General features: G+C 52.5%; 3 protein-coding genes and 4 long non-coding RNA genes across 13 annotated transcripts; 4 read left to right on the top strand and 3 right to left on the bottom strand.

Annotated features, from left to right (window-relative positions):
- The first annotated feature begins 349 nt into the window (after window positions 1-349).
- On the top strand, window positions 350-11599 carry KLF11 (KLF transcription factor 11). The gene is made up of 4 exons (XM_023619547.2): window positions 350-562; window positions 2502-2771; window positions 4140-5103; window positions 8924-11599. The coding sequence occupies exons 1-4, from the start codon at window positions 521-523 to the stop codon at window positions 9202-9204; spliced, it is 1557 nt and encodes a 518-aa protein (XP_023475315.1). The 5' UTR covers window positions 350-520; the 3' UTR covers window positions 9205-11599.
- A 3295-nt stretch (window positions 11600-14894) lies between these two features.
- Window positions 14895-42886, bottom strand: CYS1 (cystin 1). The gene is made up of 3 exons (XM_023619549.2): window positions 42488-42886; window positions 26429-26481; window positions 14895-20617 (listed from the first exon to the last, which is right to left on the bottom strand). The coding sequence occupies exons 1-3, from the start codon at window positions 42830-42832 to the stop codon at window positions 20512-20514; spliced, it is 504 nt and encodes a 167-aa protein (XP_023475317.1). The 5' UTR covers window positions 42833-42886; the 3' UTR covers window positions 14895-20511.
- A 462-nt stretch (window positions 42887-43348) lies between these two features.
- On the top strand, window positions 43349-48357 carry LOC102149855 (uncharacterized). Its single transcript, XR_011426611.1, has 4 exons — window positions 43349-43461; window positions 44247-44530; window positions 47865-47966; window positions 48070-48357. It is a non-coding gene; the product is annotated as an uncharacterized lncRNA (long non-coding RNA).
- A 206-nt stretch (window positions 48358-48563) lies between these two features.
- LOC138917929 (uncharacterized) lies at window positions 48564-50454 on the top strand. Its single transcript, XR_011426612.1, has 3 exons — window positions 48564-48696; window positions 49061-49152; window positions 50087-50454. It is a non-coding gene; the product is annotated as an uncharacterized lncRNA (long non-coding RNA).
- Window positions 50455-74802: 24348 nt separating this feature from the next.
- On the bottom strand, window positions 74803-76179 carry LOC111768159 (uncharacterized). Its single transcript, XR_002800325.2, has 2 exons — window positions 75856-76179; window positions 74803-75257 (listed from the first exon to the last, which is right to left on the bottom strand). It is a non-coding gene; the product is annotated as an uncharacterized lncRNA (long non-coding RNA).
- Window positions 76019-116024, top strand: RRM2 (ribonucleotide reductase regulatory subunit M2). Of its 7 annotated transcripts, XR_011426608.1 has the most exons (14): window positions 76313-76504; window positions 76583-76657; window positions 77038-77181; window positions 77376-77492; window positions 77949-78082; window positions 79893-79987; window positions 80094-80227; window positions 81086-81190; window positions 81274-81387; window positions 92205-92298; window positions 92711-92771; window positions 98332-98430; window positions 98848-99095; window positions 111450-112430. XR_011426608.1 is itself a non-coding variant. In XM_014731312.3 (10 exons), the coding sequence occupies exons 1-10, from the start codon at window positions 76400-76402 to the stop codon at window positions 81616-81618; spliced, it is 1176 nt and encodes a 391-aa protein (XP_014586798.2). In that variant the 5' UTR covers window positions 76019-76399; the 3' UTR covers window positions 81619-83247. The 7 variants fall into 7 exon arrangements, 1 of the variants encoding a protein (XP_014586798.2); XR_011426606.1 differs by lacking the exon at window positions 111450-112430 and having other exon boundaries at window positions 76132-76504; window positions 98848-100749; XR_011426607.1 differs by lacking the exon at window positions 98332-98430 and having other exon boundaries at window positions 76309-76504; window positions 111450-116024.
- A 1959-nt stretch (window positions 116025-117983) lies between these two features.
- Window positions 117984-124560, bottom strand: LOC111768234 (uncharacterized). The gene is made up of 4 exons (XR_002800414.2): window positions 124398-124560; window positions 123426-123605; window positions 122161-122495; window positions 117984-118296 (listed from the first exon to the last, which is right to left on the bottom strand). It is a non-coding gene; the product is annotated as an uncharacterized lncRNA (long non-coding RNA).
- Between the last annotated feature and the right edge of the window lie 6952 nt (window positions 124561-131512).

Genomic DNA, 131512 nt, shown 5'->3' with positions numbered 1-131512 from the left:
TCCCTCGCCACCGCGGGACTTCCCTGGATGCAGCTGCGCCGCCGCCGCCGCCGCCGCCGCCGCCCCCGCGCCACCACCCCCGCCACCTCGCCGCCGGACCTTTCCCCTACTTTCCAGGCCTCAGGCCCCGCCCCTTCTTCCCGACCAAAACACGTGCCGCGTCCCGCCCTGCCCGATCACGCCGCGGCCAGGCTCCGATCACGCGGCTCCCCGCGGCGCCCATTGGCCGGCAGCGCACGGGCCACCCGCGGATTGGCTAGCGGGCGCCCGGCCCCGCCCCGGCGGGGCGCGGTGTATTTTGGTTTGCCGCCGCGCCCCGCCCCCGCGGCCGCACCCTCCGAGGCCGCCCCGCCCCTCCCGCGCCGCGAGGGCCGCGCCGGGGCAGAGCCGCGCGGGCGGGCGGAGGCGCGCGGCGGCCGTAGGAGCTCGGGTCGCCGCCGCTCGCCGCGCACGTGTGGCCGCTGCCGTGCGCCGAGCTCACGCCCTGCGGCTGCTTTGTTGCCTCCGGGCCGCCAGCACCATGCACACGCCGGGCTCCGCGGGCCCGGGCGACGCCCGCGCGGTGAGTGGTCGTCCATCTTAGCGTGGACGAAGCGGGGACGCGCCGCCTGTGCGGGGCTGGGGCGCGGAGGAAGGCGGGGGCGTGCGGCTCCTGGCTGCGGCCGCACCGTTAGGGGCCCTGGCGGGCTTCGGAGCAGGGAGGGGCGGCGGCCGCGCGGGGCCGCGCCGGGCGGGGCGGGAAGGGGGCGTGTGCCCCGCGCCGCCCTACGCGCAGCTTTGTCTCGTGCTCCCGCAGCGGCCCCGCCCCGCCGGTCCAATGCGCGGGGCTATTTCCAGCCATGACGTCACCAGGCTGTGAGGAGGCGGCCGTTGGGCGGGGCGCGGCTGGCGGGAACGCGGCACGCGGGCGGCCGGGACGGGAGAGGGCTGTGGAAAGGGGGAGAGGGCTGTGGAAAGGGGGAGCGGGGCCGGCAAAAACTGGCGGGAAGGCAGCAAGCTGGCGGCGGGGGCGGGGCCAGGGCTGCGAGAATGCACCACTCAGGCTGTGGAAAGGGGGAAGGGGCGGGGCAAAAACTGGCGGGAAGGCAGCACGTGGGCGGCTGGGGCGGGGCCAGGGCTGTGAGAATGCGCCACTCGGACTGTGGAAAGGCGTGGGGGCGGGGCAAAAACTGGCTGTAAGTCGGCACGCAGGCGGCGGGGGTGGGGCCAGGGCTGTGAGAATGCACCAATCCGGCTGTGGAAAGGCTGGGGGGGCGGGGCAAAAACTGGCCGGAGGGTGGCACGCAGCGCTCGGGCTTGGAAGGGGGCGGGGCAAGAGCTGGCGGGAAGGTGGCACGTGGGGGCTGGGGCACGCAGCATTCTGGCTTGGAAGGAGGTCGGGCGCGAGCTGGCGGGAAGGCGGCACGCGGGGCCGGGGCTGGGCACCCTTGGCCTCAGCCCGGGTGGACTGCAGTCGGGGCTTGACTGCGGGCATTTCGCCAGACTTGAGACCTAGCTGTCGTCGAGAGACAGGTTTGTGGGCCCTGCGCTGCTCTGGTCTCTCCCCACCAGGCAGGCGGCAGCCCCCACTTGTGTGACTTAGCCGTTCATCCCGAGGACAGGCTGCGCACAGAAGCAGGGCCTGAGTGGCGTTGGTAAAGGCAGCCTGGTCACCCGTGTGCAGGAACCTGGGCAGGACAGGAGGGTTTGATGCCCAGGTTAAACTGAGTGGAAATGTGTATCTTTATAGATTTGAAGTTTCTCTGGGAAGAGATCAGTTCATTCCAGTCGCTTCTTCCCCTCCTATAAAGAGAAAGTGTGGTGCTCTGGAAGGGCATCCCTCTCCTGGGTTGTGGTAGATCTTAAAAATCCTTCTGCTCACCCCTGGCCTGATCTGTGGCATTGAGGAGTGACTTAACCGTCCTGAGTGAGAGGAACTGGGCTAACCCAGCATGGGCTGTACCCTCAGGGAGCCGAGGAGTTCAGCCACTGAAAGTTGTGCCTGTGTCGTGCCCTGACTTGAGAGGGCTTTGGTGAACCTCCAGAGAGGTGCCGGAAGTGCCTCTGTATTGGCAGTCTTCCAGTGGCCTAGCCGACTCGGAAGAGCCATGCTGTCATCCCCACCACCTGGGAGACTAGGCAGAGTGAGCGTCCGTTCCTCCTCCCTGTGCCGCATTTCACACTAGCCCACTTGGCTTACGCCTCTGGAATTCAAGTCTTAATAATCATTTATCGAAGAAAAACGTTAACTTAATAACCTTTTTTAAGAATCAGAATTTTCTGTGAAAACTGCTTGCCAGCCAAGTCTGTTTCTTCCTGCTTCAGAATGTTGCCTTAAAAGCAAAGCTGTCCTGCATGTCGTGTTGACATCTTTTCCTAGACAGCGGAGCTCATTGTGCGTGGAGTATCGTGTGTGTGTTACATGCATCAGGGAAGCTCTTGGGGTGCGTATCCACGTGCCCACCGGGCTGCCCTCTGTGTTGTCCCTGGACTGAGAGGCCGTTGTGTTGTCTCGCCTTTAGGTTGACATCGTGGACATATGCGAGTCAATCCTGGAAAGGAAGCGGCATGACAGCGAACGGTCTACATGCAGCATCTTGGAGCAGAACGACATTGAAGCTGTCGAGGCTCTTGTTTGCATGAGCTCCTGGGGTCAAAGATCCCAGAAAGGTGACCTATTAAAGATAAGGCCTCTCACACCTGTCTCCGACTCTGGGGATGTCACCACCACTGTGCATGTGGGCGCAGCTGCCCCTGAGCTACCAAAGGACTTCGATTCTTTATCGACTCTGGTAAGAGGTGGGGGAGAGTGGTGCTTCTGTGCAGCGACTAGCGTGCCTTAGGTAACTGTGCTCCAGAGCTCGTGGGTAGATTCACTGGGATGCCAGCAAGCACGTTCGTACCCTCCCCTTGTGTGGGTCCTAAGGGTGGAAACTTGTTTTATCCCTTGAAAATATGTTCTTTCCTTTGATACATCATTGTTTGCAGCCACAGGGTTAAAATCTCCGTAGGATGAAACCTACAGATTGATGTGAGAAAGTACAATGTACTCATTTCCCTGGGGAGTTGCCAAGTAGGGGCTTAGGTTCCCTGGGATGACCCAGTCCGGGATCAGGATACGTGGCTGGCAGCTAGAGAAGGCCCGTGCTTTGGCCCCGGACAGCCTCAGTTGGCTGGATGGAAGTACTGCCCCCTGCCTCCATGTGGCAGCCGGCTGCTTCTCTGAGTTGGGTGCAGTCCAGCACTGTTTCTGTTTTTGTTTTTGTTTTCTTAACTTGCTACAGCTATGAAATTTCTGGGAGAAATTGAGAGTTGTTGGTTGCCGGAAGGAAGTGAAAATTATAATCTAATTGTCCTGGGCTGGAAGCTTCTGCTGGGAGGAGAGTGTGGAAAAGCCGCCTTGGAGAGGGACTAGGGGGACTTGGGGCAGTGGAGAGGATGGTACAGGTGGTGGTCCTGGCTGCCAGGAGCGCCTCTCAGCTTTACTTGGCATCAGGCTCTTCCACGGGGAGCTGAAAAAAAGTGGGAATCATTAGGGAGCCGTACAAAGAGAGGCTGGTTTAGGTAGCACCACCTGTCAGAGCCTGGCCTTTTGGAGATCGCTCTGATAGGTTTCACCTTGCATCCAGTAGGCATTGAATGTGTGTTAAATGATTACCACTGGGATTTAAAAAAAATTTTTGAGAATCTAAAATTATTGTGGAAAATTCTCATTTTAAATATAAATTTGTTTTCTTGTTTATAGTCCTAATGCTTAAATTGCTCATTTCAGTAGCTGTGCGAACCCAGGAGCGGCACTGGCATTCTTAGAACCAAGCAAATGGATGGGTTTGGGAGAGGTCAGGAAAGGGGGAAAAGACTAGAAAGTAAAGTACGTGGTGCAGGCTTGAAAACTACTGGATGCTGTTGCGAGCAGGCTTAGATGGGTCTTTTCTGAGTACTTCTTCGTAAAGGCATTGGGGACAACATGATCGAAGTAAGTTCCTTTTAAAATTAAAACAAAGGACCCACAACTAAAATGTACAACTATGTACTGGGGGGATTCAGGGAGAAAAAAGATTGGCAACAGTTGTTAGCTCAGGTGCCAGTCTTTAAAAAAGAAATTTAAAAAAATAAATTAAAACAAGCTTTTCACACGGTACTTGTTTTTTTCCCTCAAGTGCATGACTCCTCCTCAGAGCCCTGACCTCGTGGAGCCATCGACGGGGATCCTTGTTCCTTCCCAAGTAATTGATCCCAAAGCAGGCATGGTCATCGCCATTCCCCCAGCCTCTGCTGGGGCAGCCAAGGTGCTGAGGGGGAAGGCAGAGAGGGGCCTGCCTGGGGTGAAGCCACAGCTGCTGGAGCCAGCCCCCAGGCCCCCGTGCAGGGCCATGGTGATGAGTGTCATCCGCCACACTGGGCAGAGTGTTGCTCCTGCGCACATTCCTGCCACGCAGACTCAAGAATGCCGACTTTCAGACGGCAGGCAAGGAGAAGCACAATTTCTGGGACGTATTGAAGCTTTGCAGGACACACACCTCACAGACAGTTTACTCAGCATTAACTCGGAGTCTTGTCAGCCTTGCTCGCACAAGTCTGGTGGCCTGATCCCCACTGACAAAGGCCAGCAGGCAGGGTGGCCCATTGCAGTTCAAACTTGCTCACCAAAGAATTATGAAAATGACTTGCCAAGGAAAGCCACCCCTCTGATTTCTGTCCCTATCCCCAGTGCCCCTCTCCTTTGCCAAATGGTCCCTGTGACTGGACAAAGTGGCATGTTACCAGCTTTTTTGAAGCCACCTTCCCAACCATCTGCGGTGACTGTCAAACCCATCCTACCCTACGCTGCTCCAGTGCCCCAGCCTGTGTTCGTGGGACCGTCTGTGCCTCAGGGAACTGTGATGCTGGTTCTGCCCCAGGGCGCTCTCCCTCAACCTGCCACCTGTTCATCGAGTGTAATGGCTGTTGGGAATACCAAGTTATTGCCCCTTGCCCCTGCTCCAGTGTTCATTGCCTCCAGTCAAAACTGTGCCCCTCAGGTAGACTTTTCCCGAAGGAGGAACTATGTTTGCAACTTCACAGGCTGCCGGAAAACCTACTTCAAAAGTTCCCACCTCAAGGCTCATCTTCGGACTCACACAGGTGAGTACTGAGGCAGGTAGGGCATGGGAAACGGCCAGTCCTGTGTTAGAAACACACCTCGAGCCTTCACTGAGTGGGAGGGGAGCGTGAGAACCACTGGAGAGGGTGGAAATGTGGCTGTTTGTCTTTGATTCTGAAAAGCCCTCGTAGTCTAATGGGTAGGGATTAGGGTTAACATTAGTACAGCCACCAGCGGTTTTTCTAGAACATGCCATCTGCTCACCCCAGTACATAAAGTGTAGTATAGTTCTATTATTGTGCTCCTCTGATAGGCTTCTAGGAGGATGCTCATATTTCCCCTTTCTCTTCACAAGGCAGTAGACATTTTTGCATTTTAGAAGATGTGAGTTCACATTCAGTAAACATCAATGTGACTTACTTAGGTTTACTAGGGAGAAAGGTCTTGCAAAAGTATGGAAAAGTTTGAATTCTAGAATATTTGAACTTTAAAGGAGTATAGCTTTCTTACTTTCAAGAATATATAGTTTTTAATTCAGAAGAAGTCAAACAAGAAACTAACTATAATGACTTAGCTATATCTTTATTGTCTCATCAGATCTGTCCAATAGAATTTTCTGCAATGATGGAAATGTTCTCTGTCCTTTAGGTTGCCATTAGCCACATGCACTTGAAATGTGGACAGTGTGGCTGAGGAACTAAATTTTACGTTTTCGTTGAGTTTACATTTCCATAGCTGCATGAGGCTGGTGGCCACCGTATTGTATAACAGGGCTGAGGGTTGCTTGGGAGAGCTTCTGCTTTGTAGTTGATTATGGCAAACTACCTCGGGTTTTCTGTGGCACTCTTGTTCGTTGAGTTAGTGTTCTGTTTTATTTTGTTTTTAAGGGTCCTATAGTTAGAGTCTGCCTGTTAAACTCAGCTTTCAGAGGTTCACACGCGTACGTATATATAAGCACAGTAACAGCTCGCAGGTTCTGTGGGAAGGATGTATTTCAACTCTTCTGAAGATGGCACCCGTTCCACCAGAATGTGTGCTCATGGCCTGTGGGAGAGCAGTGAATCCTGGAACACGAAGTAGGAAAGGCTGAACTGGAGGGAGTGGCTATCAGACTCTGTTCCACAGTGCCTTTGAGGTAGAGCCGTTCCTGATTAGCACCTGGAAGCTCCTGCTTGCACAGTGATGCAGTCTGGCGTTCAGGCGCAAAGGCACTCTGCTGTCCTCCACACTTGGAGTAGGCTTTTTGCTGCGAGGATAAGGCCCAAGCGTGGCCCTTGAAGAACTGGCCTCTCTGCCTTTATCTTCTCTGTCCAGTGCACATTTCTCCCGTTCATCCTTTGTCCTCTGCCTATCTCTGCTTACTGGAAACCCTCTAAGGGGCTTCCCAAAGTCAGTTTTCAGAAGTGTTTCCTGATTTCTCCTCCCTTCTTTGACCCTAGTGGTTTATTGTGTTTCTCAGCACATTCTCTCTTTGATTTCTAGTTATTTATACACTTGTCTGATCTTACCGGATGTAAACTCTTGGTGTCTAACACAAAAGCCTGGCGCTAGTAAATGGTGGTCGGTTGGTGCTGCAGGGTGGCCGTCATGGCCATAGGAGAGCGAACAGGCACCTCTGAGGGCCCCACAGACTTGGTGAGCTGTACTTTTCACTGAGACTACTGAGGTGAGCTTCCGATCACACCCAAACACAGATTCCAGATTGGAGGGACAGTGGAAAAATGAAGTCTTACTGTTTGGTCGGGCAGCTTCCCTTGGTAGGAATACAGTCACTTGTCACTTAGCAATGGGGAAACGTTCTAGGAAATGCATCATTGGGTGATTTCGTCATTGTGCGAATGTCATAGAGTGTCCTTACACAAGCCTAGATGGTGTGGCCTACTACACACCTAGGCCATATGGTACTAATTTGATGGGGCTGCTGTCGCACTTGCGGTCTGTCATAGACCAAAATGTCATTTGTGCAGCATACAGCTGTACTGACAGGATGGCATAAAATAAAGTGATCAAGCTCTGTTCAGGTTTCCCAAAGTACTGCAATTTAAATAACCATAAAGGTTCTAAAGAATCAACTTCTTCTGCCATTTTGTAAATACTAAATGGGAGTTTTCATAAGAAATAGAAACTTTGGGTAAGTTTACCTTAGATAATAAGATAGTTTTTCATATATTTCTACCAACCTGAAATTTTTTGTGTGTGTGCACTGAGGAAGATTCACCCTGAGCTAACATCTGTTGCCAATTTTCCTCTTTTTGCTGAGGAAGATTCGCCCTGAACTAAGATTTGTTGCCAGTCTTCCTCTGTTTTGTATGTGAGCCGCTGCCACAGCATGGCCACTGACCAGTGGTGTGGGTCTGCGCCTGGGATCTGAAAACCTGGGCTGCTGAAGTAGAGCATGCCAAACCTGACCACTAGGCCACTGTGGCTGGGCCCTGGAAATTGTCTTAATTAGAATGAGGTAGAGTGAGCAAAGGCTACATTTTGGTATGTTGAAAACAAGTAGGACAGTTTATAAATTGCATGTCAAAGGATTGTTCATCTCCGTGAACACTTGGCCACCTTGGAGTGGTGCCAACAATGGCAGTGTTTTCCAGGGAGCGAGTAGGGCAACCTTATGCTTACAGTATGGGAACTTTGAAATCCATGAAGTTCAGGCCTTTCTTCTTAGAAGAGCTCATAAGAGACCATTGTGTTGCTCAATTTTCATGTTAATTCAACTTTGAAAAATATAAAATGTTTAATTGGTGCCTCTTCAGCCCTCATTCATTCAAAACCATTTATTTGCCACCTGCCGTATGAAGTGCTGTGCTGGGAGCTAAGCTGTACAGAGATGGCTGAGCTAGACAGGTCAGAAGCCCTTGGGAACATGGGTCACGTGACGGTGCCTAACGCTGTTTAACCAGTCACTTCACTAGGTCGCACACGCAGGGTCTGATTGTCACAGCCTGGGCAAGATAAGGGCTTCGGGATGCAGAAAAGGGAGCACTCTCGCTGGCTGAAAGGCCTAGGACGGCTCTGTGGAGAAGGGCCGCCCCGTTCCCTGGGGGAAAGGGCTCCCTGGCTCACCTCTGTAACAGGATGGGCAGAGGACAGGGCACCTGCCGAGTGCTCTGAAACTGAGTGAGTGACAAGGACACTTGAAGCTTGGAATAAGAAGGTAGCTGTTAGAATCCTAACCCATTTTGTAACTAACCTCTTTGTCAGTGTGATAACAAATATGAAGAGGGAATTAATGATCCTGAGAAGTCTTATAGGTCCGGGGAGGGATTTTTTAGATGCGCAGCTTCCTGAGAGGGAAGGAATTACTCCTTTCAAGATTCTTCTCCCTACCCCAAGCTAACAGTCAAAGATGATTATTATTTAAAAATATATTTTGAAAGTTTGGGGCTGGCCCCGTGGCTGAGTGGTTAAGTTCGCGCGCTCCGCTGCAGGCGGCCCAGTGTTTCGTTGGTTCGAATCCTGGGCGCGGACATGGCGCTGCTCGTCAGACCACGCTGAGGCGGCGTCCCACATGCCACAACTAGAAGGACCCACAACGAAGAATATACAACAATGCACTGGGGGGCTTTGGGGAGAAAAAGGAAAAAATAAAATCTTTAAAAAATATATATATATATATATATATTTTGAAAGTTTAGATTGGTTGACATCTTTGGGCCTTGACATACTGCATCTTAGGTATGGCAGGAAGAAATAAATCTTGGAGGATTTCTTGACTTCTGAAACTTGATTCCAAAATAGTAGGATATTACTTTCTTCTTAGCTTTTGATGAACAGAATTTAAAAACGACGTGACTTAACCTGTCCAGTAGGGTGCTGAGCATTTGCATTTTCTTTAGTCCGTGTTTTTTCACCTCTTAGGAGAGAAGCCTTTCAGCTGTAGCTGGGACGGCTGTGATAAGAAGTTTGCTCGTTCAGATGAACTCTCTCGCCACCGCAGAACGCACACCGGGGAGAAGAAGTTTGTGTGCCCTGTGTGTGATCGGCGTTTCATGCGCAGCGACCACCTGACGAAGCACGCCCGACGCCACATGACCACCAAGAAGGTCCCTGGCTGGCAGGCAGAGGTCGGCAAGCTGAACAGAATTGCCTGTGCGGAGAGGCCTGGGAGCCCACTGGTGAGCATGCCAGCCTCCGCCTGAAAGGTCGGCCAGGGAATTGCCCATAGGGACTTTAAAAAGCCTTTTGTCAGGAATGGAACTGATGGTTTCCCTCAAAACAAAACAAAACAAAACAAAACCATGTCTTGGGGGCTAGGGGAAAGTGGAGAACTGGTTCTGATGAAAGTATGTTAACTTTCTTTTTTGGTTGGGACCCTGTTCAATATCTTTTGTAGTTTCAGAAGTTTTTTTTAAGGAAATGGAAGAAAATTTCATGATCTAAATCACCAGCATTCAGACAAACATTTTGGCAATAAATTTTGCAAAATCTGGATTTTTACAACCTTTCTATTCATGTTTTGTAGAAATGAGACAGGGTACTAATTTTTATACTGTTTTTTATTAAAATGTTTATATTGTTGGTGCTCATGTCACCAATTTCTAGATAGATGATTTTACAATCTTCTTTTCAATGTTTAAAAACGTTTTTAAATAACCCTACTTTTAGTAAACTTGGCACATTATTCAGCCAAAAAGAAATCACAAGTTTGTAATCAGGCCTTTTAGATCTAAGAATTTTTTATAATCAGAACTGGTTGAATAGAGGCCTCTTAAAGAAATGGGGAAGAAAACTTTGCAGTCAGCTTCTTCATAACATTTTCAGGGGAATTTCCAGGCAACCATTCCTTTAAGGCTGTAACCCAAGGAATTAAAATTTTGGTAAAGCAGAACTAGTCACCTGTGTCCATGGTGTGACTTGTGAGGGATGTACCCCAGTGGATAACTTAAAATACGCGGTAGATACCTGGTGAGCAGGGAGCTGCTGTAGGATCTGAGTGTCTGTGCTCTGCCGAGAGCAAACCATTCAGTTTCCTGTTTGTACCTCAAACACCAAAAAAAGATAATGTAAGCACTCAAATCCAGCTGCTTTGTCAATTGTCAGTTGACTTCCTTTGCTGTGGCCTTATCCATAGTATTTTGTGGGTCGAGTAACTTCTTAGAGAAAAAGGAAATGCCCTTATTGGTTGGAGGAACTTTCTACCAAAGTGCAGCTTACCTGAGGTGAAGTGTACATGCACACAGTCCAGCTGCTGTGTTCTGATTCCTTATTTATTAAGTATTAAGAACCACAGGAAAAGCAGGTTGTGCTGAATGGCAGTGACGCTACCCGTCTGCCCTTTCTTTCATGTTGTTTGAAGGAAATTGTTTTGATCACACAGAAAATTACTTGGAATGGGGTGTTTTGCCATCTGCCTAGAAAATAGACCATGAGCACCCCTTTGAAGCTGTGTGAGCACAGGCCCTAGCTCTGCAGAGACTGCGCCCGTGGCGTCCAGGGTGCTGCTGAGATGGCTTTTGTTAGGCGGCATGTGGAATCCAGGCACCAGAACCCGTGTGAGGAACATACGGATGTTGTGCTGCTTTGTGAGCCTGGGATGGTTTTCATTGTGCCCTATGTCTTTAGGTTTTGTCCCTGCCTCTTAGTCATTGGCATTTACCTTTATTAAAATGATGGTAAGGTGAAATAGTGGATGAGTACAATTAGGTTTTGTGTTCAGGTCTTTTTGGTCCCCTAACCCTCACCTGCTCATTCACTGTATGTTACTTGATGCCCAGTGAGTTGCCCTTTAGCATCAACTGCTGATTGACACATTGACATCCAGGTGTGTAAGTGCGGCTGTATGTAGAGGCGGCACTCATGTTTTTGGACACTTCCATAGCTGAGTGTTCCTACTGGTCATGAGACGTAACGTGAGTTACAAGAAAACCGTAATTAAATGTATATAGCTCGTGTTTCCCCATCACCCAGTCCTTTGTTTATATCTTAGATCACCATAAACATTTCTGACTATGTGTATGCCATCAATGGCATTAAATTTGGATTTTTTTAATTATACAAAATAATGTTAGTCCTACTAATGTTCTGGTGCATAATACAAGGTCTTTGAATATTCAGTTGCTTGTCACATTGAACGTTATTTTCTGAGCGATGTTGTTTCTGAACAATAGACATGTTAAAAGTGGTTTGACTTACACTTCCATTTCCTCATTAGATTTGGAAATAACTTCTGTAAACAACTTGTTTTTGCCCTCTGTTTGTCGATTGAAAGATTATAAGTTGGGAAACAGTATCGTTTGAAAAATGCTATGCTGAGACCCAGAACCCTTGTGGTGGTTGTAGCGTGGAGCCCTCCGCTGGCAGCTCTGGGTGTAAGAGCAGAGCGTGTGCCGCAGGTCCCCCAGTGCACTTTATTGCCTGAGCAGTTTGCTTGATTTTTTTTTTTTGACTTTGAGCCTTTTAAGTAGTTTCAGTAATAAAGTTTAAAGTGTTTCAGAAATACATTTTATGTAACAGATTTTGATTTATTATTTAAATGAGTATGAGGGATGTAACTTTTTCCTTTGAATCATATAAAACTTTTTGATTTGCAAACTGGACCTGTGTCCTGTGTCATTTAACAGCACTATGATAAACCTAGTGACTTTTCAGAAAAGAATCCACAGAATTCATTGTGTATTTGCCCAGCCTAACCCTCTTCTTTGTTTTCTGGAGTTCTGTTCTGCTTTTAGGGCGCCCTTTAGATTCCTTGGAGGGTTCTTTCTGAAAGAGATGTGAAGGGGCTGCTTCTGTGCTGGCCACTCTGTTGCTGGGTGCTGGCAGAATAGGACCCTGGGTGCTGGGTAACCTCATGGTCCTCATCCTCGTGCTCCTCCTGTGCCAGGAGGCAGAATTGGGAGGAAGCCTCTTCTCTCCCTCCCTGCACTCGAGCCCAGGCTTCAGAAGCATGTCGTGGAGCCGCAGTCTTCACTCCTGCTCTTGGGGTGCATTCTCTTTTGAACCCATTCTGGCTGGGGCTCTGCATCCACATGCTACTAAAGGAACTGCTGTGGATATTGCCAGAAACTTTCGTGGGTTCAGTTCTCAGTCCTCATGGTGTTTGTCAGTCGGCAGCATTGTACAGAGTTGATCACTCCCCTGCAGCCCGCACTCTCCTGCTTTCCTCCTCCTATTCTGTCTGCTCCTTTGCTCGTCCCCCTCCTCTCCCTGACCCCTTTCCTACCCGCTTCATGACCTTGGTGATCTTTTCCAGCCTTGTGACTTAGATAAAATTAACATCTCTACCATAAAGACCCCCGAATGTATATCTCTCTTTTGCCCCTCTTCCCTGAGCTTCAGATTCCTGTATCCAACTGTCTGCTTGACATCTGTCCAGTCAGCACGTCAGACTTAAAATGACCAAGCTCCTCATCATCTCCCTCACACTTGCTTTTCTCACGGTTGACCCCATTGTCTACAAAAAGAATAGTGAGTCCATTCTTCTAGCTGTTCAGGTGCAAAACCTTGGAGTCAACCTGACTCCTTTCTCACTCCACATCCAATCTGTCACAGTCCTGTCACAATCCTGTTGACTCCCTGCCTTCCAAAGCCTCCCATCCTGGGAGGTGATGGTGGCAAAGATAGGTAGACATGATTCCGTAGGCCACACTGGTCCTGGTCACGCATGTGCATGTGCGTGCAGGCGTGTTGGGGGGAGGGGTGATAAATTATCATCATGGGCTTTGGATTTAGCAATCCACCCAGAACAGTCTCTCCAACTCCAAACCCCTTTGCTTCTGAGTGACAGCCAGAAAGCTGTTATCCTCAGCTTTGTGATTTTGTACCTGCTGTCCCCCTCTGTGGTCACCAAGGTTCTACTTCCTGGCTGTAACATCCACTGTTCCTTTGCTTTCAACCTGCTTCTTTGTTTAGGGACTTTAAAAATGGGGAACTTGAGACATTTTCCTAACAGCTGGGCCCCAACCTGGGAGGAAGCCCGGGCACCAAGGACTCTCTACCCGAAAGGGGTTAGATACACTCAGGCCTCTCACCACTTCCTAAGAAGCCTACTGGGTCCCAGGATGGCCCTGAGCTGGCACCGCCAACAAGCTTCCTTTCCCCAGCATGGTCTTGCTGAGCTCCGTGGACAAATTGGCCAACAAGCAAAGATGATAAAGAAGAATCAAGATGCCACAAACCAAGTGCTGGGGGAGGAGATGCACATGCGTAATGAGATGACAACACAAAGTAGTGGCAGCCAAGTGCTAAAGCTTCCTCCTCAGCTCTTGCTACCCGGTTCTGGGGCAGCCTTTGGGGAGCCTTCTCAGGGCCCCCTTCTCTGGACTCCTCAAGACTAGAGGCTCTGACCGCTAATAAGAACTTGACAGATTTTACTGAACAAATCTAATCTCCTTGCTAAAATGTAAGCTCCTCCATGACGGGTCATATCACATCCACCTATCCATCCATCCACTCACCCACCCACACATCTGTCCACCCACCCATCCACCCATCCATCTACCCATCCAACAGCATTTAATGAACTCCCGTTGTGTTGGGGCAGAAATCCAGAGATGAATCATCCTAGTTCCTGCCCCCAAAGAGCTTATAGTTTTGTAGGTAAGATGGATGTGAAAACACATAAGGAACATTCGCAGCAATAAGCAGAATAAAAGAAACAGGATGGAGGGCCAGGGAGCATCAAGCAGTGAGTGGCTGCTTGTGCTACTGGACGAGTCTCCTGGGGAACATCTGAACTGAAGGTCCGGTGAAGGGTTTTCCACGCCTGGGACCAGAACAGTACCACATACAGAACTAAGGTGTTGACTTTCGAACCAGGCTGTGGGGGGCGAGAGGGTGAAGTGTGAGGGCCCTGGTAGGAGTGGAGGAAGTGATGCCGGGGAGGCGGTCTTGAGTCCTCCCAAAGGGCCCGGTGAGCAGAGCTGAGACTGCCCCAGCAAAGGAGTGGGGAAGCAGCCCACACCCACTCTGGACTCACTGGATTCTGGTGGGAACTGCCCAGGCTTCTTTCACAGCACCTGTCACTGTGATCACACGTCCGTGTTTACCTGTCCATCTCCCTCTAGAGACTGAGTTCCCTGAAGACAGGAATGGCAGCCCTTCCTTGTGGCTTGTTAAGACCTAGCACCCAGTGAGGCTCAGGAGGTGACTCCCTCAGTATTTGCTAATGGGGGAAAATTCATGCTGTGGTCAGACTGCTCTGGCTGGAGGGGTGAGGCTGGGGCAGGAGGTCATTAGGAGACAATAGACCAGGAGAGAAAGAAGGAAGAATGGTGAGAAATGGATGGGTTTTGAGAGGCAAAGGCTGAGGTCTTGAGAGAAGTGAGAGAGGGAGAAGAGGGGCAGCCCTGTCTCTCTCGGCGTCCAGCCCAAGGGCATGCATGTTGAGGAAGGGATGGCCAAGCGCAGAGGCAGCATGAAAGGGAGCAGCCTTCTTTTCTACCAAGAGGTCTTCTGATACACCCCAACACAACAACAGGCTCCCCTGTTCTGCCCCAACACAACAGGAGTTCATTCCATTCCATTGGATGGATGGATGGTTGGGTGGGTGGATGTGATATCATCTCTGCCGTGGGGGAGCTTACATTTTAGCAGGTAGATCAGACTTGCAAGAAAGTTCAATAAAATATTCAAGTTAGTTCAACCTTCAATAAAAGTTCAAGTTCCTACTAGTGGGCTGCACCTCTAGTCTTGAAGGCATCCTGGGAAGTGGGGCCCTGGAAGGCCTACTGGACTCCTGGCAGGCCGCCTTGGTAGGTGGCGTTGATGTGGCCTGAGGCAGACCTGGATGCAGATGGGACTCATCTAGCCACGTGTCACTGAGAAAGCTACCCTGCCTTTCTAAGCTTTAGTTTCCATATTTGTAAAATGAGGACTATGAAGAGACAACAGGTAACATGCCTTCTCAGGGTCTGGCACTTTTATTTTGTATGTAGAAGAAAACCTTTGTTGTCCACCAAAAGGAGCCGGGGCTCCCTGAAGAGCAGCTGTGTTAGGGAACAGAAATATCAGATAGGGCTTAGAGTATAGTCATGCATCACTTAACAGCAGGGACACGTTCTGAGAACTGCATCTCGGGTGGTTTTGGCGTTGTGCGAACATCATAGAGCGTCCTTACACAAACCCAGATGGTATAGCCTACTGCATGCCTGGGCTGTATGGCACTAATACGCAGTCCGTTACTGACCGAAACGTCGTTACGTGGCGCGTGACTGTACTCTTCTGTGGCCAGCCGCCTTCAAGAGTGTGAGGGACTGCGCTAAACAGCAAAGACGCCATTCAAAGGGACACTGGCCAAGTTAAACTGAACGTTAAAACGATAGTGCTATGACTTCCACATCTGCGCAAGATGGAGTAACAGGAGCCAAAGACACCCTCGTACCTGTATTAAGGGGGAAGAACTCACCCAGACAAAATGTATGAAAGAGTTTTCAAGGAACTGGACTTAGCTCATGAAAGACAGTGCCCCTTGAGAGGCAAGAAGTAACTGGGGGTAAACCCTGCGATTGCCCCAATTTATTGCCTTGAGGAAGTTTCCGGGTTTTGGTGCAAGGAGGGGAACTCAGATGGGACCCAGAGGAGTCCCCAAGTTTAGGAGATGATGCTGAGGGTCCAGGGACACCAAGGTGGCAAGCGGCTGCAGGACAGAATGCTGGAGAGAAGCTTTTATCAGCTTCTCAAAGGGTGACCTCCATGGTTAAGTCCAGGCTCTTGAAGATGAGGCTTCTCGGAGAAAGCACAGAGGATGCACGCAGTGGGACAGGACACTGGCTGGGCCTAGGGCTCAGTGTGTGAGCCCGGGGGGGATGGCTCAGTGTGTGGGAACTAAAAGCCCAGGTGGTTTTGCTGAGGGACACTCCTACCAAAGTACCACAGAGTAAGGGTAGTATGCCCACACACACACCCCGGGACCCCAAAAGACCCGAGGATCTTGGCTTTGGCACCTGCAGGGGCCCTTGAAGCCACTGAGTTCACTCACAGGGGCTAGAGGCCTACTGTTGGCCTCAAGGAGGCACAGTTGAGCACTGGCTCCTCTGCAGGTGACACAGAATCCATAGAAACACCTCTGGGGGAAGCTCAGAAACATTTATGTAGGGGCTACAGAAGAACACAGAATTCTTGCTGGCAACTGGGGTGGGGCCGGAAGCCATGGGTCCTCATTTGTAATCTCAGGGGAGTCCCTGAGGAGAGTTGTGCCTCTTGGTAATCTAAACCCCAAACCCCACACCCAGCTGGCCTCGTGTGGAGCAGCCACAGGCACAGACCAGTGACCCCATCTACACCGAGGAGCCCAACAGGGTCCCCCTTCCACGTGACTGGGCCCCCACCTCTTACTCATATGGGCTTTGCAGTGACAGAGCACCCAGCCGGCCACTGTCATTCAGGCCTCAGAAATCGTGGGCAGTAGGAAGAACGGGCTATTTGCCCACTGCACAGATGAGGAAGCCAAGATCCAAGATCACGTGCTGGACAGCAGACCAGGACTGCGGTCTGGGCCTCCTCCCGCCCCCGGGGCTGTCCTGGCAGCTCACCTGCTCCCAGCTCTTGCCGCAGACAGAAGCTGAGCGGCCTCCTCAGGGAGCCTGGCTGCTTCCAACCCCGTTTCCAAGGATGGGTGAGCAGCGTGGCCGCAGGAATCCACACAACGCAGGCAGAATCATATGTGCCTCGTCTGAGCTTCCACCGCATTTTGCTCATTCCTATTGCGTCTTTATTTTATACCTCCAGGGCCCGCCTAGCTCAGCGCCTGGCGTGGGACAAGTCTTTTCAAGTAGTTGTATAAATCAAAAAAAAAAAGTTTCTTTCTGCAATCTGTGCTTCACTAACGTAAGGTGCTACTAAGGTCATATTATTATTTTTCACTCAATTCCTCTCCCGCCAGGTGAGTGGGAAAGTCAGCTCCACCCTCTGCAGTTTCTCCCCTTGCCTACAGATTGTCCTAAACCTCTCGGGGCTCAGTTAGCCCAAGGTGGGCTCTTTCCAACGGCCACTCCTCAGGGATGGAGCCGTGAAGTCCAAGCCGACACCACTGCTGTGATACTTGCTGCCACGTGGTGTCACTGTTGACAGCTGGCTGCAGGCCCCTGACCTGGGTGGAGGCCTGATCTTGCAAGGACAGCCCTGTGTCCTCAGCGCCACAGGAAACCACAATGTCTGTCAGGTGTCATCCACCTTTTGAGGACTTAAAATAAGTGTCACCTTTCCTTCCCAGGGTCCACACCCCACAGAAAAGGCAGCTGTGGAAACTAAAGGGTTTCATCACATCAGAAAAGAGGGCCTGTCCGCCTGTTAAGGTCTCATTTGCTCCAGGGGGTCCAGATGTCACCACACCAAAGCTCTGATTTTGTGTGGCGTCCTTCCTAGAGAAGGGCACTGAGCTTCAGAGCTCCAAATGTGACTTACCCTCTCAGTGGCAACCAGGAAGGCTTTTCTCCTGCCTGACTGTCACCAGAACAGAAAAGCCCCTCACCCCTTCCGTCCCCCCAGAGGTTAGCCCTTCAGTGGGGCCTTTGGCCACGCTTCTTTGACAGCCTTTACCTTCTCTGGAGTGAAGCGGTGTTTGCGGGTGTGCCTCTGCCACTAGAAGCGGCATGTCCTCACTGGTGGTGACCAGACCTTGCTCTGCACGAACCCCAGCACCCATCAGAGGCCAGGCTCACAGCGGCAGGGGCCCAGGAGGTGTGCGTGACGAGTGCGGCACCGACAGAAACTCTCCGGGGCATCCGCCGGGGCCAGCTCAGCTCAGCCCAGGGCAGGCAGCCCAGTGAGAAGTGGTCTAAGACTCTGGAACATCAAAGGGGAGTGTCTTAGAAAAGCTCATCTTACGGTGAGGAGCAGGGAGCCTGAACCAGGCGGGGACCCCTTGGGCAAGAGAGGAGAGGCTCGGGAGGGTATGTGACAGAGGGAGGGCAATGGTGTGGCTCAGCTCCTTCCCCAAGAGAAGGGACACGACGTTTCTCAGAGCGGGAATGGAGCATGTTCTAAATTCCTGGTGCTTCGTAGCATCTTAGAGAACTCGCACAGCACGGAATCCAGGAGACACGTTGGTGGTACCCAGACTTTACCAGACCTTAACATGTGTCATCATCCTTTTCGACTTTGAGGCGTTTTCCTTCCCGCCTCTGTTTCAGCCACATTCCTCTCTGTCCCTGAGCAGACAGAAGGCTCAGCTCAGAAGCAACACCCAGCCACCAAGAGGAGGCCTGAAGCCGTGCTGGGCACACAGTTGGCGCTCTGTACGTGCTTGGTGATGAAGCACTCGCCAGGCCCCTCCGGGAAGCAGACTGGCCTGCCCTCCACCTCCTGGGAACTACCGCGCTTCGGGCTGGGGCACTGTTTTATTCGCCTGCCGCTGTACGTGAGACACTTTTCCTGAATTCAGGGAGTAAAAAAAAGACCTGAGAACAACTGCCCTGGCTTCTGAGCCTTGACTGTGTGCATTCATCTGGACATCACCATAGAGTGTAACTACATGAGGAGTTTTTTCCTCAACACTTTTATCTCATTAAGCGTTTTATGAGGTTTCCACTGGAAAATGCAGAGGTATCATCTTTCTCTTAGAAACCGGCTATGTTCCATTTTAACAAAATAATGATGTAAAATTTTAAACATTTTACATCATTTAAATTCAAGGCCTGATCCCTCTGGTGGTGAGAAATAAAATTTTAACTTCTTTTAAAAGAAATGTTTGTATTATTAAAATAGTAATGGCTTTAGTCTTTATATTAAAAGTAATGGTTCAGGCTTGGATGAGAAATGGCTCCGGCTTGGGGGAGGTCCGAGCCAACCCTCCCGCGCCGTTTGTGGGAAGGCTCCATCACTCCATCTCTGATTTCGCAGCAGAATCTCCCAGCTATGGAACATCTGATCAAAGGCACTCTTGTCAAGTAATCAAAGTTCATGGACACACCCCTCTGCCCGTGACGGCAGCAGGCCTGTGGGTCTGGGGAAAGTGCCAACTGGCTGTTTGTCGGTTTCCAAGATGCTCTTGCTTCTTGCAGGCAACGCCAGGGAGGCCACTGTGTTGGTGGTAAATGCGAGACAAGCTGAGACCTATTCTGCCTTGGGCAAAAGCTGCCATCACCTCACGTGCCCCTTTGTACCCGCGCCCTTGCCAGCTGCTCTGAAGGGGCCTGCCTCCGGGCCTCCCCACCGCCCGCAACTCTGAGCTTTCAGAGCGCAGCCATGGGACCCAGCCAGGCCGCGGCTCTCTCCCGGCCCCGCCTCAATGCACAGGGCATCCTCGGCAGGTTGGCTTCCTTATTCGTCAGCTGGGAACGTGCTAGGGCTCTTCTGGCCTCACTGCTGAGTCTCTACCTTCCACCACGTGGGAAGAGAGTGGAGAGGTCCTATCAGGATTTGTCAGATGAGAGCAGGTGGCCCTAAAGACCCTTCCCAGGTGGGGCCGGGGTGCTCAACCTCAGCAGGGCAGGCATTTCTGTGCCCCTGGGGGGTGGGGAACCAGTGGAGAGCAGGGAAGGCTGGAATTGTGTAATCTCAGATTGTCAGAGCTGGTGGCGGTGGTGGGGGGCCCTCAAAGAGGCTCCAGGACTCACTTTCTAGAGAGGGAAACTGAGGCCCAGAGAGGGAAAGTGACTGCAAGTTAGTGTAAGAGCGAAGATCAGAACAGGGGTCCCTGGCTCCCAGCCCAGTGCTCTCCCATCCCCTCACACCCATACCCACTGCGGGGGAACAGGACTCCCTTTGGGGAAGCAGGCGGGCTGTGGCTCTGAGCAGCCTCCAGCACCGGGGAAGGAAGAGCCAGATACGGTCTAAAGCTTAGACTCAATCCTTGCTGCTCCAAGTGTGGTTGGGATCTAGGAGCTCGAGTCTTATCCGGAACCTGCTAGAAATGCAGACTCTCAGGCCCCGCTGGATCCACAAGACCAGAATCTGCATCCCCATATCTCCAGGGGATTCACTTGCAGAACTGAGGGTGGCTCCCTCCAGCTTGGTAGAGCACACCTCCTGGGTGCGCCCTCCATGATGGAACCTTCCTGAAGGCCGTGGGACATGTGTTAGAAGCCCCAAGGCATCTGATCCGAGCCACATTCAGCTAACGGGGCTTCCCCAGCCAGGTTGGGAGTGGGCCACCAGAAAGGGGAAGCATTTTGGGCTCCAGGCGACCCTTGTAGACAGGGCCTCCCCAGAGACTGAGAGGAGGGGCAGGTATCTGGGGAGCACCTGCCCACGCACCTGCAGGGCAGCACCTGCGCCCTCCTTCCAGCCTGGGCCTGAAAGCTGACCACCTCTTGCCAGCAAGCATGATGGCCAGCAGCCGGCCACGTTCAGGGCCGTCTGAATATGGATTTGAAAAGGCCGATTTTGAAAGATCTGGAAGTAACTGCATGTTGGAGGTGGCTCAGCCCCAGCCAGAGCCCTGGGCAGGCCAGAGGGATGAGCACCCCCAGCCCAGGTTCCTAAGAGGCCTGGTCAGGTCGGGTGGGTCTCGGAGGAGCGGCGTGCTGGCTGGCGGTGACTGCGGGGCTGCCCCATGCCGGCCGCAGCCCTCAGCGGCAGTACTCCTGCTCGATGCTCGCCATCAGCTCCTCTTCTGAGTAGTCATAGGAGATGGCTGACTGCCTCCCGGGCCTCTTGTGGCTGCTGCCTGGGGCTCTGCAGGCCAGAAACACAGACAGGGGAGTCAGGAGGCAAGACGTCACCTTCAAACTCGTCATCCCTACTGAACAATCACAACGGTCCCTTTATGGAATTCTGACCCATCCTAAAACCAAAACCGAAAACCTCTGCCCTGGGGACACCTCAATCTCTTACACGAGCAGCCTCTGCCTGTTTCTCTGGTTTCATCCCCCAGCATTATCTGCCAACACCTTACCCTGCGAGGAAGCCAGTACCTGCGGTGTTGAAGAGTGAGGGCCCACGGGGAGGAAAGACCCCGTTTGAATCCCAGCTCTGCCACTTACTAGCTCAGTGACAATTTTTTTTCTCTAAAATGGAGCTGTATTCGTAAGTTCATTCTGAGGCATAAATAAGATAATGCATGGACAGCATGTGACGTGGAATCTTGCATGGTGCACGGCCCTCAGCAAATGGGAGCTGTGTCCCATATCCATTTGCCGGACTTATTCCCTGCATCTGCTCCTTTGGGGGGTCTCACAGGAACTGCTGCCGTGGGCCAGGGTGGGGCACTGGGATCCCAGCCACTGCCCCACCCCACTGGGCAGCGTACTGAGAAGTGCCCAGAGCCGGGCTCCTGTTCCTGCTGCCTGGGCTCCAGAAAGTGGCTCCCACCAGCCTGGACCCGGCTGCCCACCCCCCCCCCCCACCGCGCCCGACTTTCTGCACTTTGCTGGGACTTTAGGGTGGTGCTCCCTGTGCCCCCGGGACTTCCCTGTCCCTTAGGCTGCCCCGTGGCAGTGTCGACCGGTGCCTGGCCTTGCCACCATCACAGCAGCTTTGAAGGGGGAGGGTGTGAAGCCTGGGCCCGGCCGGGGCTGTGAAGTCTGGGCCCGGCCGGGTGCTGCCGCTGGAGGGGGGCCTTTGAAGGGGACGTGAGGTTTGCAGCTCCCAAGAGGGTCGGAGAGCGAGGCCAGAGCTGCCCACTGCCGGGTGGGGGATGGTGACATGACACTCACCAGCCAGAGACTTGCTGCTGTGCCAGGAAAGGGGCCGGTGCTGCTGGGCCTGACAGCTGAGGTGACAGCACCCTTCCTGGCCTCTGTCTCCCCACATGCGAGCTCGGAGGATGCTGGGCTGGGTGACCTCTGAGGCCCTGATTACTGCCATCATGCTCCTGACTGACGTTCAGAAGGCAGCCTCCAGGACCCTGTCCGCTCTCCCAGAACGCAGGCCCGGGGGGTGTGCAACCTAAAGGCCCCCAGCACCCAACAGGAAAGATGAGAGTCTAAGAGCGGGACTCCACCGCCCCACGCCCGAGACGACAGGCACCTACTGCACAGCTGGCACCCACTGCACAGCTGGCTCCAGGCCTGGAGCAGACCCCGTGTTCAGTAAATAGCATTGCTGGGCTTGTTACTGGTTCCCGGCACACTGCCTGTCCTTGAAGGCGCTCAATGCCTGTTCCTTTTCGTCCTTGAGACACAGTGAAAAAGCAAAGCTTTGGGGGCAGTCAGGCCTGAGCTGTCTGGGGAGCGTGTGCCCAGGACGAGTCTTTACCTGCCTCACTCTGCCTGTCTGTAACAGGTGGAGCCTTCTCCACAAGCCGACCTGGGGGCTAGATGAGACTGAACGGCGTGTGTCTAGCACGGCGCTTGGCACCGGGAAGCACTGGACAGATGCAGCTCCTACGCAGGTAGCATCGTTCTAAGGTCCCAGCAAAGCCCCTGGTCCAGAGGGAGGGCTGGGCCAGTGCTACTTCCTGCGCTGCCCACAGCCTCCTGGGCACGCTGAAGGTCGCCTGGGAGAAGGGATGAGGACGAGACACCTCAAGTACCCTCAAGGGCAACAGGGTCTCTTGGCCAAGCCAGGGGACCGAGCAGGAAGCCAGCTCGATTCCTTTAGGAGTCCCAGGGTATCACTTCTTGGCCTGGGGACCTCCCAGCAGGAAAAAAGCCCCTCAGGGGTCACCCAGACCAGCCCTGTTTGTAGATGTCGGGGGAGAAATGACTTGCCCGTGGTCACACGGTGACCTGGCAGCAGATTCTCCTCCCCCTGTCCCATGGCTCTGCAAGGCCTTTCTCCCTAGGCACCCAACACTCCCTGTAGCTGGGACACCAGGCAGGAAGGGGTCAAGGAGTCAGGGCTGGCAGGGGAGGCTGACAGAAGCGGCTCCCTGGCTGGTGGTGCGGCCACAGCAGCCAGTGCCTGGGTCTGCGAGGGCCTGAGGCCCCGCTCTGCTTCACACCTACCTCTGCCTGTCTGACCACAACATTCCGCCAAGGCCATGGGGCCCCTGGCTGGGAGCCGGGAGGGCAGGCGGGGCATCCCCCTACTTGGGGAGGAGGGCACGCCATTAAAAGGGAGAGATGGCTCCTAAAGGGACTTCTGGGAAGTCAGCACACTCCTGAGGGGGTCGAGAAACAAATCTTTGTTTAAATTATAATTCACTAAGTCAGTTTTTCTTCAGCAGAGACTCCTAAAGTCAGACATTTAAAAAAAAAAAAGACCTTCCCAAGGAGAAAGAAAAGAAAACAATACTCTTCCCCGGAGAGAGCAAATCCATTATAATTGGGCTACAGAACCCACATGCTAAATGAGACTAGAGGCCTGAGGCATTTGTACTATTCTATTGGGTCTAGAATTTTCCAGAATTTACTAGCCTACTGACCATGGGCAAATCATGCCTTGTATCTCAGTTTACTCATTAGGAAAACAGGGGCCTGGCCTAGCGCCTGACCTACAGGAGGTACCCCACGAGCATCTGCAGAATAAATAATGAGTGAATTTCAGCAGCAGCTGCAGACAGGAGCTTCCAGAATCCCTCTTTCTCCTCCACCGGCCCAAGGCTTCTGTTAGCCAATCCTCGCAGACTTCAGGTCAGGCCAGCCCAGCCCTGTCCTCAAAGCCAGCCCGGCTGGCCCAGTGCTGCTGCTTCCATACCACCCCCACTGACGCCCTGGAGAAGGAGGTGGACGTCACCGAGGACGGTCAGGACTCGGGGTCGAGGCCCACATGCCCAGCTTCACATCAGATGTTCCCTTCAACAGCATCTGTGAAGCACCTACTACGAGCCTGGACCAGAGATGAGCCGGATACCTGTCCTGGCTTCACGAAGCTGAGAGTGAGGAGTAAGACAGGCTGTCCCGTGTGCCTGCTGCCTTCCAGGCCCCGTGTGGTGGGGGCCGAGCCGATGAAGGAGGGAGAGATGCCGCTGAGGGACGACGAGGAGGGAGGGAAGGTGGAGGGTCTTCAAGAAGGAGCTGTTGGAACTGGGCTTTGGAGGATTTTTCTCTTCACCATTTTATTATGAAGACTTTCAAGCACACACAAAAGTTGAATTGTAGATTCAACGATTAAGTCAATGTATACTTTTTGCGACATTTTGCTGTATTTACTTTCCCACCTATCTGTGAACTTCATCTGATTTCTGGGTGCATTTCAAAGCAACTGCAGACATGAGAACATTTCCCCCTGAAACATGCTTTGAGTGGTTCTGATGGCAGAGCTGGGGGTGGGGGAGCTTCGGGGGAAGGAAGGGCAGGGCGCCGCAGGAACCACACAGAAGAGCGCCAGGGCCTGAGATCCGCACCAGGAGGGACGCGGAGCCTGGCCACAGAGGTCCTGGCTGCGCAGAGTTGCCCACTGGCAGTGAGAAGCCACAGCGGACGTGGGGGCAGGAGACCCACTGCTCCCTCCCCAAAGGGGCTCTCCCAAAAGGCCCAGGAGCCCAAGTTTGGGCAATAGAGGCTACGGCTGCTGCCAGCCCTGACCCTGGGGAAGGCCGGGCCTCGGAGCTTGCTCCCAGTCTCCCAGTCGGGGGGCACAGTGCTGCTCTCGCCTCCCTGACTCTCCCCCTTCTACCGCTGTGCCTGGGCAGGCTGACACAGCCTGGGCGCCCACCCAGCCCTGAGCCCCTGTGCCTCTCACGGGACTCAGGATGCTCCCACTAAAGTGTATTGAGTGAGTGGTGAATGAATGAACGAATGGCGTGCTCCTGCTGAGGGTGGTGACAGAAGCTAAGGGACGTCCTGGAATGCGTATGTGAGGTGAAGGGACCTATTCATTTAAAAATGAGAAGAAATAGCTAATTTGTTCAAGTTAGAATTTAATTCTCCTAAATTCCTTTGGTTGACGAAAACCAGAGAAAGTCGCTGCTAATTATTTGTAGAATCAATAGGAACACTCAGCCAGGACTGAGCTGTGTTGGCACCACGCTGGGCCCACAGGCAGGACCAGGCCAGGACCTCAGCACAGAGCCATGTGCACAGCACCTGGGTCAGCTAAGCAGAGCTGGTCCTGGCCCCGGGGCTGGTCACTGCAGCTGGCACAGCACCCTGTCCCAGCACACGAGCACACGTGGGCACCGAGGAGGAGGGGGTGTGACCAGGACTCTCCACTGAGCAGAACGAGGCTCCCGGCCCTGGCTGCTGGGGCGAGGGGCAGAGCTTGTGTAAATGTTGTCACTGCTTCACCCTCAGCTCCATGGTGGTGACCCAAAGCCCAGAGCCCATCCCAGCACTCTCCTACTTGGCAGCAATGGCTAGCAGTTTCAGCTTGGCATTGAAGGCCCTCCTTACATTTCAAGACTTCCCTCTCCATTCCCTCCCACTGACCTGTGCTAAATGCCACCAGCTCGTGCACAGTGTCCTGAATGAATGATGTTGTTCAGACCTCTATGTCTTGCATATGCACGTCCTGCCACTTGAAATGCTCCTTCCTTCCTCTCTCCTCGGTGAACTCTGACATGTCCCTAAAACCTTTTCTTTTGCTGAGGAAGATTCTCCCTGCGCTAACATCTGTTGCCACTCTTCTTTTTTTGCTTGAGGAAGATTGTCCCTGAGCTAACATCTGTGCCAATCTTCCTCTATTCTTTATGTGGCTCGCTGCCACAGCATGGCTGACAAGTGGCATAGGTCTGTGCCTGGGATCCAAACCTGTGAACCCGGGCTGCCAAAGTGGAGCACATGAACTTAACCACTACGCACCACAGGCCAGCCTCCTGAAACCATTTTAAACACCACCTCCTCCATGAGCCCTTGGGCTGCTTCTGTCCCTGCTCTGACCTCCCTTGAGCCCACCGCCTGCACTTCCGAAGAGACCTCCACAAATGTTTGTTAAATAAGGGAAACCAGCAAGGTTCTGCCCAGAAACCATTCAGAATTGGTGATAAAAATAGCTGTTAAGCCAGAATTTTCACATCCATGGTCTTGAGCACCACAATCACCGGCATCCCAGAGATCACTGTCACTCCATTAGAGATGAGGAGCCACGGGGGGATGGGCCAGGGGTCCAAGGTCATCGCAGCTGAGCCTCCCGGTGCCCTGGAATGCTCACACAGCCCAGGGCCGTGCGGGATGGCCGGGAACAGACAGAGGAGGCCTGGCCTCTGGGCCTGGGGTTCTCAGGTGATACTTTCCAGGGATTTTAAATGTGTTTTCCTGATAACACTGTCAATGGATTACAGAAGGACCCATCTGTCACTCCTCTGGGCTGTAAACTCCTGAAGGCCAAGAACTGTGTCTCATTCACAGACGCGCCACTGCACAGTTTCCGAGTGAACAAGTGAGGGTGGGGGTGGGGGAAGGGGGGTGTCGGGAATGCCCTGTGTGATCTGGGTCTCTGTATGATCTGGCCTTTCAGGAGGGAGGTCAGAGCTGCTGTGAGACTGTAAGGCTCCTGCACCTTCCCATGGCTGGGACCGTCCCCGAGGATAGAGCTTTGCAGTGAAAGAGGGAGCCGCATCTGGCAGCAGGAGAAGGTGAGAGCCATGAGGGATTTGGGGGTAGCTGGGGCCCAGAAAAGAACCTGTGACTTCGGGCAGAGGAGGTGCGCCCGCCCCGTACTTACTCCGAGACACTGCTGCTCTCTGAGTGGTCCTCAGCACTCTGTTTTGGGGACACCTTAAGAAGGAAAAAAGGAAGAGGCATCAAAAAGTTGTCAAAGGTACAACCTGTCTAATGCTCTGGCTTTCTGCTGAGAGACAATGGCCACCATGGTCAACCCAGGACTGAATAAACCAGAGCTGGGAGGGCTCCCATGGGGTGTCTAGTTCCATCTGCGTATTTCACAGGGGGTAAGCTGAGCCTGGGAGAGGGGAGTGACTTTACAAAGTTCCTACAAACAGACTCCCTGCCTCCTGGACAGCTACCTGGCTGGTATCCTCCAAGAGCTGCAGTCCAACGTCCACCTAAGCTAAGCTCTGCCCACCCCCCACCTCACCGCAGCTCTGCAGGGCTGTGTGTCCTGAGTCAAGGAGCACAGATGGGGTGCGATGACATAACCAGAGAAAAATCCAACGCCCGACTCGGTGGTATGGCCTACAAGTGCTACAGGTCATCAGAAAACGTGACAAACATGGTAAACCAAAAACACTGGCCTGCTTCTCCCTTCCATCCCAAATCCTTAGAAATGCCAGAAAAGGTCATAAGCAAAAAAGAACACATCTCTAGCAGAACTGGAAGGCAAGTGTACCTCTGGTGAACCAGAACGTAGAAGAAATTGATGGGAGACAGACTGGGTTAGATCGATGGAGGAAACCACAGCCCACAACGCACACAGACAGGATGCTGGAAAAAGTGGGTGCAGCCTTGGAGGACTCCAAGTTCAGAGGTGACAGACACCAAGAGTGGGAGAGGGCCTTTGGGCAAGGGTGAGAGAGGAGAGGACTCTGACCCCCTACCACTGCTCATGCAAATGGCAGGGCACAGAGGCACATCCCCGCAGGAAGAGCAGGAAGGAGAGGGCAGCACAGGTGGCGGCTGACACCAGGAAGCACAGGAAACTCTGTTCTCAGATGCTAATGACTGCAGCACTCACCAGGAGCTCATCCTGACCCTCCTCTACAACAATGGAGGCGGGAACCAACTCATCGACTGAAGGAATTAAACCTGAGAAGAGTTATTAGAGCAGAGTGAAAGTGACTTTAAAAGGAGAATGATTCATAATTGCAACCAAACAAGAATAAACTCTTATGAAAAATAACCAGCTAGAGATTTTGGAAGTGAAACGATGGTAGAAAGTAAAATCTCAATGGATGGCCTGAATAGTAAACAGACACCGCTGAAGAGAAAATTAATTACCTAGAAGATCAAACTGAGGAATTCTCTCTTAAAGCAACACAAAAAGACAGAAATGGGAGAGAGACAGAGAGAGGGAGAATTAATCCTAAATAAACTATTGATCAGGTACTAGGGCCAACTGAAGACATCTGCAGACACACAAAGACTGCCCCCTACAGTCCTGTACTTCTGTCCTGGGATAACCACACAAGTCCAGCGGTGAGAAAGGGCCCACAGGCTGCAAGGGGGTGATGCTAACAGCTCCATTCACACCCACCTCTCCCACTCACCTTTCAAGTCTTGGTCTACACGCCAACTCCTAGGAACTTCCTGGTTTCCCTCGCTCCCCAAGCCCTGTCAGGGGCCCCTCTGCTGCCTTTCACGTTGCTCTAACTTCTATCATTGTGCTCATGTGCTGGAGGCAAGATGGATGCCCCCTTCATCCTTGTACCCCAGCACCCAGCGCAGACATCTAGTTGACTGCTACTGCCCTTCTGAGAGGGCGGCTGGACCCATGGTCGGGGGAGAGGAGGGGAAGTGAACGCCTGGCATAGGACCTTGCGTATTCTGCGACACTGGGGAGTTTTAAAGGTGTTGTCTTTTCCTTTCAGCAGGAGAGCAACATAAGCTCTCCCATTGTGCTCCTTCAGCACATAATCCTACACGCCAACAGACAGAACTGGGCTTTTGCCCCCACAGGAAGCTGTGTGCATTCTCTCCAAATTCTCTTCTAAACTCTCTTCCATCCTGGGATTCCGAGGCTTAATCACAGGATTAACCGTCCATCGGGAATTTACTCAGCTCCCCCCAGCGCCCAGTGCCACATCAGCTGCCGTGGAGACACACACTCTGTCCTCTGAGGAGCTGGCAATGTCACTCGAGAAATGAGTTCAAATGCATTAAATAACCAGCAAAATGTACAAGAATGCCGAGTGGGTCCGGCTATAGAATGTCTGTGCCATTGGACAGGGCGGGGCAGCATGGGAGTCAAGAGCATGAATTTTGAAAAAGAGACAGACCCAACTCTACCCTCCCAGCTGTGTGATTCTGGGCAGTTTTTCTTAACCTTTCTAAGCAGCGGTTTTCTCATCTGCAAAACAAATTTACTGTGAGACATTTTAAAGCGATTACCAAAGTGCTTGGCACTTAATAAGTCCTCGATAAATATGAGCTACTACCATCTCTATCATCATCAGACTGATACTCTGTGCTGTGCTGTTTTCTAAATGCTAACCTGTTAACATTAGTTAATCCTCCCCAGCAAGAGAACCACTTCTCCCGAGTTTACAGACCTCCAAACCGGGCACACTACCACCGCTAAACGTTTCCTGAATTAAGTTGGATGTCCAGTAGCTGGGTAGTTACAATCTGGGGTTTAAAATCCATATAGCAGTTGGCAAAGAGTGAAAACAGCATCATACAGAGAAGGGTTCAAATCCCAGCCTCACCATCTAATAATGATGTGCCCTCACAGTAACCGTGAGGCTCGAACCCTCAGTTTCTGCATCCGCTTCCCGGGAACTTAGCTCCCGGGCTGTGGTGAGATGAGAGACCGTCTACCTGTCTGCCGTCTCTCTCAGCCCCAGTATAATGCCTGTCACGTAGATGACCAGGTGACACCATTATGAACACCTGAACCGATGTGCGGTCTAGAGCAGCCTCTGACGCAGCCCTGCTGGAAGACCAGCTGAGTGCAGGATGAGGCTAGCACAGGGAGCGTCGGTCTTCAAGGCCAACATATTCTTCCTGAGAAATTAGTTCTGACTTGTTTCTTGGGAAATGTTAGTCAGTGATGGGAAACGGGAGCAAGCTGACACTGGTATGTCCTGCCCACGCGGAGACGGGCAGTGGAAGGCCAGCCATGGCTTTGGGCATTTCAACACACGGGCTGGAAAAGGTGTCCCTGCCTGCCTGGTACTATCTCCAAGCGGAGGCTGGCAGTGCAGCAAAGGTGCACAGCCCAGATCCAGGGGTTCCCTGGGAGCCGACAGTGGCGGCTGCACTCCAGGGGAGTCAATGTTCACTGCACATTTCTTTGAACACTCATTGCCCCTGTGGGGGAGTATAAAGATGAAGAGGAGATGACCCCCACATCAGCAAGGAATCCATAATGGAAAGAGGGACCGAGAGTGGGGATGAGGCATTGAAGGATAGAGAGAGGAGGGGAACACACACACACTCCTCCATTGCCTCTGGAAGCAGCCCATTCCATCTTGGGCAGCTCAGACTATCTGAAAGTTCTTTTAAATTTATTTAAAAAAATGTTTTGACTGTGGTAAAATACATATAATCCAAAATTTGCCATCTTAACCATTTTTAAGTGTACAGTTGAGTACTAAGTACATTCACATTGTTGTGCAACAAATCTCAAGAACTCTTCACATCTTGCAACACTGAAACTCTGTCCCCATTAGACAACAACTCTGCATCCCCGTGCCCTCCCCCAGCCCCTGGCAGCCACCCGGCCACCTTCCGCCTCCATGAATCTGACTGCTCTGGACACCTCATCTAAGTGGAATCACACAATATCTGTTCCTTTGCATCTGGCTTATTTCACTTAGCGTAATGTCCTCAAGGTTACCCACGGTGTCGCATGTGTCAGAATTTCCTTCCTCTTTAAGACTGAATAATATTCCATTGTGTGGACAGACCGCATTTTGTTGATCTATTCATCCACTGAGGGACAGGCTGTTTCCTCCTTGGCGATTGTGAACAGCACTCCTAAGAACATGGGTGTACAAATATCTCCGAGATCTGCTCTCCTGCTTTCACTTCTCCTGGGGACATACGGAAGTTCTCTCTCCACTTGACACCCGTCTGCCTCCCTACAGCTTTCACTCACTGGGTCTGGTTATATTCTCAGGGGCCACCGAGGAAAAAAGGAACGCTTTTACCAGACCACCCGTTAGCTGCTTTTATGAAGTCATCCTGGAGGGACCCTGTTCCCTCTGTCAGTTTCTGCTGGAACCAGCTTTTGCTGTCACTCCTGTGACTTTTCCTCTCCTCACCAGATTTTGTAAAGGTTGCCACAGATACAGTTTCTTCCACCAGGAGGGCAACTGAGTGACAGAGCGTGAGACATGGCGTGAACTGTACACCCTACAGCCGTGTGGAAAAGAAGGTCACGTTCTTTCTTTCGTAATTTCCCTGCCGGCTCAGGCTTGCTCTATCTGTTCAGTTTCCACGTGTTTCTCTCTGCACCTGCGGCTGGGACGTGTGGTCCTTTCTCTTGTCCCTTTGTGCAAGACTTTTAAGTGGACACCCTCCCAGAAACACAGCTTGCTCAAGCAGCAAGGGGAGCTTGGATGAAAAGCAAAGACACAGCAGCCCCTGGTGGCGGCTCCAGGCCTAGGGCAGACACAGGTTCCCGCCACCAGCCAGCTGGCGGCCTGCCCCCTCGCAGTCAGCCAATCTGCACCCTGGGGAGGCCCTGGCGCCTGGGCTGGGGCCGTGGGAACCGGGCTGAGCTCCGGAAGCCGGGAGCGCGTGGGCGGGGCGGGGCCGTGTCGTCCCTGGCGAGCCCAGGAGGCTTTGAAAAACCGCACCACAGCTGAGCGAGCAGCAAAGTCCGAGCAACCTAGTGTGAAGATCTCTTAACTTTTCTCTAACTCTTACAACTAGGGGCTTTTAAGAAAAGCGAATCAACAGTTAATTTTTAGAAAATCTACCACATATTTTATTTGACAAAATGTATTATATCCTGCTGCTTCTGTTTAAAGAGTTCGCCCCTTAACTCAATTTTTAAGAGCTTTATATGTGTATATATATGTACATATATCAATGATATGTATAACTGACACAGAACAAGTTGCAGATGTTTCAAGAACACAATTCGATAGGTTTGGACATATGTATACGCCTGGTAAGCCATCACCACAATCAAGATCCTAGACACGCACCTCGGCGCTCTGTGGTGCCTCCCTCCCGTCCTCCCCTCTCCTGGCTCCACGAGGTGCCTTCTGCCCCTGCAGACGCGTGTGCGCTCCAGGGAAATTAGACACACGGCATCCTAAGGCGCGCACTCTTTTCGGACCGGCTTCTCTAACCCAGCATCACGATTCTGAGATCCCTCCGCGTTATTGCGTGCAGCCACAGTTCCCTTCCCGTTATTGCTGAATGTTCCCCTGCGTGGATAGACTTCCCCCTTCCTCTTTATCTAAGGATTGTCCTCCTTTGAGCCCAGGTTTGTTTGGTTGGGTTTTTATGTCTCATTATGGAAATTTTAATAGTGGAGAGAGAAGAGTGTGATGGATCTCCTGCTACTTAACCTCCCAGCCTCCGCAATTTTCAGTTTTCCAGCAGGTTCAGTCCTCTGACCGCCAGGGAGCGCTGCCGTTCCCACACAGCCCCACTCACGCCTTCCGAGGCAGCGAAAGGGGCGGGCGCAGGTGGTCCCTAATGTGGGCGCTGTTGAGCGTTGCTAAAATGACACAGGAGGCTCTGGCTCTGAGACCGCCAGCTCCAGGGCCCCTACCTCCCTTCCCGAGGCTTTGTCTTCAGGAAAGTGTTTGCAAAGCCAGGAAGGAGGGCCATGATACCTGGGGAAGCTCAAGGGGTGGGATTGGAGGAAAGTAACAATAAATTATATTTATGTAGAGTTTTATCACCTCATAAAACACATCCACATACGCTTCCACGTAATTCTTCCAAACCTCCAGGCAATAAACATTTACCGAGGGCTTAACTAGACTCGTGGACAGGCTGCTGTCAGTTTATTTCCCACCTTGGGCCTCCTCACGGCCCCAGGTGAGTGTGTGTGAGGTGATGGACAGCCAGATCCTTGCACTCAGAGCCCGACGACCTGGGAACTGGGCAATCACCTTGCTGGGCCCCAAAGGCCTGGGATGTAAAATGAGAAGGTAGGCTGGGTGGTCTTCAGGTCCCTTCAGCTCTAGCAATCTATGCCTCTAAAACTGTAAAGACAGTAAAGGGGTCCTGGACATTGGCCATCGGGAGGCAGATGCAGTGGGAACCCGACTTGGTGGCCCTGGCTGGGGGCTGCTTCCTTGCTGGTGATGGGCTCCTGGCATTTAGCTGCATAAGAACCTGTGTTCTGCCCAAACCACTACTGACGGTCCTCACCAGAGTCCAGTTAGGACTTGTCCCAGCCCCTGCGGGAACTCAAAGGTCCTGTGCCAACCAAGTCCTCGTCAGCATCTCTCGAGGCAGGGCAGGCTGCAGCAACTACGCTGTCCCACACCCAGCACTCAGTAGCAACCACTGAGGCCCATCCTTCCGCCACCACTTATCTTTCTAAACACGGGCTGAGGAGGAGACACAGAAATTGATACAGTGAGTGTCTGGGGTGGGGGGCAGGGTGCAAGGGAAAGTTTCCCTTCAGTGTACCTTTAAAAGTTTTCTCCTGTGCTTGTATATGACCTATTCTGATTTAAAAATAAACATTTAAAATAACGAACACAGAAAACTTCCAGTAGCTCCCCGTTCAACCCCTCAGCCTAGAAGGTTGTGAAATCACGACCCAAACCCATCTCGCCGCCTTGTGCGCTCCACCCGTCATCACCTGGCTGTCCAGCCATACTGGACTGCATGCTGTTCTCCAGCACTTTCATCCCTCTGGGTTTTCTACATGCTGTTCCCTCTTTCTGGAATGATCCATCCTTTTTCAACTGCTGAAAACCTTTACTGATCCTTTAGAACCAACTCAGATGTCAGGTCCATGGGGAAGACTTCTGCCTCAGATGGGATGACTCCACTGCTCCTGTGTGTAACCATCCCGACATACCTCTGCCCCAGGGCTTCCAGGATGATGACAAATGCTCATTTACAGCCCCCGCCCCCAATATGGTCATGAGTTTTTTGGGGTCAGCACTATGTTTTACTCTTCTGTGTATCCTAAATTGATCAAATACCATTACTGCCACTTACATTTGTGTTCCTTGCCATAAATCTGAATGCAGACAGATGGTAACTGTCTTCCAAATAGTGGCTCTTTTGCCGTAAGTCCATTATATTACCCACCACTTTTAAACCCCTCTATGGATCTGCTTTCCGGCCACGTGATCATTTTGATTGCTCGTTTTCACCTTCACGTCCCTCAGCAGCTGTGAGCCAGAACTACAGTGAAGTCCTGGCTGATGGTGACAGACAAGAAAGAACCATCCTGGTCCTCCTGTGCTAGAGCAAAATGGACCCTTTGCAAAAATAGTGGGCGAGGATTGATTTGGCCTGAGCGGAAGGCATTATTGCCCTAGATCTTCTTGCAAAGAACGTGCTGTATTTGCAGCAACAGAGAAATTCCCAGAAAAAGAACGTCCCTAGATCTTGAGTGACCCAGATTTATTAGGCAGAGGGGGGAAAAAGTCTGAATTATCACTTGGTAGTAAAAGTACTGAATTTATGTTTATGGAATTGAATCAAAATTTCCTCTTTAACAGCGCCCTTGAATTTCACCAGCACATTTAATCTCAAAAACTTCTAGCCCATTCTGGGACTGAGATGGTAAGGTTAATGCAGCATCCTGACAGAGCCATGCTTATGGCTATCTGCTACCACTGTGCTGTAGAAAGAACCTTCCTGAAAGCGTTGACTACACTCCAGTTTCCTGCCTCCCCTTCTCCATGAGCCCCAGCCCATCAGGCACCCCCACCGCTCCACTGACACGGCTCACACCATGGGCACTAGCGACCCCCAAGGGGCTAAATTCAACAGTCAGTTCTCAGGCTTCATCTCACTCATCCCATCAAACAGCACTTACAAGAGCGGGTCACTTCTTCCTTCTCGGAACACTTTCCTCCCTTGGCTTCCAGACACTGCATCCTCTTGGTTTCACTGGTTGGTCCCTTTAGGATGTCCCCTCATCTTCTCAACCTCTGCAGTTGAGCAGCAGCGCTCGCTCCTGGGCCTCTTCTCAAACTAGTTCACACACACAAACACCCAGAACGGGGCCTGGCACATAGTCGGCGGCACAGTCAGGTGTTAGCTGCATTATGATTACGGGCGATCTGATCTAATTTCAACCATCCTGTGTTCTAATGCTCCCAAATGTATAACTCCAGACCCAACCTCTCCCCATAAGCCAAACTCTTACAAAGATCTCCTCACTTGACATGTGTATTTGGGTGTCTAATAGGCATCTTGAACTTAACATTCAAAACCAAATTCCTGACTAACACCAGCCACAACCTAGCCCTTCCACATCCCCCACGTCAGTTAGCGGCAACTACATCCTCCTCGCTGCTCCAGCCAACTTTGGGGTCATCTTTGACTCCTTTCTTTCTCACACCCCCCATAGCCAATCCATTAGTAAACTGGTTGTCTCGATCTTTAATCCATGCCCATAGGCCAGCCTTCTCCTCACCACCTCCCTCAGTGCTGCCCTGGTCCAACCACCCTCTCCTCTCGCTTGGATTACTGCAAAAGCTTCGCGACTCCTCCCCCAGCTCTGGCCCCGCCACCCCATCCCAGTCTGTCTTCAACATGGTGGCCAGGGTGAGCCTTAAAGCAAATCAGACAACATCATCCTCTGTTCGAAACCCTCCAGCGTTTTCCACCTCCTTCAAAGTTAAAGCCAAGGGCCTTGCAGTGGCCGTGAGGCCCACCACGCCCTGCCCAGACACCAGGCCACCACCCTGTCTCCCACTACGCTGGCCTTGCTCCCTCCACCCCACCACAATGCCCAATTCGCTGCTCCTTGAGCACACCCTCCAGGCTCCACCCCCGGGCCTGGGACCTGCCTGCTGACCCCTCACTCAGAACACTCGTTCCCACAGAGCACGGCTGGCCCTCGCCTTCCTCATGTCTGCCCAGATGCCACCTCCTCAGTTCCACCTTCCCTGCCCACCTATTTAAGATGACAATCCGGGCCCACTCCTGCCCTGCCCAGCCCGCTGCTTTCCTGTTCTTTGTCCTTTGTTTCGCTCACCACTGGACTCAGACGACCAGGACGTCAGAGGAGGTTCCAGACCTGTGGCTCACAGATGTATGATCAACACCTAGCACAGTACCTGCCACAGGGAGGTGCTCAAAAGATCTACGTTGAGCGGATGGGTCAATGTCAGATGGGACGTTTTCCTAATTGATAGACCACTGATTGGCAGAGATAGTGCTGCATTTAAAAAAAAAAATCACAATTTGATTAAGTAACTTAATAAAATATAAATCTAAATCTTTAGCTTTTCTTGCATAATTTTCCCACCCTAAATAGTTCTCAGTTTCAATATCCCACCAAAATCCTGTTGATTTTAAAGTTCCACTGACTTTGGGAAAGGAATTCTGCCGTGGGCATCTAGGACTGTACAGGCACAAAGTTGAAAATTAATCCGGAACAGTAGGAGATAGTTTAGGGAATTAAAAGAATGTGAAGTTGATGGAATATTTTGCATTCATTAAAATAATAATTAAGAATATCATGCAGCAACATGAAAAGCTGCTTCTTATGAGATAGTTTAAGTAGAAAGAAATTCAAAACAGAATGTTTTCCTTTAGAAAATTTCCTTTGCAGATAGTGCATTTTTTACAAGACCCACCACCAGCAAAACGCTTATGACTCTGAGCAGAAGGCTCAGATGACGGTTAGAATTTTTTAGCAATAAAATATTTTTAATTAAGGTATGTGTATTTTTTTTAGACATAATGCTATTGCACAATTTACAGACTACAGTATAGTGTAAACATAACTTTTACATGCACTAGGAAACCAAAAAGTTCATGTGACTCACTTTATTGCAACATTCACTTTATTGCAGTGGTCTGGAACCAAACGCACGCTATCTCCAAGGTATGCCTGTATGTGTATATATATATATATATTATATAATATAATATATATAATATACATAATCTTACAAGATATTATATATATAAGATATAGATATATAAGATTATATATATAAAACCTTAAAAAGAACAAAGTAAATGAAAACAGCTGACAGCTGACAAGTTAAAGAGTATATAGAGAAACAATTTAAATTGTTAATGATACAATATTGTCTTTGCCTTTACAATTTTCTTAAGATTCTCAGCATTGGCAAAAAATAAACAAACAAAAAACTGTCCTAGAAATAGTGTGAATATCACATAATAAGGGATTATGGGTGGGTGTATTATGAGGACATTATGATGGGAGAAATGCTTATATCATAATGTTAAATAAAAGGATGCTGTAAATTGTACATATACATTATATCTTAATGACATAATAGATATGTACAGAAAGAGAGAAACTGGAAAGGCAATACATTAAAATATTATCAGTAATATCTGTGGAGGGTCAACTACGAGCAGTATTTATTTCCTTTTTAATATATTTCTGTTTTCCAATTTTTCTACAATGAGCATTTATTCCTTTACAATTATATAGTAAAGCTAATATAGTGCTCCCCTTTTTATTTAAAACCTCTCGTTAGTAAGATCACTTTAATTTTTTTTTATTGGAGAGAACAACCAGAAACAAATTTTTTTTTGTGCATGTGTATCACCTCTTCAACTTTTAAAAGCAAACATTTAAAATTGAGCAGAGGGGCTGGCCCACTAGCGTAATGGTTAAGTTTGCGCACTCCTCTTCAGCAGCCTGGGGTTCGTGGGTTTGGATTCTGGGTGCGGACCTGCACACCACTCATCAAGCTATGCTGTGGCAATGTCCCATGCACAAAATAGAGGAAGATTGCCACAGATGTTAGCTCAGTGACAATCTTCCTCAAGCAAAAAGAGGAAGATTGGCAACAGATGTTAGGGCCAGTCTTCCTCACCAAAAAAATAAGAAATTTTTTAAAAAGTAAAAGTGAGCATAACCTTTGCTGGATTGGACACATCTTTAGCGACTTGGAACACGTCTTGCACGCAGTCAGGGGAGCTGCTGAAGGCTCCTAGACCAGGGGAACAGAGACCGATCTGGGAGAAAAACTGAGCACCGGAAGGAAATCAGGAAACAAGCTATAGTCCCTCCAGATGGCAAATTCGCTCCATTACAACTCCAGTATGGCACGCAGCACTGTGCAGGGAGGACAGGCAGAAAGACTGGGACTGGCGCTTTCAAACTGCATGGCCTTGGCCAAGTAACCTGCCTGGTCCCCTCCCCTGTGACGTGGAGATGGAGGAGGCGACACCTGTTCTCCAGGCACCTACCCTGGGAAGGATTCAGTGAAACAACGGATCTAAGGAGCTGGCTCTCAGGACAGCCTCAGTAAACAGTGGCTGCTCCTTGGTACGCCTTTGCACCGTCTGAAGAACTTCCGAGTGGTTATAAGTGAACTGCAGAGCCCTCTGTTTCATCAAAATCAAAACTGGTCCAGGACGGGGAACGGGCCTCTTTCTGAGCCTTTTGCTTCTGTCTTTGATCTTCTGCCTTTGCCTCCCCTGCAACTAGCAACACACTTACACGTAGATCTCATGAAAATGCTCGAGTCAAGGATGCTGTTTACAGATATAACATATCAAGTAAATAATCGCGAGTCTTGTACATTTTAGTAAAACTTGTATGACTCCTAAGCACATAAACATCTGAATGAGTAAGCAGGCTGCTGAAAATAACATCCAAGGAGTGTTACGAGGGCAAGAAGGATGGTACTTTCATTGGACAAAAGACAAGCTCTTGATAACTTGCTCAGGGTGAAGGCGGCAGAGGTAGGGAGCACTGGAATCACTGAATCTTTAAAAAATCATATGGTAAAGAAAAATGGGCAAGTCGTTAGTGCCCTTGTTGTGAATAGGTCATTGAAAGTGTTGGCTCTGCCTTGTGACTTGAACACCTGGAAAATGGAAAAGGCATGGAAGATTCTGGGCTCTCTAAGTAGGGGCTGGCGCCTGGCAGACCTGAGTACAAACTCTGCCTCCCCCAATTACTGGCTGTGTGACTTTGGGTCAGTTATCAATCTCTCGGGGCTGAAATGGCCTCATTTGTAAAACAGAGAAGGCGGTATTTACCTCCAAGGGCTGTTTGCAGAGGGAGATGTGGGACAATGACCATGAAGTGCCTAAATCAGTCCTGAACACAGACAGGTGCCCGGTAAATGCAGCCCTCCCTGCCCTTCCTTACTGGGCTTATCATCTGCAGCAAGGCCAAACTATTCCACAAGCTTCTCTCCGGGAGCATGGGCGAAAACGGACAAGTGCATGGTGGGAAAGACTTCTTTCCAGCTGATTTGCACTGATAACAAAAAGTGTGTGGAGCTGGATTAGAAAACACTCATGTCACTGATGTTCTCGTTACTCTGTGAACTGTCTCAAGAGTTTACATCAGTGAATGTAAATACACACGTGGACTGTCACAGGTTCACCAGTGGCCTTGGCCTCATTCATCCCATTTTTCCCATGAGATCCTGTTTCCTGGACGTGGAGGTTTGTAACACAGCCCCAAGGGGAGGGACTACTATGTCCCTGAGACTTGTATCTTACGTCAAATTTGCTCATCATGTTTCCTAACCTTACAATCCAGAGTGAAAATCCTCTGATCCACTGTTTCGTTACAAAGTATTGTGGTTCACATACAAAAAAGAGTTTAACTGACAGCTGCTTTTGCCAAAATGTAGGGGAAAAATTAATCTCAATTCAGAGCCTACACACAACGAAAGCCGAAATCTCCAAGGATAGAGAGGTTTTTAAATGGTTGATTTAAATACTTCTTAAAAATTAATTTTAAAAATTCCAGTTTTGGATGGAATATGGAAACACTTCATTCTTATCCAGCAACCCTACCTGTATCAGGAAAACAACCAAGAATTAAGAAATAAGACAAAAAACAACACTTGGTCAGTTAAAATAATTGCCACAAAGCCCACTCTCTGAAGAGAAGATTCTCCAGGCGGGAGGACCCTCTCCCACGCCTGATGCCAGCGGGTTCTGCTCTTCCCTTCAACACAGCGCTAGCAAGCGCGTTCCTGTGATTCCACCACCCAGGCGGCTCAGAGAGTGGTCTGTTCAGGTGGGGGACACAGAGAAGGCTGCTTGGTTGCGTATAGACTGACGGTGGCAAAAAGTGACAGTTCCAAGACTGACGTTGGACCAAGGACAGAAAGACAATAACAAGCAAGCATCACAGTTGTTGGGGCCATTTTGATAAAAAGCGTGCAGGAGCCTGACTGTCAAGGGTCTGATCTCTGCTCTGCCGTGACTGTGTGGCTTTAGTCAAGTTACTTAACCTCTCTGTGCCTGTTTCCTCTTTCCCATCTGTAAAAATGGACGATAAAAGTGTAAAGATTAAAAGAATTAACAGATTTTTGAAACCCAAATGCTCATTAAAATACCAGTTGCAATTATTCCTGAACACAGTCAAGTAATACACCATATTCAGAACGATGGTTCAGAGAGATATATAATCAATCGCTAAGAAATTCTAATAAACAGTGGTCAAAATTTTTAAATGTGGGTGCTTGAAGGGACAATTTCACTTGAGTTTCATATTCTCTTATGAAGAATACCTCTCGCCCCCCAAATGCTCCATAGTTATGTACCTAAAGAAGGTTTTCTTCCTTCCTTCCTAAAGAAATTTAAAATAGTGTTATTTACATGCTCAATCAAGCATTTTCTCTGTCCTTGGGAACGTCATTTCTAACATTTTGAAGAAGGGCCAATTTCGATGTAAGAGTTTCAACACTGATTCATCCAAATCCCAACTTTTTCCAACCAGTGGTGCTTGTTATCTCAGAGTCCTGTAAAATGTGCGGTTGCCGAGAGAGTCAATGACAGGACCTAATGTATAGACCAAAAAAGCACGAACTCCGCACTTGAGTGCCAGGCATTCACCTTTCACCTGCGACCTTTAGAGCCAGGGAATTAGGGGGCTTCAACCTTTTCACTTGGTCTCCCCAGACCTGAAAATAATGAATTGGACATGGGAGCTTCCTTACACAGCTCTGCTAACCTGTGATTCTAGGATTCCTTCGAAAACGTTTACGGCACAGAGGACACACACGATCCACATCCCAAAGAGCAGCTCGCTGACTGTACCTCGGAAATGTCTCCTCCCCCGTCTCTCCTTCAGCCCTCACTGCGCTGACTCCTTCAGGACCTGCTCGCCTGGAGCCCTGCAGGACCCCACTCAGCCACCTTGCCCTAGTCTAACCCTTCCCAGCTCATCCTCCCCACAGCTGCCGGTGTCATCTTCCTAAAACACAGACGGTCAGTCCTCCTAGCCCTTTGCAGGTACCCACGGCTTCTATGGTAAAGTCCAAACGTCTTAACATGGAACACTCCTAGCATGACGTGTCCACAGCACGGCATTCACCCTTCCCGCCCTTCCACCCATATACTCGCTGCCACCCGTGCCCGGGCACCCTGTGCCCTGGCCGCCATTGCCTCTGCACATGGGCTTTCTCTGCCCAAATGCTCTTCTCCTCTCGTTTGCCTACCTAATGCCCCAGACTCTTCCAGATGCAAGTCAACTGCTACCCTTCTGGAACGGCCCTCCAGTTCTCCAGGGGATCAGTGGCTACGCAGAGCTCTCCTCACATTGGATTCTACTTTTTGTCTGTGGATCTTCCCCCATTAGACAATGGACTTCTCTAGGGCAAGGACTGGGTGCCATCTCTGTCCTAGGGCCATCTCTCCAGCCCCTAGAGCGCTGCCCAGCCCATAGCAGCTGCTCCAACAATACATAAGTGACCCTAAGGGGCACTATGATCCTCAGCGAATGGGGGGGAGGGAGAACCCATTCTTTCTGTTTTCTTCTCATTTTCACTCCTGAAGTTTCCAGAGCACTTGAAAATTGACCACTAACAGATTGCTTCCACGCCATGTCAGAATTTTCCCTAAATTTCTCAACTGTTTATCCACTTTCTAGTGTTATATAACCGAAGGCTGATGTAGTGGTAAAGGAATCTCGTTATATAATTCAGTCCTACCCACTGCAGCTCACTTGGGAGGGCAGCAGAGGACGGTGGCGGGGACCGAGAAAGGCTCTCTGCACTGCTGGGTTGGGTGGGCCCTTCCCTGCCCCCTCCCAGTTCCCTGAAGCGTCTTCAGGATTCTACTGCTTGGTGGCTGCCCAGGTCCCCAGCAGATGTTAAGCAAAGCCTGAGGGACACCAGGGAACAGGGCGCTGTCTTTGGCATCCTCGTCAAGCCCACGAGCAGATATTACAGATCGTGTTCATTCAGCTCTGCTGGAGTGAAGACTGTTGCCAGACAGTTCATTTTTATTGTTTTTTCTAGAACAGCAGGGCTGTTATTACAAGTGTTCTTGAGAGAACGGTGAAGCCAAAAAGAGATTCCACAGCGTCTTAAAAATAGCCAGTAGTATGCGAACTGCTCGACTAGGGAGGCAAAGATCCTGATGTGTCTGACACACGGGGCATTTGTGAACCACTGTTTGGCTACCGGTCCCACCACTTCGCACCCTCCTCCAACACTGTCGCCAGGGCAGGGCCAAGGGGAGGTACTTGAGGGAAAAGCCGCACCCCTGGCCAGCTCCCACCTAGGCTGGAAGGAGCCGGGGTGCTGTACTTGGAGCGCGGACACACAGTTCCAAAAGGAAAGGGCGGGCCGGCTCTGGCCAGAGGAAAGTCCCAGAGATGCATTTGTGCCAAGGGATGTCTGTCACCCCGCCCTTTAAGGCTGCTCCCAGCACTGTCACCCCAAAACTGGAGGCAGTTAGACCAGCACCCGGAGGAGGCAGAGAGGAGGAAAATCAGAGGCGGTGTTAGTGAAAGAGAGGCCGCGTGATGGGGATTCGGAGACAGGGAGACGGTGGGTGACACCCGGGGCAGCGGGGGACAGGGAGTCCGGCAGGGACTGGAGGCAGGTGGGAGGAGGACACGCAGCTGGGGACCGGAGAAGAGGCGCCCCCACCCCCACCGAGAGCCTGCAGGGGCGCGGGGCGCGGGGCGCGGGGCGCGGGGCGCGGGGAGGGGGCGGGCAGCACCCAGCGCGGCGTGAGCGCGGGGCTCCACACTCACCGCGCTCCCGCCGCCCGCGGCGGGTCGGGGCCGCGCCGGGCTCCGCGGGGCCAGCTCCGCCGGGCCCCAGGCCGCCGACTCTGCCAGCAGCTGGTCCAGCAGGCGCAGGGTCTCGTCCCCGCCGTCGGGGGGCGCTGCGGAGCCGGGGCTGGGGCTGGGGTCGGGGTCGGGGTCGGGGTCGGGGCCGGCCGCCGCAGCCTCCCCAGCCTCCTCCCGGGCCACCGCAGCCGAGACCTGCGGCCCCGTCCCGCCCTCCGAGGCTGCCCCGCCAGGCCCCGCCGGCCGGCTGTCGGGGCTGCGCAGCCGCCTCAGGGCCCGTCCGCTCCGGCTGCTGCCGCTGCCCATGGCGCCCGGCCGCCCGCCCGCCCCGGAGCAGGCCCGCTGCGCCGCGGGAGCGCGGGAGGGGCGGGAGCGCGGGAGGGGCGGGGCCGGGGGCGCTCTGGGAGGGGCGCGACCGGGGGCGGGGCAGCAAGGCGAAGTCACTGGGGGAGGGGCGCTGCGGGGGTCGGGGACCAGAGCGAAGTCACTGGGGGAGGGGGCGCGACCGGGGGCGGGGCCAGGGGCGCGGTCCGGAGGGCCGAGGGCGCTCGGGCAGGAGCAGCGACCGGGGGCGGGGGACAGAGCGAAGTCACTTGGGGAGGGGGCCTGGCAGGGGCGCGGCGGAGGTCGAGGGGGCGAGGGCACTCGGGGAGGGGGCGCGGCCGGGGGCGGGGCCAGGGGCGGGGTCGGGGAGGGCAGAGGGCGCTCGGGGAGGGGGCGCGGCCGGGAGCTGGGGGCGGGGGACCGGCAGGACCTGCGGAGTGGGCGCGGCCGGAGGCCAGGGTCGGACCGGAGCTGCGGAGGGGGTGCGGCCGGGGGCGGGGGGCGGACTGGACCTGCGGAGGGGGTGCGACCGGGGCAGGGAGGCGAGGGCACTCGAGGAGGGGGCGCGGCTTGAGAGTGGAACCTGGGCCTGGCCGGTGGCGAGACCCGGGGTGAGAGCTGGGAGTAAGGGGCTGGCGGGGGTGGCCCAGGGCGGGGCCAGGGGGACCAAGGCACTGGGGGAGGGGGCGCAGGGGCAGGCACTGGGGAAGGGGGCGGGGCCGGGGATGGGGGTGTCGAACCCAGGCCTGGAGGAGGCGAGACCCGGGGCGAGAGCTGGGAGTGGGGGGCAGCCGGCGTCGGGGGCGACCCCGGACATGCGTGGGGTAAGGCACTGGTGGGGGCGCGGCCGGGGACGAGGGGTCGAACCCGGGTCTGGAGGGGCGCGAGACCCGGGGGCGAAAGCTGGGAGTGGGGGGCGGCCGGGCAGGGGGCGCGCAAACCCTGGGAGGTGGTGTGGGAGCGACAGCCGGGTGCCGGGTCCCTGGATGGGAGGGGGCGAGGGCCGTGGGGCCGGCGTGCTCTCCTCCCGCCTGCGGCCCGGCCCCCTCCACGCCCGCCGGCTCTCGCTCCCCGGCCCTCCGGTCCGCCGACTCCCGCCGCCCGGAAGAACTAACACCGGGGCTCCGACAGGCCTGGGGGGACCTCGGCGGGGCTTTCTGTTCGTTTCTGGAAAGCATTCCCGAGGCTGACGCTCACGGGCCTGCGTCCAAGACTTCGCGGCCTTGCCTCCCGGAGCTCACGGGGCGGTGGGCGACTTCACCTCTCCGAGCCTCCCCTTTCTCAGATGTCAGACTGGGGGAGGGACGGGGCGGTAAAAGTACTCCCCAGGATGGAATAGGTAACGAATGTGCCGCGCCTCAGAGGCCTCCTCATCCTGTTTCTGTCTCCCGCGCAGGTACAGAACCCAGACGGGACAGGAGGGCAGGGGCTGATCGTCCGAGAGCGGACAACCCTCCAGCCTTTCCGCGGAGGAGCGCAGTAGCGGGCAGCCGTGGGCCCTCGGGTTCTGCGGAGATGTGGCGCCTGAATGCTGAGCCTCGTCAAGAGCCCTCATCAAAAAAGTAATCGGTGGGCCGCTCCGGTGGCGCAGTGGTTAAGTTCCTAGGTTCTGCTTCTCAGCGGGTTCGTGGCCCCATCCCGGTGCGCACATGGCACTGCTTGGCATAAAGCCATGCTGTGGTAGGCATCCCACTATAAAGTAGAGGAAGATGGGTGTGGATGTTAGCTCAGGGCCAGTCTTCCTCAGCAAAAAGAGGAGGATTGGCAGTAGTTAGCTCAGGACTAATCTTCCTCAAAAAAAAAAAAGTAATTGGTTTGGGGAAAGAAGAATTTCAAGAAGAAGGAGACAGAGAAAGCATCCTTTCCCCACAAGGGAAAAAGCAAAGGAAATACCAATAGGTGCTGATCATGACTAATTGGAGGTTTTGGTCATTGGTTGGTAGAAAAGAAAGAAAACCTCATTAAGTTTAAGTTAACTAACCCCAAAGTAAGAGCAGGGAACACCCCAAAGCCGCCTACTGAGAGCCGGCCCTGTCGGGCATGCTTGCATTTTGCTTTGACTCAGTTTTCTCCTCTCCCTTCCCCACTTACTTAAAACCCACCCTTTCCAAAGCTGGACCACTCACGCGTCCTGGGTTTAGCTCACATGTCTTGATTTGACATTAACTTGAATCCAGACTGGATTGCAGAAAAACTGTTAAAATGAAATTTTGGCTAACCTTTCCCAACCATAGACTTGAAATTTTACTATTTTATCTCTTCAGGAGTAGGCATTAACAACTTTATGCCCAAGAAGATGGAATATACTTGGAATTCAAGTCCATATCCATTTGTTTTATTATCAAGAGACCAAGGAAGTATTTATAACTCCCCTTCCTTTTTTTTTTCTTTTTCTTTTTTTGATGTGCTGTCTTAAACATCCAGATGTAGGAGATGGGCCAAATACATTATTTGATGTCATTGGGGTGTTCTAAGTCCACAGATGTGTCTAGTTTGAAAGCTATTGATGTAAGTTTTCTCTTTAAGAAAACAAATTTCATCTTGAAACTCTTTAAGCCTGGGGAAAAAAAAAATCATTCAGAGGGAAAAGAAATTTTTCTTGAACTAATTTCAACTAAGTTTAATCATTTAAAGGAAAACATGTTTTACTTCTGCCTAAGTAGAGTCTAGTCATGTGACTCATAGGTTAAATATATCCACGGCTCCCTGTGTTCACCTCCCAGGGCAGCTGATTTTTCTGACTCCTCTTGGTTGCGATCCTGTTTCCTCAGACTCGTCTAGCTTACTCCGCTTCACTGACAGTAATGCCACAGGCTGTGTTCTTTCCACTGTGAGAGTGCGTTTAAAATCAGCTGCATTTGGAGACCTGGCTTCCATCAAATATGCTAAAAACCCAGGTTGATTTTATTAGACGCTTCCCATAATAAGCAAACACTCTAATCTTTCCCACATGGCCAAGGCCACTAAGAGCATCTGTAGACACAGACAAGAGTGTCTTTGTCCCAAAGGGCTGGCAAAGTGCCAGGAATATGGGGACGTTGAAAATGAGGCATCGTGGCAGCCACATCTCTCCAGCTAAAGGACTTCTTTATGCAGTGACTGCCATGGTAGCTGGTGAGGAGGGGTGGAAGATGAGGCCCGGCTGGGAGCTGTCTGCTTAACTCCTGGAAAATAAGCACTTCCTTGCAGTAAACGAATTAAACTTTGGGAGAGAGCTGCAGTTGTCGACGCTTTCAGCAGGAGATGTGTCCTGAGTGATGCTTTCCTTGGCAATAGGTCCAGCCTGGCAGCTGGACGTGACGCAGGTCCTCTCCTTACCATAGCCCAAGGACCACCCCCACTGTAGTGGGCTGCCAAACCCCACACCCCTTTCAAAGCCCAACTCAAGGGCCTTTCCTCAGGGACCCTCCAGATCTACCCTACCTGCTCAGAACCTCTGTCATTTTCCACCATTCCTGACACATCACTAGCTGTCAATAAGAGAGATATATTGTGTAGGAGCTGGTTATCACAAATATGCAGAAAGATAGTATTTATACTCAGATGAGAAATGAGACAGCATTTGAAACCTAGGCAGGCCATGCTTCTATTTTTAATGCTTAATCAGTAACTTGAGAGAGCCACAGGGCTATCAGTTGTTGCAGTATCTCATATAATCGTGTTGTCTTCTTGCAAAGTGTCCGAGCTTTTGCATTTGGTTTCATGGCTTCACCACTGAGAGGGGCGGGGAGAAATGTGTGGAAGAGTCAACACTATTCATTAAGGACAATTAATGAGCTACAGAACTCCTTTGCAATATTTACTCAGAAATAAGATATCTTAAGTCCTCAGAGTTGGCATGTCTACCTCAGGATTGATTTGACCCAGTCTATAAAATTATAAAAAAAATCTGATTATATGCAGTAAAACGTGTTTAAACAAAAGGTAGAAAGCGGGATTTATGCTACAGACTTTCCATGAGTTGACCAGTTCTCATTGCTTAACAAGACATCTACAGGCTTCTGGTTCAAAATGGCAGATCAGGCCTAGAGCTTGCTTCTCTTGTAACTTGAGACCCCACTGAAATTAAGATATTAAAGTTAAGGGGCCAGCCCCGTGGCCAAGCAGTTAAGTTCGCGCACTCTGCTTCAGGGGCCCAGGGTTTCACCTGTTCGGATCCTGGGCGTGGACCCAGCACCGCACATCAAGCCATGCTGAGGCGGTGTCCCATATAGCACAGCCAGAAGGATCTGCAACTAGAATGTACAACTGTGTGCTGGCGGGCTTTGGGGAGAAGAAGAAGAAGAAAAAACAAACACACAAAAAAATTGGCAACAGATGTTAGCTCAGGTGCCAATCTTAAAAAAAAAAAAGATATTGAAGTTAAAAAAAAAAAAGGAAGTTCGGAAAAGAAAAAGGGATGAGGAAGGAGTTCGAAAGGGGAAGGAAAGTCACACATGAGAGATTTCAACCCATTTCTGGAAGATGGAAAGCTGATAGTAGACAGCTGCCAGATGAAACAGGAAGAGAAACCACAGCCTCTAGTATGATGTGGGGGGCTGGAGAGGAGACGGGAGGTGGTCCTCCGAAAGGTGAGGCTCTGGGACTTGGTCAGCAGGTATGAAAGAAGGTGGGAGCGAGAAGCAGGGATACAAACCAGAGGACTGGTCGGAGGTCTTCATCTGGACAATGCGTCATCCCCCAGCCCACCCCGTCCATGTGTGAGGAAGAAGGAACGGGTTGCTGGTGGGCTGACTCTGCTGCTGTGTGAATAAGACTCTCCTTCGGCCGAGTTTCTACCTGGACTGGGGCGCTCCGGGTGGGGTGGGGTGCTTACTGGTGATCAGGAAGCTGGCCGCTCTAGAGTTGGGGTACTCTGTTTCAGGCGCCCATACCTGGCCCCCTGAGCTATGGGATGGCTCGTGTGGAAGGGCCATCCCTTCCCCAGGGGCTGTGGACAGGACAAGCCTCATGACTGTCCAGTACGGTATCCACACTGGCTGGCCTCAGTGAACCTGCTCCCTTCTCCTTGCAGATCCGCTCACAGACAGTCCTGGGCAGACTCACCATTCCACAAACATGCAGTTTTGGGTTGGGGATTTGAAGGCCATCAGAGCATACCCAGACTCCGGGCTACGTACGTTAGGGTTATTTGCCATCCTGAGGAAATTGTGCAGTGGTGGGGAGGGAGCAATGAGGCCAGTGCAAATGTGGCCATTAACACATCCTTTTTATCACAGATGTTAACATCTGCAACACCCCCGGCTAACAAGAGTGTGCAATGAACATGAAATGTCCAGCTTTAAGCTCAAACCCCCTCACCGTGAAGGGCAAGTCTGCAGTGTGGACACTGCCCTGTTCGTATGGTCACTGCTGCACAGAACCAGCCATGGTCCCAGAGAGCTGGGAAGATGCTCATGTTCCTGCTTCTCGCTGGAGACCTGAGGATTCGCCAGTGAATCAATCAGCTAAGGGAACAGAGGACTCCAGTGAAAACTCAGATTAAATATTAAGTCTCTTGGCTCGTTCACTCGTATATCTTTAACTTGTGGAGTGGAGTCGAGGTCCCCGCCTGCTCACAGGGGTTACCGATGAATGCCCACTCTGTTTGTACAAGTCCTTCAGCCAGGCAGCAGCATCTGTCCTCTGGAACATACCTGCCCTTCCCTGTGCAGTCAGCCACCACCCAGCGGGGGCTGCTGGCACTTCCTGAGAGGCTGCCGGGCTCTGCCCTGTTCCCTTTCCAGGCCTTCGCTCCAAAGGAGCCCCCTGACAGCCTTACAAGGCAGATATTACCTTCCTCCATTTTACAGATGGTAAAGCTGAGGCTCAGAAGAGCGGGGGACTTGCCCAAGGTCTCAAAGCTAGTAAGTAGCAGAGTTGGGACTCGAACCTGTCCGTCTAGTCTCCATGGTTTTTCATTATGTTAGCTATACCCAAATACCTGCGAAACCTAGCAGAATAGACAAGGCGAGCTCTGAGTATAAGGTACCCAGGACTACCATGTAGGGAGGGTGACCAGCCATTTCTGTTTCCCTGGGACTGAGGGTATACCCGGGTTGTGGGACTTTCTGCCAGATGAGTTGTTCGCCCTACATGTAGGGTTGTTCAGGGTGTTCACTGAACCAAAGTGGCCAATGACTTGTGAGCAAAAGTGAGTGTGTCGCTTCTGGACTAGAGCAATCAATTCTGCTGAAAGATCCCCTCACAGTCTCTTCCTCTCTGTCACAGTGACTGGTCATGGCAGCTCTACCAGCCAGGTTCCAGAGGGGGAGGTCCTGGAGCACATCCCCCGGCTCACTCGTGAAGGACATGTGGCCTAGGTGAGAACTAAATCTTTGCTGTCGTAGGCTAGTTCTGCTCGGAGCTGTTTCTTACTGTGGCATCATCTAGCCTGTCCTCAGTGACACTCCATGGTGTAGAAGTTTACGCTTGATTTGTGACCCACGTGGGGGCCTGGAGAGAAGCAGAGCAAGGTTTGCAGTTTTCAAAGACCACACTGGTCTATCTCACTGGGGGCTTTAAACATCAATCAGTTTAATGGTAGAATTAGCCTTAAATATATTCCTAGAAACTAAGGTTTTTTAAACTACGATTCTAATTTTTTTGGTAAAAGTTACTTTAACAGTAGTTGGATGGTTAATTTTATCTGTCAACTTGACTGAGCTTAGGGATGCCCAGCTCACTGGCAAATATCACGTCTGGGTGTGTCTCTGAGGGTGTTTCCCAAAGAGACTGGCATTTGACTTTCCTCAGTAGACTGAGGAAAGAAGGTGCCCTCGCCCAGGTGCTTGAGGGCCTGACCAGGACAGAAAGGCAGAGGAACGGGGGGTTCACTCTCTGCTGGGGCTAGGGCATCCATCTTCTCCTGCCCGTGAACCCCAGTGCCCCTCATTCTCAGGCCCTCGGACTCAGACTGACGGGCACTCCTGGCTCCCTGGGTCTGCAGCGCGCAGACGGCAGGCGGTGGGGCTTCTCAGCCTCTCCAACCGTGTGAGCCAGCTCCTACCATGAGCCTCACACAGCTCTCCATCTATCCTGCTGGTTCTGTTTCTCTGGAAAACCCCAACTAACACAGTAAGTCACATAAAACCTTGGAGTAATAAAAGAAGCAAATTTATTTTCCTTCCTGCATTTCTTAAAAAAGTTAACACTTGTACCTGGGGAAGCCTTGCGCTGTCTCAGCCACACTGCCAGCCCACGGTTCTGGGTAGTTTTGTGCTCTCCTAAGTCTGAAGTAAATCTACACACCAGCAGACCCCCTCTGGGCACCACGGTCCCAGAAGACGAGCGACCCAGTGAGGAAGGGAGCCGTGACAGCTGGAGGCGGGCTCTGCGAGGCAGGAGGCCACCGTCCTCCATCTGAAACTGCCGCCCAGACACACAAATCCGGCCTCCCAGCCCCAGAGGTTTGGTTTTTTCACTCATAATTTGGTCATCTGTGCTAAAATTGCAAATAATCACAATGGCATAATAACCTTACGACTTGGTGCGTGGTGTGTTTAAGAGAATGGATACTTGGACCTGAAAATGGAGTGTCTGGCTCAGGGGTCACCAACCTGCTGTAGCCAGCACCCAGATCCAGCTCCCACCTCCTTTTGTCAATAAAGCTTTATTGGAACACAGCCACGCGCCTGCTTGCTGCTGTCCCGGCTGACTCGACATCCCTCTGAAGAGTTGAGACGTTGCTTCAGAGACTCTTTGTCCTGCAAAGCCTGAAATATTGACCGTCTGGCCCTTTAGGGAAAGTGTGCCAATCACTGGTTTAGTTGAAAGCCCTCTGCGTTTCACCCATGAGTTCTGGGTGACGGCTTTATTCATGAAAGACAAGGAAGTTAATATTAACCACCTACGATTTTCAGTAACTCACTTCTGCCTTCCGACCTAACTCCACATTCTCTCCTGGGGCCTCGGGCAAGATCGTTGAGTTATGAAACCCAGTGTAAAAAAACTCTTGTAGGGGCCGGCCTGGTGGCGCAGCGGTTAAGTGCACATGTTCCGCTTTGGCGGCCCGGGGTTCGCCAGTCCGGATCCCGGGTGCGGACATGGCACCGCTTGGCACGCCATGCTGTGGTAGGCGTCCCACATATAAAGTAGAGGAAGATGGGCACGGATGTTAGCTTAGGGCCAGTCTTCCTCAGCAAAAAGAGGAGGATTGGCAGCAGTTAGCTCAGGGCTAAGCTTCCACAAAAAAAACAAAACAAAAATTCTCGTAGACAATCAGATTCCCAATTTTTAAATTCCTTCTTTTGTATCAACCAGAAATTAGTTCTGAAGGTCATTTTAGTTTTCTACTTCTTCTATGGTTTCTTTTTTCCTTACAGATAAAATGGCAGAAGCGTTCCCCTCCCCTTGTTCTTTCTCTTATTCAGACACAAATAAAATGGAAAAATCTTTTCCATTTCCAGTTTTGCAAGCATCATCATTAAGAATACATTGTTATTTTTAATCCACTTAAGAATCTTTATCCAAGTATGTTTTGATTACTTAAACTGAAAGCAAATTTACACCAAAAAGAAATCATCATAAAAGAAACTCAATCTGTTTGAACAAGTATACACCCCACATATACTCAGCTTCATTTAACTCTGCAAACAGGGGCCAGCCAGTGGCCCAGTGGTTAAGTGCACACGTTCCACTTCCCGGCAGCCCAGGGTTCGCGGGTTTGGATCTCGGTGCGGACATGGCACCGCTTGGCAAGTCATGCTGTGATAGGCGTCCCACATATAAAGTAGAGGAAGATGGGCACAGATGTTAGCTCAGGGCCAGTCTTCCTCAGCAAAAAGAGGAGGATTGGAAGCAGTTAGCTCAGGGCTAATCTTCCTCAAAAAAAAGAGAAAAAACCCTCTGCAAACACTTGTAAATATACAAATAAGTGATCCATAATCCGAGCCCTCGAGGAGCCTGGGGGCCAGTGGGAGAGACAGCTGTGTCAAATAAAATAGAGAAACATGAGATAACGTACAGAGAGGAAGGATTATTAACTCGGGTTAATAGCTCTGGGAGATATCAACAAAGCATCACGGAGAGAACCCCAGAGCTGGGTTTTCTAAGAGGAGGAGAGGCTGGAGCCGCAGTGTGGAAGGCCCGGCGTCCGTGCTCCATGCCCGGGGGTCGGGCGTAGAAATGAGAGCAGGGCCTCACCTCCCAGTGCCTCATGGCTACCTAGCTTACTGCTGTCAGGGGGAAACTGCACTGGGAATTTAAAAAAATCCTGCGTTTGGAATGAAACGAAATCCTAAAGTAAAGGAAGGCTTCTCCCGGCCCCAGCCCACTCCCGTTCCCAGAGCCAACGTCATTCTGTCACTTGCAGCAGGGCCTGTGCATGACAGCCACAGCGAGGATGAGCACACAGCAAAACACCCGGCCTGGAGCCGCTGCAAGGAGCCCTGGGTGGCGCATGCTCAGAACAGAGTCCTGAAGAAGGGAAATTGACTCGCTCACGATCCCGCCGCAAGGATTTGAGAGCTATCATTGACAGTTACGGTGTCCTGGGTGGTTCTGACCATTTAACCCTCAACAGTATTATGGGGTAGATTCTGTGGTCCTGCATTTGACAGGCAAGGCACTGAAACTCAGAAAGCCCAAGACCCTTGCCCACAGTCACACAGCTAATTGGTGCTGGAGCCGGGGTGGTCTTGCCGCAGAGTCCATGCTCCTCTAACACCCATCCTAATGCTGAAGCCAGGTATCCTGGTCCCTGGCCAATAACCTTCCATCATCAACAAGCAGCTTGCAGCCCCCCACCCCCACCCCCCACCCCCGCCGCCAACTAGTGGACCACTTGTACAAACGGCTTTGGTGGCACTTATAAAGAGTGTGCCCCTGTCCTCTGAGGAGCCTCTCTCCCAGATCAGGGCTGTGTCAGCATCTTCCACTCCCTAAGAAGACAGTGGTGCATCTTTCAGTTTGCGTAGCCTGGCGCCAGTGTGCTCACCTCCAGTGGCCAACTGGAGGAGAGATTTGTTTGAATATGCGTGTGGGGCCTTCAGCATCATGACGTCACGCATCTCTAAGTCTCTCTATTACGTCTCTAAGCCCAAATAAGATCTAAACATCCACGCCCTGAAAGCCAACTTTGGTTGCCATGGTAACTGGGCCATGGGGCCCTTCCTGACCTGAACCATCCCAGCAATACCAGCATGGTCTTAGCTCCAAACCACCCTGCGGCAGGTGGCTCAGGTGCCTCTGGCTGCAGCTGCGGGACTCTGGGGGGGGGGGGGGTGGGGCAGGGAGGGGCAGAGGGGGCTCCCCTTCCAGGCTGCAGCGTTCTTCAGCCCCAGGAGCAAATTGCCGTGTCAGGACTTTGATCCTGATGGAACTCAGGTGGGCCCCACCCTTTCCGCAGCCGTCTGTGTTTTGTGGGGGAAACAGGCATTGCCAGGGGGTTGTCTTCCTGCCCCCCACACCCAGCTCTGTAGATCCGAAGTGGCCGTGGTGACCAGGGACGGGCAGTCCCGGAGGCTGAGAGCTGCAGTGAGCTGGGGACAGGGTGGTGGCCCAGGCCGGGCTCCTCTCTTGGCGCTGGTTCCCTGGGCGGGTGGCCAGGACTCCCCCCTCCCCTAGACTCTTGCCCAGACCTGGGGCCCAAGGAAAAAGGAGAGAGCTGCCAGGCAGTTGCCAAGGAGACAAGAAACCGTCTCAGATTGGAGGAGACTAAGGAGACGTGACAACAAAACACAGGGAGGGATCCCGCATCACAGAAACGGCACGAGGGGGAAAACTCGGGAGTCTGAGCGAAGTCTGCAGGTTAGTTAATCGCAGCGCACCAGAGCGAGTGTCTCATTTGGTAATTGCACTGTGGTTATGGCTATGGCAACAGCAGGGGGCGCTGCGTGAGCTATGGAGACTCCATACCATCTTGGCAACTCTTCCACAAGTCTAAAAGGGTTTCAAAAATCGTGGGTTTTTCCTCATGAAAATAAAAGGAGGTATTGGCTCTCATATCTTGGTACATTGTAAAATAATTTTGTCATACTGCCTTCTTTCTTTGCCCTTCCCACTGTCCCACTCTGGCACAGGCATGTCACCCAGACCCCAGGCAAAGGTCCACAGAGCCCATGGAGAAAGAGAGAAAAGAGCAGCTGACCACTTCTTAGTACTACGGCATTGTTCTGAAGTCTTTATTATTCCAGTTACTCAGGCCACCAACCTTGGGGTCATCCTTGACTCCTCCTCTCTCGCCCACATCCCACCTTCACAACATCAGCAGCTCCCTTAGTTCTGCCTTTGGATTACATCTCTAGAATCTGGCCCCTTCTGACCACCTCCATCGGCCTCTCTCATTCCTCTCCAGCCTCCTTGGTCTCCTTGCCCATCTTCAACCATGCCGGACACATATGCACCTCAGGGCCTTTGCACTGACTGTGTCTGCGTCACTCTTCCAGAAAGCTGCATAGCTCACACGCGTCCACATCTCTCACCACCCTCCATCTCCACTCCCATTTCATCTTTGCAAGGAGGCCTATTGTGAATTAAATCCCCCTTCCCACATTTCAGATCCTCTTTATCTCGATCTATTTTTTTTTCCATAGCCCTTTCTCCTTCTCACATACCATTTAATATACTTATTATGTTTTTTGCTTGTTTCTGTTTGCCTCCTGCTAAAATATAAGCTCCCAGGGGCAGGGATTTTTTCTGTATTGCTCCCTGCTTCGACCCCAGCACCTACACAAGAACGTGGCTGTCGGTCAGTATCCGTTGAGTCAGTGGTTAGTGTGACAGAAGGTGTGTGAGAGCCGCTCGTTCTCTCCAGGGACGAGCATGGGCGAACCATCCACCGGGCTGAGCTGTGGTGGGTCTTGCTCTAGAGCACAGCTATGTCTGGCCACATGCACGCCGTCCTGCAGTGCCAACACAGAAACGGGGTCTCTTGTCAACGGCTAGCTGTATGGAGCGGTGGCACTTTGGAAATGAGGCACTCAGATTGAGTCCAGTCTCCACCACGTGTGTGGCTTCGGATAGATGACCCAGTCTCACTGTGCCTCAGTTTCCTCATCCATCAAATGGGGATTAATAATCCCTGCCGCGTTGGGTCGTTGTGAGAAGTGAATAAAACTGAATGTGGTGACGCACGTCAAGCCATCAGCAGGTAACCAGCACTCCGAGAAGGTGAGCTGAAAATGCTCCTGTAAAAGGCGACTGTTAAAAATTCAAAATGCATTTTTCCAGACAATTAATGGAAAAGACTAATTATTCCCTAGAGCTCATGAGAAAAGTTTGGCAGCTGAACTGAGAACGCATGAGCAGCTAAAGGCTGGTGTCGGTTCAGCAAACGTTTATCGAGAACCCACCGCAGGCCGGCCCTGTGCTGGTGACGGGTGGGACTGGCTTCGTGAGCGCTCACAGCTTCACGTCACCTTCTGGCTCTGAACTCTTCAACAGGATCGGAAACCAGAGTCGCACAGAGCTCAGACGACACTTGGAGACGACGCAGTCTGAACGCCATCCTCTCAGAGGAGCAAGCTGAGGCCTGGGGAGGCTCCAAATATTTGCCCAGGTCCCGCGGCTGGTGCGTGCCATCCGCCTCGTGCCCTCCTGGAAGCCCTGCCGTGGGGACTGACGAGGTACTGGGCGCAGCACCCTCGCCAGGCGGCTGTTAGATTGACTGCACGGCTTCCCAGGGTCACAGCAGCCAGTGGAGAAGAGAGGAATCCAACCCAGGTCCGCCTGCTTCCCAAATCCGTGCTCTTTCGATGCTCAGCTTGGCCGTATCAATAACCGACTGTTCTATGAAATAAAAATGCCTCCGTTGTAAGAAAAACGTGGCCTGGTGTCTTCTACACAAGGAGCAGCCGTGGCGCTGCCCTCGGCCTCCACGTGTGAGGCCTGAGCTCCCCTCTCCAGCGTCTCTTTCTTGCTGTCCCGTTTCATGTGACAGTTTCTCTCGGTTCCTGGAGAGCTGGTCCCGGGAGGTTTCCTTCAGCCGCGCTGCGGGCCTTGAGGAAAAGAACGTGTTAACGACGCAAAGGCCGAGGGCGCCCCCTGGTGGCCGTCAGTGGTACACATTTTCCAGGACCACGATCCCAGTTCACCTGCGCCGGCGCTCCCAGGACCTCTATATGGGGGCTGAGCGGCAGCCCTCCGCCCTTAAGTTGGCGACATGAGAGTGGTTATGGGATTTGACCGATGCTCTGTGGAAAGCGCACTATTTGATTAGAGTTTTATATTTATTTGAGGAGGACTTAGGGGACATGCCCCATCCCCCCACCCCGCAATACTCCACACCGTCACTGCCTCCTTCTTCATCGTCACTTAACTAAATCTAATATTTATCAGGTCCCACCATGTGCAAGGCACTGTGCTCAGGGCTGTAGGAAATGCAGGGAGGTTAATAAGATCTTTATGTCCACCCACAACGCTGAAAACGCATGTTGTTCCGCTCATGTCACGTGCCGAGTGTGTGCTGCTACTGTTTGAAGGCGACAACAGTTAGCGACCCCACCCAGGAGAGAGTGCAAACACTCCACAGGGTATGTGCTCCACAGACGTCAGCGACCGTCTTCGTCACCACTGGTCAAGGATAACTGGACTCTCTGAAGGTCCCAGAGCGGGAGATGGGGCTTCCAGTAGAAAAGGGTACATAAGTACATATATACATACATATATATTTGCTTTGGTTCAAATGCTTCTCTCTTAATGCATCTGCGGTGCCGGAAAAAAGAAGTTGAGCTTGAATGGTTCCTCCCTCTTCCCGGAAAGGCCAGCAGGAGTGGAGTGGGGTCTTCCTTCCCACACCTCCTCCGACAGCTGAGGAAGACCCAGAGGGTGAAGGCCAGGTGGTGCCCAGGAGTCCGGGCCACAGGCCACCTGCTCCAGCTCTAGTCTCCGTCAGCGAGGCTAACAGGGTTCTTTCCCGCAGGAGTCTCAGGCCTTCGATCTGCTAACGTGACCTCCAGGAGGGAAACAAGGGTTCCCAGAACCTTTGTTAAGGAGCATCTCTCAGGCACAAGTGTTCAGAGGGAAACAGAGTCCCCATGACCTTGCGGGGACCCTGTGCAGCCAACCAGGCTGGCAGTGGTCCTCGGTGCTTCTGAAAGCCACCCTGAAGAGCCATTCCCAGAGGCTCCGGAGCAGCGTCTCAGACAAAATCTATTCGGGGTCTTGGTCCTATGTTTGCAGAGCCAGAGGTGGCCAGGGGTCTTCCCACAAGCAGGACAGACTGTCCTGGTGCACTGTGAGTGGGCCTCCTCTTCCTTTGTCACGCAGCTCGGACAGTCAGCTGAACTCTCAGGGCCTTGGGGTCACTAAACGCAACAGTGATGTGACCACAGGCAGACGGGTCCACATGCTTCCTTCGATGAAAAGCTCCCAACAAGCTGCTGGAAATAGAAGCGTCAAAGCCACCAGCGCAGGGGGCCCAAGGACAAACAGCTACATCGGGTTTCTCAGCTGTTTTGCTTCCTGAGACCTGAGGAGTAGCCCGAGCACTGAAGCCAATGCTATTGCTCCTGCTCGTGGCCAGACGCGCATCTGGGGCATCCAAACAGTGACGCTGTGTCCGGAATTCCTAGAACCAGGGTCTGAAGGAAGAAAGGCAGCTGCTCTGATGGATGAAGGCGGTGGCGCTTGCCGAGCTCCCAGCACTAGTGAGACCCAGGCAGAGGAAGCTGGCTGCAGACCAGGCTCCTGCTCGCGATGCTTGTGGCCAGAGACGGCAAAGACTGCAGAGCGAATTACTTCAGGCTCCAAACACTGAGCATCGGGGCTAGGCTGAGGATGCAGAAGCCAGTAAGACCCAGGGCTCTCACGGACTAGAGGGGTGGCAGACCCATAAGCAGAGAATTGGAATGCCACCAAGGGGCTCTTGGCAGCCTCGTGGAAGAGGGGTGGGTTGCTCCAGGGGGTCGGTCAGGACTGAGTTGCCCCCAGCTATGGCTTACTTAAGCAGAAAATTAATTCATGGGAAGGAGACTGGAATTGGTAGGAAAATCGGAGAGCCTGGTTCCACAAACAAGCAGGAACTAAGGCAGGCTGGTCAAGAGTCCGCTGGAGGGTAAGGGGAGGACTAGAGCTGGTTCCCTAGAAACCTGCTGGAGCTGTGTGCTCAAGCACGGGAAGAGCGAGGAGGAAAGGAGAAGGCGTGAGCAAGAGCTTCCAGGCCAGAACTGCATGGCGAGCACAGGACAGGCAGGTTGCGATGTGGGAACAGAGGAGCTGTGGCCTCAGGGCAGGCTGGGCAGGCTGTGAGAGGCTCGGGGGCCCAGGGGAGGCTGTGTGGCGGGATTGGAAGCAGAGGGGAGGGGTTTCAACGAGATGGATCGCTCTGGTCCTGCGCAGTGGATGGAGTGGAGGAGGCCCGAGGGGACCCCAGGAAGCATTCCGGAAGCTCCTGCCACAGTCCCGGGCCTGACCAGGGCAGGGGGCCAGAGATGGAAAGACAGGAAGAGATTCAAATGTTGGAGAAGGGACATTAGCAAGACTTCCTGATGGATCCGAGGTTGACCAGATAACCCTTCAGACAAGTGATACAAAGCCCAGGGTATGTGGGGCCTGGCAAACGGAAGACAGGGCCGGCCTCAAGGCACTGCGATCCCAAAGAGAAAATGCTCTGTGCTCACCCCACAAAACAACCCTTGGGGCCCAGTAGGCTTTGTGGCAACTTTGAGTCAGGCCTCCCTGATCCCTGATTGTCCTTGTTGTCACTGTAGTAGACAGTCTTAGTTGTCTGTGAAATCTTCACACACACAGCAGGATGAAATCCTCAATATGCAAAATTGGAAAACACAGCGGGAACTCAGTACCTTAGGAAAAGCTCTCAGTGCCAGTTTGTGCCTCTGCTAAAAATGGCTCCCTAATAGCGGCACTGTTGCCCACCACTTCTCCCAGGAACACCAGTAACGCCCGGGTCATGCCCGTCAACACTGTTTCCCACCACGAGGAACTGAGTTTTGGGAGGGCGGGTGATTCCACATCTTGGGACAGGAAATAAGTCAGGATGAGCCTGGAACATCCTGTTGCCACCAGAAATCAAGAAGACCATCAAGGGGCTGGCCCTGTGGCATAGAGGTTAGGTTCAGCGTGCTCTGCTTCGGCGGCCCTGGTTTAAGGGTTTGGATCCTGGGCATGGACCCACACCACTCATCACCCATGCTGTGGTGGCATCCCACAAATAACGTGGAGGAAGATTGGCACAGATGTTAGCTCAGGGCTAATCTTCCTCAGCAGAAAAAACAACAACAAAAAAACCCATCAGGAGCTGGCCCGGTGGTGCAGCTGTTAAGTTCACACGTTCTGCTTCGGCAGCCTGGGATTCGCTGGTTCGGATCCTGGGTGCAGACATGGCACCGCTTGGCAAGCCATCCTGTGGCAGGCGTCCCACATAGAAAGTGGAGGAAGATGGGCACGAATGTTAGCTCAGGGCCAGTCTTCCTCAGCAAAAAGAGGAGGATTGGCGGCAGATGTTAGCTCAGGGCTAATCTTCCTCAAAAATAAATAAATAAAATAAAAATCTAGAAATTATAAAAAACAAAACAAAACAAACAAACAAACAAAACCATCAAACACATCTGGGGCAGTAAAGGAACCAAGGAATCAAAGACATCCCCACTGACCTAGCTGTGCATCAATACCAGTATTTATTACTTTCTTATTGACATATAATTACATATAATATTATATTAGTTTCAGGTGTACAACATAGTGATTCAACATATGTGTATATCGCAAAATGATCACCACAATAAATGTAGTTAACATCCATCACCTCACATAGTTACGATTTTTTTTCTTGTGATGAGAACTTTTAAGATCTGCTCTCTTAGCAACTTTCAGATATACGATGCAGTGTTATTTACTATAGTCACCGTGCTGCGCATTACATCCCCAGGACTTATGTATCTGGTAACGGGAAGTTTGCGCCTTTTGACCCCCTTTGCCCATTTCATTCCCCCACCCCCACCTCTGAGATCATATCCTATTTGTCTTTCTCTGTCTGACTTATTTCATTGAGGTTCATCCATGTTGTTGCAAATGGCAGGGTTTCCTTCTTTTTTATGGCTGAGTAGTATTTTTTTTTTTAAAGATTGGCACCTGAGCTAACAACTGTTGCCAATCTTTTTTTTTTTTCCTGCTTTATCTTCCCAAACCCCCCGTACATAGTTGTATATCGTAGTTGCAGGTCCCCCTAGTTGTGGGATGTGGGACGCCGCCTCAATGTGGCCTGACGAGTGGTGCCATGTCCCGGGATCTGAACCTTGGGCCGCCGCAGCGCAGCACGCGAACTTAACCACTCAGCCACGGAGCCGGCCCCCTGAGTAGTATTCATATATGTATATAATCACATTTTCTTTATCCTTTCATCCACCGATGGGCACTGAGGTTCTTTTCATGTCTTGGCTGTTGTAAATAATGCTGCAATGTCCGCGATGGTAGAGAGAGCTTTTCGATTTAGTATTTTCATTTCCTTCAGATAAATACCTAGAAGTGGAATTGCCGGAGCATGCGGCAGTTCTATTTTAACACCAATATTTATAACTTGCTAAAACAGGTCTGTGAGAGACCTTGAGTTCACTACAGTACTTAAAGGAGAAAGGATACAGAAAGTAGACAAAAAGACAGCAGTGTCACGGAAGATGGGATTATTTAACTTTACTGATTTTTAAAATATTAAGCTGGAGAGTGTAAAATGTGAGTAACTTGTTACTTCTTTTTTTTTTTGAGGAAGATTAGCCCTGAGCTAACACCTGTTGCCAATCATCCCCTTTTTGCTGAGGAAGACTGGCCCTGAGCTAACAACCGTGCCCATCTTCCTCTACTTTATACGTGGGATGCCTACCACAGCATGGCGTGACAAGCAGTGCTTTGTCTGCACCCGGGATCCAAACCGGTGAACCCCGGGCCACCGAAGCGGAACGTGTGAACTTAAGCGCTGCGCCACCAGGCCGGCCTGTTACTTCTATTAAGTATAGTTTTTAAAGCTCAGAAGTGCACTTGTTTCCATGCGTGGAAGTAGAGAGATGACCACAGGGAGCTGTGAACCAACCAAGCTGTCCCCAAAAGGCATAGGAGCTGAAGCCAGGGCAGGCAGGACTGAGCAGCACCCCTGAGCCCACAGAACAACCGAGGGGAGTGGAGGCCGCCGTCAGCACCGAGCAGGAAAAGGCCCCACGTTGGTTCATGGGGGTGGATCAGCCAAATGTCCTAAAGGAGAAGCCTTTAGTTGACCCTACAGTTTCAATAAGGTAAAGCCGTGGTCTGCCTCTGAGAGGACGATGTGGGTTAGTGGGCCCAGAGAAACCTGAAGAAGACAGCTCTCTGCAAAGAGTCTGCAGCCACATCTGGGCTGGACGTCCGCGGCCCAGCTCAGGTCTGCGCCGCTGTGAGAAGAAACTGCTCCCACGCCTGGGTTGTGGTTCAACCAGTGTTCATTCAGCATCTGTCCCTGGCCTCCTCTGAGGAAAGGCTTTTTCTAATTTTGGTTTTGTAAGATTATTTTATTTTATTATTCTTTTAAAGATTGGCACCTGAGCTAACAACTGTTGCCAATCTTCTTTTTTTTTTTTTTTCCTGCTTTATCTCCCCAAATCCCCCCTGGTACGTGATTGTAAATCTTAGTTGCAGGTCCTTCTAGTTGTGGGATGTGGGACACCACCTCAACGTGGCCTGAGGAGCAGTGCCATGTCCGCGCCCAGGATCCAAACCCTGGGCCACTGCAGCGGAGCGTGCAAACTTAACCACTCGGCCACGGAGCCGGCCCCCGGTTTTGTAAGATTATTGTAACCCTGGGAAGGTATCTAAATAGGTATAGAAGTTAGTGAAGAAATTAGTTACAACCCAGGGATCATCAGTCAGGGCCCTGGCAGAAGAGAACTGGCTCACTCAAGTGGGTTAATCTGAGAAGAGTTTAATGAAGGAACTCCTTCTGTGCAGGTGGAGCGAAACCATAAGGGTGGGGTGTAGCCCAGGACTGGAACAGTGGGGGGCCATTCCACCTGCAGCTGAAGAAGGAGAGAGCAGTTACCCCCAGACCCAGAGAGTCTGGGCCTCTGGAGGAGGCTGCCGGGCAGGAATTGGGACCGTGGTCAAGGGGTGCCGACAGCCTGTGGTGACCCTTCAGGAAGACAGCAAAGGAAGTAACTACCCCGCTCCCCCTCCGGTCTCCTCATGATGCTCCCATTGGCCAGACCGCAGAAGCCAGACAGGAGGAAGTTCTTTGATGCTGCCCACCAGGGCGTCCTCCTGGCCCAGGGCAGGGGCAGAAGGGTGGAGGGGAATCTGCAGGGCCAACAACACAGCGCCGACGTGAGTCAGTAGGACACATTCGCAAAGATGGTTTAAACTCCTTAGAGGAATTTAAATACATGTGCAATAAAAATGTCAACTCAAATGTTTAAGAGCATTGATTTTCAAGGTTTTGTTTTATGTATAATATGTATGTATGTATTTTACACATACGTATGTGTCTATATCTGTATATCTATATGTTCCTTTTTAAGGGAATGTTGTCTACATACCAGGGTGATGTCTTTTGTTGTCAGGCTCTAAATGAATCACCAGACTCTTTTTATGAGGAAGTAAGTAAAAATTTCAGACTGTAAAGAACTAAGTATCAGTTGGAACTGTTTTTCTATTCAAGCTAACGTTAAGTAATGTTTAGATCTTTCCTGCACTGTTTTTTTAGCTCTTCTTGAATTGTTTTCTACGTCAAAGCAGAACTGGAGGGTCTCGGCCACACACCTTCTCGTCTCAGGAGGGCAGGAAGGCGACAAAGGTGGGGCAGCCACATGGAAGAAGATGCTTAGGAGAGAAGCTGACGTGGGGACGTGGGATGAGTGTATGAGCGCAGCCCAGTGCGGCGCCAGAGGTGGGGGGTGGGGGAGGAGCCTGCAAACTGATGGCACTGCTGGGCACTGGGGCACGATGGTGGGAGACCTGCTCTGGGCTTTTTGGGCACCTAAACCAATGAACACCCTTTTCACTTAAGAGTCTGTCACTTGCAACCAAAAGAGCCCTAACAGCCTCTCTCCATCTTTCAGCTCTGCTTTCTCCTGCACTGCTCCCACTTTCCTCTCTGCTCCCAGGACCCTCAGGCTCAATTGTCCAAGCCCCAAATGCAGCAGAACGTCAGAGCCGCTCTCCGCATGGCCAGCAAACGGCCTGAAACTGGGCTTGAGTTGAGTGCCCTTTCCTAATGGGGCAAGGGACTAGAAATCGCTGGGTCATGTCCCTTCCCTGTACCTTCGGGGGCAAGGACAGGTGGGGAGTTGACCCACTTAAATCTCACGGGCCTTGTGGGCCTGCAAGGACTTGGACTTCTGCTCTGCGTGAGATGAGACTGGTGAAGTCAAAGTGAGTCAGGACCAGTGCCGGGTGTGGGACTCAGGCCTCCTGGCCCCCAGCCACACCCTCTCCACTCCACTATCCTGTCCCTCTACTTCCTGGAAAACTTTCTTGCCATTTTGGGTTATTTCGGCCCACCCTAAGTGTGATTCTGCAGGTTTTTGAAAATGTGCCTCTGCCAGGCCTGGGGTCTAACCTCTAACCTCCTGCACCGCCATGGGGCCGGGAGACATGAGCCTCCCTGGGCCTGCCCACCTCGCTGCAGAGAAGGGACACGACACCTCCCGCAGGGCTCAGCAGCAACAGGGTGGGGCTTTTGGATGGTGGGTACAGGGGGCCTTGGAAACCCCTGGAGCAGAGCTCACCGTCATCACAGCCACCGTTTATGGGGGATCACGATGTGCCAGGCACTATGCCAGATGCACCATCAATTCTCTCTAAGCCTCACAACATCCTACTGAAGCATTGTTACCCCATTTTACAGGTGAGGGAGGTAAAGCCCAATGAAGCAGTCGCTTGCCCAGTTACACAGCCATGATGTGCAGAGGGGATCAGCCCAGGTCTGTCTGACTCCAGAGGCCATCACTAAAGTCACAGCCCCTCCGTCTCCATGTCCCACCTCAAACGAACCTCTGCTTTCTTGTCAAATATTTTCAAACTTTTTCACCAAGCAGGGTTATGTGATATGCAGCAGATAATAGTATCAGTTTTGTTCTGAACTCCACGCTGTCAACCTATTAAAATACTCCTATAAAAACTAATACTAGGGGGCCAGCCCGGTGGCGTAGTGGTTAAGTTCGAGTGCTCTGCTTCAGTGGCCCGGGGTTCGCAAATTTGGATCCCGGTGCGGACATGGCACCGCTTGGCAAGCCAAGCTGTGGCGGTATCCCACATAAAGTAGAGGAAGATGGGCACAGATGTTAGCTCAGCGACAATCTTCCTCAAGCAAAAACAGGAAGATTGGCAACAGATGTTAGCTCACGGCCGGTCTTCCTCACATGAAAAAACCAAAATGAAAACAAAACTAATTCTGGAAATGTAAATCAAAACCACAATGGTTATTATTTTAAAAAAACATAAAGTAACAAGTGCTAGTGAACGTGTAGAGAAATTAGAAACCTTGTGCAGTCTTGGTGGGAATGTAAAATGGTGCAGCCACTATGGAAAACAATGTGGCAGTTCCTCAAAAAATTAAAAATTTTATTATTCTCCATTCGTTTTTAAAATTTTTTAAAAATGAGAAGGAAAAGAAAAAGTACATGCCACATTTTCTGATCATAATGCAGTAAAAACAGAGAGCGGAAATTAAAAGATATCCAAAAGTGAAGTCAAACCACATGGATAAGCTACACGTTTGACCTTCTAAGTAACTCAGATCAAGGTGGAAATCAAAACCAGGAATGACGCCGGCCCTGACATCAGTTCCCCTACAATGAAGCCAGCATATATGGGGTTAAAACCAAAGCACTTTGCCTGCTTCCTCCCTGGCTTCCTGGCACCAGAATCCATCATGGAGACAAACAAACAAGGACATCCCTTACCTGGTCAGCCAGCTCCCTGCAAAGAGCCTCACGAGGCCAAGTGCAGGCTGGCGGGAAAACAAGCAAGGCTACGTGACTCCCTCCCCTACCTAAATCCCCAAATAAAAACCCTTGATTGTAGCTTGTCGGGGAGTTTGGGATTACAGTGTTAGCTGCCCTTTATCCTTGCTCGGAGCTTTGCAATAAAATTCCTACTTTCTTCCACTACACCCAGTGTCAGAGATTGGCTTGCTGTGCAACGGGTGAGCGAAGCTACTTCAGGTTCCATATCAGAAATTCAGACTATTTAGAAAGAAATGCAAAAAATGAGATCACTTTCTATTAAAACCTGTGGGCAGCCAAGCCTGGTTGTGGAGGCGTTCGGCTTTTCTGCAGAAGCCCTCGTGTCCAGGTTACAGCTACGTGGGCGTCAAGAGGAAAGGCAGAGAGCATCCACTCGGTGGCGAGGATACCGGCTAGGCAGCGTGGACCTGAACCCAGCAATGTGCTACTGGCCTCCCGACACCAGTCTGCTAATCGTGGCACTGGAAGCAGCCCCCTTGGGGGCCAGCTCTGCAGTGCTCTGGGAATTGCTCCTGGAAGCTCAACCCCGAGCCCAGCCCTGTAGCCCATCCAATAATTTTATAAGCACTGATTCCCCCTAGTAAATCCTTCTCTGCTTAAATTGGCTACAGTGGTTTCTGTTATTCTCCAACGACCCCAAACTGATACGCAACACTGAATGCATTCACCCTACAGAAGGAAGTGAAAAAGTTGTGAGTTATTTACCTCCCTCTGCACAAAAAAGGGGCTCATCCTTGATAGTTTGTACAGGCAAATTCCACCAAACTTATTAGAGACGGATAATTTAAACTATATCAGAGCAAAGAAAAATATGTAAAAATTCTTAATTTTACTCAAATGAAACTACTTGGATTCCAGACTACGTGAGAATAGAGGACACAATAAAAGAGGAACAATTTTGCTTATGAATAACGCAAACTCTAAGTAATAAAAGACCGTGACAGACACAGACTAACTTTGGGGTTAAAAGCACAGATTCGGGAACAAGACTGGAGATTCAAACCCTGGTTTCACCTGTTGGATTTTGGGTAAGTTGCTCAGCCCCCATCTCACTTTCTTCCCATGTGAAATGTGGATGAGTATCTCCCTGCCCCATGGAGTTGTTACGAGTTATAATAAGTCAATAGAAAAAGTGCTTAGGACAGTCCTGGTACATAGTAAATGCTGTTTATGAGCTGATTATCATTAATATCATTCCAGGATGCAATGTAGCAAATTACATCAATAGATTTAAGCAGGAAAATTGTATAATTTTATTGGTAGATGCCAAAGGAGTATTTGATTAAATTCAACATTCATCATAAAAACTCTCTGTGATCTAGCAATATAATGAAATTTATTTAATATAATAAGGAATGTGTATCAAAATCAAGAGCTACTTCTAGGCAAAGAGGGTGAAGTGAAGCCCGACGATAGAATCTCTTTCCTGTCCTTCATTCGATGGATATTTACCAAGACCACACTCGGCTCCTGTGCTGAGAATGCAGCAGTGAACAGTCCACTGGGGCCTGGCTCTCCGGAGCTTACATTCTAAATAAGGAAAAAATTCAGAGACTGACAAGTGCTACGCCAAACTTTGAAACAGGATGGTGTGCTGGAGAGTGACCGAGCAGGTAACTGCTGAGATCCGAATGAGAAGAATGAGCCAGCCATGAAGCAGGCCAGGAGAAAGGGCATCTCAGGCCCCGGGCACAGCTACTACAACAGCTCTAAGTGGGAGTCAGCTTGGAACGGCCACGGAACAGAGAGGAGGACCAAACAGTAAGTAATAAAGATATGCAGAATTAGATCCAGTCAGAAATGTGCAAAACTTACCAGAAGAATATTATACTTTACTGGAGTCATTGAAAAAACCCTTAACGAAGGAGTATATCATGTTCATGAAAGGGAAGACACACTGTTCAAGATAATATTTCCCCCCAAATAACCTATCAAATCAATGCAATTATGATTTTAAAATTCTATTAGCTGTTTTCAGTTTGTTTGACTTGGAACTTGACAAATGAATTGTAAGATTCATCTGGACAAATAACTGTGTAAGAATAGCCCAGATATGTTGACTAAAAGAATAGTAATGAAAGAGTCGTGGCCTAGCAGACATAAAAATTAAATTATATAACTACAGTAATAAAAAGAATATGGAGCAGGTCTGGTAACAGATCAGTGAAACATGATTGAGAATCCAGAAATAGACAATGAACATATGGAAATTTAGTATTGTTCTCTATAGGAAAAAGACACATTTAAAATTAGCATAGAAAGGAAAATGGATTATTCAACAAGGATATTGGAACAATTAGCTATCAATTGTTTTAAAAGTAGAGCTTGGTCTCGACCTTATTCCGCAGATCAGAGATTCAAGTGTAAAAAATAAGCCATCAACGTTCTATAAGTAAAGGAAAAGTTTAACAGTTTTACCACTGTTAATTTGTAAAATCTGTAAATTTCTGAATGGTAAAAGACACCATAAATTCTATTAAAAGATCAATGAACAAGCCACAGACTGGGAGAAAATATTTGCAAACCATATATTGACAAAGGACTTGCATCCAAAATGTACTATAGAACTCTTTCATCTCAATAGTGAGAAAACAACCAAAAATATCGCCAGATGTGGACAGTGCCCTGGACGTCCTGAATCACTCCCAGCGGAGAACCACTGAATCGGAGACGAGCAAGATGTGAACAGACACTTCAACGAGAAGATACGGATTGAAAATAAGTGCTCGTGTGAAGACGTTCAATAGGACTGGCTGTGAGGGAAATGCAGAATAAAGCTCCGATAAAATATTACTACACACCTATTGGAACAGCTGAAATAAAAAATAGTGGTAACACCAACTACTTGTGAGAAAGTGGAGCGGTTGGAACTCTCATTCATTGCTGGCGGGAACGTCAATGGTACGAACTCTGCAATACAGTTTAGCAGTTTCTTGCAAAGTTAAACAAACACTCACCACGTGACCCAGCAATTCCACCCCTGCATGATTATCCTGGAGAAATATAAACGTGTGTTCACACAAAAACTTGTACAGGAGATTCATGGCGTCTTTATTTGTAACAGCCGAAACCCGGAAAACCCAGATGTCCTGCAGCAGGTGAATGGTCAGACACCACTGTGGCCCGTCCACACCACGGAACACCACTCAGCCAGAAAAAGGAAGATGCTGCCGATACCCTCAGCACCCTGCCTCCACCTCAAGGTCGTGATGCCGCGTGAAAAGGGCCGGTCTCACAGGGCTGCACACTGCCTGGTTCCATTTATATGACCTTCTCTAAGGGACAGGGGTAGTGATGGAGGCTAGACGGGGGGTGCCAGGAGTTACGGTTGGGGGGTGACTATTAAGGGATAGCACAGGGATGGTCTTTGTGGGGTGGGACAGGTCTGCATGCTGACTTGTGAGATTATTCAAATCTGCTCGTGTGGTAAACTCTCCACGAACCACGGACACACGCACACACGAATGCACGTAGAAACTGGTGAAACCCGAACAAGGTTCGTAATTTACTTCACAGGACTGCACCAATGTCAGCTTCCTCGTTTTTACAGTGCGCTGTGGTTATGTAAGATATTCAAGGAACCTGGGTGAGGGAGCACGGCAACTCTCCGTACTAGTTTTGCAATTTGTGTGTCTTAAAGTATTTCAAAATATATAAAGTTATAATTTAAAAAAAAAAGGACAAAAGAAAAACCAGGAAACTGCAACATATATATAATAGAAAAAGAGGTACCATTCAAAACATATAGAACTCCTATAAGTCAATATGAACATGGCAAATAACCCAATCAATAAGTGGACAAATACCAGGAAACAGAGAAGAAATGTAAAGCCACATCCCATACTTAATCTCATTAATAATCAAATAAGTTCAGCTTAAGACAGCAGGAAATATTCATTTCCATCCATAAAGGGCTGATGGCTTTATGACGTGGAGAAGGGGCAGGGCCACACTGCTGGTGGGAGTGTAAACTGGCCAACATTCCAACAGGCAGCTCGACAGCACCTCTCCAGATTTTAAATATTTACACCGTTTGACCCAGTAATTCTAATTCTAGGAAATACAAAGTTTATAAAAGTTTATAACAGTGAAAAATTGGAGGCGACCTAAATGTTTGTTACAGGGAATTGGTTACACAAACTACAACAACGGCAACTGCTATTTAATTGGCGCCTTCCACGTTCCAGGAACTCTCCTAAGTGCTGTATGCATGTTAACTCATTTGATCCTCACAGCAATCCTAAGAAGCAGCTTCCAGGTGCTCCTTTTTTTTTTGAGGAAGATTAGACCTGAGCTAACATCTGCTGCCAATCCTCCTCTTTGTGTTGAGGAAGACTGGCCCTGAGCTAACATCTGTGCCCGTCTTCTACTTTATATGTGGGACGCCTGCCACAGCATGGCTTGATTAGCAGCATGTAGGTCTGCACCCGGGATCCTAACTGGCAAACCCCAGGCCACTAAAGCAGAGCGTGCAAACTTAAATGCTCTGCCACCGGGCCGGAGCGACAATAAGGATTTTTAAAGGTAAAAGACTAAAAATTTAAAAGAGAGAGAGAGAGAAGAAAGAAAAGAACAAACACCGGGTAGGAATTGCACAGTCTTGGACACTCGTTCCCCGCCCCCCAGCTAGGGGATGGCTGTCATGGAGGGTCTCCCCTTGGCTGGGGGCTCCTTCTCCCTGAGAGTGAAGCAGGTAGGTGTTGACTCATGTAGGTGGCAGGCCACCCTCCCCAGAAGTCTCCAGGGCTGGCCCTTCCATGAGGAGCTGATAACCCCCCAGGGGAACATGAGATCCTGGCCACTGTAAACCACTTCAAAGGAAAAACGACAGACTGGATTACAAATATCATCAGAACTGAAGGTCAGAGGGACAGGCCAAGGTTTTAAAATGAGCATAACAAACACACAGAACATACAGCGTATGGATTTGAGATTCTCAGAATCACATGGGTTGTGCTTTAAAAATGCCAATATTTGCAACATGGTGGAAATTACATTCCTTGCAACTACTTAAACTTATGATGAAAAAGCATAAACATCAATTTAAACATGTGCAAAGGGGCACACCACTTTTCAACATCATTTGAGGAGCGACTTGAGCCCAAAGAAACCACAGATCCCAGCCCTGCACCACGCAGGCTGTCTGATCCTGGCCTCTCAATGGCCACAGCTCTGAACCTGCCTGTCCTGGACTTACACGGCTCTGCCAAACTGTGAGGCAGGAAGTGTCTGAAGTCTTCTGGCGAGAAAGCAATTTCTTTTTTTTTTCTTTGGTGAGGAAGATTGGCCCTGAGCTAACATCTGTACCAATCTTCTTCTATTTTGTATGTGGGACACCACCACAGCATGGCCTGAGGAGCAGAGTAGGTCCGTGCCCAGGATCCGAACCCACAAAACCCCAGTCTGCTGAAGCAGAGTGAGCAAACTTAACCACTGCACCTCTTGATTGGGATCCAAGCTTAAAATGTATCCACCCTCTCTGGGAGAAACAGGAAAAGGCTCACTTGGTGGCTAACACCCATGTCAAAAGCTCCACCTGTTTGGGGTGGGGAGGGCTTCCTGCTTAACCATTTCCTGTCCACTTCTGGGTGAGTGACACTTAAACTAATTACAAAGGTGTACTTAGGTGGGCTGCAGCAAAGCAGGGAGCTGCTCCCTAGACTTACAGGTGTGACGCTGCCATGCTGGCGGCCCCCGTCTGTGTCTAAGTCCAGTAATAATTCATTTGCTGTCAATAGTAAAACAAAGTTTTAAAGAGATAACATTTAATCCAGGAAGAAACACTCTTTAGCAAATGCTAGTACCCTTGGAACAGTGAGACGGAGAACTTCAAAGCCGTCCTCCTGGTCGTTAAATAGGAGAAAGTCCGGGCGTGGACCCAGGCTCATCGGGCATCTCCGTGCTCTCTAGGCCAAGGCTGTGCTTGAATCTGGTGCAAGGCAAGGCCATGTTTAATGCAAGCTGGCAGGATGATTTTGAGAGTCCTCTGGAAATGCTTCCTGGTGCAGCTGGGATTCATCGCCAGGTTCCGACCTCTGGGTCATGAGCCCTCTTCCTCATTTAATCCAACCATAGATGCTCTCGGGCACTGCCTCCTTCCTCCACCGCCACGCTCAGCCTGACTGCCCGGGGAGGCTATTCGCACAGACGCCACGGTGCAGTAATGCGGCGGCCCCACAGCACACTCGCAGCACAGGCGTGGAGACAGCTGTCAGGGTGCAGGCCCAGGCCAGGGACACACCAATGCGGCCGGCCACTGGGGAGGAGAGGCCCCTTCAGCACATGTTACCAAACCTGGCTCCCTAGGGTGGGCCTCAGAGCAGCCTCACACGAAACTGTCAGGGGAAGGGACGCTTCAATGAGAGTTGGAGTTAGGCCAGGAGGCGTGGGGGGCTTTGTTGCGTTGAGATACTTGGGCCTGGCCCCCTCTTCCTAATGAGTCACCTGCGTTTCCTTGGAGGAAGCCTTGCCCGACTCGTGGTGCGCAGGAAGCAGCAGGGCCCTCTGGTTTGGGGGTCTGCCGTGCTTCTGCTTTGCTCACCTGCTCTGAAGAACACTGTGGTGATGATGGAGAGAAGATGGGGACTCCCAGAAAAAGATGCGGACAGAAGGAGCTGGAATAATGACTCCAGGGCCGTTAACTGGAAATGAACTGAAGTAGGAAACGGAGAAAAACACACCGGAATAGCTTGAGTTTTCTATTTCAAGAGACTGAGAGGTCAGCTAGGCCAGCTAAATGGAAGGGACTGAACGCCTTTAAGGCCCTTCAAATATCCTACCCCATTTAATCTTTAGAGTAACCCCGGGAGGCAGAAATTACCACGCCTTATCAGTAAAGCAACAGGCTCAGAAATATCAAGTGACACGTCCAAGGTCATCTAATAAACAAGAAGTGACATGGGAATTCAGCCCTGAATGCCACGTGGGTCCCTTCACCCCACTCCACTGATCTAGTCTGAAAGCAGCTGAACTTCCAGGAAGGGAACCTTCCCGGCTACATGGGTTTGCTTCCCCTCCTCCCCAAGTTATGATTTAGCTAGAATGCAAGGGTGGAGAGTGGCCCAGGGAGCTTCATCTCGGTGCTAACACTGACTTTGCCCTTCCCCCGGCCCAGCCCACCCTACTCACGAAGGGCAGGACGTGTGTCCTATTTGCAAACCTATTTGCATGGGTTGCTCTTTGTCTGCCAGTTCAGAATAACAATAAAGCTGCCTGTCCCCTACCCCCCAAACACACACACACACACACACCCCCCATCGCACTTAGGAAGACGTCGGTGCTGGGGCCTCCTTCTCCAGGAAAGGAGGCTATTACAGAAGAAATTATTTGGTAATAAGCCAACAGGAAGCTGAGCTTGGTAGCGAGGAAATAAACCAGCCCTGGGCCTGCAAAATCGTGGCCTTATGCTCTTATTTTTCTTCCTTTTTCAAGTCAATCTATGGGAAATCTTCTCCTTCAGACATAGCCTGGAGGGGGCAGAAACACAGCCTTCAGGGGAGGGGCTTGGCCTGGGAGCAGGAAGACCAGGGCAGAACTGCCAGGAAAGCTGGGAAAGGCCCTGGTGGTCAGGTGGGGCCGAGGGCAGGTCAGGTGGGCCCCTGTGGTAAGCTGAGGTGGGGGCGTTCACCGGAGACCGTGTGGAGGGAGAGGGCCCTTGGCAGGTTTTCTGGGGTTGGCAGCAGACCAGAAGGCAAAGGGAGGCTGACCCAACCCCACCCTCAGCCCCCTTGCCTCTCTCTTGAAACGCCACACGGCTAACAATCCACGCTCGGGGTGAAGCGCTCCATTGTCCCGCTCCCCGAGAATGCATTTTCCTCAGCAGACGACCCTGAGCATCCTGAAGGGCTGAAAGGGGAATCTCAAGCTCAGAAGGAGGAGGGCGATGCTTGGAGCGACCCAGGGAGTAGCTCACGGTTTTGAGGAGGGTTGACCTTGCTTCCTGGTGGTTGGGAAACAAAAGGACTCCACAGAGGGAAGGGGCAGATGGGTTGCAGAAAGGAAACCTCACAAAAAAAATGTGATCTATTCATACAGTGGAGTATTATTCAGCCTTAAAAAGGAATGAAATTCCTGATAGGTGCTGCAACCTGGATGAACTTTGAAGACACTATGCTAAGTGAAATAAGCCAGACGCAAAAGGACAGATATGGTAGGATGCCACTTACAGGAGGTACTTAGAGTAGAGAGATTCATACAGACAAAAAGTAGAATGGTGGTTATGAGAGGTTGATGGGAGGGAGTACCGGGGAACAGGTCTTTAATGGGGACAGAGTTTCTGTTTGGGATGAAAAAGTTCTGGAGAGTGGTGATGGCTGCATAACATTGTGAATGTACTTAAAGCCACTGAACTGCACACTTGAAAATGGTTCAAATGGTAAATTTTAGCTTTTGTATATTTTACCACGATAAAAAACATAAGCCAAATCTAATAGAGCCTTTAGACCTAACTTCCAGTTTGCAGTAAATGCAGGAGTTAGAAAAACCAGTTAAATGACACTATGAAGACACAGTCAGACAAATGGAGAACGCGGGACACCCTACAGAAAACTGAACTTCAAAACGTGAATGTCATAGGGAAAAAAACTGGAGGAGTTGTTCTAATTAAAAGAGACTAAAACGAAACAATAACCAAATGTAATGCATGCACCTAATTGGATCCTGCATCAAAAACAAACAAACTTAGAAGACACATTTGAAACGACTAGGAAGAGCTGATTAAGGACTAGATATTAGGTCATATTAGAGAATTAATGTCAGTTTTCTTAGGTCTGTATACAGTATGTGGTTATGTTAGAGAATGTCCTTATTTTAGGAGCTACATGCTGAAATATGCTGAATTATCTAGGGATGAAGTTTCAAGATAAGCGCAACTCACTTTCCAGCGATCCAGGAAAAATCCACACCTATAGAGGGAGATAAAGCAAATATGGCAAACCGGAAACGCCTGTTGAATCCTAGGTGATGGCTGAACACTAGAATTCTTCCCATTTTTCTATATGGTGAAAACATTCTTCAGAAAAAGTCGGGGAAGAAAAGTTCTAGCTGCAGTTTAAGGAGCCGTGTGACCTTAGGCAGACTCCTTGCCTTCTCTCAGGCCTTATCTTCCTCAGCTAAACAACAGGCTTCAAAGTACCTACCTCACTGCTGTCTGGATTACAAGTGTGAATCACCTGGTCCAGGTGCCCAGGGGCTGTGGGGTTATTGTCCTTAGTATTATTATGACAATGCCCAGCACCGTGCCTGGGACATAGAGTGACGAGTGGCTTTGGGAAAACCACTTGAGCTGCCCGGGTCTCAGTTTCTCAGCCTGAGTCGGGGGGGAGGGGCGCCCTGGAGGCCACCCCGACCCACCAGCGCGGGGTGAGTCAAAGTGGAACTGCTGGGAGCGCGGGCTGCGGAAGCGGGGGCGGGGCCTGCGGGTGGGCGGGCGTGGGAGCCCAGGCCTGCAGGGAGGGCCGCCTCATCGGAAGTGGGGGGCGGAGCCTCCCCCCTGCGGGCCAATCACGGAGCGGATGTCAAGACCGGCGCCTAGGACAGGAGTGGAAGATGCTGGAGGATTCCGGCGCTTGCGGCTTGGGCGCTGCGGCGGGCCTCCTCTCTTCGGGTGACTGGGCCGCCTGGTCTGCTCAGGCCCTTCCCTCTCTGGTCCCCAGGGCACGAGAGGGGACGCTGCAGACCAGAAGCCCGGCCCTGCGGTCTCCTCCGGGTGTGACCGCCGGGCAGAGCCACGTAGCTCTTAGACCTGCTTCCTCGTTATAAAGTGAGAGCAGTAAAACCCCACGTAGGAGGAGGACTAGACAGGCCCCAGTGACTCATAACTAGGAGATGAAGGAGAGAATGGCGACTTGTCCCTCTGCCTCGTGGTACCGCTCGTCTTTCCGAGTCTTTCTACAGTGCACGTGTTATTTTGGTAGTCAGGAAAAAGTTAAACTAAAAATGAAGCCATCCTCTCTGGCTAGCTCACAGAGTTGTACTTGATGGCTCCTGTGCACTGAGGCAGCACCCTAAAGGAGCACTTCCGGATAGTGATTATGTGAAACTGGAATGTAAACCGGGTATTGGAGGATACCAAGGGATCACAGATAATTGTTAGATGTGATAATGGCTTTATCAGCCATAAAATTATCAATAAAACTACCCATTTTCTAGAGCTGGAGGCTGAAGCAAGGTGAAATTGACAATGTCTGGGAGCTGCTTTGAAACAAATGCTAGACCGAAGTTTTAGTTGTTGCTTTGTCTAAGAGATGTGATTGTCATTGGTCTTTCTCTGAGGCTTGTGAATACTTTAAACACGGTGTGTAGCACTTTAAGAAATGGAAGAAATAGGTCTAAGTGGGGAGGGTATCTTCCCTATCCCCAAGCTCTTTGGATTATTATATCTAGAAAAGACTGTAAAAAATCCAGTGTTTCTCTTGGTGACAATCCTAAGAGTGTTTGCAGCTGTCGGAGCTTTCCCAGGTGAATCTTTCCTGGATCTTAACATTTCTTTCTCGTCATTGATTTCATGGCATTTTGCCAATTGCAGGGCAAACGTCTATGGCAATCTGAAAAACCAAATACAAAGTGAAATGAAGACTGATCCTGAGTTCCTGTCTCCATGCTCGCCCCAGTGGAGGTTTTCAACCTCCGCTTCAGGCTGTTTGATGCCCAGTAAGCAGTGGGTGAATTCCTACTTCTCCAACTATTCTCCGAACTTTAAGGAATTCTTGCTCAGTTTGCAATTCTTAAAACAATAGTGACATAGGGGACATTGGCCTTACAGCAGACACAATTTCAGTGGGAAATTGCACCAAAGGCCCTCTCTGTCATTGAGTTAACTTGAAGGCTTACAAAGGGCTGCGAATTCTCATTTAATCCTCATTTTACAATAGTCCTGCAGGTTAGATACGGCTACAAGCCCTATTTTACCAACAAGGGCACCAAATCTTAAGTCAGGAGATGTGTCCAAGTGACACAGCAACTGCACCGCAGGACTCAGCAGCCAGTGACTCTAACCGTTGGACAGCACGGTCGTTGCCGACCACCCCACAGCCATGCCTCATCTCAGGGCCCTTGCACCCCCACCCAAGTACACGTATCTAAATGGTCGCAGAAAGGCGGTTCCCTCGCAGCCAGGGGCGTTTTACAGGCATTTGCACCAACCTCATTTGCAAACCATTTACCGGACCCGCGAAACGGGTTCAAAGGAGAGACGTTTTCGGGGAGGTGGGGCTGTGGGGGGTGGGGGAATCCTCTCCCGCTCGCCGGCGGGCTCCAATCGCGTTGTCTCATTCAATCCCAAACGGTTCCCGGCCAAACGCGCGCCATCGCCTCCGACACGCACGGGGGGCTGCAGCTGTGGTCCGGGGGGGGCCCGCAGGCGCCTGGGCAGTGCCGCTCCCGGCTCGGCCCGGCCCGTAGCCCCCGGAGGTCCGGGTGGGGGCCCCCCGGAGGGTCCTGAGGCTGCCCGGAAGGCGGGCGGACGGCGCTCCCGCGCAGCCCTTGAATTTCCACCACGACCCGCCCCTGAACCAGCGACGGGGCGCATCCAATGGGAAGGCGGCTCCGGGCCCCGCCCGCCGGGCCTCTCTGGCCAGGCCACGCCCACCGCGCTCGCCCTTCCGCGGGGCTTTAAAAGCCCGGCCGCTGGGCGCCGGGGGCTCCCAGGACCCGCGCGCCGCCTCACCTGTCTGAACCGCCAGCCGCCATGCTCTCCGTCCGCGTCCCGCTCGCCACCATCGCGGACTCGCAGCAGCAGCAGCTGCAGCTCTCGCCCATGAAGGGGCTCAGCCTGGCGGACAAGGAGAACACGGTGAGCGCGCGAGGGCCAGGGAGGGCGGCGGGCGCCTGTGGGGCGTGGGCATGCCCCTCACCGCGCGTCTCCTTGCAGCCCCCGGCCCTCAGCGGGGCCCGCGTGCTGGCCAGCAAGACCGCGAGGAGGATCTTCCAGGACCCCGGCGAGCCGGTGAGTAGCGGGCTGGGGGCGCAGGGGGCAGAGCGGGCCTGAGGGCGCGAGGGGCGCTGCATGTAGGCGGCGCCACGATTGGCGCCAAAGCCTCATTGTTTCCTCGGCTGTTTCAAACCCTAGCCCCTCCCCGGCCCGCGCTCCTTTCCCGCCAAAGTTCCCCTTCCTTATCGTTTCCTACTTGCACGTCTGTGTGTGTCCGATTGCTTCTCTGCTGCATTCCTGTTGTGTTACATATGGAACACATGTATGGCAGCTGGCCCTTGAAACCTCGAACCGCATGAGGTTGCCGATAACTGAACGTGCTTGGCCTGAAAAAATGGCAGTTTCATCTGGTGCGCCCTCTGCCTTAACATGTTCATGTCTTTCTCCCCCAACAGAAGACGAAGGTGCCTGCCCCCAGCGTGGAGGATGAGCCGCTGCTGAGAGAAAACCCTCGCCGCTTTGTCATCTTCCCCATCGAATACCATGATATTTGGCAGATGTATAAGAAAGCTGAGGCTTCCTTTTGGACAGCTGAGGAGGTAAGCGGATTAGGGAACTTGGAGACTTAAAAAAAGGGAGTTTAAGCCTTGCCCCGGGGGTGGTTGGGGACGTTCTGATTGGCGAAGGGAGCTGTATGTGAGGGGCATATTCATCGAGCGGTGCTAAACTGGAAAGAAGGGTTGAGCACCGTGCGCGCGTGTGGGTCCTCATGCTGGATCCTTGTGGACTTCAGGTGGACCTCTCCAAGGACATCCAGCACTGGGAGGCCCTGAAGCCCGAGGAGAGATACTTCATATCACACGTTCTGGCCTTCTTCGCAGCCAGTGACGGCATAGTCAATGAGAACTTGGTGAGTTTCCCCCCAAATTCTGCTTTTCCAGTATTTCAGGGAGAGCTAATTCTCGTTCCTCATCGTTGACCTTTTACCATACCGAAGGCACGTATGTTTGCAGGTGGGCTTCTCTTCTATGGCATTTCCCGTTTTATAATACTCTTCGCAATTTTTTCTTTATTACAGTACTTTTTCCCCTGACTGGAGAAGCTCAAAGGGTTAGTGGTAGTAAAAGGTTTACTCCTGTGCCTGCCGCATTGCTCTCCTTTAAAATAGCGGTTATCTATGTTCTGATCTGTAAATTGAGCATATAACGTAAAATACCCAGCTTTACCGCAGAATAGTGAAGAATGATATAAAGAAATAAACCTTAAAATGGGACAAAAAAGGGAGTGTGATGCGACCAACATCCATTGACTGACTTGCTGCCGGTGGTCTTCCCTGAGGCTGAACCTGGCTGTGTTTTACCACTAGGTGGAGCGCTTTAGCCAAGAAGTTCAGATTACAGAAGCCCGCTGTTTCTATGGCTTCCAAATCGCCATGGAAAACATACATTCTGAAATGTACAGTCTCCTCATTGACACTTACATTAAAGATTCCAAAGAAAGGTGAGTGTTTGGGTGGTGTGCCCGCATGTCTAGGACTCACTCATTGTTCCTTTATTTCGTTTTTGAATTCATATAGGGATAGAAAAATGACTCTCAAATGCTAAGTCAAAGAAATTCCCGGCACCCATGGTCATGTCTGCTGAGGAAGAGGCCGAAATTCACTTTATTAGCCAATCACTTAACAGTCATGACGTTCTTCCGTGTAATCTGTACCGTTGATCTAATGTTCTTTTGAAAAAACATCCTCGAGGCTTTCTCTGATGAACTAAAACCTAGGTCGACAGTTTTTACTTCTGTGGCAAATCTGTTGACCCACATGTGAGGCGGGGCGGACTGGAGGATGCAAGGTAGAAGGTCACCGCTTCTTGCAGAGCTGGTGAGAGGACAGAAAATGAGGCCAGAAGTATAAGCGAGGAATGAGTGATGCAGAGGCAGCCAGGAACCGTGAGACTGATTCAGACAGGGCAGTTTGACGGGAGTGGTGGTTTATATTAGGGGATAGTAGAGGAGAAATAAAGGTAGCTAAGGCCTCATTTACATTTTGAAGATGCACTGGAGAGGAGGGGGAAATTAGAAGTGGACTATTGGAGTGGTCTAGATACTAAGGTCAACTTCAGGAGCGGGGCCTGTGGAATACAAGTGGTGAGCTCAGGGAGATGATTGCATATCGCCTGGGGAAATGTGAGGAGGAAAAAGAAGTGGTGACCTGAAAGGCTAGCAGGGGTGAGGGAACCCTTTGAGGGCAAAAAGATTTGAACATGTTTGTAGACAGAAGTGGGAAAAGAAGGTAAAGGTGGGCATGATTGAGGTGAATTGCCAGAAAGGGTAGGATCAGGAAGGTCTGGTGGTTACGCTGCAAAAGCTAGGGAGAGGGACCAGCCTGGTGGAGTAATGGTTAAGCTTGCGTGCTCTGCTTCGGCGGCCCGGGGTTCATGGGTTTGGATCCTGGGCACAGACCTACACACCGCTCATCAAGCCATGCTGTGGCAGCGTCCCACATACAAAGTAGAGGAAGATCGGCACAGATGCTAGCTCAGGGACAATCTTCCTCAAGCCAAAAAAAGCTGGGGGAGAGGCACACCCAGGTCTCCACTAGACGACATTGACATGGAAAGAGAAGGAAAGGGGCCTGGTGGTCTGATGGCCTTCACTTTAGAACAGGTCACCTGGGAAGGAATATCTGGGAAGTCAGTAGGCTGCCAGGGTGTGAGCAGGGACAGGTTGGAGGCAGAGGAGGGTAATGAGGAAGACCCAGTTAAAGGCTGGGCCAGTGGATTGCCTTCCTGACCTGGGATCAAAGTGGCACAGAATTACAGTAGGAAGCAACCTGAGGTGTGTTAGGCTGTTGGCTTTAATTGTTTTATTATATGCATATGGCATTTGGGCCCAAATAATTGGCCCGATGATAGTCTTGGTGGGGGTGCTGTCTACTGAGGGAGATAACAGTAAGCACAGCTTAAGCAGTCCTGGCAGTTAAGGGTTTATGGTTCTTCAGATTGAAAGATAGGGCCTGTGAAACATGTCACAACTTGGACTTCAAATAATGAAGCCAATAAATGCTCTTGGTGTAATGTACTAAGTTTTAGTGTTAGTCATTCTTAGGGCTCAGTATGAACTAAAGAATACCTAAATTTGCATTGATGTAAACCAAATCAATGTTGAGATTTTAGCAAGAACAGTGGAGGAGGAACCAGTAAAGAGAAAACACTTCAGTTTGAGTCTCAATTTGGCCTCGATCCCAGTGTTCTTCTCTAGAAGCCTGTGGTGGGAGGTCTGTGCTGACATTGCTGATGCTCTGTGTGCCTGCTAGGGAATTTCTCTTCAATGCCATTGAGACGATGCCTTGTGTGAAGAAGAAAGCAGACTGGGCCTTGCGGTGGATTGGGGACAAAGAGGCTACCTATGGTAAGGACGCCTTTGGCCTTAGACCTGAGCTTCACTTTCTAAGTGATGTTACTGGTTTGTTTGTCCTTCATTCCTCACTGTGTGTCTTGGCGTTGACTCTTAATAGGAGAACGGGTTGTAGCCTTTGCCGCAGTGGAAGGAATCTTTTTTTCTGGCTCTTTTGCATCCATATTCTGGCTCAAGAAACGAGGACTGATGCCCGGCCTCACATTTTCCAATGAACTTATTAGCAGAGATGAGGTGAGTCTAAATCAAATAACAAGCTGATCTGCACCCCACACAGCTATGACATTGTTCCCTCAAGGGACCCCAGGATGATCAGATGCGTCCTGTCCACGTTTAACATATGCATTCAACCATATACATATTTGACAGAGGATGAAATACTTTGAATTACTTTGCTTGTATTCTCAATATGTTATAATATAGTCATACATATGTACTGCCCTATAGGGATGTTTTATTATTTTTGCCTGGTATTCTATGTGATCCTACTGTACTTCAAAGTTAGTTCAAAAGCATCCCAATGAAATGAAAATCCACTCTGCTCCAGTGTGTGTCTTTGAATCCACTTGGATTAAACTGTGGAAAGGAAGGTGAAGGTACCCAGACATTTTAAGTTAAGCCACATCTGGATTACTTGGGGTTTAATGCACTAAAACTTGGCAGGCTCAATTCACTTGAAATTGCATTGCTGATTTCCGGAGCATTAAGATGTAAATCTAAAAACTAACTCGCCTAGTCGCTGAGTTTGGCCTTTCCTGCTGGGAGTAGTGGCAAAATTAGAGCTCTCTGCTGCAGAAAGAATGAATGCTCTGAACGGAAGTTCTGCCCCATCCTTTGCCACCACACAGAGCAGCAAGTAGCACACCTGGCCTGCCATCGTCATCTAGGTGGCAGCATTGAGAGCCTTGGGTGGGGCTGAGCCTACCTCAGGATGGCAGCAGAACAGACAGTAGCTGAAGACAGTTTAAGTGCCTTCAAGATGGCCAAGCAAGATGTGTGAGGAGCATGCGGGAAAGGCTAAAGCAGTTTCCTATCCCATAGGAGTGACAGAGGTCTCCCAGTTTTATAGTGATCTGAAACTTTTTCTTCTAGGGTTTACACTGCGACTTTGCCTGCCTGATGTTCAAACACTTGGTGCACAAACCTTCGGAGCAGAGAGTAAAAGAGATAATTATCAATGCTGTTAGGATAGAACAGGTGAGCGATGCGTCCGGGCCTTGTGCTTGCGAGAGGACGTCTCTGCGCTTTTGTTTTATTGAGAAGCTGTGCTTGGTCCCTAGGAGTTCCTGACGGAGGCCCTGCCAGTGAGGCTCATTGGGATGAACTGTGCTTTAATGAAGCAGTACATTGAATTCGTGGCAGACAGACTTCTGCTGGAGCTGGGTTTTAACAAGGTGCGGTATTGTTGATAGCCTTCTGGTTCTTTTTGAAACTGGAGTTCTGTATTGATGTTTTGCTGTGAACCTTTTCAGGTTTTCAGAGTAGAAAATCCATTTGACTTTATGGAGAATATTTCACTGGAAGGGAAGACTAACTTCTTTGAGAAGAGAGTAGGCGAGTATCAGAGGATGGGAGTGATGTCCAGTCCAACAGAGAATTCTTTTACCCTGGATGCTGACTTCTAAATGAACTGAAGATGTGCTCTCATTCTGCTGATTTTTTTTTTTCCTTCTCATCCAAAGAAAAAAAAATCAGCTATTTCAAGTGTATCAACGAGCTACACCATGAATTATCCATAATGTTCATTAACGGCATCTTTAAAACTGTGTAGCTACCTCAAAATTAGTTCTGTTTATTAAGAAGGCTAGCTGTGTTACCTAGAGCAAAAGCATAGACAAGGCTTGGGTTAGGGAAGATCTCGTCCATCCCTGTTGGGCTTTTGCAAGCAGGCTAGCTGCACGTGGATTCACCGTGGCTCCGAACAGCTCTTGGCCTCTGTGGGGACTCGAGCAAGTCTGCTCCAGCGGGGTTATTAAGCTTTCACTTAGCGCCACAGGCCGTTGGAAGACATCAGCCTCACTGCTTCAAAGCAGATTTTAAAGTTTGCTTACTGATTTGTATATAAAACTGGCACTTTACACATAAATAAACATAATTTGTACTGTTGAGGTAAAGGCCTGATTCAACCTAACTTTGTTGGTTTCTCACCAAACGCAGACCTATTGGCTGCTAATGAGAGCCGATTCAAAATTTACTCGGTGACAAAAATAAGTTAAACCTGTGTAAACTAAGCATGTTATTTGTTCTTTATTTTCTTTAATGAATTGAAGGGCTTTTTAATCAACTTTAAAGTCAGTCGTGTGCATACCTAGCTATTAGCCAGTTGGTGCCACATACACGACGACAAGTTGTGTTTTGTATTCTGTAGCCCAGGTCAAGTACCATGGGATAAGAGATAAAGGAAAAAGGAGCTTCTAATTTCAATCATTAGGAATTAAAGTGTGACCTGGGCAGACTGCTGGCAACCTGGGGGTGTGAAGGACAATATCATTTTATTTCTCAAATTGTATTTTTCCTAACTTCCTCGTAGTATGAAAGATCCTTGAAATGTCTTCATAGCTGGGATCTAAGATAGTATTGTAAATTGATTTTCAAATCATCCTTGAACGAAATGACCCAGCTAAGATCTTGCTCCTATTAAGTGGTAAAAGTAGGACTGAAATTGGCTCTCCAACAAGTTGTATTCGTTCTGAGTTTGGTTTAATTTGTGTGTGAGTAGGTACTGTTGACATAATCCATTTATATTTACTACACACCTTAAATTAGAAAATGCTTTTTTTCTATGTCCTTTTAGATATATCTGTAGTTCATACTTTGAAATAATTACCCAGTATTATCTTGCAGTTCATAGTTGAGTAGATATCGTTCAGTGCAATTACTTGTAGCATTTGCCTAAATCTGAGCATCACCTGGTGCATTAGAAAACTAGTTTGTGTGAGCTATTAATACATGTTCCATTCAAATAGTAATTTCAGAAAGAAGTATAAACTAATAGATATACTTAATAGGACAGTTTGAATCAATATGCCTTTATGTTCCAATCTGCCAAAAAAAGGCCGAGGTGTTACTTGGGAGACAGCGTCATATACATCAATCCTTTGGCCACATTTGTTAACACATGTTGTGTGTTGGCTGACCACTAGCCTGTTTCATTGTCAGTTTTTTTATTGTATAAATGGTCAAATAGCCCATTTAAAAATTTCTGTAATATGTGATCGTTTTCTATCTTTTAAATTATTGTTACCTAAAGTTAATCCAGATTATATAGTCCTTACACTTGTGCGACACAAAAAACACACCAACACTTGGCCTGGTGTGGTCAGGTACAGGTGGAAGTTGGGAGCAGATTTTCGGATTCCCTTCCCGTTAGCTGTGTGATGTTAGAATTAACTTCTGCCAAGTAGGAGTCAATTTCTTCATCTGTTTAAATGGAAACAGATTTTGTCTAAAGCATTTCAAAATCTCTTAAAATTGAATACTGCACAAGTGTTAAATGATTAAAATAGAACTGCTCTTATGTCAGTTCCTTGATAAAACTTGCATTTCAATTCAGGAAGAAAAAAATCAGGAAGTATCTCATGCGTGGGGCTTTCCTCATGCCTGTTCTGGCACAAGGTACATAGGAAGAGGTGCACCTGAAAGGTGGGACCCAAAAGCATCACCTGCCACACTGCACGTGGGCGGTGTGAGGCCAGGAGCCAGTGAGTCCGCCTTCCTAACCACCCTGGGGGAGCTGCTAATCTGGGCCTCGGTTTTCCCATCTGTAAAGCAGTGGGGGTGGGAACAGATGGGGCTGAAGCTTCCTGGAGGGGTTTTGCTTTGTTCTCCCATCAGATTGACCTGTGTGGACTTCCGCGTGGGCTCAGATCAGTCCCTCTCTATAAATGCCCTTCCTGACTCAGTCCCACCCACCTTAGTAAAACCTTTTAGAAATCACACCTGTCCGTTCCCAAATGCCAAATTGTGTGTCACCACTTTTGGTCTGCAGCTGTTCGTTTAACCAACAGCAGCTACCTTGTCAGGCACTGTTCTGGGCGTTGGAGGTGCAGCAGAGGAGGAAACTGGTGCATAAGTAAATCTGGGTGTCGGGTGGGGATGTGGCTTTGGGGCCAGAACAGGGAAGGAGCAGCAGAGAATTCAAGCTGGGTGGGAGCATTAGGAGGCGTGGGGACGGTGACACTGTTTCTCTGGGGCAGAGGTGGGGATTGGGGGTGAGTCTTACTGATAGTGATGTTTTCTGGGGCAGAGGCGGGGATTGGCGGCCAGTCTTCCTGACAGTACTGCTCTTGCCTTCCTGCTTTGTTTGCATCAAAATTCCCACCGTGTTTCTCCTATGAAGGAGGATGCTCACTTAGAACACGCAGGTTTTATCCAGCTCCCTATCTTAGCACGTGGCCTCTGGGATCAGGCCTTCAGTGAGTGGCTGGTGAATGAGGAAATTAATTTGAGCTGAGTACTTTGGGGTGGGTAAGGTCTTGAGTAAAGGTGTTCTGTGTCCTGGAGGAACCCAGCCACAGAGCTTTGCCTTTGCACCCCAAAGGCACTCCATGAATGTCATTTGATTCATAATGTCAGCTGGGTGGCACCATCAGGCAGCCATGACCTACTGGAACAGCCTCCCTGGGGGCAGCCCACAGTTGGGTTTCCTCTGTTCACCTATGCCAGCCTCACATGCTCTCCCTGGAACCCCCGCCCCCCATGCCTCACTGGGAAGACCTGCGTCAGTTCGTGTGGTCAGACCACTGTCAGAATCACCAATGGATTTGATGGATAAACACTCATGGGCCCCATCCCAAACCTACTGAATCAGTCTTAGGGGGACACCAGGGAGCCTGCGATTGTAACAAGTTCACCTTGGGAGACTTGGGTATTTGAGAGCTGGATAGGATGAACTCCTTATATACAGTTCAGGCCAGTGGTTTTCAAGTCTGAGTGTCCATTACAATTGCCCGTGGGCTCTTAATACTACTGGGAAGAGCCCTGCTCGGTTTAAACTGGCTGTGCTCTGATTTGCACTCCAGATGCACTGAGCCCCCCACTTAGGTAAGAGGCACATTTACTGCATGTGGACACGGGGTCAAGCCTGGCTGCTGACAGCAGACCTGTGAGGGCCTCCCTCCGCCTGCTGGGCGCTGCTGTGGCCTGTGGTCCAGTCAGCACTGGCTCCTTACAAAGCCGGCACTAGATGGGTCATTTGTTGCCCTCCGGCCAGGGAGCTGACTGGTTTTTTTCATGTTACTGAGGATCTATGGCCCTGTCATTGTTAGTCTGGGGATCCTGACATAGCGAGATAGTCCCAGCCCCTCAGTGAGTGGCTGCAGCTTTGAGGCAACAGGATTGCATGGCTTGACCCATTCAAACCAGAGAAGACTTCATAGGACCCCTGCCCCTTTCTGTAGAGGGGCTACCCTCCTGGTGTGCTCTGGGCACGGGAGAAAGAACGTAATTAGTGGTGTCTCCTTGTCCTTCCCTAGAGGGGCTTCCCCACATCCGGATGTTGATGAGAATGGCTGAACCCACTGCTGTATGTAAGGTCTGGTAATCACAGCACCTTAGCTTGGCCGGACTAAGGTACCCTAAAAACCATTCTGCTCTGACACCGGCCAGTGATAACCAACAGCAAAAGTCAAATGGGCGATGAATTCCCGAGAAGGGGAAACTCCCAGGCGCTGGGAACGAAGATGCCGGCCACGGGAGCCTGTGCTTGCAGCAGCCCTGGCGGGGGGTAGTTCTTAGCCCATTGGGTTTGGAGGGGGGGATTCGCCTGCACTAGCGGAGGAGCTGGAACCGAGAACTCCACATGGAGCCAGGACCCCCAAGGAAATGGGGGTCAAGAAGTAATCCCACCGGCCCAGGGGAGGGGATCATCGTGTTGGTCTTGCTGGACCCCAAATCAAAACCCCAGGCCTGCACCTCAGATTGGCACTCTGGGAACTCGCGGAAGGGGCACAACCCCAGCCCGGCTGCACGTGCTTCCCACAGGTGGAGCTCACAGCCGGAAACTACAAAACGTGAGGTAACAAACTACACGATCGTAGGAATAGTGGGTTTAAAAATCCCAAGAACTTGAGGTTGTAAGACCATAGATACCACTGTGATCAAAGGGGAAAATGAATCAAACCCAAACAGTGCTCTGAAGAAGCACTAGGCAGACGGTGAAAAGAACCAGCTAGGATTGCTGGGAATGCAGCCCATGCTGGAATTAAAGCTCCAGTGAGATGAGACACAGCTGAGGAGTGAGTGACCAGAAAGGATATTATCTGAAGGGATTATCCAGAAGTAGATGGAAAATAGGAAAGGACAGGAGAGATGCAAAGGATGGAAGGGGAGGCACCTCCTTTCTAAAGGGAGCTTTAATGGACAGAATGGGTAGGCGATGTTGAGAAAGTGGTGATTTTCCAGAAGTGGCTCGTCCTCATGGTCAGGAAGTCTGAGGAGCCCAGATGTTCAAGGCCACCTGGTCCTCTCGTGTCCAGGCAGGACCACCAGGCGAGGTCCAGGGGCCAGCATGGACTGGGCAGCTGTGATGTAATGGCCATTCACAGTATGGCCACACTAACCTGGGGGCAGACAGGCGAGGCTTTGGGGCTGGATGATAGCAGACGAAAAGACTTGTGGGAGCTGGTTTTAGACATGCTGACGTGGAGATGTCGGGCCCCCCTAGTTTGGGGCAGGCTGAGCCTCGCTGGGTGTGGCCCAACATGAGAGTTTAAAGACCGGCTGGAGGTTACTGGTGACCAGAGAAGGCCTCGCTCTGCACCCCTCTGAATTTGGCAGAGATGGTGGGGGCGGCTGCTGTCCCTCCTGGCTTTGGCAGGAGAATGAATCTGCCTCAAGAGTGGGTAGGGCCTAGAAAGGCTCGCTCTTCTCCCAGAGGCCACTAACTGACCACTGTGCCCACTCTCAAAAGTCCCCTGACCACAGCCACTGGGGTTCCAGACTCCATGCAACAAGGACCAGGTTCCTGCCAGCCAGCCAGGCCTAGGACTTGAGCGTCTGGTTTGGGGATGGGAGTGGCCTTGTTTCCCCCCTGACCTTGGAGTTCAGGGAACAGAGGGTCGGGCTGCTGCAGCCACCTTGCAGCCATGAAGGCAGGCCTGTCTTGAGAGTGGGGCCCACACATGGGAAAGGAAAGCTGATCTACAGAGAAATGGGGTCCTCATGACTGTTTGTTTTCTGGATCCAGCCATGCCTGAATCCCACACCCTAGACTTTTCACTTAAGTAAGCCAATAAATTCCCAATAGAATCAGGTTGGCGTTCTTGCCACAGGCAACAGAGTTACACGTGAACAGAACCCACAGCCCTGAATTCATCTGAGCCACAGTCACCATGGCAGTGACTTTACAGATGTGGCCAAGAGGCTCAGGGATGTCGGTGCCTTGCTGAGGACCATACATAGAGAAACCGGGGCCGACCAGGACTAGGACACAGGTGTACTGGCCCCATGGCCACACTCCTGTCCCTTTACTACACACCTCCCTTCATGAGGGGATGGGTACCCCAGCCTTCCTTCATGCGGAAACTGCTTCTGGATCTGCTGCTGCCTTGCTCCCCTCGTCCTGCTTTCCCTGTGCCTGGCATGGTGGGGAGGCTGTGCTCTGCTTTGTCCCTGCCACCATGACCATGTAGCCTGTCTGGGCAGGAGCCTCTCTGTTGCCTGTAAGTCAGAGAACATCCTCACTGGCCCAGGGGTTGACCTGGGACCTGCTGCCCACTTGCTTCTGCCTCGAGCTCCCAAATAAGGTGGCAGGCTGTGCCGGGCCGTGCACCGCACTGGAAGGCTGGGGAGAGAGCCAGACACGCACAACTGATTGGAGTCCCAGGCTTAGAAACGGGGGAGTGGGGAGCAGTTACTGACCCTGGGGGTGGGAAACAGGAAGTCTCCAGCTGTTTCTAGAAAGCACCTGGAGCAGCAGGTGCCTGGGTGAGGTCTTGCACGGTGCCTCTCTGAGCCTCCCCTCCTCTTGGTGCGGCAGCCTCTCCTGCGGCCCCCAGCCAGGCCCTGCCAGGACTGAGCCGAGAAGGGTGTGCGTGGTGTGAACAGGTGCTTGGGGCCAGTCAGCCTCCTCGGCTGATGCAGGTGCTGAACGGTGTTTCCACCCCACAGGGGGCCCCTTTGTTTCCGTCGGTGCAGGGACAGAGGCAAAAAGCCTGGCTTTAGAAATGGTCATCGTTGTGGCCGGCCGGGTGGCGCAGCGGTGGTTAAGTTCGCACCTTCGGCTTTGGTGGGCAAGGGTTCGCTGATTCAGATCCCCAGCGCGGACATGGCACCGCTTGTCAAGCCATGCTGTGGCAGGCGTCCCACATACAAAGTAGAGGAAGATGGGCACGGATGTTAGCTCAGGGCCAATCTTCCTCAGCAAAAAGAGAAGGATTGGCAGCAGATGTTACCTTAGGGCTAATCTTCCTCAAAAAAAAAAAAGAAAGAAATGGTCATCGTAGAATTCGGTGACTAGTGCCTGGCGTAGTTTCTAACAGCTTTATTGAGAGATAACTTACAGACTGTCCACTTCAGCCATTTAAAGTGCAGGATTCAGTGGGTTTGAGTGTATTCAGAGTCACGTAACCATCACCCACAGTCAGCTTTAGAACGTGGTCACTCTGTACCCAGCAGTCCCTCCACGTCCCTGTCGCCCCCGCCCCCGGCAGCCTCTGGTCAGTGGTTCTGTCTGTAGATTTGATTTTGCACCTTCCTGAGCTGCTCACTGAGGAAAAGCTATTAATGGAAGAGGCACTGGATTTTATTTCCAAGAGATCGTTTAGCACGTCAGAGGCAGCGGAGGGCGATGGTCCTGCCATGAACAGAGATTTGATTTACATTTCAGAAAGCTCTTTCTTCCCTTGGCATATCAGAAAAATATTTTACATTAAAAAGAGATGGGTGACATTGCCTGGAAGGGGACCTTGTCGACTGAGTCAGGGAACCTGTGAGCCGGCTGGCCGACCTTCAGCCCCTCACCCTGGGTCGCCCAACGTGAGCTGAGCCCTCCTCCCTCTGTGCCCAGCCCTGTGCTGGGGGCAAGGGCGTGGCGAAGGCCAGGGGTCAGGAAACTAGGCTGTGGGGCCAAATCTGCAGACTCAAGCTAAGAATGCTTAAAAATATATCAAAAGAACGATATTTCATGACCCATGCAGATTACGTGAAATCCACATTCCGCGCCCATCAGTGGCTTCCTCGGCCCACAGCCTCGCTCAGGTGTTTGCATGCTGTCTGTGGCTGCTTTCACGCTACACGGCAGAGTCGAGTCGTTGCGACGGAGGCTGTATTTTATGTAGAGCTAAAATATTTTCTATCTAAAATATTTTCTAGCTTTTGGTGACCTCTGAGTGAGGCATGACCTCGCTCTGGAGGGGCCCACAAGTAGAGTCAGGAAATGGGAAAGTGGTAGACGGTCAGTAAGGGTGGGCTGGAGCCAGCAAGTACCTGATCTCTGGTCAGGAGCCGACTGCTAAATTGTCAGGAATTTTGTGAGTACATTAGTTTGCTGGAGTTGCCATAACAAAGTGCTGCAGATTGGGCGACTTACACAACGGACAGTTACTTCCTCACAGTTCTGGAGGCCAGAAGTCCAAGATCAAGGTGTGGGCAGGGCTGGTTTCTCCTGAGGCCTCTCCTGGGCTTGCAAATGGCCGCCTTCTCCCTGTGTCCTCACATGCTCGCCCCTCTGTCTACATGTGCATCCTAATTTCCTCTTCTTTTTGCCTTCTTCTTCTCCCCAAAGCCCCCTGGTCCATAGTTGTATGTTCTAGTTGCGAGCGCCTCTGGTTGTGGCATGTGGGACGCCCCCTCAGCACGGCCTGATGAGCGATGCCATGTCCGCACCTGGGATCCGAACCCGCAAAACCCTAGGCCACCGAAGCAGAGCGCACAAACTTAACCACTTGGCCCCGGGGCCGGGCCCTACTCTCCTCTTCTTAGAAGGCCGCAGTCAGATTGGATTAGGCCCACGCATATGACCTCATTTACCCTTAATCACCTCTTTAAAGATCCTGTCTCCAAATATAGTCACATTCTGAGGTATTGGGTTGGGACTTCAGCATATGGATTTTGGGGGGGGGGTCTCAGTTCAACCCATAGCACTGAGCTAGTTATTAGATACAGCCATTATTAAAATTAAATTACATAAACTTGCAATTAGATAAATTAGGTTAAAGAGCAATATAATAAATATTCAAAAAGTCTATCTTACCACGTTACTAATATCCACGTTCCTGAGGCCATTTATGGCTGTCATCTCTGTGCAGTGGAAACAGCTGGATGACGGTGTGTTACTGAGCATCTCTCTCCAGTTCCGTGATCAGTAACGTCAGTTCAGTAGCTCAGAATCAGCTGTGGTGGGAGTCTAGGCACCATGGAAATTGCTAATGCTCAATGCAGGGTCCCCTCCGGCGGAGTTGGGCGTCCGACATTTACCAGCACACCACTGACGCAGGGCCCTGAGCGCCGAGACAGAGGTCAGCCTGGGCGCCATGGGCACCAGGAGAAGGCCAGGCCTCGGGGAGTCGGAAAGGCTTCACAGACTGGGGGATGCCAAGTGAACCCGGAGCGTAAGCGGGGTTGTCCAGGCATGGGGGAAGAAGGGTGACATGGGTTTGCAAAGCCCTGAGGTAGGAGAGGGCACCCTGCACCTGGGGATGTGGGTGATGGCAGGGGTGGTGCCTGAGCCACCTGCTGGGAGAAGAAGTGGGGAGTTGCGAAGGGAGGTCGGGTAGGACCTGGAGCGCCCAGCTAAGGAGGTTCCACTTGATCTGGCCGTAATGGGGAGCCACGGAGGGTCTTGGAGCCAGAGGGGCCGGGGCGGGGAGGGGAGCCCTGGCTGTCCGTGGGTTTGTGGTTATGCCTGTGTGTGAGTGTGTGTGCCAGGCGCTGTGACTTGCTTCTCTGTGTCGCCTGCCGGTGAAGGTTCTCCGTGCATGCTCGGGGAATGGTTGAATCATCCCGTTCAAGCTGAAATCTTTGACGGGAGACTCACCCCGTTCTCCAGTCAGCGTTGGAAGTGGAAATAGTGTGAATGTGGAGCCGAGGGGGCATGGTGAAATAAGTTATGGGGTATCTATACCCAGGATGCTAACCAGTCATTACAGATGGTAAATACGAAGGGTCAACAGCAGCACGGACCGCTGCTTACAGAATCATGGTGAACGAAAGTAGCGCAACATAACATTATACGTGCAGTGTGGCTGTGAAGGTGTAACAGCGCGTGTGTGTGGGTGAGACAGGCAGCATCCCCAGTGAGAAGGGCAGGCGATTGTCTCACTGGCAGGAGGGAGAGCAGTTTTTCTTTCTGTTCTGTTTTTCTGTTCTGATTTCCCTGTAATAAACGGCAGGTGCTGCAGCTCGGGGCAGGACCCCTGCGGGCAGACGGCCATCCCCGGCCGGCGGGGGGAGCTGGAGGCGGAGGGACCGGGCAGGGTCTGGGGGCCGCCAGCCACAGGAGCCTGGGCTCGGCTGCAGGGCGGCGGCCTGGCCCTCCGGCTCACCCACCCCCTGCAGCTGCCTCGGGATCTTGCTGGGAACCGGGGACCAGTCACTTCTGTCCAAGAGGGTGGCCGGGGGGCCAGTGCTGCCGCCCCTCTCAGTTCCGAGAGCTGATGCCAGCCGCGTCCCCCCCACTGGGAGCCTGCCGTGCCCCGGGCTCGGGGCTTAAGTCTGCAGGTGGCAGAGCCGGCACTTTGTCTGGCGGTGTTGGGCCGTCTGTCCCTCCCACCCCCATGGGTCCCCCTCGGAGCTTCAGAGAGTTGTGCCACCCGGCCACGCCCAGTAACACGCTGTGCTGGGATGTGTCCCTGTGTTCACGTGGGAGACTCCCCTGGGGAGGCTGCAGACCCCTGTGGCGGGACCCCTCCCCCCCTCCTTTCGCATCCCAGGTGGCTGCCAGCAGAGGCCTCGGCACACGGTGGATAGAGGGTAAATACTGTGACTGACAGAATGGAGGGAGCCTGGCGTCTGACGCCGGGTCTTGGAGTCAAGGGTGCAGGCAGTTAAAGGTCATACATTCCCAGGTCACACGCAGGAGGGGGTGGGGGGCAGGGAAGGACCCCCACCTGTTTTTGTTGGGAAGGACAGAGCAGGGGTGGGGGGTGCTGATCGGGCCGGAAACAGTAGTACCCTCGAGGCAGGCGTACCAGCTGGGAGGAGCAGGGGCGTGGGGCTGGGGGGCAGGACTCACTGTGTGTATGAGAGCCCTACTGTGCGTCCATCCGCTCAGGTGCCGGAGCCGGGGAAGCACAGGGCCGATGAAGCCAGGGCCTGTGGAGACTGCGCACTGACGGGGAGACGGCAAACCAACTAACCAGTGTGCGGTAAGTCAGGGTGACAGTGCAATGAAGAAAATGATGCAGGAGGAGGGCGGGCGATGGCGTGGGCTCTTTCACGAGGGTGGCCAAGGAAGGGGTCTCTGAGGAGAGGAGGGAACTGGAGGAGGAGGAAGTGGGGGACAGACGCGTAGTTAGCAGAGGAAATTGTGTTTCAGGCAGCAGCAGGGCCAGTGCAAAGGCCCTGAGGCTGGAATGTCTTTGTCCTTTGTGTGGTCAGAGCACAGTGAGGGGTGGGGGCAAGAGTTGGGTCACAGTGTGTATGTGTGTGTGTAGGGTCTCGTGAGGGCTTGTAGGCTCAAGTAAAGAGTTTGGCTTTTGCTCGGAGTGGGATGATAAATATGGGGGTGTTGGATGGGCCTCCCATTTGAAAAGCAGCACTTTTGTTTCTGTCTGTCAGGTGTCAGTTGGGATGCGGTGGAAGCAGTCTTGCTCAGAGGCTGTTGCGACTCACCGTGCAGGTAAGAGGTGGTGGCGACTGGCCGGGTTGGGAAGGGGCTGAGGGGGAGGCGGCGGGCAGGGTGGCCTTATGCCCGATTGGAAAGGCAGCTGGCCGGACTAGCAGGTGGTTTCATGCGCATGAGAGGGGAGTCAGGAGGCTCCGGGGGCGGGCTGCGCACCCGGCAGGAGCGCTGTGGGGATGGAGACGCGGGCGGAGACGCGGGTGGAGCCGCAGAGGCCAGTCCTGGTCTGCAGGCTCAAGCTGGACGGGCGGTGCGCACGTGGGGCCGGAGCTCAGGGCAGGGGCTGCGCCGGGCGGCGGTGTGGAATCTGATCCACACGGGGCGTTTGGAGTCTGGGGCGGGCGAGCCCGCGGGGTGAGTCCAGACAGGAGGGGACGGCGGGGTGGGGTCAGAATTCGGTGTGGCAGCCAGCACTGCGGGAATGCCAGGCGGGGGTGGGGGTGGGGGGTGGCCCCTCGAGGTTTCCTGACCCCAGCTCTAGGCTTCTTTATCCCTCCTGGGTCGCGTCCTTGGAAAGCGACATCCTTTCCATTGAGTCAGCCCACCTCTCTCCTGTGCCGCCCACCCAGCCCTCTTGAAAGAGGTCTCTGCAGTTACTGCCACCTTCATGTCCCTCATGCCTCAGTTCCTGCTGTCTGGCTTCCTCCTCCGGGACCTTTGCTTTCCTTTTCCCCAAAATTTATATAGTGCTCACCATGCACTATTCTAAGCACTTTTCATATACTGACTCATTCACTGCTCACAATATCCCTTTACAGGTGAAGGACCAGAGGCACAGAGAGGTTAAGTGATTTTCCCAAGGTCACACAGCCAGTAAGGGGAGGAACTGGGGCAGCCTGGTTCCTGAGTCGCTCTGAACCTGGATGTCGGTTGTGCCGCCCCCCTGTGGCTAGTGGCCCGCTTCGGTTCTCACTGCATCCGCTTGGCTCCCTGAGCCCGGCAGCCCCCCGCTTGGTCTCCTTGGCCGTCCCCCCGCACCTCCTCCTCTCTGCTCCCGCACCGTTTTTCCTGGAGCCTCTTCAAGACTGGCTGTGGAATCGCATCCCTCTCCGCAATGCAGGTGTTGAGTTCCAGACCTCACGTTCAGCTGGACACCTCCCCCTGGCTGTCCCCCGGCACTGCCCCAACTGCACGCCAGCCAGGCTCGTGGTGCGCTGTCCTCGCTCCGGGCGCCGGTCAGACGTCCAGGCTGGGCCTCTGTTATTCCGCGCGCGGCCAGGCGGGGGAGTCCCGCCCTCCTGTCTATGCACCGCACCTTCCGCGCGTCCTGCTGCCGTCCGTCCCCTCCCGCGCGCGCTCCCAGCCCGCCCTTGCCCCGTCCCGGCGCGGGGCACGGCAGTCTCCCTCGGATTATGGCCGCGCTCGTGGTCAGGCCGCGCGTCCCCGCCTTGCCCTCCTCCACTGCTCTATCCACAGAGCATCCGGGATGATCCTGTAGAAAGCACATCGGGTGCTGCCCCTGTGTTGCCACTGCTCGTCCTGCAGGAGCCCCGGCGCCTCCCGGCTTCCCCGCGCCCGCGCTGCCTGCCCCTCCCTGGGCTCCAGGGCTCGCACGCGCTGCCTCTGCTCCCCGCCTTGCCTGCCCCTCACCCCCTGTCCAGCTCTGCTCTGTCGCGTCTCAGCCTCGAGGTCACTTTCCCCCGGAGCCTCCCCAGACCCCGCGAAGCTGGATCAGGGGTCCTCTCTTCTGAGCGTTTATCAAGCAGAATCGTACCTGTCACTTTTCTGACCCCTCCCCTGGATTGTAAGTCCCCTCAGGGCGGGGACAGGGTCTACTGCCCCCTGGGTATCTTCAGCCAGTATCTGGCAAGGGGCAGGCACTCTGGATTCTCTCAGTAAACGTTTGTTAAATGAATGAATGAGTGAATGAATGAATGAATGGTTGACCTGGGGTCAGTGGGTCTCTGACACAGTAGCAAGAGGGTCTTGCTGGTGGGGATTAAGAGAGGATGGTTGTGGAGCCCAGGCCCCTGAGGGGCTGGTCGGTAAATGGGGCTCACTGCCTCTGCCCACTTTCTTCCCTCTGCTCTCTCCTGACGTCCTGGCTAACTGGTGGATGGCTGTAGCTGCTGAGTTGACTGTTAGGTCCGTCCCGCCGCCCTGCTCATGCACAGGCCCTTCTGGAGACTGTCCCGTAGCCAGGAGCGTCAGGCCTTTGGGGCCTGGAACCCGAGCCGAAGTCGGAGTCCTCAGGGCATGCCGGCTCTTCCTTGCACAAGTGTCCCCAAGCTCTGGGCCAGGCTGTGCTCCCTGCCCAGGACTCAGAGAGGACACAGACGGCAGCCGGTGCCCGAGGCGTCTCCTTGGGTTCCTGCAAGGTCAGGGAAGTCTCACATCTACTGGCCAGTGCACAGTTTATTTCTTTTTCAATTTTCTTTGGAACCTGTGCTTGTCCAGATGTTCACATGACGTGGTGGGAAATGAGTTTTATGAAGCTGCTGGCAGAGTACCATTTGGCATCCCTGTGGTTCTAGAGATTTCTGGGGCCCTGGGGCTGGGCTCCAGCTGCAGTCAGCTGCCTGCCTTCTCCCAGCGTTTAGCTTTTGAGCCCGGCAGTGTCCTCGACCCTAAACGTGGGAGTGACCTCATGACACCGGCCCTTCAGTGACCACCAACAAACTGTTCCTGCCTGTGGGTGCAATGCCTGTTGTTAATAGCCAAGCTCTTGAGAAATTGTAGGGCTTCTACTTCCTTTTGAACGGAAGACTTCTAGAAATATTTATATCTTTGCTTCTATAGATCCAGGAAGTCATCTTAGCCCAGAGGAGGTCAGCAGGTGGAGTGGGATCGCCTAGGAGACAGCTGCAGTGACATCATGCACTGCGCGCGCAGGTGTACTCACGGTACGCTGAGCACCGAGGGATCTGAGCTCTGTCCCAAACCCTCACTGAGTTCTAGCTAAAAGTGACATGGTCATTTGTGCATTTCAGAGAGGTCAGAGCGTGGTGGATTACGGCTGTGTGCTTTCAGTCTTTCGTTTTGCAGACACCCAGGCTACACCCTCACAGCCAGTGCCACGAAGCCGCAATCACTCTTACTATGTGCAGTGCGTTCCAGTGTTTTCTGTTCTAATCCTGTTTCATTTGTTTTTCTAAAAATGCTGTTTGCAACCCTCTCCATTGATTTCCTGTCTCCTGAATGTTTTTAATGGCAGTTTGAACAGCGCTGGATTGGAGAGAGGGAGACAGGAGGCAGCCTGGGCGGAGGGTGCTGTCACTGTCCAGCCAGGAAGCAGCAGGGGCATGGGGCGCCGGGCCCCCGGGGCAGACAGCGTGAAGGTGCCATTATGGTGGGCATCGGCCCCCGGGACTGTGCTCGGTGCCTCCAATCTGACGTGGGGGAGCTCCCGTAGCAACAAGAGGGGGCCTGTGATTGTGTCGTGTTGGGGATTCAGAAGCTGTGGTTTCATAACTCAGACACGCTGCATGGTGTCTGAAAGTCGTTTCATTAAATATCGCGTGGAATCAAAATAGAAATTACATCTTTGGGACAAAGCCATTCAGCCAGGAGCCAGGCATTCTGAATTGGAACCAGAATAGTCTCATGGAAGCTGGAACTGTGGATCCAAGGCAGCCCTGTCTATACAGCCAGCCTCTCCCCTGGCTCACATCTGAATTCCCAGCAGTGCAGGTGGTCCGGGAGCCCAGTCCACTTGCAGGAATCAGAGGCAGCTGAGGGGGGAACGGTGACAAGAGCCCTGCTTTGTTACACTTCAAGGTACCTGCACCAAACCGAATAGTTACATATATTGTTGCTGACCCTCATCCGCCTTCTGGGAGGGATGTCTAGGTGAGGACGCTGAGGCTGAGAGGTCACCATATTGGCCTGAGATCACACAGCTGGTGAGAGGCAGAGATGGGGTTTGAGGGGCCGGCCCCGTGGCCAAGTGGTTAAGTTCGCTCACTCCGCTTTGGCGGCCCAGGGTTTCGCTGGTTCGAATCCTGGGCACGGACATGGCACCGCTCATGAAGCCATGCTGAAGTGGCGTCCCATGTGCCACAACTAGAATGACCCAGAACTAAAAATACACAACTGTGTACCGGGGGGCTTTGGGGAGAAAAAGGAAAAATAAAAATGTTTAAAAATAAATAAATAAATGGGGTTTGAATTCCAGGCCACTTCCACACCCGTCTTCCTTTCTGCCTTCTGAGCTCCCTCTCCTCCATTGCTCCTGGGTTTTGCAACTAGATGACCGAAGTCGAGAGACATGTACCAGTTAAATCCCACTGTCTAGGGGAGGGGATGGGCCTCTGGGCATGTTTAAAGCTCCCAGGCAATCCTAATGTGCAGCGGGGGCTGGGAACCACTGCTCTACAAGGTTGGGAAGGGATGCGAGTGGGCTTTGAGTCTGCCATCTGCCCCAGCCTCCGCGGGGTGGTCCGGCCGTTCAGCCAGTGCCTGAGCAGTACCTCTTCTGCAGCCTGGTAACCCAGACCCTGCAGCCCTGTGAGTTCTTACCCCCCACCCCTGCCCCCAGCCCTGAGCTCATCCCCCAACCCCTGCTCCCAGGTGTGTACTCATCCCCCCAACCCCTGCCCCTGGGGGTATGCTCACCCCCCATCCCTGCCCCCACGTGTGTACCCTTGCTCCCAGGGGTGTGCTCACCCCCCCACCCCTGCTCCCAGGTATGTGTTCAAGCCCCCCTGCCCCTAGTTGTGTTCTTAACACCCCCCTGCTCCCAGCTGTGATCACATCCCGCCCCCCAAACCCCCAGGTGTGTGCCCATGGCTCCACCCCGTCCCCAGGTGCGTGAGAGAGTTCTAGTTGCTTCACAGCCTCGTGTGGCCAGTCTTTTTAAAGATTTTATTTTTTCCTTTTTTCTCCCCAAAGCCCCCCCCAGGTACATAGTTGTATATTCTTCGTTGTGGGTGCTTCTAGTTGTGGCATGTGGGAGGCTGCCTCAGCGTGGTCTGATGAGCAGTGCCATGTCCGCGCCCAGGATTCGAACCAACGAAACACTGGGCCGCCTGCAGCGGAGCACGCGAACTTAACCACTCGGCCACGGGGCCAGCCCCCAGTCTTTTTAATTTCAGCCATCCCAGTAGGTGTCAGGTGCTCCCTCTGTGGCTTTAATTTGCATTTCGCTAATGACTGATGACACAGCATCTTTTTATGTGCTTATTTTCCAGACATGGATCTTCTTTGGTTAATTGTCCATTCGAATCCTTCGTCTTATTAGGTTGTAAGGGTTCTTTGTATAGTCTGGATACAAGTGCTGTGTTAGATACATGGTTTGTAAATATTTGCTCCAGTCTGGGCCTTCCCTTTTCGTTTTCTTCACAGTGTCTTGAAAATCAGAGATTTTTAATTTTGATGAAGTCCAATTTACTGGGGTTTTTTCTTTTATAGTTTGTGTGTCTCCTGCTTATAGTTTTCTTTTATAGTTTTTGTGCGTCCTGTTTAAAAAATCTTTCCCAACTTTAAGATCATGAGGATTTTCTCCTATGTTTTCTTCTAGAAGCTTTGTAGTTTTAGCTCCTGCGTTTAGGCTTCTGATCCACTTTCTGGTTCACTTTTGTGTGTGGTGTAAGGTAAGCGTTGTGGTTTATCTTTGCAGATGGCTATCTTTGAGGTGGTTTCGAAAGAAGGAGGATGTGCCAGCTTCTCTGCTGTGTTCAAGCTACAAGGCCCTGTTGCCCTGGGGTTTCTTTAATAGGCAGGTTTACATTCTCCAGTGGGGTGGAGTCTTGTGAAAATGGGAAGATAAATTACCAAGAAATAAATAAGCTACATGTTTTGCATATCTGAGTGTCATGTGTTAAGTTGCAGCCTGGCTGCGTGAGACTCTGCGCTTGGTTTCTTCGCTCTGCGTGCTTGTTCTGCAGACGAAGGAAGGAACTCAGTTCCTCCATCCCTCTGGCCGCTCGCAGAGGAGGCAGCCCGGAAGGCTCAGAGCAGGGGAGCGCAGGCTGGAAGCAGAGGGAGCTGGGTGTGTCCCCGCTCAGGCCCTCAGTGCTAGGCCACCCTTCTAGAAGTGCTGGTGGACGCAATAGCTGGTCTCCCACCCCACACTGCGGCCGGGTTCTGGGGTTTTCCTCCACCTTTTCTAATTCCTTCCCCTCTTCTATTTCAGGGAAAGTGTTTCCTTTCCGCCTCAGTACTTCTGATCCTCGTTTGGCTGGCCGCAGCCGCTGAGCCATGAACCACTGGGCCTAGCCTGAGTGATGCCATCCCCCCTCTTTCCAGTCTTCTCCAGCACATGGGTTTCCTCCAGGACACAGCGAAGAGTTCTCCCAGAGCCGGAATCCCCCAACTGAGGAAGTGACACTGAGCCAGGGTTACGTGACTCCCATGGTACCTCCAGGGCGGTGTAATTATGTTGTGAGTTTCTCCCAACAACGTTGGCTCTGCTTTAAGTATAAGAAGCCCAGAGAGGTTGTTCAACTTGTCCAAAGTCACACAGGCAGTCTTCCAAACCAGGTTGTCTGACTCCAAGCCCCCACCCCACGCTGCTCTCCGTGGACGTGGTTCCTCTGGCCGGGGTCTGCTTGGGTCCATGGGAAGGTACCCCAAGGAGCCTGTCTACACTTTGGAAATATACCCACTCTCAAAGATAAATTTTAAGCCAGTTTGTAATGGAAGAGGGATATGCACAATCTTCTTAGAGGGAGAACAGCTCCCAAGCCTATAAGATCTAAAGGGAGCTGAATAAATGCTGTGAGCAAAGAGAGAGGCAGGGTCCTTGGTGGGGGTCCCCACCATGGTTCCTCTGGGATTAGGCCCCTCTGAGCCATGTGGAGAGCTGGGGACAGCCCCCAGGGCAGTGTGCCTCCTAGAGGAGTGCTCACGGAGAGGTGCAAGGAAGAGAGAATGGAGGTGCAAGAGGAGGCCCTGTGTTGGATTCTGGAATGCAATGATAAACAGTGGGGAGGGGGCTGGTCCTGAGCTCAGCCCTTTGACTGTACTGGGATTTCCCCCAAAGGCCCAGGGCGAGGGGCTGCAATAGAAGGACAAAGAGTATGGACAGTGGACTTGGAGGAGGGGGAGGCTGAGCTTCAGCAGCCTGGAGGGCCAGGACCGCCCACACCAGGAGCAGGAGAGGAGAGCCACAGAGAGGCCAGGTGAGAGCACTGTGCCTGATGCCTCAGGACCCCCAGGCCCTGTGACAGAGAAGGGTCTGGGGTGGCAGGTGGAGGTAAGACTGCATCTCTGGGAGAAAGTAGTCCCATCCTTGTCACAGCTCAGTTGTTCATTGTCAGTGAAAAACCTGGCTTCTAGTTTATACATCAGCCATACGAGCTTTGCTAATGTGAGTTTTCCCAGCAAGCTAATCTGTGCTCTGGTTCCTGCACAGCAGTGAGGTTTCTGGGTGGGGTCAGCTGAGGGGTAAACGCTGCCTCGGGAGTCTCTTGGAGGACAACCAGCCAGTTTCAGACACCAGCCACATAGCTGGTCATGTTTAGTTCAAGCACAAAGATTGTGAAGCCCCATGATGAAAAGGCAGATGAATTCCAGTCGACCCAGGCTTTTCGCCAGCCTTTGCAGCCACGGCTGGGACTGGGGTTGTGATGCGAGCTGGGAGAGACCCACCTTATCCAGGCCGTCCCTCCTGTGTGTGGGGGAAGTGCTGCTAGGGGCCTGCTCATTCCTCCTTCCTACCGGCCACATTTTCAGCACAGCCATGCTGTGTGCGGGACTTGCCCAGAGCCCTGCGAGGGACAGAGAGATGGATCCCATCCAGTTCTTGACCTTGAGGCCCTGGGGGCGGTTTGTCTAGAGGGGCTGAGGGGGCAGGAGAACCGGCCCTGTTGGGGGTGGGGACAGTGGTGAGGGAGCGTTGGCCCTGCCCTGGACTCACCTGGCTGCACCTGCTGCTTCTGGCTTTTCTCACTCCGAGGGTGGTCCCCTCAGGCTGGATTTCCATAAATTCCATAAATGTGATAATCAGTCTGTTCTGAAAAGCAGTTCTGGCTTACATTGTTTTTGGAAGTTTTGACCGAATGCACACAAGGAGCTAGATTAAATTAAAACAAAATTGCAATCGCTGAGTTAATGACTGTGACAATACAGATAATTCACAACCAAATTAATGCAATATTAGGTCTCATCATTATACTAATAATCTTCGCACAGCAAAATAGAAACAACAGTTGTTTGGGGAGGAATGATTCATTTCACGGGGAATCAGAGTTTGGGGAAAGTCTCAGAATTTGCTGCTGTGATCTGAGAAGGCAGAGGAGCTAAGATTTCTGAAGTGCCTACTGTGTGGGAGGATGCAGGGGGCGACAAAGAGACAGTCCCTCCTCCCAGGGCATGCCAGTTCACCTGGTGGGGACAGCCTTCAGTGACTAAGGTGAAGTGGCCTTGAGAGGAAGAGTGCCATAGGGAAGGCTTCCTGGAGGCGGGGGCACTGAGCTGAGCCTGGAGAGATGAGTAGGATTCATGGGGTCTCGTCTGCCCTGCTCGCCTTGCTTTTCTCTGCAGCCAGCTACAGTCTGGCTCTTGTCCCCTTTCCACTTCTGAAATGCTCTTATCAAGTGACCTTCCTGTTGCCAGATCCGCTGGTGGGTCCTCGGTCCTCATCCTCCCTGACTCCTGGCAGCCCGTACTCCTGGAAGCTTCCATGGCCTCTGGGGCTCCCATGGGCTTCGCCAGCTCCCCTTCTTGTCTCCTCTGCTGGACCCCCCCCCCCCGCCCCCGCAACTTGTGAACCTGTGGGCTCCAGGGCCCAGCCCTCCCCTCCTCTCTCCCGACTCGCTGACTCCCGCTGATGACCCGCACACTCAGTCCAGGCCTGGCCCTCCCAGCAGCCACACGCAGGTGTCTCACTGCCTACATGCTGCCTCCCTGGATGTCTAATATTTTTTAAAGCCAGATTTCATAATACAGAAAAATGCACACATCGTAAGAGCAGAGCTGGATGCTTCTCCATAAAGTGAATGCACTTGGAGCATCGGCCCCTAGATCAGGAAAGAGAAGGCTGCAGCACAAGTAGTGCACGAGGATGCCCCTCCTGGCCCCTCTGTGCCTCACTGCTCGGTGTGGCCATGTCCCGACTGTCACCTGGGAGGGTCTTGCCGGGTCTGGTACCACATGTAAGTGGAATCATAGGACATCTGCTCCAGCGTCTGGCTTCTTTGGCTCCACGCCATGCTGGTGGGACTCGTCTGTGTTGCCGTGTAGCTGCAGTCCAGCCTTTCCGTTGCTCTGGGGGTATTCCGTTGTACGAATATACCGCGGTTTATTCCTTCCACTCCTGATGGGCATTTGTGTGGTTTCCATTTTTAGGATAATGAGTAATCCTGGTGGAGGGGCTAAGGGCTCAGTTTTACTTCTTATCTGCAAACGTCCTGTCCTGCAGGGCTGAGCTTGACGTGGCGGGGGAGGGTGAAGGTGGCACCTGTGTTTGAACGGGGACCTGCCAGGCCTGGGCCACAATAGAGTGCCTACTGTTGGGCTCTCAGGCACCAGAGCTGGCCTTCATATTTTAAATAAAAGAGTGCATGAATTAATGAAGGGATAAATAAATAAATGAATGCATGAAAGGAGTGACAAGTGAATGAATGAATGCATTCTGAGAAGAATGCCATTGCATGCCGCTTTGTGTCCAATACCGTGCTGGTCATTTTCATAAACGCTACCGTATCTAATCCTTGTCACAGTCCTTTGAGATGGGATTGATTACCTTGATTTTATGAATGAAAAAACCCTCAAGGCTCAGGGATCCAGGTCATTTAACTTCTCTGGGCTCAGTTTCCCCATCTGTAAATTGGCAACAGTAGGTCTCCGCGGGTTGCTGAGAAAATGAGTGAGAGACTGAGTCATCTTCATGGTTCGAGGTCACATGGCTTGTAAGTGGCAGAGCCGGGATTTGAACCCAGGAACCTTGGGTCATCCCACTGCACCATTTCCCCCACTCCACACCACCTGCCTTCGGGGGCTTTGGGAGACTGAAGGGGTCGTGGCTGAATCTTTTCAACCCCAGCACATCTTCGTCTCTCCGAGCAGCAGGGCGTGAAGGGCTGGTCCCCGAGTTGCCTCTGTCCTCTCCTGCCTGGAGTCGGGGCAGTGATGACACAGATGGGTTTGGACGCAGCCCTGGGATCTGGCGCCCTCCCTCGCTAACCTTCCTTGTCCAGAGGAGGAGATTAGTGTACAATTGCATGGTCTCTGCTCACTAATTTCATTTTCTGTGTCTGGAGTAATAGGGCCTCTTGAACTCATTATGCGAATTTAAATTCAAATAATAACCAGCTTAGCGAGTGCCTCTGGAGCTCAGGCTGGGGCTCTGCCCTGAGCAAGGCCTGGCTGCTCCTGGCAGAGGGAATGGCTCCGTGGTTCCAAGGAGCAGCCTCCTTCCCCAGGAGCACGGGGTCAATCAGCCGATCGGTCAGCTGTGACCAAGCTGAGGCCACACTGACTCAACCGGGGCAGGCCCAGGAGAGCCCCTCTCAGTGCCTTCACCTTCAGAGAACCAAGTAGTAATTAGAACAGTGACCCATGAAGAGCCATGCCTGGAGGCCTGGTGGGGGCTTAGCCTTTTGGATGGGACAGTCTCTGGGCTTCTTCCATGAATTAGTCATTTATATCACACTCTTGGGCCAAGAGATGGATGTCAGTTTTGAATGGGGACCAAGTCTGGCCTTACTTTTTATTTACATCTGGTCCTGAGAGGTGAGGTGGGGGTGGGTGACATTTTCAAAAGAGTCATGGCCCCAAGCAGGACAAGAACCACATCCCTAGTGAGTGGAGCCATCCTTAGTTCAAGCTTGAGTGGTTGAAGAGCTGTGAACAGTAGTTACCATGTGCTCTGGGGGCTGAGACAATGAGCAAAGCTCCCTGGGCATCTCAGACTCCCGGAGGATCCCAGGAGGTTGCGTCCACGTTCACTCCTCATCGATTTCCTCACTGAATTCCTTGTTTCTTCCAGAGACTGCTCCCCTTGGCTAACAGTGTTCACCTCGGGTCTACTCCTGTATCTAATTCTCGGGAGACTGAGGCCAACCCTGCTCGGGTTTCTCCTTCCATTCAGTTCCACCAACAGCCCTGGGCCAGCCTCTGCACTGGTGACACTGAGATCAGACTCAGGGTCTTTCCGTGAGGACCTCGCAGAGAGGCAGGTCTTAGAGGGATGTTTTCCAAAGCTGGATTGTAACAGTGCGACCACAGAAAAACAGCTCCAGAAGGAAGAGGAGGCCTGGGGGTCAGTGGACTGAAGCAGTTCAGCGGGCTGCCTTCCCGCAGGACTGCTCAGAGCCTTTATGGCTGCTGGGCGGTGTAGAAGGGGGCGCTTCTCAAACATACACATGCATCGCCTTCACTGCATGTGAGCCACATGGCAGCCTGGACCAGACCCTTCCCCAGCCCTAGGAGGTGGGCAGCATCTCCATTTTACAGAAGAGGGACAGAGCTGCCAAGAGGTGAGGGACTTGCCGGGGTGCACAGAGCTCAGAGGGGAGGAGCTCGATTACAGACAGATCCCTCACTTGGACGGGCCCCTCTCAGGCTGTGAGGCCCTACAAAGTTGTTGGTTCCTGGAATGGTCCAGAGCTGCCGTGTCGTGGCCTGGGCGCCCTGAGTCGATGGGGATGCTGCCTCAGTAGGGTTGCATATAGAGCATTTTGGGGGCTGGGGGTAATTGACGTCAGTCGTGAGCTCTGGCCCAGGAATCAGGGGCTGTGTAATGAGTCCAGCTCTGCCATTTATTGGCTGTGTGAGTTGGACCGGTTCCTTCTGGGCCTCGGTTTCTCCACTTGGAGATAAAGGAAACCTCTCCATCCCCAGGAAAGCTACTGGCAACCGATTCCTCAGCCTGTAGACAACTTGATGCATGCACCAGTATAGTCGGGAAAAACCGTTTTCTTTATTTGCCTGGAAGCCCCTGCTTTTTTCTGGCCAAGATGCCCATGTATCTTAAACTAACTGTATGGTCAGCATGAGGCCAGAGTACCTGCAGGAAGACTTGGATTCTGGTTGGGGCTCTGCCTGAACTTTCTGTGTGACCTTGGGCAGGGTATCTCCCCTCTCTGGCCTCAGGCACTCCACTCTATCTTCACAATGAGGTGATTGGACTTGCTGCTCTCAGGGCTCCACCAGCGTCTCACGACTGGGGTTCTCTAGGTAGTGGCTAATGTCTTGTGGTTGCAGCTGGCCAGGCCTGACAAGGGAGGGGACCGCAGGATATCTCCACCCAACAGCGTGTGCCAGGAGACAGGTGCAGCCGGCTCAGCCTTCAGTGGGCGAGAGATGAGGTCTTGGTGGGGGGGGTGCACCATGGCCCCCCCCACCCCCTCCCCCCCGCAGGCAGGGCCCCAGGGTCCAGTGCTCATCAGCTCAGCAGGTAATTATGCGTGTGCTTTGTTCCCGCACAAAGGAGCTCTCAGAGAACCTCCCAGAGGCTCCGCTTCCTCCCTCGCTGATTTGATTTCTTCAGAGCTGGAGTGTGAAAGCCAGGCTGAACCTGCCTAATTGTGCCTGCGAAGGCTATTCAGAGAGACGGTTCTTGGAAGGAAATCAGGACAATTAGCTCTTGGCTGCGGGGAGAGGGGGAAGCGAGCTAATCGTGGTGAATGTCAGCCTGTTCCCCGGGGAGCCAGGGGGCACAGAGTTGGGAGAAGAAACGGGAGAAAGGAGCCGCATCGGCAGGCAGGAGCAGAGGCCCGGCCGGGACAGGGAGGGCTCCGGAGGGCTCTCCTTGGGCTCCATGACCTTGGGCAAGCCACCCACCCCTGGGGGCTCCATTCCCTGAGGCTGCACGCTGAGGCTGTGCATAGCAAGCAGATGGAGCCCATTCTTCACGGAATGACAGGTGGGAGCTGTGGGTCTGAGCAGATGGTGCGGAAGGGCCTGCAGAGAGCGCTCCTGTGGCCAGTGCAAACCCTGCTCCCTGGCCGCCCCTCTGTGCCGCGCTCCCGCTCCGTTTCCAGCCTGGATCAGAGGAAAGTTTCTCGTTCTAATGCAAGCACCTTGTGGGCTTCCAGAGAGGGGGCAGTTCAAATCCCAGCTTGGCCTCTTAGCTCGGTGATGTTGGGGACGTTCCTCAACCTCTCTGAGTCACCATTTCCTAACTAAATGGGTGATAGTGCCAGTGGTGACACCCAGTGGGTGAGAAATGCTCGTTGGCGTTGCTTCAGCATCACGAAAGTAGGGTCCATGTAAGTTCCTTTCCCCCATGACCAAAGTGTGTGTGTGTGTGCTCATGCGTGTGCGTGTCTGTGTGGCTATTTGGACAGAAGTGTTTCTAAACGGAGTATGTGCTTTTTCTATGTTTTTTGACTGGAGCCCAGCGAGCACATTCCATCTTTTTCTTTCAAAGAGGGGTAGAGGGTGTTAGAGTCTGAGCTGAGTCTGCATCTGGGCTCCCCCCCCCCCCCGTCAGCAGGTGTGTGTGACAATCGCTTCCATCTCTGGTTTCCTGGTTTCTCAGTAGAGATCATGACCACACCCACTTCATAGGTGTGTTATGGGGATTAAACTCGTTAATAGGCTCAGAACCAGGACTGGCACTTCGTAAGTCTCAGTTACTTTTAGCAACATCATTATTATTATTTGATAGCTCAGAGTCACACTGTAAAGTCCACATGTGCCAGCAGGTGAGGTGGGGATAAATCCATTCGCGTGTGGCTGAAACGAGAGAATGGGGGCTCAAGTTCAGCCAGCGTTCACTGGCAAGGCTGGCAGGCTGGCATCCACCCATACTGGTCAGTTCTTGGACCATGACAGTCGTTAAATATTTTGGACACCATCCCTGGACGGAAGAGAGAGAACTCTCAGGGTTGCTTCCAAATACAGGGCATTGGGAGACAGACGTGGGTTTGGCCAGAGGTGCTGGCCCTGGAGGTGCCCAGTTCTGCTGTGGGAGCCCAGGGCGCTGCGAGGCCGCTCCTCTTTGAAGCTGGCCCCACAGCCAGTCCCCTGGTCCCTGGCGGTCCACCTGGGTATGAAGCTGCTAAGCCAGCCTCAGATTTTTCAGTCAGTCACATGGGGACAGGCTGCCTCGGGCTGCCACGGCGGAGAGAGTAAGCTTCCTCCATTTATTCCTTTATCCTTTGGCTGCTCCTAGAATGAGAGGCTTTGCATCCCACCCACTCAGAGGGCAGCCCACTGCACTCGTTAGTTTTCCTCATCTCCACACTCTGCAGGACGTGTTGGAGATCCGGCATCTAAGTTTCTCAGTGGGCACCTTCGCCGAATCCCGTGGGATGAAATTTCCAGCTGGGAGCAGGGCAGAGACCAAACGTGGGACCTCCCAATTAGTGGGCCCCCGAAGTGACTGCCCCAGGACTCTGCTCCGTGCAGGAAGAAAGGCGTGTGAAGCTAACTGGGGGTGCCAACACGATGCAGGGGACCAGCTCCTCATTCTGGGCACAAGGGAGGTAAATATTGGAATGCTAAATGAAATAATGGCGTTAAACAAACTCTGTAAACGGCACCAAGCCGCCAGGTGCTCATGTTATCATGACTAGAATCCTCTCTGGGGCGACAGGGTGGAGAAGGAGCAGAAAACACGACCCGTGAGAAACGGTGAAGAAATCAGGGGGACTTCTTCCCCAAAGAGACCTGGAAAGATGCATTTGACTTTCTCCAGTAAGGGTTTAGTTGGAGCCATGTGCCGTGTGCACATGTTCGGACTCCACGTCGTGTCTCATTCCTGTGCTGCTGGGTGGGGTGGGGGGTGGGGGCGGATTTGGGCTCCGCGTGAAGAAGCCCTTCCAGCAGTCAGCGGGAATACAGCAGCTGGTGGCAGTTTGCTGGGCATCATGGGGTGTCTGGAGGTCTGTCCACCCCGGCTTCAGCTGAGTGTGGTGGGGGCCGCGTGGAGCAGATGGAGCCCTGCTCAGTGGTGCTGTCTCCAGGCCCAGCCTCCCCCCACAGCCCCTCCCCACTGCCCACCTGCCGGGAGCACACAATTCCATCTTAATACCTTTTCAATAAAGCCTTAAAGACGACAAGCCCCATTTCCGAGCTGAGCAGAACAGTTATTTTACACTTCATCTAATTGATTAAAATTACTCCTCTAAATTAACCAGGCCTTGCAGGGCCCCAAGGGCAGCAAGGCCTGGAGCCAGGGCAGCCTGTCCAGGAGAGATGCTGTGGGAGCTGGGCAGCAGGGGCCTGTCAGAGCCCCTTCTCCTCAGCCCAACTGCCCCCACCCCAGCTCCTGATAACCTGCAACCTGTCAGCCAACTGGCTCCTAACAGGCTCTGTAACCTCCCCAGATGCCAGTGTAACTAAACGGTGCCTCCCTTTCCGGGTCGGGGTGGGTCAGGGACACGACAGCTGCTCACCGCGCACAGTGAGGCGGCAGGCAAGGTATTTGGCGTCCAGGGTCTCCTTTAATCTTCCAAACTCCCCCAGGAGGTAGATAATTATGATCCCATTTTACAGCTGAAGAAGCCAAGGCCTGCTAGATGGTGCTGGGGACCAAGGCTCACTCGGTGGACTCTGGAGCCCCAGCCTGTCCACTGCCCCCTCCAGCCATGCAGAGGCCCCAGGGCTGGGACAGTGCCTTGCCCGTGTGTGCTTCCCACTGAACCCTGATGGGGTGTGTGCCCCGCACCCTGCAATGCTCCAAGCGCCCCACCCCCATGTGAACCTGGTTAAGAGGGTGCCAGTTTGTGCACACTCTCCCCCCGGGGAACCTTTATGTCCTGTGAGGGCTGGGGGCGTGGGAGAGGGCGACTCAGCCTGTAGGGAATGGGTGTGCCTGCGCAGGGACTGCCCCGCACTGTGTGGGGCTGATGTCGGCATGATGTCAAATTCCTTAAGAACAGGAACGCGAGCCTATGCCTCCTTCGGCTGGATTCTATAAAATTCTGTGTGGTGCACACTTTGACACCTGCCAAAGAGGCCTGTCCCAGCCTGTTTCAAGATGGGGCTCAGACGCCACCTCCTCTGGGAAGTCCCCAGCTCTCCGGCCTTGTATTTGGCCTCCCCTGGAGCATCTCCCCTGCCGTGGACTTGATTATGGGGAGGTCCCTCCCCTGTGCCCATCTCCACTGGGCCTCCCTGGGTCTAGCACAGCACTGCCCCACAGTAAGTGCTCAGGAAATGATTGTCAGATAAAAGAATGGACTTAGGAGAAATGAGTGACTGGACTTGGAATGGACCCCCTAGATGGACTTGGGAAGAGTCTTCTCCGGGCAGGTCCCTGCTCCTGGACTTCTCTGCTCAGCCCGAGACACCTTCTGGCCCTGAGGCCGCAGGGGGCTGACACACCCTCCTCCCTACCCAGACCCAGGTGGTAAATGCCAGCAGTGCCCTTGAGCAGGCCTGACACAGCTGGTGGCAAGATGGGGAAGGGCAGGGTCTGGAATTCCCCAGAAGGCGGAGCACCCTCCTGGCCTGGGGGCCGTGGGTGTGGGTCTGGGTGGGTCTGTGTTTGGGGGGCGGTGCACGGGTGCATCAGGGCGCGAAGGCCGAGGTCCTGCCTTGCTGGTCTTCTACACCCACGGGCAGTGCATAGCCCTGCTGGGTGCCGACACAAAACAAAAGGTGCTGGGTCCTCTTCCCTCGGCTTTCCTGCCTCCTAGCTCTGCCCCTCTCCGCTCTCCTCCCCGGGCCACAGGAAGTGGAGGCAGCACGGAAGCCAAGAGCCTGGGTGGAAGGCTTGGGGAGCGTGATAGGGTGGGCCAGTTCTCATGGGGGAAGTGGCTGCAGCCAAAGTTCTCCCGATGGAGCTGAGACCTGTGACCCTGTCACTAACCGCCCGGAGGGACCCGAGGGTGGGTTCGGAAACATTTAACTGTTTGGGAAGCAGTCACCAACCACCCTGAACAGACAAGCCCCACCATAAGGGCAACGCCTGTGGCCTTGGCCTCGTTTTAGTGCTAAGATCTCTCCAGGAGGAGCTCACGCCTTGTGACCAGAACCTGCAGTGGACGTGGAAGCCTGTGGTGCAGTTGAGCCTGCACAAGCGAATGCCCACCTCTCCCTTTGTGATACTCGTTCCCCATCCGAAATAAAAGACCCCTGCTTTCCCGTGTTTGCGGACGGACACCATGACTTTGCAAATGATTCCGTGTGGGCTTCTATTTGCTCAAGTCAGTTTACTTTGTGTGACAACTGCTTCTGGTCCAGAGTCTGATTTTAACTCGCCAGGAAGTGGACCTGCTCTTGCTTTGGTAACAGCCCAGGGACAGGGTCCCCAGACCAGGGGGTGGGTTGTGGGTTATGGGGGGTGGGGATTGGCCGTGCTGGCCAGGGTGAGAGGAGGCGGGTTGTCTGGCTGTCAGGTGAGCCTGGACGGAGGTGCGAGATGTGGGATCAGGAGCAGCGCCCCCAGCCCTGGAAGCCGTGTACTTGGATCAGTTTCCCAGCTGGAGTTCCTCATGGCAAGTGTTTATGGCCTGCCCATTCCCGTTTTCTAAATCGAAGATGATCATGGCTGTTTCCAGCTCTCTTCCCATGCCAGGCCGCAGCGGCCTGCTGCCTCTGCGTGGTTAATAAACCCGTTAGTCAACGTGCCTGCTTGCCCGGAGGAACTGTCCCCAGGGCTTTCTCAGAGACATATCTCAAAGCAACACAGCAAACTGTCGGAAGGAAAACTCTTCCTCTATGCATTTGAGTTCAGCATTTGGGGCCTGCAAATTTAACTGACCATGGACAGATTAACAGGAGAAAGGATAAAGGAGAAAAAGATACAGTTTATATGCATATGAAGTGCACGAAAGAAATGGCCCAACAAGTAGACGTAGGGGTTTACACACCTAGATTCATCGGGAAAAGGGAAGGGCAGGAAGAACACTGGGTTTCTTTAGGAAGGACTATGGGCTTTCAGGGGACAACCGGGAGCTCAGACCGTGGTGGTGGTGTTTATGCGGATGGTCTTCTCCTTTCCTTCCCGGTGGAACCTCCTGGGGAGGCGTTTATGGCAGTTTCATTGCCAGAAGTGTCTGCCTTGAATCAGATAAGGGAAGCTCCCGAAAGGCTTCCTTGGGTACCTGTTGAATCTCAAATGTCTTTGGTTTAAAATAATCTTCGCACCAACTCTGGGCGTCAGAGTGGGTCCCCACACCACTCTCAACAACTATACCCCACCCCCCTTCAAACAACTATAAAGGTCGGTGACCTCTGAGCTGGCCCGGGGGTTCACCTTCCAGCCCGTGTCCTGTTTATCCATTCCCTGCTCCCTTCTCTCCTCTTGTCCCCTTCCTTCTACCCACTCGCCCACCTCTTCCATCATTCAATCCCACCTTTCCCCAGTAGCTGACATGTGCAACTGCACCTGGGCTTCTTAGGCAAGAGCTCCCAGCACCAGGCCCAGCGCGGGCGCAAAGCAGGCGCTCCACACAGGCCGCGACTTCATTCATTAGTCAGCACTCAGCCTTCCAGGCCCCAGTGCCTCACTTCTCTTTATAAATTCTCGAGTTGAAGCACACTTTTTTTTTTCTGAGGAAGATTAGCCCTGAGCTAACATCTGCTGCCAATCCTCCTCTTTTCGCTGAGGAAGACTGGCCCTGAGCTCACGTCCATTCCCGTCTTCCTCCAGTTTATATGTGGGACGCCTGCCACAGCATGGCTTGAGAAGCAGTGGATAGGTCCACACCCAGGATCCGAACCAGCAGACCCTAGGCCGCTAAAGCAGAACGTGCAAACTTTACCTCTGCACCGCTGGGCCAGCCCCCGAAGCACCCTTTTTGAGTATAATTATAGACATCCAAAAAGAGGGAAGATGTATTAGATTAGCTACTGGGTCCAGAACTGTTCCTAAGAAGGTGACTGTCTTTGTTCCAGGAAGTGCCCTCATACATGACACGGAGGCCTGGATGTCCCTGGACCAACTCAGCAGAGAAGACTGAGAAACGCTCTGCAGGAGACGAGTTCTGGTTTTTGCAGCATAGACAGTAAAAGACGAAAAGGCCAGTGTGATGAGGGGTGGGCCCGGCTGCGGGCTCTGGGCTGTGGGTGGAGGCCAGGGTGCTCCCAGGAGAGGGCATTCTGACACTGGTGGGGCCTGCTGCTGCTTTTAAGTCGGCTGGCACGGCCCCAGTGCCAGCTTCCCTTTCCTAGTTCCCTGGACGTCCACCAGCTCCTGAACGCTCTGTGTGAATGAACTTGAAGTTCAAGCTTTCTGAGCTCGAAGGACAGCTGAGTTTCACACCTGGATTTCTGAGGGTGGAAGCAGGAGCCCAAAAGCTGAGGCCCGGGAGGATGCAGCCCCGGGGATCTGAAGGAGTCCTGGAGAGGCTGTGAACGAGGAGGTAGGGAGACGGGAGGCAGTTTGTCCCAGCTCCTGAGTCCTAGGAGGCCTTGGCTGACATCCAGTTTACAGAGACTGAGGGGGCCCCACCTGCTAACTGTAATTCAAATTCTGGTACCCAAGCGAGCCAGACTAGAGGAGCGGCCCCAGCCCTGCCCTGAGGCTCTGCCCAGCTCTCCCCTACTCTGACAGGGAGCTCCACCCTGGCTCCTGCCACGAAGGCCAGCTCAGGGGAGCGCCCTGAGACCCGGGCTTAGCCGAACTTTCCGGAGGGAAGGGATGCCAGCAGCCTTTCTCTGCAGGCTCCCCGGCTCTAAGGAAACCCCCAGACTCCCCAGCTGTGAGCTCCTGTGCCTGCCAGGAACCCTTGTCACTCTTTCCACCTTCTAGAATGACCTATTTGCAATTTCCCCAATTAACTGTCACATTTCCTCCTTGGCTGGAACCTGGAGTTTGTTTTTGAGTCTGAGCAGGTGGCTGGAGACACAGAACATAAATATATCATGATGTGGGAATTGGCTTGCTTATCATGGAAACAAATATCCTCTCTCCTGAGAAGGGGTCTCTGGGCCAGATTGCTGAATAATCCCTTCGCTGGCTTGGATCTCCGCAGGTGGGGGAACTAGGCGGCCCCCAGCCCAGACTGTGGGCGCTGGAATCAGGGGATTTCAGGATGAGTCACTGATGCTGGAAGGGGGAGCTGGATTGGCTGTGTAGTCAGTCTTGTTTTCCTGTCTAGTGTGAGTGTGTGTGAGAGAGAGAGAGGGAGTGAGGGAGAGAGAGAGGTTGATGCCAAGGAGATGCCTGCCTCGCTCATTGGCTCAGCTGCCCTTGGTGGCTGCAGTCATTTTGGGCCTGTAATGGGGACAGACACAGGCCCCGGCTGCGAGGTGGGTCATGTGAGGCCCGGGTTTCTCTCTGTCCCCTCCCTGCTCCTTCGCTCCAACAGCCTTCCTCCTGGAAGAAATCCTGAGGCTCCCACCTGCCTCCGAGCAGCAGAGAGAGCAGAGACTGCTCCCTCCCAGCCACAGCCCCTTAACAGCACAGGAGATGAACGCCTGATTAGAAGTCAGACGCCAGAAGGAGGGTTGTTCTAAAATACCAGTGCAAAGGAGGGGCCAGGAAAGGCAGCATCTGTTAAAGAGTCCCCTAGGCAGGGGCCAGCACCTCGGGGCTGCAGGCAGCTCGGAGATCCGGGGCCAGGCCTCATCAGGCAAAAAGAGGTCATCTAGAGGCCCCACCGCCATGAGCAGACACAGGTGGAGACTCTTTTGATGGGTGGCAGGGCCCGCGCAGACCCCAGGCAGCGAGTCTGCTGCGGGGCCGCCTGGCATCAACCCATACCCGCTCTGCTGCTTCTGTGCAGCCTGACCCAGCGTCCTCCCAGGTGACCTTTGTCCTATCCCTCCCCGGGGCTGTTGAAGGGACTAAATGAGATAATGTGGAATAGAGTTCGGGAAAGGGAAAAACAGCCCCCCAGTAACGACCTTCACGCAGTCACGGGGAAGAGGCACCGAAGCGGGAGAGGGGCCAGCCGTGCGGGCAACTCTGCACCGAGAAGCCGTGGTCCGTCTGCTCCGTCCCATCTCTTGACAGCCGTCGGGCCTCCAGAGTCTCGCCTCCAGTCTAGCCAAGGCCTCTCCTGGCCTTCCTGCACTTGCTCATAAACAGAGGCCTGAGCGTGAAAGAGGCAGGCGCTGGTGGGGTGTACAGTCCAGTGGGCGCCAAGGCTCTCAAGGTGACCTGCAAAGCTGAAAGGGCTTTAGTGAAGTCATGATTCGGGGAGTCGCAGAGGAGCTGTCCTGGGCGTTGGGTCAGGACCAGGGACTGGAGACGTCCCTGGATGACATTCTCCTTTCATGAGGGACAGAGCAGGTCAGCCGGTCAGCTGGGCAGAGAAAGGAACAGTCACGGACACTTCCACAGGGCCAACATCCCTCAAATAGTTTTTCAATAAGAAATATTGAGTGTCAGCTGTGTGTCAGACGCTGTCTGGACAGAAACCCGGTCTTGTGGTGTTAGGAGGAAAGGAGAGCACAGGGAGCCGGCTGTGGGGGCACCTGCACCCCGGGGGCCGGGGTCTGGGAGGGCTCAGGAGAAAGGTCTGCTTCAGGGATGTCTAAAGACTTGGGAAGAAAACCTGGTGGGGAGTGCAGGGGGATGCTGCTCCAGGCTGAGGCACCCCCATTGGCCAAGGCCCAAAGATGAGAGGTACCACAGCTCCTTTGAGGGATTTTAGCATGAATTTAGCTAAATGTGTTTTCACATGAATATACCGAGTGGGGGGGACGTGGCGAGTTCACAGGGCATGGGTTTGGGAGTCAGACAAACCTGGGTTGGGTCTTGACCCAACCCCTCACTGGCCACATGACACCAGACAAGTTACTCACAGTTTCTCTAAACAGGGAGTGCTGATCCCTCCCTCACGCCATTCTGGGGAGGGCTAAGGGGGTGATGGAGGTGAGGGCAGCACTGTGCTGGCGCCATGCCACCCTCCTCCATGCTGCTTCCCTCTCCCTTCCACCATCTCCAGCTGGAGGACCCGGGGCAGGCGGCGACCACAAGGCTGAGCGAGGCTCTCCATTCTCTACTTATCAAAGATTTATGGGAATCCGGCTCAGCTCAGAGCTCGGGGAAGGCACAATGAATGCCCTTTTGTTTTTAGCTCAATTTTGTGAGCAGAATGCTCCTGGGGCCGATAGATTTTTCCCAGTAATGAAATTGTAAAAAGAATTGAGTTATGCCTCTCTGGCTCTAAAGGACAGTCCGGGCCCTTCCCCAGTCCACCCTGTGTCTCCAGCAGACACTCACTTCCTGTGCTTTCTCAGGCCCCTTCCCCTCTTCCTTCTGACAAGGCCTCTAGACTATGATCCCCTGAAGGAGAGGGGCTTGGGGTGTGCACTTCATTATTGCACTCAGCGCTGGAGACATAGTTTGTGAAATAAAATGTGGGGACCCTTGCTCGAAACTGTTAACAAGAATTTCAACATGGCGACAGCACAGCGTGAAACCAAGCCTGGGCCCTGGCGACCGGCCTCCCGTAGTGCCTGGCAGGTTTCATTCGGGAAACGCCTGGTGAATGAAGGACTGAGTCTCCTTGCCCCTCTCCCTTGCCTGCCCCTCTCGTCCCCCCATCCTCCTGTCTCCCTCCTCCTCATGGCGCTCGCTGGCATGGCCGCTGGCTGCTTCAAGCCCTGCTGTGCTACTTGCTGCTGTTAAGTCCTGAGTCAAGTGACTGAGACTGTCTGTGCTCAGTTTCCTCATCTGCAGAACGGGACAGCAACAGCAGCAGCCCCTCCCCTTTGGGGCAGCGGGGGCTCCCTGGACGGCCTGGGTCACAGAAGCATCTAGAGGTGCTGCCTATGATTCGTGTTCTTTCTCCTCTCTCTTCTCTCTCTCCTTTCATCTCCTTCCTTGATTTTGTTCCCCTTTTCTCGGTCCCCTTCCTCCCCCACCACAGCCCCCACCCCCAACATGCGCGATAGTGGCTAATGCTGACCTGCTCTTGCTACTGAAAATCTAATGCCGGGGCTCAGCAAGTCGCCGGGGAGCAGCCTGGGCAGGTGCAAGGGGAGGCCCAGCTCCAGCTCTCCACTCTGAAGCCCCCACCTACGCCTCCTCCCCCAGGGCAGGCCCCTCAGTGGATAGGAGCAGCCCTGCTCACCACCCCTAGGCTCAGGCCTCTGGGGCACCTTGGAGCCTCACCCAGAGTTGGCTCTCATGCCTCAGGCAGAGAAAGAGAGCCAGGAGGGAGGCAATGGAGGACCTCTGAGTGCCCTGCTGTGGGAGGAGGGAGGTGATGGAGGCCCCTCTGTGGGAGGAGGGAGGTGATGGAGGCCCCCCTTAGGTAGGAGGGAGGTGATGGAGGCCCCTCTGTGGGAGGAGGGAGGTGATGGAGGCCCCCCTTAGGTAGGAGGGAAGTGAGGGAGGCCCCCCGAGTGCCCCCCTGTGGGAGGAGGGAGGTTTGTGAGGACACAGAGAGAAGGTGGCCAGCTGTCTGCAAGCCGGGAAGACAGCTCTCACCGGAAACCAAACCCTATCAGAACCGCAATGTTGGACTTCCAGCCTCCGGAACTGTGAGAAATAAATGTCTGCTGTTTAAACCCCCATCTGTGGTGTTTTATGATGGCTGCTGGGGCCGGCTAAGACCGTGGCACTTGGGGAAAGCTGTGTTCCAGATGCCCTCACGGTGGCCCTGCTGCAGCGCTTACGTCTGCAGAGGGCATCGCCTGTCTGCGAGCTGCCTCCTTGCAGACCCAGCCCTCTATGAGCTCCTTGGCAGGTGGGGACCAAGGCTCATCCAGCTCTGTGTCCCCAACGAAAGCATGTCCCACAATAGCCTGGGGGCGAAGCGAGAAAGAAACCCTTCCCAAAGGGTCACCCTTTCCAGAAGACCTCAATGACAGAGACTGCTGAATACTCTCCTAAAACAAAAACACTTGCTGCTTCTGTAAACTTTCTCCTATGTGATGCATCTTCACTTTAGAGAAAATTTGAAAATAGAGAGAGAAGCAAGAGGAAAATACGCCCATAACCCATATATAAACAGAGAGCCCTGCTAACACGCTGTTGGGCCGGCTTCTGCTCTTTAATTGAGACGTAAGTGCTTTTTCTCTCATTTAAAAATGTTTATCGAGATACAACACACAAAGCAGGATGCACAAATCTTAGGTGTGTGGTTAGATTAAGTTTCACACATATACACACCCGTGCACCCCCACCGGGATCAGGACAGAGAAGGACGCAGCTCCCCGAGGCTCCCGCAGGCCCCTCCTGGCCATCCCACCTCTTGCTTTGGGAACCACGATCTGACCACCACCTGGGATGGTCTTGCCTGTGCCTGAACTTCCTGTGAATGAAGCCACAGTCTGTGGCCTTTGCGTCTGGCTTCTTTTGCTCATTATCACGTCAGGGAGACTCATCAGCGTGCGCAGAGCGCTGGACTGTGTTTCTAATCGCCGCGTTAACGATTCCGTTGGACGAACACAACACTGTCTGTTAGTTCTGCCGTTGAGGGACATCGGGATTGTCCCTGACTATTGGCTATTGTGAATAAAGCTGCTATTCACCTTGCACACGTGTCTGTGGTCACAGGCCCCCATTTCTCTGGGGAATATATTTAGCTGTAGGAGTGCAGGGTCAGGGGATAAGCCACTGCCCAGTTTTAGTAGAGGCGTGTAAATTTGGGGGTCTTAAAAGAGCACTGATCATAACACACGTTAAATTTTGTGGTCAGCTCTTTTCACTCAGCGTCATATGATAACTACTTTTTAAGTGAAATCTTTTATTTTGAGATAGTTGTAGATTCACCTGCAGTTCTAAGAAATAAGCCAGAGAGATCCTGGGAGGGAGACCCACCCATCTCCCTCAGATGTCCCTGGTGTCATTTGTACTCATTCCCTGGTGTTCTCTGCACTTTATCACCCATGTCGGTTTGCGGATCCACCGCCACAGTCAAGACCCTGGACAGTCCCCACGTGTCAGGGATCCCTCCAGCTGTTCTCCTGTGGCCACACCCACCTCCCTCCCACTGTGCCCGCCACCCTCTGGCAACCACTGGTCTGTTGTCCATCTCCATACTTCTGTCATCATGGGAGAGTCCTGTAAGTGAGCTCAAACAGTGTGGCAGCTTTTGGGATTGGCTTTTTGCACTCAGCGTCGTTCTCTGAAGCAGCCCGGGTTGTCTCTCGGGTCAAGAGTTTGTTCTTTGTTGCGGCACGTGTTCCACGGCAGGCCCAGGCCGGCGTGTTTACTGTTCACTCTTTGAAGGACTTCTGGCTGTTTCCAGTTTTTGCCTGTTACAGATAAAGCTGCTGTGAATGCTCGTGTACAGATCTTTGTGTGAACATAAGTTCACAAAAGAGTGCAATTGCTGGATCAGATAGCGATCGCTGTTTCTAGAGGAGCCCAAGGTCATGGGTCACTCTGCTGATAATACATTCTGTGACCCCGAAGTCCTTATTATGACCCCTCGGGGGACCCCTCCATCCCTCGGTTGGGAGGGTTAGAACTTCCCTCTCTCTAACCCGGGTCTAGACACATTTCTTCTGGGGAGGGCGGCACCTCACCCCGATCAGGCTCCGTCTGAGAGGGTCCCCACCCACAACCCTCCTGTGGGGTGGCAGAGCCCCACAGGTGGGCAGAGGATATCCTGGGTTGATTCTCTTTTCTCCCCAGAGGCAGGATCCAGGAGGTTTACAAGCCAACGCCCCCAGCTTCAGAGGCATAGGTCTCTTCACCTCAGTGTCGCCCATTGTGCAGACCGAGATCTTTGAGACAGCGCACAGAGCCGGCGAGAACGCCTGTCTTCTGGGAGAAGCTGGCTTGGTTTGTGGGAAACTTGCTTACTTGCTTCCAGCAGAAAATACCATCTCGATTAGCCTGGAGATAATGAGAATTAAATCATTCTCTTAACTATAGAGACAGACTGGGTAAGACCATTGTGTTTTCAGCATCCTAGACAGAAACTGGTAACCAAATGGTTAAAAAAAAAATTCCAGGTCATCCATTATTTACCCTTGCCGCATAATGCACGAGGCCATGAGCCAGGCCCATTTGTATTTTCAGCGTTGGCCTCACCTGTCAGCCCACTGCTTTGTGCAGCTGCCCGCAGAGGCCTCGACCCCTCGGTTGGCCCTTCCTCCCCTTAAGCTGTGTTTTATGGGGAAGGGACGGACCTCTGGCCCCAGGCCTCCTGTGTCCTGCTCACTCTGCTCCCAGCCTGGGTTGTGCTCCCTCTTCTACTAAATTCTACTCATCCTCCAAGGCTTAGCCTGGAAATGGCTCCTCCCTGACTCCTCCCAGGAGAAGAAGGGGTCCCCCCTCGCCTGTCCCCCTGCAGCACTTTGGGCTCCGGTAGAATGTTCTCAAGCACTGCCACCGCCATGACTTAACTGTTATGACTTATTTAATTTCTATTATCTGCCAGACACTTAGCACACATTCTCACAATGAACCTCGTGACAGCTCATGAGGCGGGTAATATAGTTCTTAACTTTAAGATGAAGGAGCAGGCTTAGAGAGGTTGATTAATTCAAAGACACAGAGCTAGTAATAGGCGGAGGTGCTGTTTACCTGCCAGAATTTAGTAGCTGTCATCTCTTTTCTTCTTGATCATTTGAAACAGAAGTTTGTTTAGTCTTTTCAAGAAACCAACTTTAGCTTTTGTTGATTCTGTCTCTTAGTGCATTAATTTGTGTTCTTACTTTTATTCTTTCCTTCTACTTTCTTTGGATTTATTTTGCTGTCCCTTTGTAACTTCTGCAGATGGATCCGAGTTCATTACTTTTCGATCCTTCTTCCTTTCTGCATTTAAGGCTAGGAATTTCCCTCTAACCACAGCTGTGGTTGCATCCCACACATTTTGCTCTGTAGGAGGTTATTATTCCATACAAAATATTTTTGAATTTTCGTTGTGATCTCAAGCTTGGATGGCACTCACATTTGACTAACTCCGTGGCTTGCTTTTCATTGTGTATGTACTTGGCACTGAGCAACTCGTCTTCCCATCCGTCTCTTCCTGGGATCAATCGTGCAGATTTTCCCCCAGTCCCAAAGCAGGGTGACTCCCCATTGCCTGGCCTTTCCCCTGTAGGTTCAGCCAAGTTCGAGGCCAGTCCTGTTAGGTGGGCTCAGGTTACATGTCTCTGTACCACCTGTAACTGCTTTCCCACCCAGACGTCACAACCACTACTGGGTGAGGGCAGTGTCACTACAGGGATACCACAGGCTCTGTTCTAATTTACCACAAAAATAAGCAATTTATAACTTGGGTGCTTTAGCCATTATTGGTCATACATTTTGACCATGGGCCACTTAATTTGAGAAGATCAAGCAGCCCACTGCCTATGCATTCCAAGGGGAAAAGGCAGTGGTGCTAACAAAGTAGAGGGGAGCTGAATGAATTAACTGATCTTGACTTTATGACAAGATCCGCTTGGACATATCCCACTCAGACTCAGCCTCTTTCAGAAGGGGTAGGTCTGTGTTTTGAGTGTGGTGGGCAGAGAAGGAGGTGGTACCAGTAACCCATCACCTTCTCATTCCACGTCTGCGCCCAAGGATCAGGTCCTGGCAGGCGCCCTCGGGACGTATGGGGCTGATGCAGCCTCTGGCAGCTGGAGGCTCGGAGGCAGCATCAGGTGGCAGCTCCTCTGGGCCAGCATCTCCTAGCCCGACCCCTCCCTCAGTAAGTCACTTTTCTTGTTCCTCTTGCTGAGCAGGGCTCTGGGTCTCATTGGCTGATTGGCTCAAAGAAGCAGGATGCTTCATATTGGCTCGCTGCCTTTTCTGGATGAGGGAGACAAAGTCTCGTAACATCAGGAATGCAAACGCTCTTGCGGCTGGGTCTCCCTGACCAGCGCTGGCCTGGTGTTTTGCTATTTTAATCACAGGACTTGCAGTTCATAAACAGCCTCTGCTTCCCTCATCTCCCAAAGCTGGGTAATCACAGCTAAAGTTAAACTTCCTTCCCCTCCCATATTCCTCTTTGCTAATAATTTATGCAGCCAACTTGCCTGGGAGTAGGGCGACAAGGTCACCCAGGTTGACGGGGACCATCCTGGTTGTAGCGCTGTAAGTCCAGCTTTGTGGGAGCCCCTCAGACTAGGCAAAGTGGGACAGCTGGTCATCCCACCTGGGGGGCTCACACTCGGGAATGTTCGGCTTCTCCTGTGGTTCTTGGCAGATGGAGTGAGAGAACCCGGGCAGAAGGGCTGAATTGAAAGGTTTGGTCTTGGGGCACCAGCCTGGTGCAGGGCTGGGACCCCATGCAGCCCCTGACTGCCCCTTGACCTCCTCTTTCTCTCCATGTCTCCGTGCCATGAGCTGGGAGGGGAGGAGTGGGAGACCTGAGCTCTCTCTGTCTCCCAGAATGGATCCCCAGCCCAGTAATGCCAACTGTCCTTGCAGGAAGGGTAGCGCTGAGCCGTGTCACATCCCGGGCCTGGGAGGGGCTTAGTAACCATCTTGTCCTCCACTTCTTTTACAGATGGGGAAACTGATCCCGGAAAGGGAGGAGACATTCCCAAGTAATAATAGTGGCAACTCGACTTTGCATTGTGGGTGATAGGATAGCACAGGTCTGCACAGGAGCTCAGGTGTGAGCTCCGTCTCCGCCCTGAGAACCAGCCGCATGGCAGCAGCCAGTGTGCCCAGAGTGGGCTCACCCAAAGCCCAGGGACAAAGGGCCAAGTCGTCTGGCTTCTAACATTTACAGCAAATCGTGCAGGATGGGATGGATTTGGAAGATTTCTGTGATGTTTTGTTTGACTAATATTTATTTTTCTCTTGTACCAGTATTTTAACAAACGTTCTGGAGGAAAGACAGAGGAGAATCAGTATGCAGCTGCTAAGCTTGGCTGCTGACTCCCGGGTGAGAGAGAGAGAGACAGAGAGACAGAGACTGAGATGGTGGGAGGAGAGAGAGACACACAGAGAGATGGGCTGAGGTAGTGAGGGAGAGAGAGGAAAAGGAGAGACAGGGAGAGAGTCGGGGGCAGAGAAGGGAGAGGCTGAGGGCATTAATTCATTAATCTCTTCTTATAAAGACAACTACAGCCATGCGTCACATAACAGATGTCTCAGTTGGCAACGGATCACACGTATGACGGTGGTCCCACAGGGTTAGTATGGTACAGCGCGGGTGTGTAGCAGGCTAGCCCATCTAGGTTTGTGTAAGTGCACTCTACCGTATTCACATGGTGAAACTGCCTAATGATGCATTTCTCAGAACACAGCCCCGTCGTTAAGCGATGCACGACTGTATATTAAAAAACTATTCATTAAGAAATTCTGAAACATATTATACTATATACTTTAAAAAAGCTTTTTTATGATGGGAAGTTTCAAACATATGCAAACAGAATAATGTAAGGAGCACCGTGTGCAATGTCAACAGGGATCAGTGTGTGACCAGTCGTGTCTGATCTTTGTCCCCATCCATTCTCTCCTCTCCCAAATCTGGATTATTTTGAAGTAATTCCAGCCATAGCATTTCATCTGTAAATATGATTGACTATATTCTCGAGTATACTGAATATCTTCTTGAAAATACCCCTGAATGTATTCTTGAGGGTGAGGAATTCTTACAAATGTACATGCTTATGTCCCTGAGTGTCCCCTTCCGTGCCTTTCAACTTCCTCTCTCTGTCCCTCTGTCCCCTCTCCCTGATCCCTCAACCTCCCATCTCTGCCCTCCCTAGTCTTCCCTAACCTCCAGAGCTCCACTCTGACCCTCAGTTTCACCTTCTAGGGGGTGGGCAGCCCAGCCTGTGCTGCGCTGGCTCTCCCCTCCATCGTCTCTCTCGGACTCAGTTTCCTCTGGCTGAAGCAGTAGGGAGCTGGACAGAGACAAGTGCAGCGTAGCTTGAATGTTGTTACGAAGTGAAGTGGAGAAGAATTAGCCCAAACTTGGTAGAAATCTTCGACATATTAAAAAAAAAATCCCATCCATATGAATCACGTAAAGCCGGAGGTCGTCAGAATCCTGACTGTGTTGACTGAAGTGGCCTTTTGATGTGTTGACGAGTTGTGTGATCTTGCACAGGTCGCCTCACCTCCCAGAGCCTCAGTCTCCGTCTCTGTAAAGGAGGTTGGACCATAACAGTGGTTTTCAAACCACTTTGGAAGCAGAGTCCTTTTTTCCCCCAATCAAAGCGTCAGTGAACCTTGCTGTGTATGACAGTTAAAAGTGAGGCCAGGGCCCACGGGAGCAGGTGCTGAGAGCAGGCTGCCTGGACCAACCCCACCCCCACCCCCATGCCTCCGTTGCTCATCTGCCAAATGGGTCTGAGTTTTCCTGGGATCAGATACATCTGAGGGGCTCAGCCCGGGGCCTGGTACACAGTCAATGCTCGGGAATCCCTGCCATCCTTAGCATTTCTTGCACCCTGTCTGGGGTCGGATGGGGTCTGGGGACTGGCTGGGCCTTGGACACTGCCCCTCTCCTCATCTTGGGCCAGCCCTCACCCTCCACTGGGCTCGGGGACACCAGTGTTCTGTGCTCCGTGTTCTCAGGTCCCAGTGAGCTGTGCTCTGAACCACCCAAGTCAGGCAGGGCCAGGACAAGGACCCAGGCTCTCTGGTGCCCACAACTCTGCCCCTGGCTCCCATACCCCCCAAGAGGGAGCTCGGAGGAGGTAAATGTACTGGGTGGCAGGGCTCTTGACAAGGTCCCCATGCAGCCAGCCTCTGGGGGGTGTTTGCCCAGCCTGGTGGTGCCCCCAACCTTGTATGGCATGTCCCTCTCGACTCCTGTTCCCTGAAGGCTCCCAGACAGGGGTGACCCAGAGGCTCGGGTCGTCCATCCCCCTGGCTTTTCACTGCTGTCGTGCGCTGCCTCCTCTTTCCCCACCAGAAGGGTCCCGGAGAATGATCAGCTCTGAAGTTAATTATAATTACAGACAACTGCAGCCTGGGTTGTCATAGAAACCCCGGCTCATGGCTCTGTCTGTGGGACTGCAGCTTCGCGACCTGGCAGCCGCAGCCGGGGACACACACCTCCTTCCTACCTGGGCTGCATTTCAACAATCCTCAGGGAGAGTTTGGGAGGAGATGGTAAAACGCAACCATAGATTTCGCTACTCCCAGCCGTTTGAAACTAGCAGGAAACCCCGAGCCCAGGTGACCAGCGAGAAAGGCTTCCTCTGCATCTCCATATGAGTCTGCTCTCTTGTTCCCGGCAGCAGTTTCTGGGGAGACATGAGTGCTCTGAGGCCTGGCCGTCCCTGTGGGCCCCAGGTCACAGCGATGGCAGGTCACCAAGAGAACGAGAGAAGCAGGGGCTTTGGCCCTGTGCATATCTGTGTGACCTGAGGCAAGTCACTTCACCTCTCTGAGCTGGGGTTCCTGTCTGTAAAATGGGGATGGTAACGCCCACCTCCTCACTTTGTCCGGAAGGTAAAATGGGTTGATGCACGGGCCAGCCACATCACTGGGTCTGTCAAATGTCAGCCCTCTTCCTACGTCATTGCTATCCTGGCCCCACAATGGCATTCTGGGACAGAGGAGGCGGAGGGGGGCCCTCAGCTTCCTGCTCTACCTTTGAACTTTGGACTCACACTCTTGGGTGCAGTGATTCTCAAAAGTGGTCCCTGGAGCAGCAGCATTTCAGCACCTGGGAGCTTGTTAGAAATGAAAATTCGCAGGCCCCACCCCAGACCCACCGAGTCAGAGACTCCAGAGTGGGGCCCAGTAGTCTGTTTTGAGGTGTCTGCTGGGACCCTGATGCCCCTCACGTGTGAGAACCCCTGCTGTGACGTTCATGGATGATACCCTCTGTGCCCTCTCCCCGAGGAACGGCCTCTCCTAGTCTGCCTTCCTCCGGATTGGCAACCCCCAGCTCTTCCCCTCCACTTTGGGCCCGTCTGAGCTGGGTCCAGGTTGTCAGGGGCATGACGGGCTGGGCCAGGGCCACCCAGGGGTCCTGCCTGGGGTCTGATGCTCCCTCAGCGTCTCATCTCAGGCCGCCACACAGAACACACCATAGCACTCATCTCTCGGGGTGCTGGAGGCTGGAGGCCAAGATCACGGTGCCAGCAGGTTCCGTTTCCGGGGAGAGCTCCCTGCCTGGCTTGCAGACAGTGGCCTTCCCACTGTGTCCTCACATGGTCTTCTCTCTCCCTCTTCTCATAAGGATGCCAGTCCTACTGGATCAGGGCCCCACCCTTATGACCTCAGTTAACCTTGACCACCTCCTTAAAGGGCCCATCTCCAAATACGGTCACACTGAGGCTTGGGCCTTCAACACGTGAATTTTACAGGGACACAAACGTTCAGTCCACAGCCCTGGCCTCCCCAGGCCCTGTGAGCTCATGGCACCTCCCTGCTGGGATGCCAAGGGGCAGCTGGTCTCAGCCCGGACCTCCGGCCAGGCGGTGGGTGTGGGGAGGGTGTTATGGATTCTCTAGCACCACCCCAACACGCCAAATCCCTGAGGAGTGAGGGGGGCTGGGGCCGGAAGATGGCAGGCAGGCTGCTGGGAGCGTGGCATCTGCCCCGGCAGGAAGGTCTCCCTAGAGGTGAATCCTTCTGGAACCTTCTGTGTGAGGAGTCAGGAGTCGAAAGATCCCAGTCCCGGCCTCGTCAGGAGGCTCTGTCCTGACACGGACACTCTGGTCCCTTGGATACTGAACACCTGTTGGGCATTTCCTGTCCTGGGGCTGTGCTGAGCGCCTTCACGCCTCAGCACTCCGGGGGTCCACAGGGAACACTCCCATCCCTCAGATGGGGACGGCGGCAGACAAGGGCCAGGCAGCGCCCGAGTGGGGGGCTGTGACCCAACCCCGGGCACCGACGGCTCCTCGCGCCACAGCCGCCCATCCACAGCTGGAAGGAGGGGAGCCGCTGTCAGGGGTGCCTCGGGGCGGGTGCAAGTGGGTGGCCCCTCCCTCTGCGGCAGCGCCCACTCCGGGTGGCCAGACTGACCGATTCCACAGGCTGAAAAGTTCACGCGGAAGCAGTCTGCAACGGAAGAGGAGTTTGAGGAGCTGCCTGGAGCAGGGACAGGTGACTCATCACCATCAACCAGAGCAGATCGCAGACCGGAAGCCGAAGGCGACAGTGCCATGCGGGGCCGGAAGGGGTGACCGAGCACACTTTGAATTTATGGTATTCCAGGTCTTGGGTGTCAGCTCTGCCTTGGCTGCTGGCCGATGACCCCGACTGGCGCAGGAGCCTGCAGGCAGATCCCTCAGTGGCTGGTGACAACCAGCCTGGGGGGCTCAGGCTGGTGGGGGGTGAGAGAGGCTGGGGTGTAGGGGGCTGGTGAGTCTCCACACAGCCCTGGGAGGCAGCAGTGTACGAAGAGCAGCTCCAGGCTGTGTGATCCTGGGCAGGGCACTTAACCTCTCAGGTTCTGTCTTCCCATTTGTGTCAAGGGAACACAAGTACTGACTTCACAAGGTGGGGATTAAATGAGATGATGTGTTTGAAACGTCTGGCTTGAGGCTTGGTAACCCCAGACGGGCTTCCTGAAGGCAGGGCAGGTCTGATTCCTCTGCACGCCCCCAGCCCCTGCCCAGAGCCTGGCCCATCGTGGGCCCTCAGGAAGCATCTGTTGCCCTCCCCCGAGAGAGGCTTCAGCGAGAGCAGCCCCCCTACAGCCTCAGACAGAGCCTCAGCAGGGACAGCTGGTGAAGCGGGAGCAAGGAGGGCCCCGCTGAGCCACAATGGTGATGGCAGGAACAGTTGTGGGGCGGGGGGGGGGTACCGTGACAGGGCTGTGACTGCACCACTCACTGGAGGAGTGGCCCGGATGCTTCACCCAGAATCTCTGAGCCCATGTCCCTATGTAAAACAGGGCTGATGCTCTGCAGGGCTGAACTCACGCCCAGGAGAGGGGCCCTGCACTGGCCTTGTAGGTAGTTAGCTCACAGAAGTAGAGCCAGTTGTCGGGGACATCGGGGAGAAGGACCAGGCAGGCGGGGCAGAGGCTGGCTTTTCTCTCCCCCCTTGCAGGACTTGTGGAGTTCTATTTATTGAGCTCACAGGAAGCCTGTGGCTGTGGAAGGCTGTGGAGTCAGAAGGACAAAAAGCCCTGGTTCTTCTGGAACTCTACCTCGACGTCTGGACCTAAGCTCCATACATCCTCCCGGCTCTGGTCTTTCGTGAATGATGGTGCCAGAGGGATTCAGTGGATTCACAGTGAGAGCTGAAGGCCAGTGGCAGAGGGAGCTGTGTTTCTGAGGAAATGTGGGGCGGTAGAAAGAGCCTGGGCTCAGACCAGGGGCCTGCATTCTGCTCTTGCTCTGCCTTGACTTGGTTTTGCAGCCTAACGATGGTGATGCTGATGCTGATGCTGATGGAGCTGGTGAGGACGGTGATGGTGAGGATGGTGATGGCAATAGTGATGATGTTGGTGATGATGGTGATGGTGATAAGGGTGGTGATGGTGATGGTGGTGATGATGACGATGATGGTGATGGTGGTAATGATGATGGTGATGGTGATAATGGTGGTGATGGCAATGATGGTGATGTTGGTGGTGATGGTGGTGATGATGATGGTGGTGGTGATAATGGTGGTTATGACGATGATGATGTTGGTGATGATGACGATGATACAAATCTCCACGCATGCTTCCTGTTCTCTGTCAGTCTCTCTCCTGCTCTTGTCGAAGCAACACTGACCACCCACTCGTGACCATGAGGGCTGTTTCTAACCGTGGAGGGAAAGCAATTCTGACATTTCCTTACACAAAACATACCACTGTCCCTGGTACACAAAGGCATGGGGAGAAGAGCCCTTTGCCCCACAGGACTCTGGCATTGACCACTGAGCTCCTTCCCAGCTATGCTTCAGGGCAAAGAAGGCAGTAACCTGGCTTGCTTTCAGCCAGCTCAGATGCTGCCTGTGCCTGACAGCCCCTGTGGGGCAGGCTCTCAATAGAGCACTGAGACTCTCCAGGGGCAGAGTGGCCTTGATCAAAGCCAAGCCCAGGGCTCTGCCATTTATGAGCTGTGTGACCTCAGATGTGTTCCTTAGCCTCTCTGAACCTCCTATGCTGCTATGAAAGATTAATGAGATTATGTCTGTGAGAGGTCATAGTGCCATAGCAATCAGCGTCACAGTTGGGGGGTCTAGCCTGTGGCCTGTGGCACACGGTGGCAATGAGTGGACAGTGAGCTAGACCCAGAGAGGCAGGGCCTGTGAGGGGCTGGGCAGAGCGGGAAGGGGTGCCGTTTGCCGGGGGCACAGGCAGCACACCCTTAGCACGGAGGCCCTGCATCACAGAGGCAGGAGGATGGCGGAAATGATCTTTCATGACTCCGCAACGCTGGAGGAATCTGCCTGCCACTTTCGGCTCTCTTGCTATCTGGTGTCAGGCCTGCAAACCACGTCCTTGGAGGGTCTCATTGAGGCCAGAGTGGACAACCTGGAGGTGGACCTGTGAGGACGGAGGCGGGTGGGCCTCTGTGTGCCACTGTCTGGTCGCAGCTCTCCGCAGTCGCTCGAGGGGGGGAGGGTAGGAGACTGCAGTGAAGCCGTGAGCTGAGGGTCCCTCGTTTTCTCCCGTCCTGTGAACGCCCCAGGCACAGAGCGGATTGGGGGGGCACTGAAGGAGCCTTGGCCGTGCGAGGGGTGCCGTGGAGGAAGCCCCGCCTCTAGAGCTGTGTGTCTTGGAGCTGGAGCCCAGCATGTCGTCTGTAGCGGAGGTCGTGGTGAGGAAGGAGGGAGAACACGAACTAGGGGCATTTTTACTGCCCCTCAGCCGGGCCTCCCAGGCCAGGGGTCCCAGGCAGGGGTTCCAGGCAGGGGTCCCAGGCAGGGGTTCCAGGCAGAGGTCCCAGGCAGGGGTCCCAGGCAGGGGTTCCAGGCAGGGGTTCCAGGCCAGGGGTTCCAGGCAGGGGTCCCAGGCAGGGGTTCCAGGCAGGGGTCCCAGGCAGGGGTTCCAGGCAGGGGTTCCAGGCAGGGGTTCCAGGCCAGGGGTTCCAGGCCAGGGGTTCCAGGCCAGGGGTTCCAGGTAGGGGTTCCAGGCCAGGGGTTCCAGGCTGGGGGACAGCACCGCCTCCCTCTGCAATCTCCCTCTGCAAGTTTGGCTTCTGCCGCAGGCCCCAAGTCACTGCGGCTTCCCAGGACGAGAGGTCAGAGGCTGCTCCTCATCCTACCCCGGCCTGCTGTCCAGGGGCTAAGAGGCAGAACCTTCTCGAGGGGGCTTCTGGGTCCCTGTCTCTGAGGGACTCGACTGGGCTGCTCAGGGGGTTGCTCCCCCGCCCCACCCCTCCTTGGTCCCCCACCGCACCCCCACACCCCATGTCTCAGATCTCAGAGGTGCCATCGCTCAGGGTGGCACCAGGCTCTGGTCACATTCCTCCAGTGTTGACTCCACTTCTAGGATTTGGGTGAGGATAAGTGCTTAAGGGCCATGCTAGATGCAGACAGGGCCTGGACACACGGGGGCAGCTGTGGCCTCTCCTAGCCCTTGTCCCTTCCCCCATGGCCCTACCCAGGCCCAGGACGCTGGGCCAGTCCGGGTGGACTCCTTGATGAAAATGGTGGGGGGAACAGGACCGTAGAAGAATCCAGAGCTACACTCCCTCCAGCAGGACCCCCACATCACCCTCCAGGATGACAGCTGCCTTCTGCAATAAAAGTAACCCCCGACCCCTGGGTGTCTGAGGAGGGAGACTGCCCACGCGGGAGGGGCGCTGGTTCTCGTCTCAGCCCTAATCGTTCTCCTGGAGGCTGGGCCTCCCCTCTGGCCTACAGCCTGGCCTCGGCATCCCGTTAGCCTGCACACAGACACAGAGGCTCAGCTCCTCCTCACAAACCTCGTAGCAAAGCCAAGCGGGGCCAGACCCCGTAAGTTAAAGGCTCCAAGATGATAAAGGATCTGGGAGGAACCCCCGTTCCACCCACTCCACTTCACCCAGCTGGGGGAAGCCTGAGAGGGTGATGGTGCCTGTCTGGGGTCGGTTGAGCGGGAACTGCCTCCACCCTGGCAGGAAGCGCCCAGAGGTGATGCATTCGGACCCTAAAGCCCCCACTTCATGGTTCCGGGCCCTTTCTCTCCGTGGCTTGAGTTCCAACTCAACATCACCTCCCACCGACAGCCTGCATCCTCCAGTGTGAGGCCGAATGGGCCTCTTGGCCTCTGCCCCCGTGCCCCTCCTGCTGTGCTGTCCCTCTCACACAGACGTGCCCCAGGCTCCCCTCTCTGCTCACAGGGGCTCCCTCCAGCAGAGGCCCTTCTCCAGGAAGAGCTTAGGGGACCAGCCAGAGGTCTCATGTGGTGGACTGGCCAAGGCCACATTCTTCTTCAGCCAGCCCTCCCCCGTCCGTTCTCCGCTCCTCTCTGCCCTATCTGGGTCCCAGGGGCTGGACAATCATGCACCTGTCCCCCAACGCCCATTGGGTTTGGCTGGTGGGGCACCCCAGCTGGAGACGCAAGAGCAGGAGAGGGAGGCTGGAATGTTCCTCATGCTCCTCCTGGCTGCCCTCAGAGCTGCCATCTGGCAGGGGCTTCTCCCTCCCGTTGGCCTCGGGGTGGTGCCAGCTTCCCACGGGGCTGGACACCAGGTGCTTCAAAATCCCACCTTGTTCCTTCCATTCTGCCACTCCCCTCACTGCATGCTCAAGACGCCGGCTGAGTGGACTCCGAGAGGAGCGTGCGTGGGCACAGCACTGAGACTACCCTCCCGCAAACGTTGCTGAGGGCATACTGCGTGCCAGGGGACCTCGAGGACGCGTGGAGTCCAGGGCACAGTGGGGCTTCTGATGTCTCTTCACAGCCCACGTTCAGGTGACACAAGTCACAGGCCCCACCTGGGCAGTTCTGCCCTTGGGAACAGCAGACTGGGGACTCGGGATGTCTCAGCGGATCTGGCAAGAGTCACAACGCAACCCCTGCACACCCTCCAGGGACAGGGCTGGGTTCCCCAAGAGCAAGCAGGAGATGGCGACAAGACCGGCATCGTCAGGTAGATCAGGAAGAAGGACACGCAGGGACTTGGCAGGGAAGTGGGCGCTAGACTGATGTCCCCAGACATTCGTATCACTGCTGGTCCTGGGCTGGAGCGTGAAACCAAAAGGCATTTCACAAATTAAGGTAAATCCTGTGAACCCTCAGCCCATTTCAATGCTTAATGCAGAACATAAACACATTAAAGTCATTTCAGAATCTGGAGGAGTTTGGATAATTCAGCCCCATCGTCGTTTACTCCAAACGCCTCGTTTCATCTTATGAGTCATCTTCGAAAGGAAAAGAAGAGGGACATGTGGTGGCAAATAACGGGATTGTAACCAAGAGGCTGGAAAAGCTGTGTGGGAAGAGGAGGCTGCCAGCTCCCTGGATGGACAGGGCCCAGGGCCAGTTTTAGAATCAGTCCCAGAGGAAGTCTGCCCAGGCAGGGTGCGGAGGGGTCTCCCAGGGAATGGTAGAGCTGAGTCCAACCCCTGTGGTCTTGGGGCAAAGTCCTTGTCCCACCTGGGCCTCTGCTTGCTCATCTGTGGAACAGAAACGACTCCTGCTCTCTGGTTGCTGTGAGGCTGGAGTGGCACGATGTGTGGATGAGCGTGGACACTGGCACACATGGAGCGGTCAGGGTTAGTGACATCCCAGACGGCCACATCCACCTGCAGCTCCTGAAGCCAGCACCACTTCTTTGTCCTGCTTCATCGTTTTACAGGTTTTGATGGACACGTCCATTTCCCTGACCAGCCACGGCCCTGTGGATGAGGACCTCGGCTTTATCCCGCGCCCAGCGTAAGACTTGTGGCCCGGGTGCTTCCTCTCTTCCCATCGCCTCCACCTGGAGCAGGGTCAGCAGGGGCTGCTGCTCCGGGGCTGGGGCTGGTGTCCAGACTCTGGTCCTCGTCCAGCCCCGTGTTCTCATTCATCAGCCTCGCTTTCCTTCCTGCCTCCCTGGTGTGGTGGAAGAAACCCTGGATTTGGAGTCAGAAAAAATCCTGAGTTCAAGTTCTGGTTCTACCCTGTGTGTGGCTTTGGGCGAGTTACTTATTTAACTCTCAGCATCTCAGTTTTCAGTGGTGGAATGGGGGTGATATTGTTCCTCACACTATTGTCCGTGGGGAGGGTTAGAGCTGATGTCTAAGGCATGCAGCCCGCCAGAAACCCTCGCAGGGCGACGGCAGTTGT

Source organism: Equus caballus, chromosome 15 (genome assembly GCF_041296265.1).
Source record: "Equus caballus isolate H_3958 breed thoroughbred chromosome 15, TB-T2T, whole genome shotgun sequence".
Lineage (NCBI taxonomy): Eukaryota > Metazoa > Chordata > Mammalia > Perissodactyla > Equidae > Equus > Equus caballus.
The sequence above is the reverse complement of the archived record's forward strand: the minus strand, read 5'-3'. Positions and strand labels throughout refer to the sequence as shown.

Bases quoted from the DNA above. Each gene is read 5' to 3' on its own strand.
- KLF11 (XM_023619547.2), top strand. From the start codon at position 521: ATGCACACGCCGGGCTCCGCGGGCCCGGGCGACGCCCGCGCG. The intron at 2,772-4,139 runs GTAAGAGGTGGG...TTTTCCCTCAAG, and splicing joins TCGATTCTTTATCGACTCTG to TGCATGACTCCTCCTCAGAG. The intron at 5,104-8,923 runs GTGAGTACTGAG...TTCACCTCTTAG, and splicing joins TCATCTTCGGACTCACACAG to GAGAGAAGCCTTTCAGCTGT.
- CYS1 (XM_023619549.2), bottom strand. From the start codon at position 42,832: ATGGGCAGCGGCAGCAGCCGGAGCGGACGGGCCCTGAGGCGGCTGCGC. The intron at 26,482-42,487 runs GTGAGTGTGGAG...TTCCTTCTTAAG, and splicing joins CCGCGGGCGGCGGGAGCGCG to GTGTCCCCAAAACAGAGTGC. The intron at 20,618-26,428 runs GTAAGTACGGGG...TCTGGCCTGCAG, and splicing joins GAGAGCAGCAGTGTCTCGGA to AGCCCCAGGCAGCAGCCACA.
- RRM2 (XM_014731312.3), top strand. From the start codon at position 76,400: ATGCTCTCCGTCCGCGTCCCGCTCGCCACCATCGCGGACTCGCAGCAG. The intron at 76,505-76,582 runs GTGAGCGCGCGA...GTCTCCTTGCAG, and splicing joins TGGCGGACAAGGAGAACACG to CCCCCGGCCCTCAGCGGGGC. The intron at 79,988-80,093 runs GTAAGGACGCCT...GACTCTTAATAG, and splicing joins GGACAAAGAGGCTACCTATG to GAGAACGGGTTGTAGCCTTT.